At 43.0% G+C, this 144,179-nt stretch overlaps 2 protein-coding genes across 3 annotated transcripts; one reads left to right on the forward strand and one right to left on the reverse strand.

Moving 5' to 3' along the window:
• Positions 1–2,186: 2,186 nt before the first annotated feature.
• SLC16A2 (solute carrier family 16 member 2) lies at positions 2,187–119,988 on the forward strand. Of its 2 annotated transcripts, none has more exons than XM_057539062.1 (6): positions 2,187–2,777; positions 106,083–106,227; positions 109,462–109,912; positions 111,586–111,729; positions 115,587–115,815; positions 117,409–119,988. In XM_057539062.1, the coding sequence occupies exons 1-6, from the start codon at positions 2,342–2,344 to the stop codon at positions 117,627–117,629; spliced, it is 1,626 nt and encodes a 541-aa protein (XP_057395045.1). In that variant the 5' UTR covers positions 2,187–2,341; the 3' UTR covers positions 117,630–119,988. The 2 variants fall into 2 exon arrangements, with proteins under 2 accessions (XP_057395045.1, XP_057395044.1); XM_057539061.1 differs by having other exon boundaries at positions 2,202–2,777; positions 109,744–109,912.
• LOC103018892 (V-type proton ATPase subunit G 1-like) lies at positions 63,539–63,895 on the reverse strand. The gene has a single exon (XM_057539063.1). The coding sequence runs from the start codon at positions 63,893–63,895 to the stop codon at positions 63,539–63,541; it is 357 nt and encodes a 118-aa protein (XP_057395046.1).
• Positions 119,989–144,179: the final 24,191 nt, after the last annotated feature.

Here is a 144,179-nt window from a genome sequence, read left to right on the forward strand (position 1 = left end):
AGGCTAGTGCTCCCCTAGGGCAACAGTTGGTCCTGTGAAACCGCTGACTAAAAAGCAAACCTTAAGCCCCAGTGCCCATACTGTCTATGATTTGTCACTCCTCATGACTGAAGCATTGTGGATTTTTATTAAAATGCAAACGTTTCCTGGGAGAGGCAGCATACATATTAACTTTTTGGCCTGATTAGCTTTCACTTACCTCTTTCTATGAGTAGAGTCCTTCCATGCCTCTTTGTTTTGTCCTTCTTAGGTAGGGACACCCAACCTCCACCCACAGCCTGTTAAAATCCTTCTCAAGATTCAAGGCCACTATGTGCTCCGGAAGCCTACTATGATAACTCAGCCACATCCTGCCTTTCCTTCCTCTGTCCCTCTTCCGGGGAGCACCAAGCCCCAGCCGCCTGTGGTGAAGCTCAGGGAGCACGAGGGTTTGACTTGAATTCCACCTTGTACTTGACTCTTCCCAGGACCTTCGGCTAATAAACGCCTTGATTTCGTTGAGCCTCTGCCTTCCTGCTTGGGAAAAGCAGGTGATAAAAATACTCACCTCCGGGCAATAAGGGAATGCTCTATTCCTCTAGCAATGCCTGCTTTGCTGACTGGCATGGCCCCCGTGATTTGTGAATTATGGCCGATTCCTTTCACGGCATGGCAAGCTACTTGGGACACCTCTACCCTCCCGCTCAGCTCAGCCCGCGTTCAGGTGCTTAATGACTGTGTTCCTGGGCATCTGGCACAGCCCTGAGCTGCATTTTCACCTGCCATGCAGTCTTTTCACCCAGCAAGAAGGTTAATGAGATGCTGGGTAGAAAGGGCTTGGCGCTTGCCCGCCCGCTGGTGGGGAGCGAAGTAGCTTGGTAACCACACCACGAACTCATGATTAGTGCATTAGAAGCGCGGGCCCTAAGGGGAGGCAGAGCTTCCCGGGATCGCTAGGGCCGGCCCCGAGGGCTGAGGCTGGAAACAGCCGTGCACTGCGGCAGGGAGCCCAGCCGCCCGCAGGGCAGATCACCCCTCCCGCCTCCCGGGAGCCGCGCACTCCGTAGGGAGCAAACTCTCCCTTACCCTCGCGGGGCTAGGGCCTTAGTCTGGGACATTCACCGGGATTCTGGTGTCTCTATGCCCGAGGTGGGCGGAAGGGCGCGGTGGGTGCTGGGAAGACATCCCTCCGCTAGCGCCTCGGCCGAGTTCCCGAGCGCCCGAAAAGCCGCGGCGGAGGCCCGGGGGACCAGCCCAGCTGGGATGTTGGGGGCTGAGCGGCCCTTGCCCGAACTGGCGGCTCGACCTGGCCCTGACTCCCAGTTCCCCAATGCGGGACAGAGAGCCGGGAGGAGCCTGAGCTGAGCTCTGACTCCCGCCCCGCCCGGGCCCGGCTCCCTCCGGTGCCACTGCACCTCCCTCCCTACCTGGCCCGGCCCCCGGCCCAGACCCGGCCCTCTACGGCTCCTCTGGGCTCCAGGTTGGCGCAAACAAAGCCCTGATTGACTGCCCGGAGAGGCGGGCCTCGCTGCCGGGCCGCCTCCTCCCATCCGTGCCCCGCCAGGGATTTGCCGGGAAGGGCGGGGGTGGAGGGGGAGAGACGGGGATGGGGGGGCTGTTGCGCAGGACTGTGGGGGGCTGAGCCCCCGGGCTCGAGAAGACTGTGCCCACCCTCTGTCCAAGCTTGGGTGTCCCTTCCAAGTCCCCCTCAAACCCAAGGGGGGCATAGGCACTACTGAGGGCGGGGTGGGGTCTCTCAAGGGCCACCTCTCGTCCTGGGGTCCCTGGGGCCACCCCAGTTCCAGGCTACTTGTGAGAAAGGAGAGAGTGGGAGCAAAGGACAGGCAGGGTCTTCCCTGGGGGTTCTGGGTTGATCAATGCTCGTTTGGAGCCTGCAGGGAGGAGAGGGCAGAGGAACAGGATAGTTTATGCTCTCGTTTTTCCATTTTAACTATCCCTCTACTGGGCTTCTGGACAAGGAGAACAGGATTCAGTAGTTTGGAAAGGGAGTTGAGGGAGACAGCTGCGGATTGAGTAGGTAGGCGAGTATGAGGAGGAGGAGGAAGGGCTGGGGAGAAGAGAGAGGCTGTAGCGGCTGCCTGTTGAGGGAGGAAGAGGTTGGGGGGAAGGGAGAGGAGGAGGAGGGGGAGGAGAGAGATGACATGGGGAGAGGAGGAGGGGGGATGGGGGAGGAGGAGGAGAGGGCTCGAGGGACCGTCTGTCTCGGGACAGGCTGGCCAGCTGGGGCGCGGAGCCGGGAGGAGGAGGCAGCAGTAGCAGCGCTTGGAGCAGCAGCAGCAGAAACAAGTACCAGCCACACAGCGGCTCCTCCGGCCCGAGCAGCCACAGTCCCCCGGCCGCGATGGCGCTGCAAAGCCCGGCGAGCGAGGAAGCTAAGGGGCCCTGGCGGGAGGCAGACCAGGAACAGCAGGAGCGGGTGGGTAGCCCCGAGCCAGAGCCGGAGCCGGAGCCGGAGCCCGAGCCCGTGCCAGTACCCCCACCCGAGCCCCAGCCAGAGCCCCAGCCGGAGCCCCAGCCCTTACCGGACCCTGCACCACTGCCGGAGCTGGAGTTTGAGCCTGAGCCGGTGCACGAACCCGAGCCCACGCCCACCGTGGAGACCCGCGGCACCGCGCGCGGCTTCCAGCCCCCCGAAGGTGGCTTCGGCTGGATGGTGGTCTTCGCTGCCACCTGGTGCAACGGCTCCATCTTTGGCATCCAGAACTCCTTCGGGATTCTCTACTCCATGTTGCTGCAGGAGGAAAGAGAGAAAAATCGCCAAGTGGAGTTCCAAGCAGGTGAGCGGCTCCGCGCGCCCCACCTGGCATTCTAGGCAAGGGTGTCCGCTCCGGCTGCCGCCGATCCTATACCTCCTGGTCCGAGGCACCCCTCTAGCGCGCCGCTTGGACTCCTCCCCCTTGCCCCTTGCCCGTGGCGCTGCTAGAGCGCCGGTTGCCGGGCTCTGGGCAGCCTCGGCTGTGGAGACTAGGCGCAAGAAGTCCCGGGGGTGGGACCTGGGACCTTCGTTGATCATACGCAAGGAATGAACTTTTTTGCTCTGGGACATATCCAGACGCACCTTTCGGGTTTGTTTAAAGTACTCTGAGCGTGTGTACTGGGGGAAAATATTTGCAGAATGTTGTTGTGGTTTTTTTGTTTTTTGGTTATTTTGGGGGGGGTGGAGTGCGAAGACATGGAGAGAGGAGAGTTTGGAGGTTGGGAGGACTTTGAGAGAAACACTGTACCGCAGATCTCCGCAGCAGCCCCTGTTCCTGTACGGGGAGCGGAGGTGTTTTCTGTCAAAAACACTTTAGGAATCCTGGTGACTGAGCGAAGACTCTAACACATGGCAGGCGTGTGTATCTGCAGGAGAGAGAGGAAGGGAGGGAAGGAGTGCGAGTGGGGGGTGTGCGCGCGTCTATTTGCCCGCCGTGGTTACAGCCCAACCGGGCCCGGCCGTCCTCTGCCACTCTGAGGGAGCGAGCGGATCTCTGTGCCCTCTGAGCTGAACCCCAAAGCAGGCAGGGAGGCAGTCTCCGCGGTCTCCTGCCAGAGAGGCGTGAGGCGGCTGGCAGACTGGGCCCTGAGGCTCACTTCGCACCGCCCCCAATCTCAGCCTTGCCCTGCCTGGCGCCCCGTGCCTCCGCTATCCGCTGGGTGCCTCGTTAGTCTTTAGCCGGAATGCCGGCCTCCACCCCTCCTGCCTTCGTGTGGTGCTGACTTGGTCTTCTTCCCTAAGATAAGCAGGGCTGGGGGCACAGCTCTCGCTCTTCAGGCCCGCGGCCACAGGACCACAGGCTTGTGCGCTCCTCCCGTTGAGCCTGCCTGTGGACTCGGAGAAGTCAAAGTAGCCATCCCGCTTTCTCAGCAAGCCGCCGGCGAAGCCCCTCAGCCATTCTCATGAGGAGTCTCGGGAGCGAGCCGAGGGGCTTGGGATGCCGTCTTCCTCAAGGCTCACTCCCTCTTGTGGCTCCTCAGGACAGCTCCACTCGAGACCCGCCGCAAGTTTGCAGCTTAGAATACGTGGCTTTTTAAAACGCAGCTCAGAATAAGTGTTGCCCTGGGACTGAAGGGTTCCCTCCTCTCGCCACCCCCAATCACGTACTTCTGCTGCTCTTTGAGGGAGCCTGGGGATCATTTAGTGAATAGAAGCCTTGAATTCTGGGGGCATCCACCTGTGGATTCCCTGGGCCCTTAGAGAGCCTCTCCTACGGCTCTCAACCAAGGACTCTTTTTTTTTCTTTTCTTTTTTTTCTTTTTTTAGTTTGCTAGGCTGCCCTTTAAGAGGTTTTGGGACTCTTGGTGCCTCTGACCTTGTGATCCATTGGCGTTCTAGTGTGCGGGCCCCACTTGAAAGTTCAAGTGTGCGGCAATGGCTGTCCAAGGCAATCTCAGGACTGCCCAGGCTGCGTTGACGCCTGAGTGGAGGGGGTCCCTGACTGTGTGGAACAACATTTGGGCGGAAGGTCACTGTCACACTCACCCCTGGGACTACATTTTCCCTGCTTTGATGCAGTTCAGGGGCTCTTGGGAAGGAAGCCAGTGTAGGGCCTCTGGCTGTTGCCTAGGTTACCTTGGAGGGCACCTGCTGAGCATTGCCCTGTGGTGAAAGGCAGGCTGTTGGCCTTCGGGGTCAGTGGCAAAGTCTGGGTAAAACTTCATGGGAGGTAATGGGGGATGGGCTGAAGCTAGGCCCTGGCATTCATGTGATGTGAGCAGGCCTAGAGCTGGGGCCTTAGGAGTGTGTAATAAAACTTGGAAAAACCACTATTTTACCAGGAAGAGGTTCACTGCTGGGGAACAAACTTCAAAGTAGGTGATCATAGGGGACTCAGGGGGAGGGCTGGCTGAGACTTTCCGGTCAAGACCTCACAGTGCAGCTGGGAAGGGGGGGTAGCAGTGAGCTGTGCAGAGGTGTGGCTGGTGTGTGTTCTGACACAGACTAGGTCCATTGAGGGGCTGGGGTTACCAGTTTAAATTATGGTGAGTGTAGGTCAGGAAAGGATAGAAAGGAATTTGGTATGTCCCCAGGGTCACAGACTACTTTGGCTTGGGTCCTTGCTGTATGTGTCTTGAATTCATGAAAGTTATTTTTCATACTGGAGGCTCTGGGAAACACCTCAATTTTTATTTTAAAAAAGTAAGGAACACCCCACTACACTCCTGAGTTCCTAGAAAATCTCATCCTCACCACTACCTTTTTTGAGCCCCTCAGCTTTTCCAAGCAACCATTCAGGTCCTGAGATTCCAAATGTGCCTCTGTCTCCACACACTTTCTGCCGTTCACTCAAAATTTCTCAGCTACCTATGCCACAGCACTGGTGTCTCAAAGGGATAGAATAAGCCAGTAGAAGCTTGCTGTTTGTCAGCCAGTGTTTGCCCAATAGCCATTCTGAGGAACACAGAATATACACTCCCACAGTCAAGGAGGTTGGTGCATTGTCCATTTCTATTAATGTCTGACATGCCTTACATCTCTAGAAATCTATGAATTTAATATTTGGAGGCACCCCACAACCCAAATTCTCTTTGGCTAGGCCTAATATCTTCACAGTCCTAAAGCTGTGCTGATTGGCTTAATGGGTCTAAGGCTCTGCAGATGACTGGGACTATTGTGAGGGTGCCCCAGAGAAAGGTTGTTTTGATGTCTGGGGGCTAACTCCACATCAGAGGGGTCTCTGGTCATGTGAAAAAACCGTGGAGAGTAGAAGGGAAGTGGAATGCAGGCCATTCTAGAGCATGCAATGTCCAGTCTTTGTGAACTCTGTGGTGCATATAATTCTATGGTGGCAGTGTATCTTGTCCTTTCTCTTCACCCATTTTGAAAAGGAAACCAACTTTCCCTGGACCTTAGGCCTGGGATGACTGGCAGACAAAAGGTTCTTGAGATGGAGGCAAGTGACCAAGGTCCGATTTAGGGAAAAATGGAAAAAATCAAGAGAGGAATGAGCCTATACTTTTGTAGAGCTTGTGGGAAATTTGGGAGTTCCCCCAACCCAGACCAAGCAGCAGACAGGACATGGGCAACCCAACAATTTGGTGGAAAGTATATCATGGCTTCCTGGCATGAGAGGGGAGCATTTTGGAGGAAAGAAAGAACAAGGTAGCATTGATTGCAGGCCTCAGATCATTACTGGAACCCTAAATGAGTTGGAGCTGGGGCAAGGTTAGGGTTGGGGGTCCAGAAGACAAGGCAGAACAAGTCAGAGTTTTTAACATTGGCTCCAAGCTTAGGTCTTTTTGAAGGTGCTCCAGAGTAAACCCAGTACCCTGCACTTTCCACCTTGACTGCCAGTCTAGCACTGAGCCATAAAATATGATGGGAGGCATCTTTTCCTGGGCAGTTTATAAGCATGACCCTTGTAGGCTCCCAGGTGAGGAGTGTGGGGCTATGTCTCTCACCACCTGGGGAAAGGGGTAATAATGGTCAGGAAGGTTCATTATTGGGCACAAGATAGTTCAGGCTCATGGGCCACTCTGATGGAGACAGAATTTTCTAGGCATGGGATAAATGATACAATCTGCCTTTGGGCAAAGAGTCCCAAAGATAGATGGGGCCAGGGACAGTTTAAGCTATCTTTCTCTTCCCCATTTTAGGGGCTTTCATTGCTTAGTTCAGTGTCTCACTGGGCTGACCGCTAAATTGCTGACTTTGAGAGCCAGGTATCTTTTGAGCAAATCTGCCAATGTCTTGCCTTTGGCTGAAGGCTTTTGCTTACTGTCCAGAGAAGGTTGGCTCAGAGCCTGCTATGGCGCTTTAGGCCACAGGGCCATTGGCCAGGCATCTTTCAAGTCACTCCTCTGACTTCTCTCCAACCAAGCTAGGTCCAAAACTGAGACCTTGACTCATACCGGAAGGGATGAGGAGGAGAGGTTGGGGTACTTGGAAGCTAACTAGGGGGATGCTTGTCTGAGCTGGAGTAGCCAATTGAAGTTGGATCCCTGGCTCACTGTCCAGTAGCCTCGAGTGCTCATTCTAAGTCTAAATCTGGATCCCAGTGGGCTGGTGATCTCAGTAATACCAACTAAGCAGTGACTAGGAGCTAGACAACTTGTGCCCCTGACTTGCTCTGTGACTTTGAGCAGGCACTTTACCTCTCTGTACCTCAGTTTATCTATCTGTAAAGTGAAAGGGTTTGACTAGATAAACTTCTTAGCTCTGCTGTTCTATCCTTCTAAAATTATGTGATATTTTATTCTTTACTATTCACTTGGCATAAATTTTGACTCATTCAGACAAATGGAAATATGTTAATCTGCCTGAATGAGAGTGTGGATGGGTTGGGAGGAGATTGGGAAAGCAATGGAAAACCATGTAGACATCATTTCTCCTTGTGTATTAAAAGACTATGGGGCTAACTCATATGTACTGATGTGGTTGAAAAGATCCACTTTTTTTTTAACCCAGTGTGTAAAGGCAACTTCACATCCACAATGCTTCTCCCAGAATGTCCTGCTTAGCATAGAATTGGGCCTCCAAGAGAATTCCCTCAACTTGGCCTGCTGCAGGCTAGCAGAGTAGTTATGTATGCTGCTGTTTCCCAGCATTTGAGCCTGTTTCTAAAAAGCATTAAACTGCAAGCATTCCCTTAAGCCTCAGTTTGGACCCCTCTCCTGAAACTTAATTTTCCACAGCTCATTCTCATTTCTCAGAAATGCATGGTTAGTATGATCTTGGTTTGCTGTTACTTCAGGATAGAAGAGTAAACCAAGATTCCTAAGTGCAATACAGTGTTTTCCTTCAGGAGGCTTCAGACAGGGCATCTTTATAGCTGGCTAAGGGCTGCTGCCTTGTAGTGGGTATGAGAGGGCTGCTGCTTGCCATCCTAGAGAAGGCCATATTGAGTATCCACAATTTCTGGGCAACTTCAGCTTCACTCAGGGCTTAGCTGAGAGTGTGGCTACTGAAGTAGCAGGCACAGAGCTCTCTCTCCTTTTCCCTGAATTTATACTTGCTTTGGAAATATTTCCTGCAGTGCCATGAAGAGTAAACAAACGGACTATCAACATTTACAGAAATATATAAAGGATGTCATCTGGACCTTTTGAGCAGACCAGTTTCCCAGGAGGGTATGCTGCTTTTCCCATCAACATCTTTTTGTTTTATTGCATTTTGAAAAGAAAGAATCATTTACTCTTTTCAGATTGTGTGAAAGATGGAGTGGGATTTCCTGTTTTGAAAGGAATTATTTCACCTGGGATTGAATGAGTAAACCTTAGAGAAAAATCTTTATTCATAAAACACACACACACACACACACACACACACACATACACATACACACTCTACACCTCAAGCCATGGATTATGAGTATTCTATCTGAAAAAAGTCTTTTCTCATCTGTTTACAGAATTAGGTTTAATGTAACAGAAGCTTCTGTAGGGGTTGTGGGGGACTAGTGCAAAGGGCCCAGATTGGGAAACTTGTTAGGTAAGAGTGATGGAGAGAATATGGCCAGCCTGGATTGTACCTCTTGGCATGGACTCTTTGCAACTCCTCAACAGTGGGGCTTGGTAACATTTATTGTAAGTTTCTTTCTGCTTCCATCCTCTCCTTATCCTGCATCCCTCTTGGTATTCAAAGGTTATTGGGAAGAGGGTTTAGGATACTCCAGCCCTCTCCCGTTTTAAGGGTAACAGAGGACTAAGCCTAGGGATGTTTAATCATTTGCCTTGAAGTCAAGGTACTGTGATTACTAATGTGAAATCACTTGGCACTTATTTTGTGGGTAGGGAATGTGGCCTGCTTGGGTGGCTTGAGGAAGTACATGCTTCTTCACCCTGGAAGTCTTGTCTTTCTCTATTCTCTTGCTTGCTTTTTTCTGGGGTTGGTAGAAGAAGAACTAAAACTGGCTGTCCCAACCACACATTTTCTTGGCTCCTCCTATTTTCACAGTGCATCTGTAATACCTCTCTTCTTCTTTCCCTCATTCAATTAGAGGAACAACTGGGGTTTGGATGTTGTACAGGCCTCACTCCAGACTGGATCTCAGGCCCATTCCCACACATCCTGTGGAAGTATCTTTTCCCTTTTCCCCTTTCTCCTCTCTTATTCTCCACTTTCTTGGGGAAGGGTGACTTCCTGTGAAGCACTCAAGAGTGTAGAAGCTATCACCTCTGGATTTTTGCAGTAAGATAGCTGCTATGAAACCCTTTTCATCATTTCCACACCTCCTTTTTTCACAGCCCCAGGACCCCAGTCAAAGAGATAGCACTGTAGCAGGTCTTACTCAATAGTATTCAACAAATGTCCTGGTCAGTTGCACCCTTTCTCTTCAAATCCTCACTATTGTTGTCCCTCAATTCCTCAGCCAACTGAACTTCCAGAGACTTCAGATTGGTTTTCAGTAGTTTCAGGGGTTCTCGATAGAATAGAACTCTTCATTCTATTTTGAGCCCCTATCATCTCTCTTCTTGCCAAAAAATACTGCAGAATTGATTGTAGAGGAGTCAGAGGGGGGAGGAGACAGACACCCATGTCCTAACTAGAGTCAAAAGTGCTTTCAGTGAGGATGGAGAGGGAGGAAGTGAAACTCCCAGGTTAGTTGCTTCCCTGCTTCCATGCAGCTGAAGGGAAAAAAGGAAAGGAAATGTCACTAAACTAGCAGTCCCCACACAGTCTCCTTGTCTAATTTATCCTGTGGATCTGTCCACCCACCTTCTTACCCAGGCTGGAAGGGTATGTGCATGCACCCATGTGTCCAGACCTGTGTGTACGTGTGTATAGCTGGGTGTGTGATGTCTCTCTGGGCCAATTAGCACAGTTGCTTAGAACATGGTGCCTATGAGACTCAGGTCACAAGTTCAGTCACTTGTTTAGGTAACTGAGCTTCTCACAAAGAAAAGAACTCTCCTTCTGTTCATCACCCATGCCCCTCATGTGGGGTTGCCACTGATCCCAAGAGGACTGGGTAGAAGTATGGAGATGACTCCCTATAAGCTTTCCCTATTACGGGGGAAAAGACATGAAGCATACAGCCTAGTGATAGCTGCTCTTCCACAGTGTTATTCCTTTGACATTTAGCTTCTTGCTTCCATCAAGCACCCTAATAATAATAATAATAATAATAATAATAATAATAGTAATAATAACAATAGAAATTGCTAACACTTATTTAGCATTTAGCAATTAATTCTGTGCTAGGCATTATGTTAAGCACTTTACATGTACCAACCCATTTAAATTCTGAACAACTCTATGAGTCAGGTACTATTATTTCCTCCATTTCACAGATAAAGAGAAAGATGCACAGAAGTTAAGTAGCTTGCTTAGCTCATATAGCAAATAATAGCAGAGCCAAGATTTGAACCCAGAGAGTATGAGACCAGAATTCCTGCCTTTAGATATCACCTAATACATACTAAAGATGGGAGAGGCGCAGCTACCAAGGAAGACTGCTGCAGAGTTTTCCATTCCTGTAGCCTCAGGGCATCCTTATGACTAAGGGATAAAAAGAGATGACCAAGAAAGGGTTTAGTAAACAAAAGTCTCACAGTCTTGTGATACATGACATACTCTTCTAACCACCCATCTTACTCTACCCAGAGTCATGGTCCTTGGGTCCAAAAAAGGGCCAGAGAAACTGTCTCTTTTTAGTTGGTTAGCCTGAATAAGTCACATAACCTTTCAAGGCTTCAGTGTTCTCATCTTCATAGTGAGATTGACAGCATTTACTTTTATAGGACTATGAAGGGTCACATGAGATTCTGTATGTGAAAGACATTTGTAAATTGTGAAGGGGTTGGTATTATTATCATCATCATCATCATCATCATCATCATCATCCAGTAACCTTTTCCAGCTCCTAGAAAGTGAGCTGCTACACCTTTCTCTAAATATTTCTGGAAGAGGAATCAACCCCTCCTCCCCACCTTCCACCTCCCCACGCCATCTCTTCCCCATCTCTCCTCTGTATTCTTCTGCAGTTTTACCCGGGTATCCTGTAGCTAAGGACTGGCTGTGTTTTCTTTGTTCCTCAATTCTCTAGGAGCCCAGGGAGAGGAGGGGCCAGATCCCAGGTCATATACATTCAAGGAAACAAGGCATGTTGAAATATTTACAGCTCTTGGCAGGAGCTCACAAACCTCCCTTTGAGTCAAGGACTGAGTTTTTAAATAGGAATTGCTACGCATTGGGGGCAGATGGTGGGTGGAGTTAGGGTGTCACTTCCTCCCGAGGGTCTCTCACAGAGTCTCTGTTCTCCTGCAGGTAGTGAGAAGAAGGAAAGGGATATTTAGGGTCAGAAGGTCTGGGCCAGGGGACATTAAGCAAAGAAGGGGCCTTGCTCCTTTGTATTCAGTTTCGGAGTGGGCCAATTTCCTTATGTTCTAAACAGGATAGCCCCAGAGAACAGAGGCCACAGAAAGCCAGAGGCCTAGAGGAGGACTGCAACAGCAGGTTTTTTTGTTTTTTTTTTAATTTTTATTGGAGTATAGTTGCTTTAAAACTGTTAGTTTCTGCTGTACAGCAAAGTGAATCAGCTATATGTATACATACATCCCCTCTTTTCTGGATTTCCTTCCCATTTAGATCAGCAGAGAGCACTAGGTAGAGTTCCCTTGCTATACACTAGGTTATTATTTGTTATCTATTTTATACATAGTATCAATAGTATATATGTGTCAATCGCAATCTCCCAATTCACCCCCCCCCCCACTTTGTACCTATTTCTGCTTTGTAAATAAGATTGTCTATACCAATTTTTTCAGATTCCACATATATGCGTTAATATATGGTATTTGTTTTTCTCTTTCTGACTTACTTCACTATGTATGACAGTCTCTAGGTCCATCCATGTCTATACAAATGACCCAATTTCATTCCTTTTTATGGCTGAGTAATATTCCATTGTATATATATATACCACATCTTCTTTATCCATTTCTCTGTTGATGGACATTTAGGTTTCTCCCATGTCCCGGTTACTGTAAATAGTGCTGCAATGAACACTGGGTGCATGCACCTTCTTGAATTATGGTTTTCTAAGGGTGTATGCCCAGTAGTGGGATTGCTGGGTCACATGGTAGTTCTATTTTTAGCTTTTTAAGGAACCTCCATACTGCTTTCCATAGTAGCTGTATCAATTTACATTCCCACCAACAGTGCAAGAGGGTTCCCTTTTCTGCACACCCTCTCCAGCATTTATTGTTTGTAGATTTTGTGATGATGGCTATTCTGACTGGGGTGAGGTGATATCTCATTGTAGTTTTGATTTACATTTCTCTAATAATTAGTGATGTTGAGCATTTCTTCATCTGTTCATTGGCCATCTGTATGTCTTCCTTAGAGAAATGTCTATTTAGGTCTTCCACCCATTTTTGGATTGGGTTGTTCGTATTTTTGATATTGAGCTGCATGAGCTGTTTGTATATTTGGGAGATTAATGCTTTGTCAGTTGCTTCATTTGCAAGTATTTTCTCCCATCCTGAGGGTTGTCATTTCGTCTTGTTTATGGTTTCCTTTGCTGTGCAAAAGCTTTAAGTTTAATTAGGTTCCATTTCTTTATTTTTGTTTTTATTCTCATTACTCTAGGAGGTGGGTCAAAAAAGATCTTGCTGTGATTTATATCAGAGTGTTCTGCCTATGTTTTCCTCTAAGAGTTTTATAGTGTCTGGCCTTACATTTAGGTCTTTAATCCATTTTGAGTTTATTTTTGTGTATGGTGTTAGGGAGTGTTCTAATTTCATTCTTTTATATGTAGCTGTCCAGTTTTCCCAGCACCACTTATTGAAGAGGCTGTCTTTTCTCCATTGTACATTCTTGCCTCCCATGTCATAGATTAGGTGACCATAGGTGCTTGGGTTTATCTCTGGACTTTCTATCCTCTTGCATTGATCTGTATTTCTGTTTTTGTGTCAGTACCATAGTGTCTTGATTACTCTAGTCCTGTAGTATAGTCTGAAGTCAGGGAACCTGATTCCTCCAGCTCTTTTTCTTTTTATTCTCAAGATTGCTTTTGCTATACGAGGTCTTTTGTGTTTCCATACAAATTGTAAAATTTTTGTTCTAGTTCTGTGAAAAATGCCATTGGTAATTTGATAGGGATTGCATTTAATCTGTAGATTGCTTTCAGTAGTATAGTCATTTTCACAGTACTGATTTTTCCAATCCAAGAACATGGTATAACTTTCCATCTGTTTGTGTCATCTTTGATTTCTTTCATCAGTATCTTATATTTTTCTGCATACAGGCCTTTTGCCTCCTTAGGTAGGTTTATTCCTAGGCATTTTATTCTTTTCATTGCAATGGTAAATGGGATTGTTTCCTTAATTTATGTTTCTGATCTTTTGTTGTTAGTGTATAGGATTGCAAGAAATTTCTGTGTATTAATTTTGTATCCTGCAACTTTACCAGATTCATTGATGAGCTTTAGTAATTTTCTGGTGGCATCGTTAGGATTTTCTATGTATAGTATCATGTCATCTCCAAACAGTGACAGTTGTACTTCTTCTTTGCCAATTTGGATTCCTTTTATTTCTTTTTGTTCTCTAATTACCATGGCTATGACTTCCAAAACTTTGTTGAATAATAGTGGCAAAAGTAGGGACCCTTGTCTTGTTCCTGATTTTAGAGGAAATGCTTTCAGTTTTTCACCATTGAGAATAATGTTTGCTGTGGGTTTGGTCATATATAGCCTTTATTATATTGAGGTAGGTTCCCTGTATGCCCACTTTCTGGAGAGTTTTTATCATAAATGGGTGTTGAATTTTGTCAAAAGCTTTTTCTGCATCTATTGAGATGATCATATGGTTTTTGTTCTTCAATTTGTTGATGTGGTGTATCACACTGATTTATTTGCAAATATTAAAAATTCCTTGCATCCCTGGGATAAATCCCACTTGATCATGGTGTATGATCCTTTTAATGTGTTGTTGGATTCTCTTTGCTAGTGTTATGTTGAGGATTTTTGCGTCTATGTTCATCAGTGAAATTGGCCTGTAATTTTCTTTTTTGGGGATATCTTTGTCTGGTTCTGGTATCAGGGTGATGATGGCCTTGTAGAATGAGTTTGGGAATGTTCCTCCCTCTGCAATTTTTTGGAAGAGCTTGAGAAGGATAGGTATTAGCTCTTCTCTAAACGTTTGATAAAATTCGCTGGTGAAGCCATCTGGTCCTGGACTTTTGTTTGTTGGAAGGTTTTTAATCACAGTTTCAATTTCATTACTTGTGATTGGTCTGTTCATATTTTCTATTTCTTCCTGGCTCAGTATTGGAAGGTTGTACATTTCTAAGAATTTGTCCATTTCTCCCAGGTTGTCCATTTTATTGGCATATAGCCGCCTGTAAGAGTCTCTTATGATCCTCTGTATTTCTGTGGTGTCAGTTGTAACTTCTTTTTCGTTTCTAATTTCGTTTCTAATTTCATTTAGTTTCATTTCTAATTTTATTGAAATTAAAATCTCCCTTTTTATCTTGATGAGTCTAGCTAAAGGTTTATCAATTTTGTGTATCTTCTCAAAGACCCAACTTTTAGTTTTATTGATCTTTGCTATTGCTTTCTTTGTTTCTATTTCATTTATTTCTGCTATGATCTTTATGATTTCTTCTAATAACTTTGGGTTTTATTTGGTCTTCTTTCTCTAGTTGCTTTAGGTTTAAGGTTAGGTTATTTATTTGAGATTTTTCTTGTTTCTTGACGTAGGATTGTATTGGTTTAAACTTCCTTCTTAGGACTGCTTTTGCTGAATCCTATAGGTTTCAGGTTGTCGTGTTTTCATTGTCATTTGCTTCTAGGTATTTTTTGATTTCCTCTTTGATAGCTTCAGTGAGCTCTTCGTTATTTAATAACGTATTGTTTAGCCTCCATGTGTTTGTGTTTTTTAGAGTTTTTTTTTCCTGTAATTGATTTCTAGTCTCATAACATTGTAGTTGGAAAAGATGCTTGATATGATTTCAATTTTCTTAAATTACTGATGCTTGCTTTGAGACCCAAGATGTGATCTACCCTGTAGAATGTTCCATGCGCACTTGAGAAGAAACTGTATTCTGTTGCTTTCGGATGGAATGTCCCAGAAATATCAATTAAGTCTATCTGGTCCAATGTGTCATTTAAGGCTTGTGTTTCCTTATTAATTTTCTGTCTCCATGATCTATCCATTGGTGTAATTGGAGAGTTAAAGTCCCCCACTATTATTGTGGTACTGTCGATTTCCCATTTTATGGCTATTAGCACTTGCCTTATGTATTGAGGTGCTCCTATGTTGGGTGCATAAATATTTACAATTTTTATATCTTCTTCTTGGATTGATCCCTTGTTCATTATGTAGTATCCTTCCTTGTCTCTTGTGACAGTCGTTATTATAAAGTCTATTTTATCTGATATGTGTATTGCTACTCCAACTCTCTTTTGATTTCCACTTGCATGGAATATCTTTTGCCATCCCCTCACTTTCAGTCTGTATGTGTTCCCAGGTCTGAAGTGGATCTCTTATAGACAACATATATACAGGTCTTGTTTTTGTATTCATTAAGCCAGTCTGTGTCTTTTGGTTGGAGCCTTTAATCCATTTACATTTAAGGTAATTATTGATATGTTTGTTCCTATTACCATTTTCTTAATTGTTTTGGGTTTCTTTTTGTAGGTCCTTTTCTTCACTTGTGTTTCCTGACTAGAGAAGTTCTTTTAGCATTTGTTGCAAAGCTGGTCTGGTGGTGCTGTAGTCTCTTAGCTTTTGCTTGTCTGTAAAACTTTTGATTTCTCCATTGAATCTGAATGAGATCCTTGCTGGGTAGAGTAATCTTGGTTGTAGATTTTTCCTTTTCATCACTTTAAATATATCCTGCCACTCTTCTGGCCTGTAGAGTTTCTGCTGAAAGATCAGCTGATAACCTTCTGGGTGTTCCCTTGTATGTTATATGTTGGTTTCCCTTGCTTCTTTTAATATTTTTTCTTTGTATTTAATTTTTGATAGTTTGATTAATATGTGCCTCAGCATTGTTTCTTCTTGGTTTTATCCTGTATGGGACTCTCTACACTTCCTGGACTTGACTTACTATTTCCTTTCCCATGTTAGGGAAGTTTTCGACTATAAACTCTTCAAATATTTTCTCAGACCCTTTCTATTTCTCTTTTTTTCCTGGAACCCCTATAATTTGAATGTTGGTGTGTTTAATGTTGTCCCAGAGGTCTCTGAGATGGTCCTCAATTCTTTTCATTCTTTATTCTTTATTCTGCTCTGTGGCAGTGATTTCCACCATTCTATCTTCCAACTCACTTAACTGTTCTTCTGCCTCAGTTATTCTGCTATTGATTCCTTATAGTGTATTTTCTAAACATCTTTATTGGAGTTTAATTGCTTTCCAATGTTGCATTAGTTTCTGCTATATAACAAAGTGAATCAGCTACATGTATACATATATCCCCATATACCCTCCCTCTTGCGTCTCCCTCCCACCCTCCCTATCCCACCCCTCTAGGTGGTCATAAGTCACCAAGCTGATCTCCCTGTGCTATGCAGCTGCTTCCCACTAGTTATCTGTTTTACATTTGGTAGTGTATATATGTCAATGCTACTCTCTCATTTCGTCCCAGCTTACCCTTCCCCCTCCCCATGTCCTCAAGTCCATGCTCTAGTAGGTCTGCATCTTTATTCCTGCCCTGCCCCTAGGTTCTTCATAACCTTTTTTTTTTTTAGATTCTGTATATATGTGTTAGCCTATGGTATTTGTTTTTCTCTTTCTGACTTACTTCACTCTGTATGACAGAATCTAGGTCCATCCAACTCACTACAAATAACTCAATTTCGTTTCTTTTTATGGCTGAGTAATATTCCGTTGTATATATGTGCCACATCTTCTTTATCCATTCATCTGTCAGTGGACACTTAGGTTGCTTCCATGTCCTGAGTATTGTAAATAGAGCTGCAATGAACGTTATGGTGGTACATGACTCTTTTTGAATTATGGTTTTCTCAGGGTATTTGCCCAGGACTGGGATTGCAGGTCACATGGTAGTTCTATTTTTAGTTTTTTAAGGAACCTCCATACTGTTCTCCATAGTGGCTGTATCAATTTACATTCCCACCAACAGTGCAAGAGGCTTCCCTTTTCTTCACACCCTCTCCAGCATTTATTGTTTGTAGATTTTTTGATGATGGCCATTCTGACCGGTGTGAGGTGATACCTCATTATAGTTTTGACTTGCATTTCTCTAATGATTAGTGATGTTGAGCATCCTTTCATGTGTTTGTTGGCAATCTGTATATCTTCTTTGGAGAAATGTCTATTTAGGTCTTCTGCCCATTTTTGTATTGGGTTGTTTGTTTTTTTGATATTGAGCTGCATGAGCTGCTTGTATATTTTGGAGATTAATCCTTTGTCAGTTGCTTCATTTGAAAATATCTTGGGTCACAAATCAAGCCTTGGTAAATTTAAGGAAATTGAAACTGTTTCAAGTACCTTTTCCGACCACAACACTATGAGAATAAATATCAATTGCAGGAAAAAACTATAAAATACAAACACATGGAGGCTAAACAATATGCTACTAAATAACAAAGAGATCACTGAAGAAATCAAAGTGGAAATCAAAAAATACCTAGAAACAAATGGCAATGAAAACACGACAACCCAAAACCTATGGATGCAACAAAAGCAGTTCTCAGAGGGAAGTCTATAACAATACAATCCTACCTCAAGAAATAAGAAAAATCTCAAATAAACAACCTAAACTTATACCTAAAGCAATTAGAGAAAGAAAAAGAAGCAACCAAACAAAAAACCAAAGTTAGCAGAAGGAAAGAAATCATAAAGATCAGATCAGAAATAAATGAAAAATAAATGAAACAATAGCAAAGATCAATAAAACTAAAAGCTGGTTCTTTGAGAGGATAAACAAAATTGATAAACCATTAGCCAGACTCATCAAGAAAAAAAGGGAGAAGACTCAAATCAACAGAATTAGAAATGAAAAAGGAGAAGTAACAGCTGACACTGCAGAAATACAAAGGATCATTAGAGATTACTGCAAGCAACTATATGCCAATATAATGGACAACCTGGAAGAAATGGACAAATTCTTACAAAAGTACAACCTTCCAAGACTGAACCAGAAAGAAATAGAAAATATAAACAGACCAATCACAAGTACTGATATTGAAACTGTGATTAAAAATCTTCCAACAAACAAAAGCCCAGGACCAGATGGCTTCACAGGCTAATTCTATCAAACATTTAGAGAAGTGCTGACACCTATCCTTCTCAAACTCTTCCAAAATATAGCAGAGGGAGGAACACTCCCAAACTCATTCTACAAGGCCACCATCACCCTGATACCAAAACCAGACAAAGATGTCACAAAAAAGAAAACTACAGGCCAATATCACTGATGAACATAGATGCAAATATCCTCAACAAAATATTACCAAACAGAATCCAACAGCACATTAAAAGGATCATACACCATGATCAAGTGGGGTTTATCCCAGGGATGCAAGGATTCTTCAATATACGCAAATCAATCAATGTGATACACCATATTAACAAATTGAAGAATAAAAACCATATGATCATCTCAATACATGCAGAAACAGCTTTTGACAAAGTTCAACACCAATTTATGATAAAAGCTCTCCAGAAAGTGGGCATAGAGGGAACCTACCTCAACGTAATAAAGCCCATATATGACAGACCCACAGCCAACATCGTTCTCAATGGTGAAAAGCTGAAACCATTTACTCTAAGATCAGGAACAAGACAAGGTTGCCCACTCTCACCACTCTTACTCAACTTAGTTTTGGAAGTTTTAGCCACAGCAATCAGAGAAGAAAAGGAAATAAAAGGAATCCAATTCGAAAGAAGAAATAAAACTGTCACTGTTTGCAGATGACATGCTTCTATACATAAAGAATCCTAAACATGCTACCAGAAAACTACTAGAGCTATTCAATGAATTTGGTAGTGTAGCAGGATACAAAATTAATGCACAGAAATCTCTTGCAGTCCTGTACACTAAGGATGAAAAATCTGAAAGAGAAATTAAGGAAACACTCCTATTTACCTTTTCAACAAAAAGAATAAAATACCAAGGAATAAACCTACCTAAGGAGACAAAAGACCTGTATGCAGAAAACTATAAGATACTGATGAAAGAAATTAAAGATGATACAAACAGATGGAGAGACATACCATATTCTTGGATTGGAAGAATCAACATTGTGAAAATGACTATACTACTCAAAGAAATCTACAGACTCAGTGCAATCCCTATCAAACTACCAATGGCATTTTTCACAGAACTAGAAGAAAAAATTTCACAATTTGTATGGAAACACAAAAGACCCCAAATAGCCAAAGGAATTTTGAGAAAGAAAAACGGAGCTGGAGGAATCAGGCTCCCTGAGTTCAGACTATACTACAAAGCTACAGTAATCAAGACAGTATGGTACTGACACAAAAACAGAAATATAGATCAGTGGAATAGGATAGAAACCCAGAGATAAATCCATGCACATATGGTCACCTTATCTTTTATAAAGGAGGCAAGAATATACAATGGAGAAAAGATAGCTTCTTCAACAAGTGGTGCTGGTCAAACTGGACAGCTACTTGTAAAAGAATGAAATTAGAGCACTCCCTAACACCATACACAAAAGTAAACTCAAAATGGATTAAAGACCTAAATGTAAGGCCAGACACTATAAAACTCTTAGAGTAAAACATAGGTAGAACACTCTATGACATAAATCACAGCAAGATCCTTTTTGTCCCACCTCCTAGAGAAATGGAAATAATAAAAATAAACAAATGGGACCTAATGAAACTTAAAAGCTTTTGCACAGCAAAGGAAACCTTAAAAAAGACCAAAGGACAGCCCTTTTGGTGTATTTTTAATTTCACTTATTGTGTTGTTCATCACAGTTTGTTCTTTAGTTCTTCTAGGTCCTTATTAAACTTTTCTTCTGTTTTCTCCATTCTATTTCCAAGATTTTGGATCATCTGTACTGTCATTACTCTGAATTCTTTTTTAGGTAGACTGCCTATTTCCTCTTTATTTATTTGGTCTTATGGGTTTTTACCTTGCTCCTTCGTCTGCAACATATTTCTCTGTCTTCTCATTTTGTCTAACTTTCTGTGTTTGAGATCTCCTCTCTGCAGGCTGTAGGGTCATAATTCCTCTTGCTTCTGGTGTCTGCCCCCATTGGATGAGGTTGTTCCAGTGGCTTGTGTAGGCTTCCTGGTGGGAGGGACTGGTGCCTGCATTCTGGTGTGTGGCGCTGGACCTTTGGCCTCTTATGGGCAGAGCTGCATCAGGTTGTGTGTCTTGGGGTGTCTGTGGGCTTAATATCACTTTAAGCAGCCTGTCTGCTGATTGTTGGGTTTGTGTTCTTGTCTCGCTTGTCATTTGGCGTGTGGCATTCAGCACTGAAGCCTGTAGGCAGTTGAGTGGAACTGGGTCTTGGAGTTGAGATGGAGACCTCTGGGAGAGTTCTCACTGATTAACATTCCCTGGGGTCAGGAATTCTCTGGTGTTCCAGCATCCTGGACTCGGCACTCCTACCCCAGAGGCTCAAGCCCAACCCCTGGCCTGGGAACCAAAACCCTGCAAGCCACACGGCTTGGCAGAAATGGCAAAAAAATAAAAGGAAAAAAAGGGCACGATGAAAACAAACAGACATACAAAACCCAAGACAATAGCAAAGACAAAATCAAGCAAACAGTGACAGCAACAATTAAACACAGACAATCAAATGAACAGACAAACAGAACCCCATACAAAGGTAAAAGCAAAACCTAACAAACAGAAACAGACAAAAAAAAAACACAAAAACACACACACACACACACACACAAGATAAGAAACAAAAACAGAGAAAACAAAAAACAAGAGAATAACCAGACAAACAAAAGAATCCCAAAATGAAATCAAACAATTAAAAACAAAACTAACAAAAACAAAAAATAAAAAACAAAACAAAAGCACAATGGCAACTGAAGGAAACAGCAAAGAAAACAGTACAAGCACAAAAAAAAAGATTAAAAAAAGGTAAGAACAAATAGAACAAAGGAAAAAAAGCTAAAAACAAAATAGAACAAAGGAAGTTAAAAAAACAAGGAAAAAACACAGAACAACAAAAGAAGCAACATAGACATAGAAATATAAAAAAATAAAAAATATATTAAAAATTTTAAAAACTAAAACTTAAAAAAATAATAAAAAACAACATAACAAGACAAAACATAAAAAGAAAGAGTAATAATTATATTTTCCTGGGGTTTCAGCTGTCAGTGTCCTTGCCCCCACCGTGAGTCACAGTCAACCTCCACCTCCCCAGGAAGCCCTCCAAAACCTCTAGGTAGGTCTCTGGTCCCTTTGTGGGCACTGTGGGGGCAGCTCAGACTCTGACCTGGCATAACTCCTGCATATACTAGTCCCCAAAGTCCATAGCTGCTAGGGCTAGACTGGTTTCAGTTTTGGGACCACTCATTGTCCATTCAGATATTCCATAGATGCAAGATATTACCAAGCCGATCGTGGGGATTTAATCTGCGGCTTGTGCTACTGCATGGAAAGATTTTCGTTCCTCTTCCTAGTTGCCCCGCCCTGGGGCTCAGCTATGGCCCCACCTCTGCGTGTAGGCCACCCACAGGACTCTGCTCCTGAGGCTGTCCTGGAGCACTCGGGTCTGCCCTGGTGAGGACAGGGCATGGAGATGGCATGGGTCACAGGGGCCCTGGCAGCAACAGGTGTGTGGGGAAGCTGGTGACCATGGGCATGAGAGATCTGGCCTTAGTGGGAGCCTTTCCTAGCACCTGACATCAGGTGTGAGAAGGTCAGCCCTGGTGGGGACTTTTCTCAGTGCCTGGTGGCAGGCGCGAGAAAGTTAGCCCTGGTTGGGGATTTTCCTAGCACCTGGCAGGGCTGGGGGCTGGCGCGTGGGGAGAGAGAGGTTGCAATGGCGGCTCCACCCCCTGCGCATCACTCAACAGTGGCACCTTGCTTCTGTGCAGTCTGGGTTTCCTCCACAAGCATTCCTAGTTATGCATTTCCTCCCTCCGGTCCCCTCAGGCTGTCTCCTCACAGCCAACTGCAGTCCTCCCCCCGGGTTTGCTCTCCAATTCCCACGTTCCAGCTCTCAGCCCCTGTGTGCACTGGTGGACACACGTTCCAGTCTGGGGTGCACAGGGCTGTGGCACGGACTGTCTGTGTAGGTCTCACTCTGTCCTGTCTGCCACAGACTGGCCATTTCATCCTCCTCTTACAGCCTCAGATGCTCCCCTTCTGTCCCGACTGATTTCCCCGTTGGTGAGGGGGCTTCCCCAGATGTGGGAACCTCTCCTCTGTTTCAGCTACCCCCCAGGGGTGCAGATCCCTTACTGTTTCCTCTCTTCTTCTTTCTTCCTTCTTTCTTTTGTCCTACCTGGTTATGCGAGGATCTTTATTGTCCTTTCCATTGTCCAAGGTCTTCTGCTAGTTTTCAGCTGGTGTTCTGTGAGAATTGTTCCATCTGTAGATGTATTCTTGATGCATTTGTGTAAAGATGACCTCCACGTCCTCCTACTCCTCCTCCATCTTGGTTTCTCTGCAATAGCAGTTTTGAGCAGCATTTCAGTGAACACTTATGGAGCCTCCATTAATACCATTTAGTAGACAAATGTTTATACCATTTCACAATGAAAATGTTTTTCTTTCTTGTTGTAAACAACAAAACAAAATCCCCAAGTCCTTCTTTGAGACTAATATTTCAAATATACTAGGACATACCATCTTGGCTTTCAGTTATTTAAATGTGTGAACTGGAAGGCATTTTAGAGACTACTTATTCCTAACCATTTGGTTCCCATTTTACAGGGAGAGATCTGAGATATGGAAAGATGTAACCTCAATCAGTATTATAGGTAGATGATTGTAGTGAAGGTTGGTTTATAAGAGGAGTTGGGGAATGGGTGTAAGGGGTGGGCCTTTTGGCACCTTGGGGGTTCCCCAGTTCAATAACTGGCATCCTGCCCCCTTCATCTTTCCCTGAACTTTTCTAAAGTTAATCCCCAGGCACTACTTTTTGGAAAGAGATTGTATTGTGTTGTAATAAATATAATTTTATTTATTTAATCTGAGACAGAATTCAAGAGGTATGATGGTAAAAAGTGTCTCTCCTACACTATCTTGTGCCTACCTTGTTCCCCTCCCTAGAGGCCACCAGTGTTATCTGGGGTGTCCTTCCAGAGATATTCTGTATATGTACAAGCATTTGTGTATGTGTGTATACATCCTACTTTAAAAACACAATGGTAGCCTTTAATTCCCATTATCCTCCACCTTGCCTTTTATACTTCAAAATATATCTTGGATATTATTACACATTAAGTGCATAAAATCCTCACTCTTTTTTTTTATAACTGCACAGTATTCCATTATATGGGTATGTCATAATTTACTTATTCAGCACTTTGCTAATAAGCATTCAAGCTGTAGCCAATCTTTGAATATAGGCTTTGGAATCAAACAGCACTAGATTCAAATACCCACCATATGGCTGGCCTTGACAAAGGTTTTAACTTCTTGAAGTCTGAGTTTTCTCATGTGTAAAATAGGGATAATAATAACATCTGTCATTATTGGTGTGGAGAGTAAATGAGAGGAGGCATATAAAGCATCAAGCATACAGCCTAACACATACTAAGTGTTCAGTAAATAGTTCACTCCTTGCTCACAAGCCTTCCCCATACTCTCCATCTTCAATTCAATTGATGTTGGTTCAATTCAAGTCAATAGGTGTTTATTATGTGTTAGGAGGCTGGACCTTGGATGAACAAGAGAAGGACAGGTGTTCCTCAAGAAGTTTATAATTTCTTTGAGAAGACATAACATACCAAACAACCACAGATCACTGCTAGGTAGCAAAAATATGTATATATAAAATTGAATGCAATTTTGGTGTGGTGATGTGGAAAAGGAGAGACGAATGTGAGGGCCAGAGGAATCAATGAAGTTTTGCTGGTAGAGTTGTAACTTGAAAAGGGACTTAGCTAAGTGGAGAGGAGCCTATGAATTGGGCAGTGGTCGGCTGAAGGTTGAGAATTGGACAGTTTGGTTGTTACTCAATGTCTGGGTCTTTGCCCTCTGGAAGTCCCTGACCCAGCAGGTGGAGTGGAGTGGAAGGGAAGGAGGAGAGGAAAATACTGAGGACATTTAGAGAAAAGGGTATGGGACAGCGGGATGTCTGGACATTGGGCCACAGAATGAGGTGCCTACAAGTGGCTTGTGGCATAGACCACCCAGCCTACACCACCTGCTCTTCCATGTCAGCAGCCAGGTACTTTTTCTAAGAGGTCCAAGAAGAGGGATAAAGGGCCTGAGAGCAGAAGTGGCAGCAGCTCTCAGCCCCTCACCCTGAGTCCCAAAAGGGTCTGATGCTATGAGCCCCAGAAGAGGGGGAGACAATTGAGTGATAATAATCCCTTCTGTGTGTGGTACATTTGTAGTTTACATCTTAATTGATGTTTATCCTTGCAACAGAGACAGTTATGAAATAAAATACTCAGTTGAATCTCATTGTGTGCCAACTTCTTTGATCACAACAAGTGGTATGTTGAGGGGTTCTGGAAAATGAAAAGTCAATGTGGTTTGTGTTAGCTAAGGAAAAGTTCATGGCAGGGAAGGGCTGTGTAGAGAACCATATTCCCATTTTACAGTTGCAGAAAATGGAGAGCAGACTGAGGGCAAGTGAGTGGCCCAACGTCTCATATACTTAATATGTAGCAGAGCTGAGACTAGAAACCAGGTCTCCCAATTCCATGTTTCATGGGGGCAGAGATGTAGGAGCTCCCTGAAACCTGGAACAGTTTTTCCTAAACTTGATAGCAGCCTGAAACAAATTGGGAGTCAAAAAGCTAAGGGGGACAGCAATAAGTGTCATGGAAGGAAGGATCTGGGCATAGCTAAGGCCTGCTGGCTGGGATCAAGAAAGAGCACTGGACTGGGAGTCAGGAGAGCCAATTTCTGCTTCTGGCTCTGCTACTGTCTTTGTGACCTTGACAAGTCCCTTCCCCTTTCTGGGCCTTGATTTCTCCACTTAAGCAATGAAAAAGCTGGACCTCCTAGAAACTTAGTGGTGCTTAGAACCAACGGTTTCTATAAACCAAAGAGGTCTTGGGTGCTTCCTGGCAAGGGGTCAGAGGTTATAAGGAATGGTGAGACAGTGAGTGTAAGAGAACAACTTCTCTGATGAAAATTGAAAACTGATCCTCCCTGATTTGAGAAAAGATGAGTTTTGGAAATGGTAGCTATCCCATGGTCTCTATCCTATCTCCTTGAAGAATTCCACCCAAGAGAGGCAAAGAGAGAGCATGTGTGCACAAGTGAGTAAGTACCTCAATGTGAAACTGAGATTTGGTGGGACAGATTATGATATGCTGAGTCAACATGCCTGGACATCTTTCCTGAATATTCTCTACTTTAAGATCACTTTTTAAAAATCTTAGCTTTATTTTTTTAAAAGGGAGTTCGTGTCTTATGGGAAAAGTACCACTGAGAGTCCTCCTTTCTTGGAGCCCTCTTGAGTGAGCACTGACTGACCCTGGAGCCAAACTGCCTGGGTAATTCCTGGCTCCACCATTTACCAGCTGTGTGTCCTTAGGCAAGGTACTTAACCTCTCTGTGCCACTAGTTCGTCATGCGTAAGGGAGGATAACAAGAGTACTTACCGGTAGGGTTGTTAAGTGAGTTATATATATCTCAGAACAGTGTCTGGCACATAGTAAGTACTTTTACCGGCACATATAAGCATTTGCTCTTCTTGTTATCTGTCTTGTAAGCTAATGTAACCCCAAGTGAGCCCAAGGGAGTTTAGCATTACTCATTCAGGAATTTTGGAGGTAAAGGTGCCTTCTCAAGATACCATCTAGGCTTCTCTGATGTTGGTCATTCCCAGGACCAGATTAATACCTTTAGAGGCTTGCAGCACTGTTTTTCCAACTGCTGAATTCTGAAACAATTCATTAAATTTATAATTTTTTCATTTTGGGGTGCCCTTGCTTCATTGATGCCCTAAACTCATACTTAGTCCACCTGTTGGGTAATCCTGCACTGGCCACATCAGCCTATAAGCTCCTCCCTAAATTCTGGAGGGAACCAATGACTGTGAGTGGTCTACACATACACATACAACAATTTTGAACCCAAACAGCTCTATCTACAACATGGTGCTCTGTGTCCTGCCTCCTAAGAGCTTATCCTGCCAAGCCCCTTGACCTCCTTGCCCATTGGGACCTCCCATCCTATTACCTGGAAGGAGGGTTCATCTTCTGGGGTGGGGGAGGGGAGGACAAATGCCAGGAAGTCCCAGTAAGGGCCCCCTATGGGAGGCTGTAAATATTAGCAAGTTAAAATTCTGGTGACCAGTTGGGATGACTGAGTACAGTCATAATAGAGATGGGGAATGGTGAGGATCTCCTGCCTGCAGATGACTAGGAGACCATCCCCCCTTTCCCTGAGCCCTGACTTCTCCAAGGATTTCAAATTAGTGATCCTGAAGATTTGGAGTTACTATCATTATCTCTATTAATCTTGACCAGGTTCTAATCATCCAAATGGTGAACAACAGGAAAGTTGTGTGTGTTGCAAGAGCCACAGTGGTTTTTTGCTTTGACTTAGATTTTGCCTATGGGAAGACTAGCCAAAAGCAAGTTTTCCTTAAATCTTCGGGTCAACCAGCTGGAGGGACCTGGTGGCCAGGGTAAAGGAAGTTAGCAGGACCCCAAGCAGGTTCATTTGCTGCTTCGCCCTGGGGTGGCACCACTCACATTCAGGCCTAGCCAAGCCTGTGCTCCCTGCCCTCCTCACAGTGTATCTCAAACATGGAAGGCTCAGTGGAACCGGTCAGCCCAGATGTTGAGCGCCTGAGGCTCTTAGGAAGAGAAAGACAGACAGCCAGAGGAGAGAATAGGGAAGGAACAAACCTATTGTTCGGACTCCTAACCCCTGGAAGTCTCCCCTTGGGCTCCAAGATGTCACCAGTGAATACCTGCTCAAGGGGACCATGGCTTATCTGTGTCCCATGAATGGATTTGGCCACATCTCCAGGCAGGACCAGCAACTTGCAGGCCAGTCTCCAGACCATGGCTCAACAGAGAATAGCACAGGTCCTGGAGCCCTCTTCCTTTTCATGGAGTTTGTTTCAGCACTAACAGAAAAGATTGCTTTGGAATGGGAGGGCGTAAAGAAGACCCTGAAGTTCAAGTCCCTTTTGCGTCATTTCTCCTTGTGCTGTGTGGTATAGGGTAAGGAACAGGATCTGACATCAGATAGACCAACATTAGAGTCCTGACTTTGCCATTTACCTAATCTGCAACGCATGGCCAAGTCATTTGGCCTCTCTGAGCCTCACTTTACCTATCTGTAAAATGGCAGGTGGGGGGGAGAGTAGTAATCTCTGTCTTGCAATGAGGTTCAAATGAGAGGATGGATGTGACAGTCCTTTGAATACTGATTTGAGCCTTACATATGAATTATCATCATGACTGCCAGGTACATAAGTTTATCTATAGATTTGCACATGTACTCATGCATGTAGAGCTGGATTGAGGCATCACCAAAGACGCACATATGTATAAGCAACCACTTGTGTGTACAAAACTATACACATAATCATGACATTGGCAACTAAAAGCACATACCCATAGTCACACAGATACACATTTATCTATGTTGATAGCCTCTTTCTCTTTCTCTCACATATATATCCACACACAGGCAGATGTGTATGTATCTATGTATGTTTTGACATGCATATGTACATATGTGTACAGCCCCATAGCTGTACAGGTGAGCATACCATACCCTTCAGCTTCCCCCCAGACCATTCAGTTTTCTAAGGGTCTGAGAAAGGTCCTGTTTGTTAATCCCCCCATTTCATACTGATAATGTCCCTTTTGCCCTTGCTGGGGCCTCTTCCTTGCTTCCATTTTGTTTGCAGATTAGCACAGCTGCTGCCACAATTCAAGCTGTAGTATGTGGTATCCAGAGTATGCTCTGTGAATAGCACTCTATTCTGCATAATATATTGATATCCATGTTTGACAGCTTTTTCATATTTATTTCAAAACACAGTTAATCTAGCCATGAAAATAGTCACTGGCTCACATGCCCTGAAGCTAAAACAAATTAGGCAACAAGCCTAATGAAACTTAGTCACAAAGCCTAAATGAGGTTGAATCAATCAATCTCCCCTCTCCTGTCCTTTCCTTTCCCCTCCTCCTCCTCTTCTTCCCCTTCCCCTCCTCCTCCTTCTTCACTCTCTTTCTCCCTTCCCCGGGTCCTTCTCTCTCTCTCCCTCCCCCCCACCCCTCTCTCTCTCTCTCTCTCTGTCTCGGTAGTGGGGTAGAGGATGGTGTTTGCATGGAGTGTATTGGATTCAGAGAGATCCTGGGTTCATCAGTCTCTCCTCTTTGGGAGGAAGGAAGAGAAAGGAAAGGAAAGGAGACAAAAAGTTAGGGTTTCCGGGATTATAAGCAGGAAGAACATAGCTGTGGAATTAAATGGGGTGACACCAAAAGGAGATGGATTAATGCCCACTTTGAGGCCAACTAGAAAGGCAAAGCACCTCAGCCTCCCCTTAATCACCTAGATGTGATCTAGTAAACTGGTTTGTTTGTATGCAGGGTGGGAACACCAAGAAGCATCCCTAGTGATAGAATTGAAAAGTTAAGCTTGGTTAAAGAGCAAGATGGGTTCCCAGGAAGAGAGCAGGCCCAGGCCAGATGTGATGGGCCTCATTCCAGGTGGCTTAGCCATGGCCCAGGGTGAGGAGAGCTTTAGGCAGGGCTATCAGATAATTTATTTTCCGAACTGGGATACTTTTAAGAATGAAAGCGGACACCATTAATAATATTAATTATTATTAATAATAATAGTTCCCATTTCAATAGCCTGGTGGGACAACAGGCATAAACTAGGATTGTCCCAGGCAGACCAAGATATATTTTCATTCTAGGTTTAGGCCATATTGCTCTAGTTTTCCAGGAAAGGGCAAACTGTAAGGGCTCCTCACAAGTATGACTTGAAAAATGTGTGTGAGGGGGGCGGTTGGGTAGTAGGGAGCAAGGCAGGGAGATTCAGCCTTGAGACTAAGGATTGTTTATTCTGAACATGAATTCCTTTTCTTGCTGTCATCCATAAATATATAATGGAACTCTTTCCCAAGTATGTTATTTCCTGGTCAGCTTCAGAAGAGGAGAAATTGTATGTTTGTGTGTGTGTGTGCAATTTTGTGTATTGTGTGTATGTATTTGTGTCAAAGTTTTTAAAGTATGTATGAGTGGGAGTGGGAATATGAGTATATGTAACTGTGTGTAACTATGGGCATGTACATGTGTATGGACGTGTGAGTGTATGAACATGGATGTGGTGAGGATAAATGAGGGTGTGTGTGCATGTGTGTGTGTGTGTGTGTGCACATGAGCACCAGGCCTGACCCCCTGATTCATTAAGTTGTGAACTTTTTAACTTCCAGAGAGCAATCACATAGACCACCACCTCATTTTACACGTGAGGAAACTGAGGCATGTGTAATGAGACTTACTCTTACTATTTTCTTGTCAGTGGTTGGGGGTAGATTAGCGACAGTCACAAAATCCTGATTGGGAGCCAACTGCCAATCCATGCATTGGAGTAAAAGCTTAGCTATTTCTTTAAGGTTTCTGAAAACAACAGGCACTTGGCAAGTCTGGGAAGAAGCTGCTTGAGAGTAAGCTTGAGGTGCCTGTAAGCCTAGATTTGAGTGCAAGGGGAAGATTTGACAGATGGCCAGTTCTCTAAGCCTGCCTCCCTGAAGGAACTTTTCAAGTAATAGAAACTTTCCAGTGTTTTGAACATCACACAAAGCCTCCCAGCTCCAAACATACAACCTACAGATGAGGTTTGCCTTGGAGACAAACCTGGATAGTAAAGACCCACTAGAGGCCTTCACAGGATGTGGGCCAGACATAGGCTGAAAGTATCCCCAGACCGAGCAATAAGACAGGAAAGCCTCTCCCCTTCTAATCTCTGACCTTTCGGCTCCTGCCCTCATCACTTTGGGCTCTGGGCAAAGGAAATGGCTGGAGAGGCCCCAGGAGTGTTAGGGTTGGCTGTTGAAATGGGGATTTGTGCCCCCAGGAGAAGGATGGGTGACTCTCTCATGAGCTCTAGCCTGTTCTATCTGTGGCTGAGGAGTTAGCTGTGCAAGTGAGCAAGTGCAAGCTGTGCATTAGCCCAGTGCTGATGAACCCAAACCCCAAACCGTGATTCAGTCCTCACCTGGACAAATCCAGCTTTCTTGAACCTCTGTTCAGGCTGCATGCATTTGCCTGACCAGTCAAACAAAGGATGAAGCAAAGGAGTATGGGGTGCTGCAGCACAACTGAGAAAACAGCCCAGGTCTCATGTCGTGATATGCCAGTTCAGACTCAGTCAATATTTACTGAGCATTTACTATATGCCTAGTACGATGCTAAACTTTCACATGTATTAATTATCTCCTTGAACCTTCACAACAGCCCTGTGAAGTAGGATTCATCTCAGTAAGAAACTCCAAGAGGTAAAGTAGCTTGCTTAAAGTAAAACAGCTAGTAATAGGGGAATCAGAATTCAAACACAACTCTGCTTGACTAATGGTATGAAATCCATTTACATTTAAAATAAATTATTGAGAACCCACTGCACACCAGGCACTATGCTAATATTTTTTCCATGCATTATCTCACTTAATTCTCAAAATAGCCCTATGGGGAGGATACTCCTCCCTTTTTTTACAGATAAGGGTATTGAGGAATAGAAATGCTAGGTAACTCATCCAAGGTCTAGTGCTAGTATAGCACTAGTATAGCCTATTGACTCCCAAGCCTAGGGTGTTTTCCCTGATCCACTGTGGATATCAGATTCCCCATCTACATGATTCCTAAAGCTCCTTCCAGCTTTGACATTCTAGAGGTCAGCAACTCTATGGTAACCCTTCCCCACAAACTCAAGCAGCCTTGAGTCACTTTGCTGTGTTCCCCTGTCATGCTCCCCTTCCCTCTAGGGAAGAGTGAGCAAGTGGCCCCCAATCAGCTTAGTCTGTTGGCCTGGAGCTCTGACTCAGCTACCCCATTGCTGACCCCAAGTACCAAGTGAGGTGCTTTCTGTATCAACCTCTAGAAGCTGCTCTGGGCTCTAGGCCTGGGCCCTGTAATTCTTTCCCTCTTTGAAAAACAGGAAATATCTCCTTAAATTGGCAAATGAGAAAATCCTGCAAAATGGGCCCAGAGAAGCTCCCTCCATGCCTTATGTGACTGTGTCTGTGTCTGTGTGCACATTTCTCTGGGTTTATGGTACAGTTAGGAGTTGCAGACAGAGGTCAACCTTTTAAAAAAACTTTTTTTAGTGACACATAGTTGATGTATAATATTATATAAGTTTCAGGTGTACAACATAATGACTCAATTTTTAAAGGCTATACTATGTTTATAGTTATTGTAAAATATTGGCTATATTCCCTGTGTTGTACAATACATCCCTGTAGCTTATTTTTATTTATTTATTTATTTATTTATTTTTATACATAGTCATTTTTACCTCTTAATTCCTTACCCCTATCTTGCCCCTCCCCCTTCCTTCCATCCACTGGTAACCACTAGTTCATTCTCTACATCTGTGAGTTTCTTTTTTGTTATATTCACTAGTTCGTTGTATTTTTTAGATTCCACATATAAGTGATATCGTACAGTACTTGTCTTTCTCTATCTGACTTATTTCACTAAACATAATACCCTCTAAGTCCATCCACGTTGTTGCAAATGGCAAAATGTCATTCTTTTTTATGACTGAGTAGTATTCCATTGTGTGTGCACGTGTGTGTGTGTGTGTGTATACCACACCTTTTTCCATTCATCTGTTGATGGACACTTAGCTTGCTTCTATATCTTGGCTATTGTAAATAATGCTGCAGTGAACATTGAGGTGCATGTATCTTTTCAATTTAGTGTTTTCATTTTCTTCAGATATATATCCAGGAGTGGAATGCTGGATCACATAGTAGTTCTATTTTTAGTTTTTTGAGAAGCCTCCATACTGTTCCACAGTGGCTGTACCAATTTACATTCCCACCAACAGTGTACAAGGGTTCCTTTTTCTCCACGTCCTCACCAACATTTGTTATTCGGGTTCTTTTTGATGATAGCCATTCTGACAGGTGTGAGGTTATATCTCATTGTGGTTTTAATTTGCATTTCTCTCATGATTAATGATGTTGAGCATCTTTTCATGTGCCTGTTGGCCATCTGTATATCTTCTTTGGAAAAATGTCCATTCAGGTCTTCTGCCCATCTTTTAATCAGATTGTTTGCTTTTTTGATGTTTAGTTATATGAACTGTTTTTATATTTTGGATATTAACCCACACAGAGATCAACCGTGATTCTGCATTGTCCACAGCCCTTGGTAGGCTGAGATGAATATTTCCTTCCCCACTACTCCATCAGACCTTTTCCTCTTGGAAGCTGATGATGAATTTTCCATCCTTTTCTCAACCTTGAGCAGAAGAAGGCAGTTTGGCTCACAGAGTGATATTAGTCAAGGTCTGGTGGAGGTGGTACTTATCTACACAATCAGAGACTACCTGGATGTGGCTGGTGGCCAGGGTCTGGCATGAGCCAAGTTGCCTGTGGAGGCAACATCTGGGGAAGGGTGTTTCCTTAGGAGGGCCCTGAGCAGCACTTGGGAAATTACAATGGGTGGAGGGGCTGTGGTTCAGACACCTTCCCATTCCCCTTCTTTCATCTTGATGCTCTCTCTCTGCCTTCTCTATACTGCCTCCTTCTTCAAACCTTGCTTTCCTGACACCATATCCTGCCCCTCACTCCTTCACCCTTGTTATTTGTTACAGGGAAAGGAGCACTCTGAAAGGAATCAGAAAACATGGGTTCTACTACTATCCACAAATTTCACCACTATCTCCCTGTTGACTTTGAACAATGTACTTTACTGCCCTGAACCTCAGTTCCGTCATTTGTAGAACAGGAAAAAAACAAACTGTTTTTCAAGATTTGACTCAGGATTTAAATGAAAAAATATGTATGCAAAAACATCTAGGACATTTCTGTTGCTTATTTTGAGGATAGAATGAGAGAATAAACTGGAAATATTTGGAGAGCTCTAAAGTGCTATTTGCACAGGAGGAGTTGTTATTGTTGATACCCTCTATTCCCTGACTGTCTTGCCATACACATACATTCAAAGTTACCCAGCTTGGCTAATGTCCTGTCCCCCTCCGATGTTCCATCTCACCCATAAGAGCAGTGGCAATCTCAAGTCAATGCAAACCAGTAGGAGAAATCTATCTGGGAAGATGTGGCTTGTCTCAGGATGTTATTGTTAGCCTGTTATTGCAGATGAGGAAACTGAAGCTCAGAGAAGTGAAGTAAAGGGCACGTAGATGATAATTGGCAGGTTTTAAGTTGTGTGTGTGTGTGTGTGTGTGTGTTGAGGTGGGTAGGAAGTTCATCTGGAAGCATATGAGAGGTGAGAAGTCTGGATTAGCTATTAAGATAACCATCAGTCTCCAGGAATCAAAGAAAACCAGGCAGCAATCCTAAAAAAGGTTAAGCAGTGCACCAAAAAGATACTGACTGTGCACTACCTTTTCGTCTCTTTCTCTATTTGGCTTGGGTTCTTACAAGAAGACTTATTTTATTTCATTATATATATCACATTTGCTAGGTGCTATGATCAGAGGGTCAAGGGGAGCTAGAGAACGAAGTCTCATGATTCATGTCTGTATGAACAGACATACAATTGAGTACAGTGATTTATAAAGAATGATGTAGTGATCCCAGTACCTAACACAATGCACTATATATAGTAAGTGTGTGATAAATGTGTATTGAAAGAAATGAGGGCCAAAGGTAGGAGACCATGGGCATGTTTGGGGGAAAGGTTAATGCATTGTGGGCATGTTTCATGCCTGTCACTTCAGGATCCACCGCTGACTTCTCGGGCCTTATTTGCAAGGCTACTTTAAAGGTGTGATGTATTTGGATTTGTTTTCCAAATCATTGTTCTTAACAGCCACGGTCGTCAGAGTTTTTGGCTTTTCCTTTGACTGCTGACCATGCCCCTCTGTCTAAGAAATCCCACAGGAAGCCCCTGAGCTTCACTTTGCTCTTGGACAGCTGGCAAATGTCTCTCCCATTTCCTTGCCCTATCTATGGACTCTGATTTTAGTTGTGGAGGCCAAGATTCTACACACTCCCTGCCTTCTTCCCCTGGGACCAATCAGGTTTCTCAATTCCAGAGTAGACGTACACTCTCACCCATCCTCTGGCCGAGTCTGGAATTCCCAAAGATGGTTTGCCTTGTCTGCACTCCAGGGGCAGCTGGACAGGGTAAATTTCCTAGGCATCTTCCCTGTCCTTCCTTGGGCAGCCTGGCCTCCCCACCCCCAGTTTCCAGACTCAACCTAAGTCAATTCTCTGCTTTCTTTCCCCTTTGTGAGAAAAGTTGGCAGGGGGGACAGGCTTCTCTCTTGTCAGCTCAGTGACACCTTTGAATGGAGCAAGCAGATTGCATCCCAGGTTCAAGTGGATTCTGACATATAATTATCTAAGGATTGGTATTTAAGCTTGCCTACCTCTCATACAAAGACCAGATTACTGGTGAGGTAAACCTGCAGCAGAAAAAATTAATCTAGAAGAAAGAACCTCTCAACTTTGAGAATTCTAAGACATTGTTACAGATACAGTTCTCCCTAATGCCTTGGATTCAGCCTCCTGCCTCCAGTCATGCCAGAGAGATGAAGGTCTCTGTGTATTTTCTTAGTGTCTGAAGTTCAGATTTTGGCCTGGGGCCCGGAAGAAGATGAGGATGACAGAATGACAGAGTTACCTAACTGCAATAGAGAATGCATTCCTCCCCACCCGGTCCTGCCCCAACATGTAATTGAATACCTCTCCCTTTGCCACCCCTCAATAAGCTTTTGCCCTTCTCATCCTAAATAAGGTTATTAAGTTATTGACTTAGTTATTCAAATAAAAGTTTCAATGTTCAAGAGACCATAGGTATGTCCTTTAGGTCTGAACACGTGGTCAATTTCAATCTTTGTGAGTTTTCAGAGAGGCCCACAAACTCCCCATGTGAAATGCCCAGACCTGAGTCATGTGAAGGTAGTTGCATGATAAAGGTTTTTTGGATGGTGACACTGATAATCATGATAAAGTACTTGGTCCAAACTTAACTTAGATTCATAGAAGGTCGGGGCTAGAAGATCCACAGCAGTCATCTAGTCCAGTGGTTCCTAACCCTGGCTGACCATCAAAATTATCTAGGTAATGTGTTAAAAATACAGCTTCTCTGGGGCCCATGATAAATCTACTGAATCAGAGTTTCTGAGGTGGGGCCCCAAAGCCTGTATTGTATTTTAAATAATCTCATCAGGTGATTCTGATAATAGGCCAGGTTTGGGAATTGCTTGGTTGAATCCTTTGATTTTGATTTTAGATGCTGAAATTGAGGCTCAGAGGGTCAGTGGCTTGCAGCAAAGTGGCCAGACAGGAAAATAAGGGCAGAGCCCTTCTGCCTTGGTTCTTACCATCCCCTCTTTGTATAGAACACACATATTACTCTTCTGCATCCTGCCATTACTTATCTTTCTGTGTCTCCGGAATTATGCATACTTTGACTCTGGGGCCAAGTCAGATCCATCTCTGAGGCTCCAAGTCCTTGAGTTTTATCCTTGAAGCCAGACTCTCAAATTGCTGCACATTCTTAGCCTCTGCACCTTCATTTTTCCAGGGATAAAAGGTTGGGGCAGGAGCCACAGTGACCCCTTCCTTCAGAAAGCAGGGATGGCTGCAAAGTTTCAAGTGTGTGTGCTGCCAGAGATCTGTCCAGAGCTGTGTGGGAGCTGGGAGCCCAGTTCTTGTGCTGAGGGAGCCGGAATGTCTAGTGGCAGCAGGTTACCTAAAGCTCGGGCTGGAGCTAAGTGTCTGTTTGTTTATCCCGGGGAATTTTGGCCTTATTCCCATCACACTATTGCCGGCGGCAGCCTTAAGTGCAAGGGTAATGGCATGCTTTGAAAAATGCCTCAAATGTCAATTACCCAGCATTGAGGCAAACCCTGGGAGGTGTTCCTTCATGTCCACATCTTAAGCTGTGCTTATCACTCTCACAGCACTGTGTTTCACCCTTTCTAAGTCTTCAGGGCTGCCCACAGCTTTGGCCTGCTGTTCTTCAGGGTCAGGGTAAGAAGTAGAATGGAAAGATGGCTGGTGGAGGGCAAGGCAGGGCTGACTTGTAGTTCTCATTTTTGTTCACTGAGATGAGCTCAGTGTCAAGCTAGGTAGGGGAGTATGGTAGAAGGAGCACTGACTGTCATTAGACCTGGGTTCTAGCCTCACCACTGCTATGTTCACTTGATATGACTGGGGAGTAGGCCCTCACCCCTCTAAGCCTGTTTCCCCAACCACACAATGAGGAGGTTGGACTCAGAGCCTTTCACTTTTGATTGAATGCTGCTAACTTAAGAGCCAAGCTGTAGGGTCAAGGGAGAGGGCACCTAATGGGTGATGCCCATTCCCTGACCCCATGGTGCCCTATTCATCCCACATTTTGAGTTCATTCTTGGAGAAGATGTGTTATTACCCCAGGTTCAAGATCTAACCTCCAGAGCAATTTGCATAACATGTTCATGCCCTACTGTGCTGGCTTCAGTGGGCCTCAGCTGGGCGATATCTCAGTCCAGCTTGGCTCCACTGCACTCTGGATATTTCAGCTTCTTGAAGGCAGCCAGGTGCAACAGAAAACTGCTTTTCCCACTGGATGTGATAGCCTGAGGATATAGCTAACTTGGCTTTTCAGGATCCCCTCCCTGGCTCTCTTTTGCCTAATCTACATTTATGGGGCTTTTTTAGCACATTGACTCCCTTAGCCATACACCCCTCTCACTAGGTTACCTGCTGGCACCGGCTCAGTGCCAGCAGCTTGTGGTTTCTCTGACTGGAAAGGCCTTGATTCATCCTGTTGTGGGGAACTCTTCTTTTTGGCAGTTTTACTCTGGGGATTTCTCCTCTGCCTAACCCTTCTCCTCCCAATAACCCTCCCTCCCTCCTCCCCCTCCCCACCCTCCGCCTTAATCCTCTAGAGATAATAGGATGGTCTTTGTCTTGGAATAGGGCACTATGGTCTACCAGGAAGGCCCACACTTCCTTTACCACCAGTTACAGTAACAAGGGCTACCTTGGGAAACTTTAGCATCTCCCAAAGCCATAATTAATAAATCGATAATCTAAGTAAAACTCATGCACTTGCTATGCAAGCAAGCATCAAGACAAGTCCTTTAGTCACCTCCTTCCAGCCAAATTGCTTTCCTTATGCCCTTCCTATTGAGAAATTATGGACGTCCCATTGCATGCCTCAGGGTCTAACACAAGGCCTGCCTGGCATATAATAGATACTAAATAAATATTTGTTGAATGAATAATGACTGAACAAATGAAGACTAAACAGACCGAAAAACCAAAGGAAATAGTGCTAGCTGAGTCAGGAGACCTGGATCAGCCGCTAACCCATCTTTTAACCTTGGGCATATTCCTTCCTCTCTCTGGGTCTTAAGTCTCTCCCTCTATAGAATTGGATGCTGAACTCAATGTTTCCTTAGGGAATCTTCCATTTCTGGCAGTTTAAGACTCTGTGATCTGAACTCTAATACCAAATGCCCCTCCTACCCTCCCACCCCTCCCACCCCCCACCCCCCCTCCAAGAAGTGAAAGAAACCTCCATCTAGTTATCAGAGAGTATTTGGCTCATGCTGATGGGAAAAAAGAACTAAACTCTGGATTTTGGACCAAGCCAATTTCAGAGAAGGCACTGCCTCCCTCCCTGACAATAAGGATTACTGATTAGATCTCACTTCTATGAGTGAAAATCACAACATTCAAGGTCCCCCACTTTTTGCCCCTTCTACACTGTCTTTGATGGCCCACGAGAAGTAAGTTGCACAAATGGTATCCCCTGGGCTCTGGTGGTGGTTGGGGTGGACAGGTTTTCTGAAGACCTGGGAGTCTTGGTCATGACAGAACAAATCCTTGTCTTGGTTTTGAAAGTCTCATTCAGCCATAAAATATATACAGCCATAAAATATATCCCTGCCTGGGGCTTCCCTGGTGGCGCAGTGGTTGAGAATCTGCCTGCCAATGCAGGGGACATGGGTTTGAGCCCTGGTCTGGGAAGATCCCACATGCCGCGGAGCGACTAGGCCCGTAAGCCACAATTGCTGAGCCTGCGCGTCTGGAGCCTGTGCTCCGCAACAAGAGAGGCTGCGATAGTGAGAGGCCCATACACCGCGATGAAAAGTGGCCCCCACTTGCCGCAACTGGAGAAAGCCCTCGCACAGAAACGAAGACCCAACACAGCCATTAAAAAAAGAAAAAAAAATCCCTGCCTGGGATTAAAGGAAACCAGGCAGAAAACTGGAAAAGGTAGAATCTCTCTTAGTTAGTCTTTCCTTTCTTGTCCCTCAGGATTGGGTTTCCATAGAGCTCTGTGGATGAAGCACATGCACTTTAAAGATGCTGTTTATTAAGGATAACCTTTAAGAAAACTTCCAATCCCTGACATCTATGATTCTGATTCCAAATATGTAACCAGTAGAAAGGCAGTTTGTTTTGTGCATGTGCTTTGAGTGTGATGAGTCAGGTTGGAGTTGGGGTTAGGCAGTGGGTATGTGGGTATATGGTGAGTTTCAGAGGGGAGGTAGAGGCAGTTTTCTGAGGAAAGGCAAAGCATGTTCATTGGACAAAGAATGTATGCAGCCTAAAAAGTGTAATCAATAAATTGAAAGTTGAGCACCCATACCTCCCACCTTCCCTCGTATATACAGTTAGGCTCCATGATCAAAGATCAGATTTAGGCTGCATAATATCTGAGGTAACTTCCAGTTCTGCTGTTCATTCTATGACTCTATGAGATTATTCAGACTTGCAATGCACTTTGCCAATGACACCTCTTATTTTCAATGTTTTCTTCCAGGCAAGGAACAAATGACCATGTCACATGGCTAGACTTTGGTAGGCTTGGCTATAAATTGACATGGAAAGTAAATAGTTAGTGATGGGGGGATAAGCTATGAGGCAAGGAGAACTCTGGATCCTCAGGGCCCAGTAGCTCAAGAAGGGATTATAAAGGAAGTGTGTGAATGTGTATGAGGGGGAATTTCTCATAGTGATATGCCTATTTGCATTGAAATGTCATCCCCCTGGGGGTCCCGCACCTGTCATGGGACAAATGGAGAATGTGACAGTTAAATGTGCCACACTGATCAAATGCTTTTGGTGTACTTGAGCCTCCCTGGTGTTATAAATAGGAGAGAATGAGCCTGGATTCAAGTATGTCATGCTCTGTCAGAAAGAGGAGGGATGCATTACCATTAGTAAGGGGCTTGGAGGAGCCCATAGTTGGGAAAAGGGCCAAAGGAGGCCCTCTGTTTGAAGAAGGGAAAAGTCAATGTCTTTGTCCACTGTTAGAGCACAATTTGAGCTAAATGACTAGCAGCAGGTTGGTCCTTGACCCCCTTGGATCATGGTAAAATGACCAGAATGGAGTTGGCAAGCCCCCTAGGCACCCCCCACACCGGACATACATTGAAGCTGGGCCAGCCAGTTCCCACCACCTTTCCAACTGCCAGTCAGCTCTCTTCCCTGAAGCATTACCACCACTACTCTCAGCAGAGTGGATCTGAGAACTAGCCTGGAGTGGGCAGGCCTTCTCTTTTGTCCCGCTGGGGGCAGTCTTATAGCTCCTGCTCTAGGAAAGAAGAGCAGGGACATGCCCATAATTCAGGTACCATTTTGGACTAGAGAGTAAGCAATGAGCAATACAGAAGGGTCTCCTAGAGCATGTGGAGACCTCTAGATTTATCTACTACAGTGTTTTTCAAAGTGTGCATTACACCCCATTAGTGGGTCATGAAATTAATTTAGTAAGTTCACATTCTGCATTTTAAAAAAATACAGTGCATTAGAAAATGTCAGTTTGTCACACAGAGTAGGAGTAATTACTGTTTTATGAAATTTGTTTAAGGTATATGTAAATATCATATGTATATTTTAAAATATAGATTAGTTTTATATATATATATATATATATACATTTTACATCATGACACAAATGTGACATATACATATATAGGTATGTGTAATACATATATATTTTGCACATATAAATATATACAGGTCTTCTTTCACTGATGCTCATATGGTATAATTTCAATTGTCCTCACTCTCCTCTCCTCTAGACACATTCCAGTTGGTCTTTGAGTGTGGGGCCCTGGAATCACAGCATCCCTCCAGGCATAGTCTGCTCAGAGCAGAAGAAATCACAAATATCTCCTCCTTTGTTCTCATCAGTACATTTTGGACAACTCAGTTCAAGATTTCCAATAAGGCAGCACATCACAACTTTGATACCTATTAAAGTTATTGTTGTCTAAAACTCCTAGGTATCTCTCACATATGTTTCTACTAAGCCATAGCTCCTTCATTCTATAATTGTGCAGGTTTCTTCTTACTCCAAGTATATTAACTGTCATTTATCTCTGTTACAGTATACCTTTCACCTTGACTCACTTTTTTGAATCCACTTCATATCTCATCCCTGACCATCTTCATGCATATAAATTTGGTTTCGTTGGCCTGGAGAGAATTACATTTAAACCCCACATAGCTCTTGCTCAGCAGGTCGTGTTTATTTTTTTCCAGACCATTCCTTTTACTGTTCATCTATCCTTTCTCTGTCTGGCTACCATGATGCCCCAACTCCAGCCAACTTGGTGTCCTCACTGTTTTCCTCCCTGTACCTCAAACATACTTCTGACTCTGGGTTTTTGACTACACTAAACCCTCATCTTCTGATACCCTCCTTGCTCCAATTCATCTTTCATGACCTAGCTTAAGTCACTATATCTTCCATGACACTTTATTCAACAGCTTTAAATCACATCGATCAATCCTCTGAATTTCTAAATTTCTATTGCATTTCCTGTCTATTGCATCACACTTATTATATAAGAATATATATGTATGTATGCATTTGTGTGTATATATGTAAATTAATATCTTGTTGCCTGCACTGGAGTTGTATTACTAAGTCATACAAGTGAGCACTCAAAAACTAGGCTGCCTAGGTTCAAATCCAGTTTTACAATTTACTAGTTGTATATCCTTGTGCAAATTACTTAATCTCTCTATGTATCTCAGTTTCCTCAAAATCAGGATAATAAATGTATGCTTTGCATAGGGTTGCTTGGTGGTTTAAGTGAATTAATCTGTATGAAGTACTTAGAACAGTGTCTGGAACATATAATGAAAGTTAATAAATATTAGTTAGTAAATATTAGTTAATAAAATATTTATTAACTATCATTATGATTATGTACTATATGCTTTCACATATGTTATCTTGTGATCTGGGAGGAGGTTAGAGTGAGAATTGTCATCTCCATTTTACAGATGAGTAACTAAAGCTTGAGAGGTTAAGTGACTTGTTGAAGGTCCTACAGCAAATGAGCTGTCTTAGGGTTATTGGGGGATTAATTATAAAAGTAGAATAGAAAATGCTAAGGGCCATGAGAGAGGGGAGCAAAAGGCCTCAGGGAATTTAAAAGTTCTTCTGGCTGGGGGAGTAGGGAAGGCTTGCTGGTGGTGATGAGGAAGCAATGAGGAAGGGATGGGGTAGTATTGGCCTTGATAAGAGTCTGTCAGGCCATTCCAGGCAGAGGGGGCCCAAGTGGGGTGGGGGGTAGTGGAGGAGGTGGAGTGTTGCTCCTCCTACATTATACTGCTGGTAGAGAAGACCTGGATCAGGAGGAGAATGAACCTGAAGAGGAGACACCAGGTCATGGCAGCCATGTGGGGAGCAGACAGGAGTAGTTCTATGGCACGGGTTGGAGTGTACTGTGTGGGAGAGGAAAAAGGAGTGCCTGCAGTGGCAAGCCAAGGCTCTGGATCTGTATTCCAAGATATCTACTCACAATATCAATGAATATCTGGCTACTGCACTGGGCTCTTACAATCCTTGATTGATTAGCCCTGGCAACTTTATCAGATGAGCCAACTGGCCTCTTGTGAAAGATATGCACTGCACTGCTCAGTTCTGTGTTAAGCTGTAGGGGACTGAGGAGAAAGAGGAAGCAAGATCTCTTTCCCAAGAAGGTTTCAGTCTATGTAATTGACCTGCTTGTGAGTTGTGGTTGTTGCACGGTGAAATTGTTATTGAATGGATTGTGTTCTGTAGTTGTGGTTCATGAGTAGGGCTATGGGGGAGAGGTGGGAAATGGATGAAGAAACTGCCAGGAGGTATGAGGACACTGACTAGGAAAGGAGGTACAGATTGCAGGTGGAAGAAGACACTTTGCTCCCTTCCCAACTGGGCAGCAAGCCATTCTTAGAGTCCAATGTGTGGGCTGAGAATCTCGGCCAGGCTCAAGCTTGGAAAACAGTGACTTGAAATATGAATTACCATGTACACTTCTACCTCGGTTCCCTGGGCCTTTGTCTTCCCAGTGGGGAGATGATAAGAATGAAGAAGAGAATGCAGTTGAAGTGGTTTAAGCTCCTTAGGATGTTACTGCAGACACACTTGAGCTGTCATTATTATGAGATGGGAAATCTAGATGTCAAATTAAGATCATTATCACTACTACTACTACTGCAAATAATATTAATAAACTTGTATGTGATGCTATCAACGGGAGCCTGCACTTAGGCACTGCCTCTACCTAGTGGGTTCACAATTGAGGAGGACCTGAGTACAGTTTGTATGCCTTCCAATTTGAGCTCTGGATAGGCAGGTCCCTGAGACCAGCCTTTCCCAGTGGGCTGGGTTAGCAGTGCTTTTTTGCATCCCCTGCAGGCCAAGCCTTGACCACACAGCAGCAGCAAAGCATCCCCGACTCCCTTCTCCTGCCTGGTAAATTCCTAGAATGTTGAAGAAGTTGGAAGGACACTTAGAAATCCAACTCTTTTTTTATACTGGTGGAAATATGGGAGCACAGAGAAAGACATGGACTTGACCAGGGACACACAGTAAAGCAGTGGCAGAAACAGGGCCTTGACCTAGATCTCCTGGCTCACATAGGCCAGTGTGTGCTTTCCATAGCATCCATCTCTTGCTACTTCCTCTCTCTCTACCTCCACCAACTCCCAGTCACTTGACCTGTTACCTAAGCTGGCATCAGACTGAGACTATGGGCTTCTTCCAGAGCAGTGGTTCTCAACCCAAGCAGCCCATCAAAATCCCTTGGGGAGCTTTAAAAAATGCTGATGGGCTGGCCCTACCCCAGACCAATTGAATCAGCATCTCTGGGGGCTGGGGCGGCATTTTTAAAAGCTCTCTAGATGATTCTAATGTACAGTCAAGATTTTTTTAAGAACTTGCTCTACAGAAAACGAACCTTACATCTGTGAGACTTGAAGGACAGACTCCCAACAAATCAGGCTTCCCAGCCTCTGCTCAATTGACTCTGGGTCACCCTGCACCTCAACAAGACCCTGAACCCTGGTATGTGGAGGACCTAGAAGTCTGAAAGTCTGAGTTTCAGGATCAGTGATACTGTCCTGAGCCCCACTGACCCTTTTGTCATCACCTTTCCCCTTGTGCTAGATCAGAACTATTTTAGTTCCAGCCTTCTTACTCTTTCTTTACCTATCACAAAGGCTTATGAAGAGACTGTCTGCCTCCAGTGAGAAGCCCACAAACAATTTGACCCAGTTTCTGACTTTTCTTGGAAGCCTCCCACACAAGGCATGTTTCTTCTCTGGCTCCCTCCAAGGGACTCATGCTATCTAGAATATCCTTCAGCTTCCACCCCATCTATCAATACTTACAGTTCTCACACATAGAGCGTGCTTCCTATGCACCAGAGCCTTAGGAAGAGTTAGCACAGAGGAGGGAGAAGAGAGACACTGGTCACTGGGACTCCTGATGCCTGTTCATCTCTGCCTGCTGTCTTGCTGGCTCTGGGCCCATAGTTGTGTGTAAGCTTGACTTGCCCAGGGATGAGGGGGTAGATATGTGTATCTTTTCCCACACCACCAAATAGGCTTTCTTTTTTTTTTTTAGAAAAGTAAGATTTATTGAAATATTCTAGTAAACAAAACATTAGTAATACTGAATAAACAGAACATCCTCTTCAACATACTATATACACCTATCTTTAAATAATCAGGCTGGAAGGGATTATTAATAATTTTTTGGCAACATAGGCACTTTGCTATGTTGTTGTCTTTTGATGTCCTCCTTTGGTCAGATTTCTGCTCTTTCTTCTACCTCCTACCACCTATGGCTTAGTGCCCAAGAATGTGATTGTTAAATCTCCTGGACTGGTGTTCTGTGGACTTTTTAAATGTAAAATCAAAGCTACAGCAATAAAGAAATCCCTCTGGGCCAGTGTTGTGGGAGAATAGCTTATCCTGTTCACTTCATTAAGTGGTGCATGGACTGGAGTGCCTAGAAAGCCCAGCTAAGCTCCAATCCCTGTCTAACCAGAACCTTGCCTGGATCCCCTCAAGCCAGTTCCAGACATCTGCTCTGGCCTCTATCTGTAACTGAGCCCTGACCCTGATCTTAATCCAGGGCTTTTCCTGCCTCCTATCAAGGCCAGAAGCTGAGAGGTATCCTGGGAAACAGACACTGAGGCAGTGGCCACCCCAGTGCCTGGAGCTGAGTTGAAGACATGACAGTTACCAGAAAGAAATGTAGATTAGTGATGGCCTCCAGTGGAGGCAGCTTGCAGAGACAGCTGTACCCCTGCCAATCCCTGGGGTTCTGAAAGAGGAAAAACTCACTGAATGGCAACGTTTGGGTCCCCTTCCCCCAAGGTTTTTGTTCATTGGAAGTTTAGTGCCTCGGCCACTTAGAGCTGTGTGACTGTAGGCAAGTGGCTTACCTGTATCCTCAGTTTTCTCATCCACTAAGCAAGTATTCTAATACCTATCAGTACAGATGTATAGAGTAATGCAGGTTAGGTATATTGGAGAGAGGTCAACAAAATGTTGGCCTGGTCCTAATAGTCACACCCACTGTTGGAAGAAAACAGTTGTATGTGACACTCTCTCCAACTCTCACCCCACTTCCTTGGCCATTCTTTGCTTTGTGTTCTCCAGACCCAGGTGATTAGGAGGCTAGAGAAAGGAAGGATAAGAATGTGCCTGGAGCAAGAAAGAGTCTGTACATTCAGGGTACTTGGAAAGGCTGCTGGAATTGAATGGCTTCGATCGACAACTAGCATGGGTGGTATGAACATGTTAGCTCATGACAGAAGGCAGAGCTATGGAAGAAAAGAACCACGGCTCAAGGTGGGTCTGACTTCAGTGCTTCAGGTAGAGGCTCTCTGGTCCCTGTTCTCTTCTGTTGCTTCTCTCTAGAGACTCAAGGTTCCAGCTGGGCCTGTGGGTCTGGGGAAAGCAGATGCATCTGGGCAAAGAAGGGGTACAGTAGAAGATAAAGGTGGAGTTCTATGGTACTCAAGAGAATGTGCCTTGATGACCTCTAACTACAAGGAGCTTAAGCGACCAAGGGCCTTGGCTGTTGTGCTCTGAAATCCATCCCAGCATTTGCACTGAGACACCTGCTACATGGCAGAGATGCTAAGGTAGTAGGCCTATTCCTGGGAGGCACAGAACTCCTCTGACTGCCTACTGAAATTGGTCACATGAATCTCTGATGGCTTTGCCAACCCTTCCTTAGAGTGTAGGGCAGACTGGGACACATCTACCCAACCTTCTCTTCCTCTCTGTTTTGTTCAGGGCCAGGCTTACACTGCAGTCTCATGGCTCTCCTAGCCTTCCCAGGCCCCCCTCCCCATGCTCTCATTTCCCTTAGTAAATCCTCGAACATTTACTTCCATTTTATTGTCTGATTCTTGGAAGCCCCAGACTAACACAAGTTCTGAGCAATGTGAAATCAAATGGATTGGCCTGGAGTCTGGATCTATACCCAGGGTTATATGTGATGAGAAGCCATGAACCACCCTTAGAAAACAGTCATCAAGTTTCTAAACATTGTGGGGAAATCCCTAGGGTTTAGAAAGACTTTGTGAGTGATCCAAATTTATTGTCTTGCTTTACTCCAAATCAGAATCTTGTATGAATAAGTTTCTTTTCTTTTTTTTTTTTCAGTGTTCTAACTCAGTGTCTTATATGACTTCTTATGGAGGAAGATGTTTCTTTTTTATTGAGGTATAATTGACATAACATTAAATTAGTTTCAGGTGTACAGTGTAATGTTTCGATATTTGTATATATTGCACAATGATCACCACGATAAGTCCAGTTCACATCCATCACCAAATGTTACAATTTTTTTTTATGATGAGAAATTTCAAGATTCACTCTCCTAGCTGCTTTCAAGTATGCAATACAGTATTATTAACTATTGTTACCATGCTGTACATTACATCCCCATGACTTATTCATTTTATAATTGGCAATTTGTACCTTTAGACCCCCTTCACCCACCTCAACCCTCAGCCAACCACCAATCTGTTCTCTATATCCATGAGCTCTGGGGTTTTTTGTTTGGTTGGGTTTTTGTTTTTGTTTTGTTTTTATAGTCCACATATAAATGAGATCATACAGTATTTATGTTTTTCCATCTGACTTATTTCACTTAGTGGAATGCCCTCAAGGTCCATCCATGTTGTCACAAATGGCAAGATTTCATAGGAAGCTCTTTCTTTAGTCTAGCTATAGTATTGCCTAAGAAACATTCATTTCATCTTGATCTCCATTTTGGATTGGGAGTCAGGGAAATCTATCTCCAGGTTTGCCACTAACAAACCATGTCACCTTGAACAAGTCCTTACACTCTCTATGACCTTCCCTTTCTGGACCTCAGCTCTTATTTTTTGTGACTACCACTTTTTCTCTGTTTTCTCAGTCTTTTCTTAACCAAATCGTGGTGTTCAAGTTCTTCTAAAGGACAGCAATGTGTCGGAAAAGGTGTGCAGTGTGTGTGTGTATGTGTGTGTGTGTGAGAGAGAGAGACAGAAAGAGAGAGACAGAGACAAAGACAGAGACATCCCCTCCATGCAGCTTGTTTCCAGCTTCGCTTGGCGGTTCCCTCACACGCAGTGCTAGGCAACACACATGGTGACCTACTTTTGTAAGAATGAATGCTCTTTTCGGAGTTACAATCTTCTTTACCTTGCTCCTTGGCCTGGGTTGGATCTGCCACTAAAATACAGACACAAATATATGGAACAGAGGGTCTGCAGCTCTGGTATCACTACCAAATTAAAGAAATTACAAAGTTGAAAGACATTCTAGCTCTTAGCTTTATGTTGCCGGAAACCACCCCAGAGATTTGAAACTTAATCACTTCCAACTCCTCCTAGGAGAGATTCAGCCTTAATCCCACCTCCAGCCCCATATGGAGAGGCCAGCAGCAAAGGCTCCAAGCTCCTGATTTCTCTAAATCTAACCCTGTGCCCTGCAGTGGCCTTCACTCTCCTACCCTCAGTGGAGTGTGTCTTTCTGAGCCCTTCAGCCCAGGCCAGGCCAGCTCGTTTCATAGCTGCCCCTCTCTCTGGACTCCCTCTTCCTGTCTCTTCTTCTCCCTAGTGGCGGAAACCCCACCTCTGTTGACCCAGTGTCTTTGAAGAGGGTCCGGAGCTGCCCCTCTGAGTTTGGGTGGAGCCCCTCGCAGGCATCCAGAGAACGATTGGGAATCAAGGTTGTTTGTGTTTTCTGGTTCCCAGGCTCCTTTGGGGCTTGAGGTTCTCGTCATTTAAAGTGGTACTTGTACTGAGGTACTTGTTTCCTGGGGAGACTTCTGACTGCTAGTGTTTCACCCAGAGATTTTGGTCCCAGTTTAGTGTTCTTGTCCCAGCATGTCACAACTTTGCTGTCAAGCCTGCTGCAGATCCATGGAGAATGGGCTTTTCTAGAAAGGAGGGGGAGGGTTCACAGGTCTGGAAGACCATGACCAAAGAGAAATAGGACTGAGCAGGGGGCAGAGAAATAGTTGTGCTTAGGACTAGTGTAGCAGAAATTCATTAGGGGTTCAAGACACCTGTGAAGAAACCAAAGAGAAAATCCCATCAAAATAAAATCCCACAGGCTCAACACGGGGATCTGGCCTGGGACTCCCAAAACATTTGGGCCAGCAACTTCTGCTTCTGTCTTGTGAGACCATGTGCAGGTCCCTTCACCTCTTTGTGGCTCAATTTCTCCACCTATCAAATGAGGAGACTGGACTCCATCTCTTTTAGGACAGATAGTGAGATAGTAGCTAGCCTGGGAAAGACGAGATCTGTATGACTCCAGAGATTATTCAGAACCCCTCAGGGACTACAGCAGAGGGAGAGGATTGATGAGGAGAAAGCAAATGAGAAAAAATTGAGTGGAGTTTCCACTATCCCGACAAGAACTCTCATCACACTAGTGCAGCCCTACTTTTATATGATTTACACAATGTGCTTCAGTGTAAGATTGCAATTGGAAAGGAAAAGAGATTCCATGGATTTAGAAAGATTTTAAACTTAAAGGAAAAGAGATCCCATGGATTTAGAAAGATTTTAAACTTTCTAACTTTTAGCTGTGAGTCTGGAAAAGTAAGCTTTTAGCTTTTGTAGCTTCTGTAATGGTGACAGAAATAGAGAATTGAAATAGATATTGAGTGAGCCCAACAACGTCTGCTACAATTAACTTTTTTACTCTATATCTAATTACTTTTTTTTTACAGGTTATGAAAGTATAATTGATATACAACAAACTGCATACATTTAAATTTTATAATTTGGTAAATTTTGGCAAATGTATGTACCCGTGAAATCATTGCAGTAATCTAGATAATGAACATATCACCCCCAAAAGTTTCTCCATGCCCTTGCACAGTATATCTTTCCTTCCACCACCATCCCCAGGCAACCACTGGTGTGTTTTCTGTCACTATATATTAGTTGGCATTTTTTAGAATTTTGTGTAAATGGACTCATACAGTATGTGCTCTGTCGTAGAAATTCTTTCACTCAGCATAATTATTTTGAGATTCAAAATAATGTGTGTATCACCATTTTGTTCCTTTTTATTGCTAAGTAGTATTCCACTGTATGGATATAACAGTTATCCATTCACTTGTTGATAGATATTTTGGTTGTTTCCAGTTTTGGACTATTAAAAATAAAGCTGTTATGAACATTTCTGTGTAAGTCATTTACAAGTGCTTTTTAATTCAACTGATGACTTCCATTTTCAAAATGTGTTTAGCAGAAACTGACTTGGTGAATGTTGCATTTGTGTTTCTCTTTTGTTCTCAATGCTATTTTTGGCAGTTTTTGTTGTTGTTGATATTTTACATCCTTTTGATGTTATTACACATTGTTGACCCTGCAGTAGCACTTCCCCAAGTGTGAGGAATGGATTTCTGAAAACCCATGTAGGAAGAATTTCAGCTGAAAAACTTAAGGTGTTTTGTATAAAAAGTTGTCTTGGTGGGGAAGTAAGAGCCAAAGCCCTTGTAAATATTATATATTTACTAAAACAAACCAATAAATATAATACCAAACAAGGACAGAATTAATTTCTTTTTAAAGCCACTGGCCTAGATAAAGGCTAGGGTCTTCAGATAGGAGAGACTACAAGTCCATGAGTGGGACAGGGAACACAATCCTAAGATTGTCAGTTTCAGACCTATTGCTCTGCCATTGAGCCAGAGACTATGGCAACATGGAGGGATCTGGCCTTCAGGTTTGGGCTGGCCCATGGCCAGCAAACAGCTGTTGTTTCAGGAAAGGGGTTCAGAGAGAGATTGCATGTGCATCCATGCATCTGTGCATGGGATATAATATCTATCTCATGTCTTCCCTCCAGGACTCCCCAAGGAAATGGCCATACTTTTATTTCATTCTTATTTTATTTTAGTTGATATTTCCTTAACAAAATTTAAAATGGCCTCATGGGACTATTTGGAAACCAAGAATGACTGTCAGTCCAGGCGAGAGTGTGGCTTGAGAAGATTTTGTCACAGTGTGAGAAGGGGCAGCCTAGAATGGGGAATCCAAGCACAAAAACTTTGCCCTGGACTCTGGAGTCCCTGCATGTGTCCCTGAGAATGAATTACTACAGAGAGAGGCAGGAGCAGAACCCCTTAGAAAGCACTGACTCATCAGTTACTGCAGCCCTCCAGGTTCTTGCTGCCCTTGCTCACTCTTCAGATTCTTCCCCTGGGCCTTGAGGCCACTCAGACCAGCTTAAATAGTATTTTTTGCTATGCTAGGCTGCCAGGGAGGCTGGAGGTAGTGCTCAGCCCATCCTGTAGATTGGAGACAGTGTTTGTTCACCAGAACAGTCCCCACTGGCAGGCAGGAAAGGGCTGGAGAGAGTTGGAGAGAGGCCTAGTGAGGAGCACACTGCAGTTTTCTTCCTCAGCCAACCCCCATACTGAAGAGACAATTCCAGGGAGGTGGGATGCATTGTTCTTGGCTAGCTGCAAATTTCTGGGCAGTGAACAAAGCAGTCCAGAAGCTGTGCGAGGGGAAAAAGATGAGGAGGGGACTAAAAGGGAGGTGGTGGAGGATATCTAGACCAGGAGCCCCTGGGGCTGCCCAGGAGACTGACGGATCTGCTTACAAACATTAGAACTTCCCTCTCCGGCCCTCCCAGACCCCAGGGAATGTGGACTGCTTTGCTCTCCCAGATCAGGAAGAACACGATGTCCTTATCTGGTGGGAGAGGGCTGGTCAATACCACCTCCAAGGAGAAATGAGAAGGGAACCCGGAGAACTGCAAACCCAGCAGGCAACGCCATTGGGAGAAGCCTAGGAAGAAGGATACAGGCTCCATCCAACGCCCCAGGGTTCCAGGAGTCCGGATGGGCGGTGGATTCAGACTCCGTACTCTCTCACCAATGCTTCAAAGCCATGGTGCTTGGGGCTGGTGTGAATTTTTTACTTTCATTGTCTTTATGAGCTTCTTCTAGACCTGGCTCCTAAAAAGCTACAAATGCCAAACAGCTGCTCAGGCGACAGCATTTTCCATCCACTTCTCTGACTCCCTACTCACCATTCCTCTCACCTGAATATATTTTATCTGGGATCTGCTGCAGACCCATGCTTCTTCTAGGACTCTCATTCTCTGTGCCTCTCCTCGACACAAAGAAATTGACCCATTGTGCCTGGTGGAAACAAAGTTGTCTTTCCCTGAGTTACTTTACCAAGCTCCAACCCAGTCACAGCCACTCTGAGCACCAGTTCAGTGACATTGGGGACACAATAAAACACTCACCTGGTAGGAGGGGTCTGAGAGTTCTGGAACTTGTGGTTTGGATTGAGACCATAATGTCCCGATCTAAGTTAGGGTTGCCATAGATCTAGCATGGTTCAGAAGTCCATGGCTTTGCAACAGTACCCAATACTTAGTGATGTGGTCTTAGAGAGGTGTTATACATTTTAGCCTGGGTTCTAGTTTCCTGGCCCAATTCTGCCAACCCAGATCACTTTATGACCATGGAACCAATCTAGCCAGACATTTTTCCTGGCAAAACGGATGGGTTTTATTCAATTCAACAAACCTTTCCTGAGCACCTGCTTTATTGTGGAGGAACAGGCAATCCTGGAGTGGAGTAGAGGAAACAGGGTTCTGGCTGGTAGTTAAGAGATCTGGGCTCCATAACTGACAGGTCCACTCACTATGTGACTTCAGACAAGTTACTTCTCTTCCTTGGGTCCCAGCTTCCTCATGAGTAAAATTAAATATTTGGATTCCATTAACAGTTCCCAAATTTTTCACCCTTAAAAATATTTCCCCTCCTGGGCCATGTATTTTGTGAGATTTCTTTTTTTTTTTTACTAATAAATATATTGATTATGTTATAATTTATTTCCTCATCTTATTAGCCTAAGTCATAACTGCCAATCAGAACTTCTGACCAGTAAAGATAATGACTGTTATAGCCAAAAAGAAAGAAACTTCACACTTTAGTGAGCATGTGCTGTATGTCACCTTATCCTGGGTCAACCTAGAATTTCTTTGAGGGTTTCAGATTCATTCAAAGACTTCTCTCCTTCCCTCCATTCCCTCTTTACTACCTTCTACCATTTTCAGTTAAAAGCTGCTGGAATAGATGGTCACTAAGCTCCCATCAGCCCTTTAGGTGCCCCAGGGAATGAGTCCCTGCTCTCAACTTGCTGCCTTCAAACCTGGCTCCCCAGTTTCTGTGACACTGCCATACTAGCCTTTCAAACTGTGGCTGCTTTGTAGAGTGGTAGGCCTTCTTCTCTGGGTTGTTTCTCCTCAGTTATAAGGCCTCTGTGAAGTATGGGCAGGAACCCAGACAGGCTAGAGGGACGAGGGCAAGGATCCTCACCACAGTTAAGCCAAGCCTGATCTCCAAGTTTCTTTTGGTCTGCTTGCCATTGTTCAGTGGACTGTTCAGATTGTTAACGAAGGGTATGCTTCCTATAGGTTCCTATCTTACCCAAAACAGTATGTTCTCCTGAGATTTGGAGACACAGAGAGCATTGGAAAATATGAAGTACGTTTTGAATTTGAAAGTGGAACACTCCCAAAGGGCAGATGCCAGGTTGAGGGGAGCATGTTTGGCTTAGGGACAGTCCCCACCCTTCCCAGGCTGAACCAGATCACCATATACCCAGGTAGCTCTCAGCCAGAGAGAGAGGTCTAAGGGCTTACCCCTCTTCTCTATTTTCCTGTCTCTGTCTCTGTTCCTCCTTTGCCCACTCAGCCTTAGCTCTATTTAAAGAAAGCTCAGCTGGAAAGTGATAAGGACCCTTAGAGCAAATGTTTTCAGAATCCTTCATGATATAGGCAGAGAAACAAAGATCTAGAAGAGTAAGGGACTTGACTTAGGCCTCACAGCAAATTAGTGGTAGAGCTGAGAACTGAAGTCTAGGGCTATGGGTTGAAGGGAAGCTTCTAAAACAGAGAATATCCTAAGTTAAGTGTGTGTGGGGCATGCAGAAAGCAGATCAAGACCCATACTCTGGACTTTGTGGCCACCTCTAGGGTTGGTTTGCTTTTGACCTGGTAGGCTCCTGGCACTGGCACCAAAGTATCTCTCAGAAACAGAGATGCCACCTCTGAGTAATTCTTTTGGAGCTTGAAAATTGTGCATATTTAATTTTCCAAAAATAAAATCTTAGTATAGGCGAGACCCTGTGGGAACAAGGATTAGGGCAGGCCCTGAGAGAGGCAGCTCAGAGAAGACAATTGAGAAAGCCCCCAGTGACAGCCTTTGCAGACTACACAGTTTACAAAAGCCTAACTGGTATTCTTGCCTTCTCCCATATATTCTACAGACTGACCGTTGTCAGGACATGCTCCATAAAAATGAAAATCTGACCTTGTCAGTTCCCAGCCCAGAAACAACTCATGAATCTCCATTGACTTGGTGAGATTCGATCCAGACTCCTGAGCATGCCATTCAAGTTCCCAGGCTGCTTTCCCAGGCTCGTATTTTTCCGCCCAGCACCTACCTAAACCACCCACACATACCTTCTCCATTCACACTGTATCATTCGTATTTCAAGCCTCCAAACCATTTGTAATTATTTGATTATCCTTCAGGACTCAACTCAAAGATCACTTTCTGTTCTATTAAGCTTTTTTTTTTTAAATAACAGCTTTATCGAGACAAAATTCATATGCCATACAATCATCTCAGCAAACACTAATCTACTTTCTGTCCACATGTCTTCGCATGTTCTGGACATTTCATATAAATGGAATTATACAATATGTGGTCTTTTTGACTGGCTTCTTTCACCTAGCATAATGTTTTCAGGGTTCTCCTATGTTGTGGCATGTATCATTAATTTATTCATTTTTATGGCTGAATAATATTCTATTGTATGGATATATCACATTTTGTTTATCCATTCATCAATTCATGCACAGTTGGGTTGTTTCCATTTCTTGGCTATTATAAATAATGCTGCTATGAACATTTGTGTTCAAGTTTTTTTTTGTAGACATATATTTTCATTTGTCTTGGATATATACCTGAGTAGAACTATTGGATTATATGATAACTCTATGTTTAACACTTTAAGGAACTGCCAAAATATTTTCCAAAGCAACTGAATCATTTCCCATCCCCACCAGCAGTGAATGACGATTTCAATTTCTCCACATCCTTACCAACATTTATTTTCCTTTTTAATTATTATTATTGTAACCATCCTAGTGAGTATCAAGTGGTATCTCTTTTTTTCTTTTGATTTACAGTTCTGTAATGATGTTGGGCATGTTATCATATGCTTATTGGCCATTCATATTTCTTCTTTGGAGAAATGTCTATCTAAATATTTTTTTTGCCTGATTTTTTAAAAGGCTATATTTTTTAGAGCAGTTTTAGGCTCACAGCAAAATTGAGTGGAAGGTACAGAGATTTCTCATATACCCCCTGCCCCAACACACACAGAGCCTCCCCTACTATTAACATCCCAAACCAGAGTGATACATTTATTACAATGAGTGAACCTACATTGGTACATCATCAGTGCCCAAAGTCCATAGTTTACATTGTGTTCACACTTCGTATCAGTACATTCTATGAACTCTGACAAATGTCGAACTCCACAATTAAGTATCATACAGAATAGTTTCACAGCCATAAGAATCCTCTATGCTCTACCTATTCCTCTCTCCTTCCCCCTGAACCCCTGGCAACCACTGATTCTTTTACTGTCTCCATAGTTTTGCCTTTTTCAGGCTGTCATATAGTTGAAATTACATGGTACGTAGCCTTTTCAGATTGGCTTCTTTCACTTAGTAACATACATTTAAATTTCCTCCATGTCTTTTCATGTCTTGATACTTCATTTCTTTTTAGCATTGAATAATATTCCATTTTCTGGATGAACCACAGTTTATTTATCCATTCACCTGCTGAAGGACATCTGATTGTTTCCAAGTTTAGGCAGTTATGAATAAAGCTGATATAAATAATCATATGCAAATTTTTGTGTGGACATAGGTTTTTTTTTTTTAATTTTTATTTATTTATTTATTTTTGGCTGTGTTGGGTCTTCGTTTCTGTGCCAGGGCTTTCTCTAGTTGCGGCAAGCGGAGGCCACCCCTCATCGCGGTGCGCGGGCCCCTCACCATCGCGGCCCCTCCCGCTGCGGGGCACAGGCTCCAGACGCGCAGGCTCAGTAATCGTGGCTCACGGGCCCAGCCGCTCCGCGGCACGCGGGATCCTCCCAGACCAGGGCCCGAACCCGCGTCCCCTGCACTGGCAGGCAGACTCTCAACCACTGCGCCACCAGGGAAGCCCGGACATAGGTTTTTTGATTCATTTCCTTAAATGCCAAGGAGCACAATTGCTGGATCATATGGTAAGAGTATGTTTAGTTTTGTAGGAAACTGCCAAACTGTCTTCCAAAGTGGCTGTACCATTTTGCATTCTCACCAGCAATGAATAACAGTTTCGGTTGCTGCACATTTTGGCCAGCATTTTGTGTTGTCAGTGTTTTGGATTTTGTCCATTCTTATAGGTATGTAGTGGATCTCGTTGTTTTCATTTGCAATTCCCTAATGACACATGATGTTGAACGTCTTTTCATATGCTTATTTGCCCTCTATATATCTTCTTTAGTGAGGTGTCTGTTCAGATGTTTTGTGCATTTTTTAATCGGGTTGTTCATTTTCTTATTGTTGAATTTTGAGTTCTTTGTATATTTTGGATAACAAACAGTCCTTTATCAGATATATCCTCTGCAGATATTTTCTCCCAGTCTGTGGCTTATTTTCTCATTTCTTGACAGTGCCTTTTGCAGAGCAAAAGTTTTACATTTTAATGAAGTACAGTTTATCAATTCTTTCTTTTATGGATCATATCTAAAAAGTCATCACCAACTAATCCAAGTCCACTTTTATATAACACTATACTGCCTCATGAGTAGTGTAAGTATCTTATAAAAACAAAATAATCCTAATTCTTCCTTGCTGTCCCTTCTATCATTGCTGTTATTTATTTCACTTATATGTAAGTATACATAATTGAATGCTGTTGCTATTATTATTTTGAGCAAAAAATTGATCTGTTAGATCAATTAAAAATAAGAAAAATAAAGTTTTTATTTTACTTTCGCTCATCTGTTCTCCAATGCTCTTCCTTTCTTTATGTAGATCAAAAGTTCTGACCTATATTGTTGGGTGGGCCAAAAAGTGCCTTCGGTTTTTTAAGTAAAAATAGAAGACACATTTTTCATTTTCGCCAAGAACTTTATTGAACAGTGTATTCACCCTTTTGTTCCACTACCTTCTGCCATTTTTCAGGCAACTTCATAATTCCATGTTCCCCAAACTTTTTATCTTTTTGAGCAAAGAACTGTTCCAGGTGCCTTTTACAGTCTCCAGGGAATTGAAATTTTTTCCATTAAGAGAATTTTGTAAAGACTGAAATAAATGGAAATCCGAAGGTGCAATGTCTGGTGAATATGGCAGATGAATCAGAACTTCCCAGCCAAGCTGTAACAGTTTTTGCCTGGTCATCAAAGAAACATGCGGTCTTGCGTTATCCTGATAGAAGATTATGCATTTTCTGTTGACTAATTCTGGACGCTTTTTGTCGAGTGCCACTTTCAGTTGGTCTAATTGGGAACAGTACTTGTTGGAATTAATCGTTTAGTTTTCCGGAAGGAGCTCATAATAGAGGACTCCCTTCCAATCCCACCATATACACAACATCACCTACTTTGGATGAAGACTGTCCTTTGGTGTGGTTGGTGGTGGTTCATTTCACTTGCCCAGTGATCTCTTCCGTTCCATATTGTTGTATAGTATCTACTTTTCATCGCCCGTCACAACTGGTTCTAAAAATGGAACATTTTCATTAAGTTTCAGTAGAGAATTGCATGCAGAAATATGGTCAAGAAGGTTTTTTTTGCTTAACTTATGTGGAACCCAGACATCAAAGTAATGAACATACCCAAGCTGGTGCAAATGGTATTCAGTGCTTGATTTGGATATTTTGAGTATGTCGGCTAGCTCCTGCATGGTATAACGTTGATTGTTCTCAATTATTGTTTTGGTTTGATCGCTATCAACTTCAACTGGTCTACCCGACCATGGAGGATCATCCAGCAAGAAATCTCCAGCACGAAACTTCGCAAACCGCTTTTACACGTTTGATCAGTCACAGCACCTTCTCCATACACTGCACAAATCTTTTTGTGTGTTTCAGTTGCATATTTACCTTTCTTGAAATAATAAAGCATAATATGCTGAAAATGTTGCTTTTTTTCTTCCATCTTCAATATTAAAATGGCTACACAAAAATTCACCAATTTTGTTTATTTTTTATATATTTTTAAAATTTATTTATTTTTTCAACATCTTTATTGGAGTATAATTGCTTTACAATGGTGTGTTAGTTTCTGCTTTATAGCAAAGTGAATCAGTTATACATATACATATATCCCCATATCTCTTCCCTCTTGCGTCTCCCTCCCTCCCACCCTCCCTATCCCACCCTTCTAGCTGGTCACAAAGCACAGAGCCAAAAGACAGCTAGGTGCTACTAGAGCCATCTTAAGGAAAAAACCGAATGAAACTTTTGGCCCACCCACTATTTTCCTTCTCGCTGAAGAACTTCTTCTAACATTTTTTTTGCACGGCAGGTTCACTGGCAACAAATTCCCTCAATTGTTATTTTTCTGAGAAAGTATTTCTCCTTTACTTTTGGAGGTTAATTTCCCATGGTACAGAATTCCAGGTTGGTGCTATTTTTCTCTCAACATTTTAAATATTTCACCCCACTCTCTTCTTGCTTACATGACTTCTGAGGAGAAGTCAGATGTAATTCTTATCTTTTCTTTAGGTAAGATAATTTCTTTCAAGATTTTTTTTTCTTTATCTTTGATTTTCTGCAGTTTGAATATAATATGCCTAGGTGTTGTTTCGGGACATTTATTCTGCTTGGTGTTCTCTGAGTTTCCTGGATCTGTGATTTTGTGTCTGACATTAATTGGGGAAATTCTCAGTCCTTATTGCTTCAAATATTTTTTTCTGTTCCTTTCTCTCTTTTGTCTACTTCTGGTACTCCCATTGTGCATATGTTACATCTTTTGTAGTTTTCCCTCAGTTCTTGGATATTCTGTTCCATTTTTTCCAGTCTCTTTTTCTTTGCTTTTCCATTTTGGAAGTTTCTATTGACATATCCTCAGTCTCACTGACTTTCCTCAACCATGTCTAATCTACTAATGAGCCTATTAAAGGCATTCTTCATTTCAGTTACACTGTTTTTTTATCTCTAGCATTTCTTTTTGATTCTTTCTTAGAATTTCCTTCTCTCTGCTTACATTGTCCATCTGTTCTTGTATGTTGTCTACTTTGTCCATTAGAGCCCTTACCATATTATTAATCATAGTTTTTTAAAATTCTTGGTCTGATAATTCCAACAACCCAGCCATATCTTGTCTGGTTCTGATGCTCACTCTGTCTCTTTAAACTCTGTTTTTAGCTTTTTAGTATGCCTTGTAATTTTTTGTTGAAAGTCAGACATGATGTACTAGGTAAAATGAACTCTGGTAAATAGGCCTTTAGTGATGTGGTCGTATGGTGTGGTGGGGAGGGAGAGAAAGTATTTTATAGTCCTATCATTAGGTCTCAGTCTCTTAGTGCGCCTGTGCTTCTGGGCTGTGAACTTCAAAAGTATGTTTCAGTTCTTTTTCCCCTTTAGGTGGGACAGGATGGCTAAAAGGGGTTGATTGGGTATTTCTCTTCCCCCAGGTCAGTTAGACTCTGATAAAACCTCAACAGTTTAGGCTCTGGTAAAATAGTTTCTCTTGTGGACAGACCTTGTTAAGAACAGAATGCTCTGATATATTTCAAAATAGCTACATTTCCCCCTCCCCTTGCTAGAAGCATGGAAGAATTTTTCTCCAGTCTTCACTGTGAGAACCTGGTAGAGCTCCTGAGGTAAAATTCACAAAAGTGTTGCCCCCCAACCCCCACCATGACAGGCTCCCCTGGAGTTTTTAAGTCTCACACTTGTCCACACTGAGCCTCCAGCAATTTGTCAGTTACAGTTTAGGTTTTCTTACCCTGATGCTTGTTTAATGGAATTTTCTGCTCATGGGTTTCTGCTCTAGTAAGTTGTGATTCTCTGTATTCAGCTGTCTGTCTCTATAATTTTTAGTATAGTAATTTGCCCTGTGACCTCACTTCGCTAATGAATCTAAGAAGAGTTGTTGATTTTTTAGTTTGTTCAGCTTTTTATTTGTTGTTAGGATGGAGTGATGACTTCCAAGCTCCTTACATGCCAGACCATAAAATCTTTGCCTATTTAGAATGGAGTCGTTGGGACTTCCTTGGTGGTCCAGTGGTTAAGACTCCACACTTCCAATGCAGGGAGCGTGGGTTCGATCCCTGGTTGGGGAACTAAGATCCCACATGCCACGCATGGTGTGGCAAAAAAAAAAAAAAAAGGAGTTGTCTTTTTATTGTTGAATTGTAAGTGTTCTTTATATATTCTGGATACTCAGCACTTTTCAGATAAATGATATGCAAATATTTTATCCTATTGTGTTGGTGTCTTTTCACTTTCTTGCTGGTGTCCTTTGAAGCACAAAAGTTTTTAATATTTTATTGTGCTAAAATATACATAACAAAATTTACCATTTTTAAGCATATGTTTCAGTAGTATTAAGTACATTCACATTGTTGTGCAAGCACCACCACCACCCATATCCAGAACATTTTTTATCTTCCCAAACTGAAACTCTATACCCTTTAAATAATAACTCCCCATTTTCTCCTCCTCTGACCCCTTGGCAACCAACATTCTACTTTCTGTGTCTATGCATTTGATTACTCTATGTACTTCATTATAAGTGAAATCATACAATATTTGTCCTTTTGTAACTGGTTTGTTTCACTTAGCATAATGTCTTCAAGGTTCATCCATATTGTAGCATGTGTCAGAATTTCTTTTATTTTTAATGTTGAATAATATTCCATTGTTTGTATATACAACATTTTGTTTATCCATTCATCCATTGATGGACATTTGGGTGTTTCCACATTTTGGCTATTGTGAACAATGCTGCTATGAACATGAGTATACAAATATCTGTTTAAGTCCCTGTTTTCAATTATTTTGGGTATATAACCCAAAAAATGTTCTTAATTTTCATGAAGTCCAGTTTATCTACCGTTTTCTTTTGTTGCTTATGCTTTTGTTGTTATATGTAAGAAACCATTGCCTAATCTAAGGTCATGAAGATTTACTTCTATGCTTTCTTTTAAGAGTTTTATAGTTTTATTTCTTACATTTAGGACTATGCTTCATTTTGAGGTAATTTTTTATATGGTGTGATGCAGGGATCTTACTTCATTCTTTTGCATGTGAATATCTAATTGACTCATCATCTTTCATTGAACAGACTACTTTTTCTACACTGAATTATTTTGGCACTTTTGCAAGCAGTAAATTCACAATAAATGTAATTTTTCTGGACTTTCCGTTTTATTCCATTAATAGATGTATCTATCCTTATGCCAGTACTACACTGCCTTGATTATTGTAGATTGTAGCACATTTTAAATCAGAAAGTGTGGGTCCTCAACTTTTTATTTTTCACGTTTTTTTGGCTATCTGGGTCTCTTGTATTTCCATGCAAATTTTAGGGTCAACTTGTCAATCTTTGCAAAAAACAATGCAGCTGGGATTTTGATATGGAACCTGTAGATCAACTTGGAGAGATTGCCATCTTAACAATATTAAATCTTTTTACCTATGAAGATGGGATGTATTTTCATTTATTTAGGTTTTCTTTAACTTCTTTCAACAATATTTTATAGTTTTCAGAGTGTAAGTTTTATACTTCTTTTGTTAAATTTATTTCTAAGTAATTTATGTTTTGATGCTATTGTTAATGGAATTTTTTTCTTAATTTCATTTTCAAATTGTTTGTTATTGTACAGAAGTACTACTGATCTTTGTGTATTGATCTTGTATCCTGCAACCTTGCTGAGCTAGGTTATTTGTTTGAATAGATTTTTCTTTTTTTTGGTAGATTCCTCAGGATTTTCTATATACAAGATCATGTTATCTGCAAACAGAGATAGTTTTATTTTTTCCTTTTCAATCTGGATGCCTTTTATTTATTTTTCTAGCCTAATCGGCCTAGCTGAAACCTTGAGTTCAATGTTGAACAGACATGATGACAGCAGACATCCTTGTCTTGTTTCTGATCTTAGGGGGAAAGTAATCAGTCTTTCACCAATATGTATGATATTGCCCTTGGGTTTTTCATAAATCACCTTTGTCAGGTCAAGGAAGTTCCCTTCTATTCCTCATTTGTTGAATGTTTTATCTTGAAGGAATGTTGTGATTTTTCAAATGCCTTTTCTGCATCTCTTGAGATAATCGTGTGTTTTTTTTCTTTCATTCTATTGATACAGTGTATTACATTGGTTGATTTTCAGATTTTAAGTCAATCTTGCATTCCTGAGATAAACCTCACTTGGTCATGATGTATAATCTTTTTTTTATATATTACTGTAATCAATTTGCTAGTGTTTTGTTGAGGATTTTTACATCAATATTCATAAGAGATATTGGTTTGTAGTTTTCTTCTCTTGTGATGTCTTTGGCTAGCTTTGGTATCAGGGTAATACTGGCCTCATGAGTTGGGAAATGTTCCCCCCTATTTGTGGAGAGTTTGTGAAGTTTGGTATTAATTCTCCAATGTTTGGTACCATTCACTAGTAAAAGAATTTGGCTTAGGTTTTTTATTTTTGAGGATGGGAGAAGTATTTCAATTACTTATTCAATCTTTTGTTATATCTCTATTCAGGTTTTCTGTTTCTTCTTGCATCAATTTTGGTAGTTTGTGGTTTTGTATGAATTTGTCTATATCATCTGTTATGTAATGTATGAATTTGTCTATATCATCTGTTATCTGCATTTTTTGACTTGTCTTTCCTAACATGTAACCTCTACCCTATGAGTAGAGGTTTTATATGAATTTGTCTATATCATACAACTGTTCACAGTATTCACTTATGCTCCTTTATTTCTGTAAGGTTGTAGTGATATCCCCTCTTTGTACTTAATTTTACTAATTTGAGTCTTCTCTCTTTTACTGTCTTGGTCCATCTGGTTAAAGGTTTGCCAATTTTGTAGATATTTGCAAAGAACCAACTTGTGGTTTTATTGATTTTCTCCACTTTTTATTCTCTATTTTATTTATTTCTGTTCTAGTCTTAATTTTTGCCTTCCTTCTGCATGCTATGGGTTTAGTTGGCTCTTCTTTTTCTAGTTTCTTTAGCTGGAAAGTTCAGCTCATGATTTGAGATCTTTACTTTTTAAAATTTTTTGTTGAGATAAAATTCACATACCATAACATTTGCCCTTTTAATGTGTACAATTTGGTGTTTTTAGTATATTTCCAATTTTTTCCAACCAATACCACTCTCTAATTTCTGAACGTTTTCATCACCTCAAGAAGATTCTTCCTAGTAGCTATCTCTTCTCAACCTCTCCATTCCCCAGCCCCTGGTGACCAATAGTCTACTTTCTGTCTCTATGGATTTGCCTATTTTGGACATTCCATAGCAAATTTTCTTTTTGACTTTTAAATGATTATTAGTACACTATCAGTACACCAAGTAGTGACATGTAACAAGTTCTTGAATTCTATCATCTAGTAATTTTAAATAAGAGAAACCAAAAGCAGCCCAATACTAGTACCCATTGTTCTAACTCTTAGCCGGAAAGGACTATTTTAAGGCTGGCTGTTCACATAGGTTACAAGTAACTATTTACTACTTTTTCATAGATAAAGCCCCTGACCTTCAAGAAAGATTTAGGGAAAAAAAATATTTAATCCCTTTCTTTCTTAAGAAAATTGTTTTTTTTTAAAACTATACATCTAAGGTCATAGGAAGGAACCTTCCTGATCTAACTTTTGAACAAGTAGAGTTGCAACATAAAGCTATGACTTAAAATTAAAAAAAAAAAAAACAGGGCTTCCCTGGTGGCGCAGTGGTTGAGAATCCGCCTGCCAATGCAGGGGACACGGGTTCGAGCCCTGGTCTGGGAGGATCCCACATGCCACGGAGCAACTAGGCCCGTGAGCCACAATTACTGAGCCTGCGCATCTGGAGCCTGTGCTCCGCTACAAGAGAGGCCATGATAGTGAGAGGCCCGCGCACCGCGATGAAGAGTGGCCCCCGCTTGCCACAACTAGAGAAAGCCCTCGCACAGAAACGAAGACCCAACACAGCCATAAATAAATAAATAAATAAATAAATAAATATTAAAAAAAAAAAACAACTATATCTAAGAAAGAAAAAGTCAGTGTTCATAATATGCCACTTGAGTGAAAAGGCATAGGAAAACAGACAACATATACCCATTAAGTTTCTAAGAAATATGAGGTAAAAAGATAAAATCTTTGGATAGGCTATAAGTTTGTACAAAGAAGCTACGACTGCTATTCTGCAAAAAGTGAAGGGACCTATTATATAATATACAGAAATAATTTAATGCCTTTTCACAAGAATATAACCCAAGCCTTGCTAAAGCCTCATATTCTATGAAGGCATCTAAAATGCCAATCCACGGCACAGCGCTTTTGCTCTTCCCCTATCCGTTTATGTGGTAATTCTCATGGATTTCTGGCCGGATGTCACAGGCAAAGGCCAAGAGGTTATCCAGGACTTCATCCCTGTTCTGCCGGAAGTAGGTCTGAAGGATGGTCATCTTCTCCTGGGTGTCCTTCTCCACTTCAGTGCTGCAACTGCCGTGGGATCCCAGAGCCGCAGCTTCCTTGGCCTTGAAATCCTTCTCCCTCTGCAGGCGGTACTGTTCAATTTCAGCCTGGGCCTCTTCTTTGGCCTGCTTCAGCCTCCGGTTCTTTCGCTTGCGGGCCTCGGACACTTTCTCGGCGGCCTGCTTCTCGGCCTGGAGCAGCTGCTGGGTGCCCTGCGACTGACTGGCCATGGCTGCGGCGGTGTCTCCGAGACGCCACAGACAGGCCTCCATAGCAAATATTTTTGATTGACAGTTTTTTCCTTTCATCACTTTGAATATGTCATCCCACTGCCTTCTGACCTCTATTCTATTTGGTAGAAGTCAGCCATTAATCTTATGGAGTTTCTCTTGTCCATGATGAGTCATTTTTCTCTTCCTACTTTCAAGATTTCCCTTTGTTTTTGGCTTTCAACATTTTGATTATGGTGTCTCTGGGATGTCTCTCCTTGTGTTTATCCTCTTGTTATTTGTGGAGCTTCTTATGTGTGTAGATTAATGTTTTCTTCAAATTTGAGGAGTTTCTATTATTTTTGAGTATTCTTTCTTTCTGGAATCTCACTGCATGTATATTGGTGGGCTTACTGGTGCCCCACATTTCTCTGAGGCTCTGTTCATTTTTCTTAATTCTATGTTCTCAATGTTTTTCAACTTGCATAATATGTATTGATCTACCTTCAAGTCTGCTGATTTTTTTCTTCTGCCACCTTAAATCTACTGTTGAGCTCCTTGTTGAATTTTTCATTTCACTTACAGTACTTTTCAACTCCAGAATTTCCATTTGGTTCTTTTAAAAATTTTCTGTCTCTTTATTGATATTCTCTTTGTGATTAGAAATTGTCATCATGCATTCTTTTAATTCTTTAAACATGATTTCATTCAGTTATTTGCAAATATTTATAATAGCTGCTTTGTCTTCTAAGTCCACCATTTGGCCCCATCAAGACAGCTTCTAGTGCCTGATTTTTTTCCTGTTTATGGGTTACACTTTCCTGTTTCTTGCATGTTTCATAATTTTTTTGTTGAAAAATATACCTTAACAACTCGAGCTGCTGTTACTGGCTTTTCTGGACTAGGTTTGTGAGGTCTATTTCCTGCAGTATACCACCTCCTCAAAAGTCGCAGCCATGGATATGTACACAGCATCACTACTACCAGTAATTACTGTGCTTTCAAATGGAATCTCTGTTTCTTTCATTGAGACTCCCATTTAGCTTCTAACTGATCTATCTCTAGTGGTATCACACCCAGCTATTAGCCTCTACTAATTTCTTCTTAATTCCACTATTTTTTTAAAAATCATGCCTGTGGGCATAAATTATTCCATAATCTGATCCAATTAAAGTTGCTGCTCCATTGCAGGGGCAGGGTGTTATCAGTCCTTGAGGCTTGCTCAGACCCTAGAATAGTTCTTCTTAGTTCTTTCCCTGGTTCTCTCTGTTAAACTTCTAACTGGTCTAACATTTTACAGTTGCTACTAAAATTCTGAAGCTCCAAGTCCCCTCTTAATTGCTCAACATCAAGAACTTCATTGTTTCTGATAATACCCTTTGGCAAGAACTTCTCCGCTCTCTTTTCCACATAAAGTTAGTCCCATTAGGGAGAGCTAAAGGGGCTCTCACATTTTAAAAGTCTGTCTTTCCTCTGGATGGAAACTTCTGCTTCACTGTGCTTGAGCTGGAGGTGGGGAGAGCATCCCACATCTACCAGAGTGACACCCCAACTCTATGAGCAGGGTGCTAGGCAAGACGGTAGCTACTGCTTTTTTTGACTTGTCTTTCCTAATGTGTAACCTCTACCCTATGAGTGAATTAAGGCAGAGGTTATCAGAGACAATATTCTACGTGCCATGTCTGGAGTAGAGCTCTCACCATACCAGTAGGAGCTGGGTGGTAGAAAGGCTCATCAGTCCTCTTGGCCCTGCCTGTCTGGAACAAAGCTTTTGCAACACAGAGCTGAAGGAAGGATGAGAGATGCCTGTATCCTATCCGTCCAGGAATCAAACTGTAGCCCAGTACTGGGACCTGGAGGAAGACAGAGGCCCCTATTATTGGCCACACTCACCTAGAATAGAGCTTATATTACACTGAGCAAGAGAGGGCAGAGATGGGAGCAAGTCATGGCTCAAATGCCATGGACTCTTGCTGTTCTTACCAAGATTTATTAGAGTATTTTGAATAAATGCTGCTCCATTTGCTATATGACATTAGAACAACTTCGTAATATATTTAAGAGATTATACCAATTATGGTTTTTTCACTAGAAAATGGGTCCACAAGGCTTATCACATCCCCATTCTAGAACTGGAACCCTCTCTGTTAAGTTTGTAAACACCCCACCCCACTCCCCAACACAGACATAGACTCTTCTTTCTGACCCAAGATGTCATCTGAGCAGGGTAGTGGGAGAAGCCTGGACTCTGGGGCAGGAATTGGATCCAGGACCTCTTTGTAAATTTGTCCATCCTAGTGGCTTCTTCCTTAAGGAGGCTAAAAACCAGGCTGGGGGTGGGGGATCAGAGGGCACCAAGTCATGGTGAGGCCCCACCCATTCTGTCCCTTGAGTAGCGGCAAGAGGTAGGAGGTGGGCCTCACAGAAGAGAGAGGCTACATGTCCCGACAGCAGGGCAGATTGGGATGACTCCCTCGGCTCCTGCGGGAAAGAGCCACAGGAAGACAGACTTGGGCCATGTGGGGCAAAGCACTCTCTGTGGAAAAGATACAGAAAGGGCTGTTGCAGGAGGAAGTGAGCTCCCTGTCATAGGGGGGTTATTATCTAAGCGGAGGGCAGCGTGTCGAGGGGCCTCTGTCATTCAACAAGAGGTAGGACCCCAGGACTGTTGGGGGCCCGTGGACCCTAAAATGCTCTGATCGTCCCATCTTTGGAGGACAAACCTTGCCCAATCCTGTCTGGCCTGGTCAGGTGGCTCAGAAACACCCCAGGGACTGCAGGCCTTTTCTGGGGTTTCAAAAAGGAGCAGCATTAGCATTCATTAGTGCTCTAATTGGCATCTTAATTGGCAGTTTCACTCTGGTCTTTTGGTCTTTATAATGGATATCTGGTGCCTAGCCCTCCCCCAGCCACCCCACCCCCAACCTTCTCCCTAGAGATCAGCCCCCAGCTGCACCTCACCTTCCCTTCACCTCCACCCGCTTGCACCGCATGCACCGACAAAGGTTGGAGGCAGGGATGAGCTTCCCCAGGGCATCTGCATTGTACCTTCTCTCCCTCCCCCTTTCAGTGAGCTCAGGAAATTGGTTTTAATCCACCAGGCTCCAGTTGCTTAGCAACGGAAGAGCCTGCTCCTAACAACCAGGAGCCACAAAGATGCTGCAGAGAAAGGGGGCTGTCTGGGCCCTGCTCCGGCTCAGCTCCTGACTACTGCCTCCCTGATGTTTTTTTTTCTCATTGAGGACAGCCAGCCTTCCTCTCTCAGGTGCTGGGTCTTGAAAGGCTGATCTCTGGGGCAGCTGCCTGACCTCACCCCCTATCCTGCCTGCCTAGAGCTTCTCTGAATCCCACCTCCCAGGCCAGCAGGAGGTAGTTCATGATCATAGCAGGGTGGCTCTAGGAAGGGCCCTCACTCTGTCTCTCCGAGGTCGCTGGCTATGTTGCTTCTTCCAGTCTGGCCTGGTGGGTGGGAGTAGAGTTGATCTCGCTCGGGTGGCCTCGGCCTGCAGAGGCTTGAAGCAGGGTTTCGGTTCCCAGCCAGAGACTGAAGTCGGGCCGCAGCAGTGAGAGCGCTGAATCCTAGCCACTAGACCACCAGGGACCAGTGGCCAGTAACGAGGCCCTGGCCCATCAGCTGTGTAGAAGTGAATTTCCAGAGAGAGACAGAAAGTAGTGAAACAAGTGTTTATTAGCAGGAAGAAGAGTACGTGTGAATAGGCACACACGGGTGGGCTCAGAGAGAGCCACGCCCTTGTGGTAGTTTGAATCGCTTATATGGGGCATTTCTTCCGGGTTTCCTTTGGCCAATCAGCTTGCTTTGCCTGGCTCTGAGTCCGTATTTGGCTTATCTCAGGGTCCTCCCATGCGTGCACACGCATCTCTTAGCCAAGATGGATTCTAGTGAAGAGGCCTATGGGTAGGTTGACATCACTCCCTTTTTGCCCTCCAAGGAGCCTTTCTGCACACGTGTAGTCGGGAAGGTCTCCTTGACCTCGAGAATGAGAAATATGTGGTCTCTGTCTCTGTTTACCTGGGCAGGGCTCAGCTCCTCCTCCTCTTCCTCTTGGAGTATCTGTCCACAGGGGACCAACTCCAGCTGCTCAGCCTGGGGCCCATCTACCTGCTGCCTCAGAGTGGGCCAGGCTCCTTTTACCCTGGATGAGAGCAATTCCTGCCCAGAGTCGAGGGATGGGGCGTGCACTGTAACCCCAGCCCATCTGAGCCTGAAGGGAGGCAAGGTACCACACTCCCCGGGCTTCTAGAGGACAGGAAATTGCGAGTCAGACGTGGGCTCAGGCCCACACAGCCTTCCAGTGAGAGCTGGGTCTGAAGCAACGCCAGAGCACAGGGCTCCCCAGCACAGTCAGCGGCCGTGCGACTGCCAGGCCGCTGCGCAGCACCGGAGGCTTCCGCCTTCCCTCCCCAAAGGACGGCGGGGACAGAACTCTCCACCCCCAGGGGGAAGCCTGCTGCCCTCCTGCCTTCTGGAATGGCCCCAGCAAAGGGTGATCACCAGTGGAGAATTTCCATTTGACGAGCTGCTTTCCCAGAATTGTTTTGAACTCAATAAGAGCTCAGGAGCGTCCCCCAGGGGAGGCCTGTCCGAAATTCTGACTCTGAGTGGGTGCTAGTTGGTGTCTTACTTAATCGCAGACCTCACTGGTCTTCGCAGGAGGGAGGTGCACATGTGTGCACCCCCACCCCGCTCCTTCCGTGGGGCCTCAAGCTCTGACAATGAGGCTGCCCCCAGGAATAACCCATGGAAAGTGGGGGCTGTAGGAAACAAGCGTCCAACAAGGGACCCCGCCACCGCATCTATCCCCCTGGGCCAGGCCGCTAGGCAGGGACAAGCCTTCCTCTGGGCAGCTTCTTTCTGCCCTCCCCCCTCCTGGCTTCTCTCCCTCCCTTTCCCCCTTTCTCCCTCCCAAGTAAAGGGCTTCTGGCTTCTGGCTCCATTGCCTGGCAACCAAACTGGGCTGCCACAGGCTGAGAGGAGCAGCACAGATGCTGCCTAATGAGGGGGCTGAAACGAGGGGGCGAAATCACTGTCTCTAGTCATATGTCGCTGTTGCTCACAAAACAGATACCAGGCTGTTCTTAAATTTGCGATTGTTGTTCTCTGTAATGAAGAGTCTTCCAAAGGCAGACAGCTAAGCCACATTTGGGTAAACATCTCCTTGATCCACCCTTTTCTATTTCATATTAAAAACTTTTTGTTGTGGAAAATTTCAAGCCTATATACAAGGAGAATAGCATAATGAGGCTCCTGTGGACATCACCCAGCATCAACAATTATCAACCCCTGGCCAGATATCACATCATTGTTAACTGCATTTCCGTATCTAGCTTTGAAACATGAGAACTCTCTCTTTAACAGAACTACAGTGTCATTAGAACACCTAAAGTAATCATCAGTAATTCCATAATCTCATCACACATCCAGGCAGTGTTCAAACTTCAAATGCCTCATCAATATCATGAAGTGCTGATTGTTTTTTGGTTTTTGTTCTGATTTCACGGTTTATTTGAGTCAAGGTCTAAATAAAGGCCACACGGTAATGTAGAGGTTCCCCTTTCTGAACACTTTGGGGGAGAAAAAACTTTTCTCCTACTCTCTCAGGTTCAGTACCTAGGGCCTGCGAATGAAACTGATAAAAGACAAGACTAACGGGAGAAAGAAACAGAGTGTATTTACATGTGCAACTTCCATATACACAGAAGAACTCAGTGATGGTAACTCAAAGGAGTGGTTGGAATTTGGGGCTTATATACCATCTTAATAGATGAAGTGGGGGAGAAAGGCACTTGCCAGGAGTATAAATGACTTTTTGGAAAGATACACGGATTTTCAGGAGAACCAACACTTGATGAAAGAGGCTGTAATGTTTGTCTATACAGGTGTGAGTGGCCTTTCTATCTTTTCAGGGCCACAAACTCACTTGGGGAAAAGATTTGGCGTAGACTTTATTCACAGTCTACCTTCCGGGAGTAGATCCGCCCTGAGAAGGAATTTTTGGCAGCCTCATTTCCCAGAAGTTGCTGTTTTTAGTCAGATAAGGGAAGCTACAAAAAAGGCTTTTTTCCCTGTTGTCTACCAAAGCTCAAATGTCTTCAGCTAAAATAATCTTTATACCAGCTCTGGGTCCCAAGTGTGTCCCTACAGTATACCGAAATCCCAAGACACTGAAATTACCCTGCAAACCACTAACCCCCGGGCTCTTCCTGAGGCCTCCTGTGAGGCCTGCCTTGAGTTATGTGAGGCATTGTTAATTCCCAAATCTTGAGATGAGGAGACTGAGATTCACAGCAATGAAATGAAGAGCTCAAGGTCACCCAGCTACTGAGGCACGGGGCCAGGCCGGGAACTCATGTCAGGAGCCTAAACTCCTGGTAAACACACTCTGCCACCTCCACCTGTCCTGCCTCCAGAAAGGCGGGGGAAGGCTTTAGGGAGGAGGCAGGGAAGGCCTCCACCCTGTCCCCGCCTCCCAGTCCAGGTCCTACCTAGCCTCTCTCAAAGACCCACCCACGCGTTCCCACCTCCTCTGACCACCCTGGCCCATTTCTCTCTATTCCCAAGTGTCTGCCCTTGGGTGCATGTACCTCAGTCTCTCCCTCACCCAGAAGCACCCCAAGTGCGGGGACCTTGTTTCTGGATATCTGTGACCTGCCCCAGCTGAGCCTCACCCAGAGTCACTTGGAAGGTGCTCCCCAAAGGGCAGCTGACTAACTGACTGACTGCCCGAGTGAGGGGCCTTCCGGAGGGTGAGTGGGCTCAATGTACGGGCAAGGCTTTGAGGAGAGATCCCGGACCCCAGGCAGGAAGAGCCATCAGACACTCCAGAGTGATGGGGGTCTCTCTTGCCCCCAGAGAAGGCAAGGGATTGCCCAGGGAGCAGCCTGGGCTTGGGCATCCTGAGGACAGGGGCCTCTGGCCTCTGGCCTCAGCCCTCCCTCCCATAGCTCATTTACCCTCTGAGAGCCTCAGGGAGTCTTCATCCGTGCAGCGAAGACACTGCAGAGAATCGCCTGGGCTGCCCTGTGGTTGAAGGAGGCCTCTCAGCTCGGAGTAATGGAATCAGCTCTGGCCCGAGAGCCCTGGTGGCAGGTCTGGGTCTCTACTCTTTCATTACGCTGCTCTGTGACCCTGGGCGGGCTACTTCCTCCCTGTAGGTCTCGGTTTCCTCATCTATACAATGAGGGGGCTGCACCAGTCGATCTCCAGGGGCCCGTTAGCTTCCACGTTTCTGTGATCTCCAGGAAAGGGAGACCCACAACATTCCTTGGTAGACGATTGCTGGTTTTATTTACCTTTACAGTCAGGAGGGTCTTCCTTCCTGCCTGTGTCCCACTGTCTCTGAGCCTCATTTCCTCTGGCCGAGGCCTGGGTCTGTCTAAGCTTCTTGGCTGACCCAGAAGTACCTGGGTGGGTGACAGCCATTTTCATCACCACAACTCAAGTCACAATGGTGGCAGAGTGGGCTCTAGAGCCTTCAAGTCCCTGCTCCCAATCCCCGAGGCGTTCAGGAGGCAGCAGTGTTCAGACATCATGGAGATGAGCAATTGGGGCACCGATTGGCTCCTTGCCCTCCATGTAGCCCAACACCCTCACTTTCCAGACAAGGAAAGAGGGACTCGTCCAAGGTTACACAGAGCTGGGACAGGGAGGAGCTTGGGCTAGGAAAGAGCTGGAGACCTCCTCAGGAGGGATCTTGCCTGGGCAGGGCGGGTGATGGTGAAGTGGAGAGCAGCCCCCTAAGGAGCAGAGTTGTGGCATGAACTAAAACCAGTTTATGAAACCCACCCTCAGGGAGCTCCTGGGTTCTCCTGGGCAGATACAGGCCACACGCACACACATGCACACACGTACAGGCACACATGCACACATGCATGCACGCCACAGGGAGAAAGGTCACAAGCACGTCTGACTACCAAGTGCCTGAGCTGGGACTCTTATCTTGACCACCCACCACGAGCCACTGAGTATCCTAGCTACTTCTTTTACTCAACAAACAGTGACCGAGTGACTGGGAACCCAACAGTGAACAAGTGGGATGTGGTCCCTGCCCTCTCAGAGCTTGCAGCCCAGCTAGGCAGGCAAGTGCTCGAGAGGTGAGTGCAACCCAGGGAGCTACCCCAGGCTAAAGGAAGCCAGGGGCTGTGGGAACCCAGCGGAGCCCATCTCAGGGGCTCAGGAACCATCCTGTGCTGCAGGCACTTTCCTGGCTGTCCGTGCCCATTTCTGGAGGAGTCGGTTCTAGCTGGTTGGGAAGGTATCCTTGGGGAGCCATCGGTCTCCCCTCTTCAGGCCAGGCAGACACGGTCAAGGGTGCGAATGACCTTCTGGAACTTTTTGTCACGTCACTGATAATTGGGCAACTTCTGGGGCTTGGAGGAGAGGTGAGGCTCCCCTCCATCACACCAGGGGTTCCCAAAGTAGTGGTTTGGGACCCCAGAGCTCACTGTTGACTCTTCAGTGGCTCTTCTGAGCAGAAGTTGAATATGAACCGGGTGCCCTTTCTCTTGCTGGCTCTTGTGATGCAAAGCGTGGGTTGCGAGGCCTCCAAAAAATGGCAACAGTTCAATTGTTCTGAGAAACAGTTTTCTTTTTTCCCCACTCATGCAGAGGGCCAAGATATTGCCTTCTTCAAACCTGTGTTTGTGATTTAGCTTTCATTGACCTTTACAATTAACATAAAGGGCAGGGAGTAAGGCTGCCCCTTTTCTCCATCCCTGCTACTCTTCTCCTATGTATGTGGGGGTGGGGGTGGAGGAGTGGCACAGGAAAGAAGGGGGGAAAAGCATGGGAAAATGTCCTGTGGATTCTTTACTTACTGAGCTCAGTGACACACAGAGATGTTTAAGTGAAAGTTTCAGGGAAGAAATAAGGAAATGCCTTATTTTCCCCGCCTGGTCACTCCTGTTGTTTGGCTTCTGAGACTTCTGGTTTCCAGGCTGTTTCATAAGTACTGACGTATTGAGAAGCTGTATGTGTCCTTGGAACAGAAAAGGAAGGGCCCTCTGGTCCCTGGGGCCCCCACCCACAGACTCTGTCCATGTGGTCTCTCTTTGCCACTGGCCCTGGGGGGTGGGGCCTGCGCCCATGAAAAGTAATGATCCCAGTGGGCCTCCAGTCCTTTGGGGGCCACACTTCCTTTCTCACCCCCATTCCATACCCACCCCTGTCAGACTTTGGACGACAGAGGAAGCACAGGTGTGGTGGCGTCCAGCCCCTTCTTTCTCAGAGCTGGGGACTGAGACCCAGAGAACACAGGGCTCTTGCACTTATTACAGTGATCAGAAAGCTGAAAATCTCTATTTTACTCAGTTATTAGTAATTTAAAGCAGTGCTTTCAATTTTAAAGATTCTGGAGTAAAATGCACAATCCTGATTGATCTCAAAGAAACAATTATAAACGTCAGTGTAATTCTGAGACTACCACTGTACCCTGTTTACTCTATTGCACGTATAGACAGTCTGAGTTCCGGATAAAGAAGGTCATTTGCTCAATGTTCCACAGCGATCATTTGCAGAAATGAAAGTCAGGTTTCTTAATAATAGGCAACCTTTATAAATAGAATAACTGGATGTCCCAGTTTATGTATGTTGTCACATTCTAATTATTGAAATTAAAATTTCCTCTCAAAATTGGCATGATTTGCATGATAAATTAAGTGCTCCCCTTCTTTACATACCATTCATTTTAATTCATATGCATTATTTTATTTTTTAAATTTGAATTTGAAATTTTTTTTTCTCTTTTTTTTTTTTTTTAGCCGTGTGTACTAGTCAATCCCAAATTCCCAATCTATTCCTCCACCCCAACCTTCCCCCCTGGTAACCATAAGTGCATTCTCTATGTCTGTGAGTCTGTTTCTGTTTTGTAAGTAAGATCATTTGTATCATTTTTTAAGATTCTGCATATATGTGATATCATATGATATTTGTCTTTCTCTGGCTGACTTACTTCACTTAGTATGACAATCTCCAGGTCCATCTATGTTGCTGCAACTGACATTATTTCCTTCTTTTTTATGGCTGAGTAATATTCCATTGTATATATGTAAATACCACATCTTCTTTATCCATTCCTCTGTTGATGGCCATTTAGATTGCTTCCATGTCTTGGCTATTGTAAATAGTGCTGCAGTGAACACTGTGGTCCATGTATCTTTCAAAGTATGGTTTTCTCCAGATATATGCCCAGGAGGGGGATTGCTGGATCATATGGTAGCTCTATTTTTAGTTTTTTTAGTAACCTCCATACCGTTCTCCATAGTGGCTGCACCAATTTACATTCCCACCAACAGTGTAGAAGGGTCCCCTTTACTCCACACCCTCTCCAGCATCTATTGTTTGTAGACTTTTTCATGATGGCCATTCTGACTGGTGTGAGGTGAGATCTCATTGTAGTTTTGATTTTCAGTTCTCTAATAATTAGTGATGTTGATCATCTTTTCATGGGCCTCTTGGCCATCTGTATGTCTTCTTTGGAGAAATATGTATTTAGGTCTTCTGCCCATTTTTTGATTGGGTTGTTTGTTTTTTCAATATTGAGCCACATGAGCTGTTCGTAAATTTTGGAGTCTAATTCCTTTTCAGTCACATTGTTTGCAAATATTTTCTCCCATTCTGTGGGTTGTCTTTTTGTTTTGCTTATGGTTTCCTTTGCTATGCTAAAGCTTTTAAGTTTAATTAGGTCCCATTTGTTTATTTTTGTTTTTATTTCCAGTACTCTAGGAGATGGATTGAAGAAGATATTGCTATGATTTATGTCAAAGAGTGTTCTGCCTATGTTTTCCTCTAAGAGTTTTATAGTATTCAGTCTTACATTTAGGTTTTTAATCCATTTTGAGCTTATTTTTGTATATGATGTTAAAGAATGTTCTAATTTCATTTTTTTACATGTAGTTGTCCAGCTTTCACAGCAGCATTTATTGAAGAGATGTCTGTTCTCCATTGTATAGTCTTGCCTCCTTTGTCATATATTAACTGACCATAGGTGCATGGGTTTATTTCTGGGCTTCCTATCCTGTTCCATTGTTCTATATTTCTGTTTTTGTACCAGTACCATACTGTTTTGATGACTATAGCTTTGTAGGATAGTCTGATGTCGGGGAGCCTGATCCTCCTAGCTCCCTTTTTCTTTCTCAAGATTGCTTTGGCTGTTTGGGACCTTTTGTGTCTCCATACAAATTTTAAGATTTTTTTGTTATAGTTCTGTGAAAAATGCCATTGGTAATTTGAGAGGGATTGCATTGAGTCTGTAGATTGCCATGGGTAGTATAGTCATTTTGACAGTATTGATTCTTCCAACCCAAGAACATGGTATATCTTTCCATCTGTTTGAGTCATCTTCGATTTCTTTCATCAGAGTCTTATATTTTTCAGAGTACAGGTCTTTTACCTCCTTAGGTAGGTTTATTCCTAGGTATTTTATTCTTTTTGATGTGATGGTAAATGAGATTGTTTTCTTTTTTAAAAATATTTATTTATTTATTTATTTTTGGCTGCGTTGGGTCTTCGTTGCTGCACGCGGGCTTCCTCTAGTTGCGGCGACGGGGGCTACTCTTTGTTGCGGTGCGTGGCTTTCTCATTACAGTGGCTTCTCTTGTTGTGGAGCACAGACTCTAGGTGCACGAGCTTCAGTAGTTGCAGCATGTGGGTTCAATAGTTGTGGCTCACGGACTCTAGAGTGCAGGCTCAGTAGTTGTGGTGCACAGGCTCAGTTGCTCCACGGCATGTGGGATCTTCCGGGACCAGGTCTTGAACCCATGTCCCCTGCACTGGCAGGTGGATTCTTAACCACTGTGCCACCAGGGAAGTCTGAGACTGTTTTCTTAATTTCTCTTTCTGATCTTTCATTGTTAGTGTACAGGAATGCAAGAGATTTCTGTGCATTAATTTTGTATCCTGCAACTTTACTAAATTCATTGAAGAACTCTAGTAGTTTTCTGGTGACATCTTTAGGATTTTCTATGTATAGTATCATGTCATCTGCAAACAGTGACAGTTTTACTTTTTCTTTTCCAGTTCGGATTCCTTTTATTTCTTTTTCTTCTCTGATTGCCGTGGCTAGGACTTCCAAAATTGTGTTGAATAAAAGTGGCAAGAGTGGACATCCTTGTCTTATTTCTCATCTTAGAGGAAATGCTTTCAGTTTTTCACCATTGAAAATGATATTTGGTGTGGGTTTGTCATATGTGGCCTTTATTATGTTGAGGTAGGTTCCTTCTATGACCACTTTCTGGAGAGTTATTTTTATCATAAATGGGTGTCAAACTTTTTCGAAAGGTTTTTCTGCATCTGTTGATATGATCATATGGTATTATTCTTCAGTTCGTTAATATGGTGTATCACATTGATTGATTTGCGTATATTGAAGAATCCTTGCATCCCTGGGATAAATCCCTCTTGATCATGTGGTATTATCCTTTTAATGTGTTGTTGGATTCTGTTTGCTAGCATTATGTTGAGGATTTTTGCATCTATGTTCATCAGTGAAATTGGCCTGCAGTTTTCTTTTTTTGTGATGTCTTTGTCTGGTTTTGGTATCAGGGTGATGGTGGCCTCGTAGAATGAGTTTGGGAGTGTTCCTCCCTCTGCAATATTTTGGAAGATTTTGAGAAGGATGGGTGTTAGCACTTCTCTAAATGTTTGATAGAATTTGCCTGTGAAGCCATCTGCTCCTGGATTTTTGTCTGTTGGAAGGTTTTTAATCACAGTTTCAATTTCATTACTTGTGATTGGTCTATTCATGTTTTCTATTACTCCCTTGTTCAGTCTTGGAAGGTTGTACCTTTCTAAGAATTTGTCAATTTCTTCCAGGTTTTCCATTTTTTTGGCACATGGTTGCTTGTAGTAGTCTCTTATGATCCTTTGTATTTCTGTGGTATCAGTTGTAACTTTTCCTTTTTCATTTCTAATTTTATTGATTTGAATCCTTTCCCTTTTTTTTCTGGATGAGTCTGGCTAATGGTTTATCAATTTTGTTTATCTTCTCAAAAAACCAGCTTTTTGTTTCATTGATCTTTTGAATTGTTTTCTTCATTTCTATTTCATTTATTTCTGCTCTGATCTTTATGGTTTCTTTCCTTCTAATAACTTGGGGTTTTCTTTGTTCTTCTTTATCTAGTTGCTTTAGGTGTAAGGTTAGGTTGTTTATTTGAGGGTTTTTTTTAAATTTTTAAATTTTATTATTTTTTTTATACAGCAGGCTCTTATTAGTTATCAATTTTATACACATCAGTGTATACATGTCAATCCCAATCGCCCAATTCAGCACACCACCATCCCCAGCTCCCCGCGGCTTGCCCCCTTGGTGTACATACGTTTGTTCTCTACATCTGTGTCTCAACTTCTGCCCTGCAAACCGGTTCATCTGTACCATTTTTCTAGGTTCCACATACATGCGTTAATATACGATATTTGTTTTTCTCTTTCTGACATACTTCACTCTGTATGACAGTCTCTAGATCCGTCCACGTCTCAACAAATAACTCAATTTCGTTCCTTTTGATGGCTGAGTAATATTCCATTGTATATATGTACCACAACTTCTTTATCCATTTGTCTGTTGATGGGCATTTAGGTTGCTTCCATGACCTGGCTATTGTAAATAGTGCTGCAATGAACATTGGGGTGCATGTGTCTTTTTGAATTGTGGTTTTCTCTGGGTATATACCCAGTAGTGGGATTGCTGGATCATATGGTAATTCAATTTTTCGTTTTTTAAGGAACCTCCATACTGTTCTCCATAGTGGCTGTATCAATTTACATTCCCACCAACAGTGCAAGAGGGTTCTCTTTTCTCCACACCCTCTCCAGCATTTGTTGTTTGTAGATTTTCTGATGATGCCCATTCTAACTGGTGTGAGGTGATACCTCATTGTAGTTTTGATTTGCATTTCTCTAATATTAGTGATGTTGAGCAGCTTTTCATGTGCTTCTTGGCCATCTGTAGGTCTTCTTTGGAGAAATGTCTATTTAGGTCTTCTGCCCATTTTTGGATTGGGTTGTGTGTTTCTTTAATATTGAGCTGCATGAACTGTTTATATATTTTGGAGATTAATCCTTTGTCTGTTGATTCGTTTGCAAATATTTTCTCCCATTCTGAGGGTTGTCTTTTCTTCTTGTTTATGGTTTCCTTTGCTTTGCAAAAGCTTTGAAGTTTCATTAAGTCCCATTTGTTTATTTTTGTTTTTATTTCCATTACTCTAGGAGGTGGGTCAAAAAGATCTTTCTGTGATTTATGTCAAAGAGTGTTCTTCCTATGTTTTCCTCTAAGAGTTTTATAGTGTCTGGTCTTACATTTAGGTATCTAATCCATTTTGAGTTTATTTTTGTGTATGGTGTTAGGGAGTGTTCTAATTTCATTCTTTTACATGTAGCTGTCCAGTTTTCCCAGCACCACTTATTGAAGAGGCTGTCTTTTCTCCATTGTATATCCTTGCCTCCTTTTTTTTTTTTTTTTTTTTTTTTTATAAATTTATTTTATTTTTATTTTATTTTTTTTTTATTTTTTTTTTTTTTATTTTTTATTTTTTTTATAGCTACTTTATTTATTTATTTATCTTTTTTTTTTTTTTATTTTTGGCTGTGTTGGGTCTTCGGTTCGTGCGAGGGCTTTCTCTGGTTACGGCAAGTGGGGGCCACTCTTCATCGCGGCGCGGGGGCCGCTCTTCATCGCGGTGCGCGGGCCTTTCACTATCGCGGCCCCTCCCGTTGCGGGGCACAGGCTCCAGACGCGCAGGCTCAGCAGTTGTGGCTCACGGGCCCAGTTGCTCCGCGGCATGTGGGATCTTCCCAGACCAGGGCTCGAACCCGTGTCTCCTGCATTAGCAGGCAGATTCTCAACCACTGCGCCACCAGGGAAGCCCCATATCCTTGCCTCCTTTGTCATAGATTAGTTGACCATAGGTGCGTGGGTTTATCTTTGGGTTTCTATCTTGTTCCATTGATCTATGTTTCTGTTTTTGTGCCAGTACCATATTGTTTAGATTACTGTAGCTTTGTAGTATAGTCTGAAGTCAGGGAGTCTGTTTCCTCCAGCTCCGTTTTTTTCCCTCGAGACTGCTTTGGTTATTTGGGGTCTTTTGTGTCTCCATACAAATTTTAAGATTTTTTGTTCTAGTTCTGTAAAAAATGCCATTGGTAATTTGATAGGGATTGCATTGAATCTGTAGATTGCTTCGGGTACTATAGTCATTTTCACAATATTGATTCTTCCAATCCAAGAACATGGTATATCTCTCCATTTGTTGGTATCATCTTTAATTTCTTTCATCAGTATCTTATAGTTTTCTGCATACACGTCTTTTGTCACCCTATGTAGGTTTCTTCCTAGGTATTTTATTCTTTTTGTTGCAATGGTAAATGGAAGTGTTTCCTTAATTTCTCTTTCAGATTTTTCATCATTAGTGTATAGGAATGCAAGAGATTTCTGTGCATTAATTTTGTATCCTGCAACTTTACCAAATTCATTGATTAGCTCTAGCAGTTTTCTGGTGGGATTTTTAAGGTTTTCTATGTATAGTATCATGACATCTGCAGACAGTGACAGATTTACTTCTTCTTTTCCAATTTGTATTCCTTGTATTTCCTTTTCTTCTCTGATTGCCATGGATAGGACTTCCAAAACTATGTTGAATAATAGTGGTGACAGTGGACATCCTTGTCTTGTTCCTGATCTTAGAGGAAATGCTTTCAGTTTTTCACCATTGAGAATGATGTTTGCTGTGGGTTTGTCATATACGGCCTTTATTATGTTGAGGTAGGTTCCCTCTATGCCCACTTCCTGGAGAGTTTTTATCATAAATTGGTGTTGAACTTTGTCAAAAGCTTTTTCTGCATCTATTGAGATGATCATATGGTTTTTATTCTTCAGTTTGTTAATATGGTGTATCACATTGATTGATTTGCGTATAGTGAAGAATCCTTGCATCCCTGGGGTAAAGCCCACTTGATCGTGGTGTATGATCCTTTTAATGTGTTTTTGGATTCTGTTTGCTAGTATGTGTTGAGGATTTTTGCATCTGTATTCATCAGTGATATTGGTCTGTAATTTTCTTTTTTTGTAGTATCTTTGTCTGGTTTTGGTATCAGGGTGATTGTGGCCTCATAGAATGAGTTTGGGAGTGTTCCTTCCTCTGCAAGTTTTTGGAAGAGTTTGAGAAGGATGGGTGTTAGCTCTTCTCTAAACGTTTGATAGAATTCACCTGTGAAGCCATCTGGTCCTGGGCTTTTGTTTGTTGGAAGACCTTTAATCACAGTTTCTATTTCATTACTTGTGATTGGTCTGTTCATATTTTCTATTGCTTCCTGGTTCAGTCTGGGAAGGTTATACCTTTCTAAGAATTTGTCCTTTTCTTCCAGGTTTTCCATTTTATTGGCATAGAGTTTCTTGTAGTAGTCTCTTAGGATGCTTTGTATTTCTGCGGTGTCTGTTGTAACTTCTCCTTTTTCATTTCTAATTTTATTGATTTGAGTCCTCTCCCTCTTTTTCTTGACGAGTCTGGCTAATGGTTTATCAATTTTGTTTATCTTCGCAAAGAACCAGCTTTTAGTTTTATTGATCTTTGCTATTGTTTTCTTCATTTCTATTTCATTTATTTCTGCTCTGATCTTTATGATTTCTTTCCTTCTGTTAACTTTCAGTCTTGTTTTTTCTTCTTTCTCTAGTTTCTTTAGGTGTAAGGTTAGATTGTTTATTTGAGATTTTTCTTATTTCTTGAGGTAGGCTTGTATAGCTATAAACTTCCCTCTTAGAACTGCTTTTGCTGCATCCCATAGGCTTTGGATCATCATGTTTTTATTGTCATTTGTCTCTAGGTATTTTTTGATTTCCTCTTTGATTTCTTCAGTGACCCCGTGGTTATTTTGTAACGTATTGTTTAGCCTCCATGTGTTTGTGTTTTTTACGGTTTTTTCCCTGTAATTCATTTCTAATCTCATAGCATTGTGGTCAGAAAAGATGCTTGATATGATTTCAATTTTCTTAAATTTACTGAGGCTTGATTTGTGACCCAGGATGTGATCTATCCTGGAGAATTTTCCGTGCGCACTTGAGAAGAAAGTGTAATCTGCCGGTTTTGGATGGAATGTCCTATAAATATCAATTAAATATATCTGGTCTGTTGTTTTATTTAAAGCTTCTTTTTCCTTATTTATTTTCATTTTGGATGATCTGTCCATTGGTGTAAGTGAGGTGTTAGAGTTCCCCACTATTATTGTGTTACTGTCGATTTCCTCTTTCATAGCTGTTAGCAGTTGCCTTATGTATTGAGGTGCTCCTATGTTGGGTGCATATAATTTATAACTGTTATATCTTTTTCTTGGATTGATCCCTTGATCATTATGTAGTTTTCTTCCTTGTCTCTTGTAACATTCTGTATTTTAAAGTCTATTTTATCTGATATGAGTATTGCTACTCCAGCTTTCTTTTGATTTCCATTTGCCTGGAATATCTTTTTCCATCCCCTCACTTTCAGTCTGTATGTGTCCCTAGGTCTGAAGTGGGTCTCTTGTAGACAGCATATAGATGGGTCTTGTTTTTGTATCCATTCAGCAAGGCTGTGTCTTTTGGTTGGAGCATTTAATCCATTCACGTTTAAGGTAATTATTGATATGTATGTTCCTATGACCATTTTCTTAATTGTTTTGGGTTTGTTTTTGTAGGTCCTTTTCTTCTCTTGTGTTTCCCACTTAGAGAAGTTCCTTTAGCATTTGTTATAGAGCTGTTTTGGTGGTGCTGAATTCTCTTAGCTTTTGCTTGTCTGTAAAGCTTTTGATTTCTCCATCAAATCTAAATGAGATCCTTGCCGGGTAGAGTAATCTTGGTTGTACGTTCTTCTCTTTCATCACTTTAAGTATATTATGTCACTCCCTTCTGGCTTGTAGAACTTCTGCTGAGAAATCAGCTGTTAACCTTATGGGAGTTCCCTTGTATGTTATTTGTCACTTTTCCCTTGCTGCTTTCAATAATTTTTCTTTGTCTTTAATTTTTGCCAATTTGATTACTATGTGTCTCGGTGTGTTTCTCCTTGGGTTTATCCTGTATGGGACTCGCTGCGCTTCCTGGACTTGGGTGGCTATTTCCTTTCCCATGTTAGGGAAGTCTTCGACTATAATCTTTTCAAATATTTTCTCTGATCCTTTCTCTCTCTCGTCTCCTTCTGGGACCCCTATAATGCAAATGTTGTTGCATTTAATGTTGTCCAAGAGGTCTCTTAGGCGGTCTTCATTTCTTTTCATTCTTTTTTTTTCTTTATTCTGTTCTGCAGCAGTGAATTCCTCCATTATGTCTTCCAGGTCACTTATCTGTTCTTCTGGCTCAGTTATTCTGCTATTGATTCCTTCTAGTGTAGTTTTCATTTCAGTTATTGTATTGTTCATCTCTGTTTGTTCTTTAATTCTTCTAGGTCTTTGTTAAACATTTCTTGCATCTTCTCGATCTTTGCCTCCATTGTTTTTCCAAGGTCATGGATCATCTTCACTATCATTATTCTGAATTCTTTTTCTGGAAGGTTGCCTATCTCAACTTCATTTAGTTGTTTTTCTGTGGTTTTATCTTGTTCTTTCATCTGGTACATAACCCTCTTCCTTTTCATCTTGTCTATCTTTCTGTGAATGTGGTTTTTGTTCCACAGGCTGCAGGATTCTAGTTCTTCTTGCTTCTACTGTCTGCCCTCTGGTGGATGAGGCTATCTAAGAGGTTTGTGTAAATTTCCTGATGGGAGGGACTGGTGGTGGGTAGAGCTGGGTGTTGCTCTGGTGGGCAGAGCTCAGTATAACTTTAATCTGCTTTACTGCTGATGGGTGGGGCTGGGTTCCCTCCCTGTTGGTTGTTTGGCCTGAAGCAACCCAACACTGGAGCCTACCTGGGCTCTTTGGTGGGGTTAATGGCAGACTCTGGAAGGGCTCACGCCAAGGAGTTCTTCCCAGAACTTCTGCTGCCAGTGTCCTTGTCCCCACGGTGGGCCACAGTCCCCCCCCCCCGCCTCTGCAGGAGACCCTCCAACACTAGCAGGTAGGTCTGGTTCAGTCTCCCCTGGGGTCATTGCTCCTTCCCCTGGGTCCCAATGTGCACACTACTTTGTGTGTGCCCTCCAAGAGTGGAGTCTCTGTTTCCCCCAGTCCTGTCAAAGTCCTGCAATCAAATCCCACTAGGCTTCAACGTCTGATTCTCTAGGAATTCCTCCTCCTGTTGCCAGACCCCCAGGTTGGGAAGCCTGATGTGGGGCTCAGAACCTTCACTCCAGTGGGTGGACTTCTATGGTATAAGTGTTCTCCAGTCTGTGAGTCACCCACCCAGCAGTTATGGGATTTGATTTTACTCTGATTGTGCCCCTCCCACCATCTCATTGTGGCTTCTCCTTTACCTTTGGATGTGGGGTATTTTTTTTTTTTTTTAGTGAGTTCCAGTGTCTTGCTGTTGATGATTGTCCAGCAGCTAGTTGTGATTCTGGTGTTTTCACAAGAGGGAGTGAGAGCACGTCCTTCTACTCCGCCATCTTGATTCCTACGTGTTTTCTTATTTCTTGACGTGAGATTGTATTGCTCTAAACTTCCCTCTTAGAACTGCTTTCGCTGCATCCCATAGGATGCATAGGATTCATTACTCTGAATTGTTTTTCAGGTAGATTGCCTATCTCCTATTCATTTAGTTTTTCTTGTGGGTTTTTATTTTGTTCCTTTACCTGCAACATATTTCTTTGTCATCTCATTTTGTCTGACTTTCTATGTTTGTGGTCCTCTTTCTACAGGCTGGAGGATTGTAGTTCCTCTTGCTTCTGGTTCCTGCACCCTGGTGGGTGAGGTTGCACCAGGGGCTTGTGTAGGCTTCCTGGTGGGAGGGAATGGTGCCTGCCCTCTGGTGGGTGGAGCTGGGTCTTGTCCCTCTGGTGGGCAGAGCCATGTTAGGGGGTGTGTTTATTGGACAGATGTGTGCTCAGGAAGACTTTAAGCAGCCCGTCTGCTGATGCATGGAGCTGTGTTCCTGCCCTGTTGGTTTTTTTTACCTGAGGCATCCCAGCACTGGAGCCTATAGGCTGTTGTGTGGGGCCATGTCTTGGTCAGAAAATGGCGACCTCCAAGGGGGCTTATGCCAGTGAGTACTCCCCATAACTACAGTCACCAGTGTCCTTGTCCCCACAGTGAGCCACAGCTGCCCCTTGCCTCCGCAGGTTACCCTCCAATACTAGCATGTAAGTCTGGCCCAGTCTCTTATGAGGTCACTGCTTTTTTCCCCTGTGTCCTGCTGTGCAGGGGACCCTGTGTGTGACCTCCGAGAGTGGAGTTTCTGTTTCCTCCAGTCTTTTGGAATTCCTGTGATCAAACCCCACTGGACTTCAAAGCTAGATTCTCTGGGGTCTCCTCCTCCCATTGTCAGACCCTCAGACTGGGGAGCCTGACGTGGGTTCAGAACTTTCACTCCTGTGGGAGAACTTCTGTGGTATAATTATTTTCCTTTTTGTGGCTCGCCCACCCAGTGTGTATGGGATTTGATTTTATCATGATTGTGCCCCTCCTACCATCTCTTTGTGGCTTCTTCTTTGTCTTTCAATATAGGGTATCTTATTTGGTAGGTTCCAGCATTTTTTGTTGATGGTTGTTCAGTGTTAGTTGTGATTTTGGTGTTTCCATAAGAAAAGGTAAGCTCATGTCCTTCTACTCTGCCATCTTGTGTCCAGGAACCCTTTCAAGAAGATTTCAATAGATGATTTAGGATTTTACCTCTTTATTTCAGCTCAATCCAATTCAGGTAAGAGTTGTAGGGTCCTGTTGGGTCCAGAGGCCTTGCAACAGCTTTTCAAGGTGCTTTACATCCAAAGAGAAAGGATGCAATTCTGCTCTCCCTTAAATAAATTTTCTTCTATCTTCATTACAGGAGACAGGGTGAGAGTCATATGCATTATTTTATATAGTCCTTATAATAACCTAATAATATGACTACTATTACCCTCATGTTACAGAGTAGGAAAATTAATTTGAAGGGGTTAAGTTAATTGTCTGAAGTTATATAGAAGGTAAAGGATGAAGCTAGAGCTGGGCATTCAATTGTCAAAGTATTCTTTAGTGTCTCTCACCAGCGTGGCCTGGGCTGTGTACAGAACAGCTGCCTGGCTTCCACTTGTGCCATGTTGGACACAGTATTTACCTGGTGGGCAGACAAGACAGAAAGCAAGCAACTTGGGGTGGGAGGGGATAGAGGGCTATTATCTCCAGGCTTGGTGGTGAAGAGCCTTTTTCGTGGCAACTGATGATAACAGCATAAGCCAGTTGAGGAGGAAGATTGCAGAGGGTATAGTTGAAGCCCCTTGGGCAAGTAACACAAGAGGGAAGAACCCGATGCAGCTACTGCCATTTATGGTGGGCTCCATCTCTGCTCTGGCTCCCTTTTGTTTCAGTTCCTAGTAAAACCAACTTTGTAAAACTGTCTCCCCCTAGGTAAACATCACTTCCTAGCCAGAGGAGCCTGCTGAGGGGTAATGGAGACACCCCTTCCCACCCTGCCCTTTCATGTTCCCCTGCTGCAGACTGGCACTGCAGACTGCAAAACTTTATCCTGAAGAGAGCCAGTTCTCTCCTACTAAACCCCAAAGACCAAACCCATAATTAGTCTTTTATGTGCCATATTTATTTCTGAAGGAGTTTCTCTTGGCATGGAGGCCACCCCCTCCAAAGAGCACATGTCTTAACAAATAGCTCCTGCTCCTCTTCACCTTGGTGTTTGCTAGCTTGTTCACCCTGCCCCCACCCTGGCCCTTGGGGAATGCCACCCACATAGAAGAGTAGAACAGGCTGCAATGGGAGCTGGGTAGCCGGGCTTTTACTGATACCTGATGCTCCACCAAAACCCATCAGGTGGGGATCCTTACCCAGAGACTGGACCAACCCCTGGCCCACTGAATGGAAAGAGCCCCTGGAGGTAGGCCCTCAGTCACTTTCTTTGAAGTGTTCCCTGAAATCCTGTTCATCTTCCACAGGGTGGGAGGGTCCTGGGTTCAGGCACTATCTGGGATGCAGGTACATACTTGAAACCTTGGAGTCCTCCTCAGCTCTCTCCTCCCTCCTCTCCAGAAAGAGTCCTATCCCTTTTTAATATCTTAAGTATTTGTGTACTAGAAATATGTAACATGTTACTTTAGGCTCTAAAAATTAGTGACTTTGAGTGATACGTTAATCTCTCTGGGCCACAGTTTGTCCATGCATAAAGTGAGGAGGTGGGTTTAGATGAACACTAAAAATTGTTCTTCCAAACTCTTGTTTATGTGGTTCAGTCTTAAGCCTGTTCTCATTGGCAGGTCTCCAGTCCAGGCTCCTTCCTACCATCCCTAAAAAATTCTGACACTGGCCTCCTCAGTGGTGGTTTCCAATCCTGCCTCCACACCCTTACGGACACAATGACCACAGTTATCTTTTTAACATTCTACTTGAACCGTGTGTGGGGTCTCCAGTATGTAAAGATCCAGGTCCTTTTCCTGACCCTGTCATTCATAGTTCTCCACATGCAGAGCAGGGGAAAGGGTCAAGACACATCCATTTTCTGAGGCTCTCTGGGTACTTTTAAACAAGGAATTGCCAAAATATGCTTTTAACACACATCGCATAAATACAAGGTAATCAATATATGTCATTCACAAGAGGGTGGGAGGGAGATGCAAGAGGGAGGAGATATGGGAATATATGTATATGTATAGCTGATTCACTTTGTTATACAGCAGAAACTAACACACCATTGTAAAGCAATTATACTCCAATAAAGATGTTAAAATATATATATGTATATGTCATTCACAAGATAATTACAAGATTAATAAGGTCTACATTGGAGACCTTTTCTGAATGAGAGCTCCAACCAAATGGTCCTTCTGACCACTCCCCACAATGGTCACTGACACTGAAAAATACTAGTTGAGCCAATACAGAGCTTCCCAAACTTAACAATGCCCTTGAATTACCTAGGTAGTGCAGATGCAGCCAGACAAGTATGGTCCCCATGCTGGCATTTGGGATCACTGGACAAGTTCCCTTTACATGTATGTTAGCTTCCTGCTTGGACTGGCTAGACCTTTGGCTTGCAATGCACCATAGCCACCTCAGTCTCTGGTACCAGGCCAAAATCCTGGCAGGTTCTTAGTCAGTGTTGGTTTCATGGCTGAAGACCAGGATAGAAATGTGTTTACAGCTCTGTCTGTGTTCCTGCCTTCTCCATACCCTCTTAAGGGATACCACAGAGCCTCTACAAAAAGATACTCCAAGGCTTCAAGACCCTAACATTACCCTCTACCTCTACCCAAATTATATGATTTTTCAAACCTCTCTTGTCCTATCCCTGCAGACTCCTGACATTCTCTTCAGCCACCTCACTTCTGTGTCAGCTCTCTTTGTCCCAGCCCTGAGGGCTCCACAGATCCAATTAAAAGGAGACAGGGAGTATACTGGGTTTCTTTTGTCTGATTGTCTTTTGATCCACACTGCTTTCTTTGCTGCCCTGTGGGCACACACATAGGTATTCGAGTGAAACAAGCCCAGGCTTGAAAGTTAAGAACTTCGAGGAATTTCTCTGCTCCTGGTACAGTGGAAAATCTGGGGTAAGCTGTTTGCCTCCTTTGCACCTTGGTTACTTCATCTATAGAGCAGGTATCATAAAATAATGAAAGACTAAACTCTGACCTTGTTGGTAGATGGCATGTTTACCTGATCTCTAGCATTCCAAGTGCATGTTGACCACAGGGCGCCTGGAGTGTAGTACCAATGGCTGGGAAGTGAATAAGGGAGTGGACACTAGGCTGAGGGTCAGAAGGCCCAAAGTTAGGCCTCCTTCTGGTACTAGCTTGCTTTGTGTCCTTGGGCAAGCCACTCAGGCTCTCTGGCTCCATTTTCTTCCTTTGCAAAATAGGGTTATATACCTTAGCATAGTAGCTAAGAGCAAGGGCTTTAAAATCAGACAGACCTGGGTTGGTGTCTCAGCTCTACTGCTTACTAGCCATGTGCCCTAGTCTAGTCACCAAATCCCTCTTGGTCTGTTTACTTACTTGACGGAAAGTAAGTGGGGACACTAACAGTATTTACTTTATGAGGTTGTTATGAGGATTAAATGAGATGACATAGCTAATATGCATAAGGAATTTAACATAGTGCCTGCCACATAGTAAGTACTATACAAGTCTCAGCTATTACTACTACTACTATGAAGAAAAGGAAGACTTGCAGGAGGACATTTGCTGGCCTATCTATGTTAGGTTATTATACAGTTGCCATGAGGATGTAATGAGATAAGTGCTGGAAAAGCATTTGGAAGATAAAAGGACTTTTCAAAGGTGAGGTGGTATTGAAATTAAAACATAAAGGTGTTGGGACCTTCCCCCTTGCTGCCAAGAGGTTTATCTTGAGTCTATGATCTCTGACTTGCTCAGTGCTGGCATGAGTGGCTATTTCCTTCCCTGTCCACCTACCTATCCTTGGCATCATGATGATTTACTCCTCCTGGCAGATTGAATTGGAAGAAGAGATTTGAAATCTTGACCTCCATCCCTCTGCCAACTTCCACTCCCACCCTTACTGCAGAGTCATCTCTTAGATAAGTAGCCTGTGCCCAGCCCGCCCAGACTGCACTTTGCATTTGCTCTGCTGAGGGTCTGGCTCTTAGTTGCTGCTGTTGCTGCTTTTCACGTTTGGGGGTGTGCTGGAACCCATGGGGTGCCATGAAGACTTACTGCTCTGAACAATCATTGACTTCTGCACACAAAGACACAGTTACATAATGACCATCCAACAAACCTGGGCTAGTTAAAGGAGGGGTGTATGTGTCTGGGTGTGGGATTCCCTTCAGTAGCAGCTTGAGAGAATTGACTGTCTTCATCTGCTCTCTCCAGGACATTATTTAATTTCTACATGCCAGGTCTCTTATATTACCTCACTTAATCTTCACAAAACAAACATTTAGTGGCACTTTTATAATATCCATTTTTCAGATGAGGAAACTGAGGCTTAGAGATATGAAGTAATTTGCTCAAAGTCAAACAGCAGGTAAGTAGATCTTTTCTTAAACCCATGTCTATCTGACTTCAGAGACTGTGCTCTTAACCTATACATTATAGAAAGACTAATCCATCCCAGAACCTTCCTTGTAGTGGTACAGGTCCCAACAGCCTGGTTCCAAGATAGCCAAGCTGAGGCTCAAGGAAATTTCTCTGTTGGGAAGCAGGTTGCCAACCACTGTAATATTCTGTGGTCTGCAGGGATTTGATTTTCTTCCTCTGTTCTTTTCCTCATTTTCCCCATCTCTCTCATAAAACACTTAATAGAAAGGGTCAGTATCCCTGGAAAAAGCATTTTACATTGAAAAAATGGGTTCTGCCCATGTTTTCCCAGTCCTTCCCTCTGCCATCTTTTCCCTACCTCCATCCCTCTGCTCTAATAAGGAATCCAGTGGTGCTAGGGATTGTCAGCAGATTCCTGCTCAGAGGCAGGAACATGGCCTAATCTCAGAAGTGAGATTTCCTCTGGCTTTGATACATCCTGAAGCCATAGCAGGAGGTCCCTAACTGTGTAGCTAACATTAGTGTTTATCTCAGCTCTGAGGATCAAAGCCCTATTGATCCTGGCAGCCAGTCTTCCCTGGATTGATTACCTTGTCATCTGTCTCAGGCTGACTGTCCAAGGTTTCCGTCCTAACTGCTGGACTGCAAGTGTGGAGAGAGCTATTTCTGGAGACAGAGCTGTCACCTGCCTACTTGAAGGAACTACCCAAACTGGCTACCTCCTTAGCTCAGGAGTGTTCTCAAAGCTGAGGGCAGAGCCCTATCTAGTTTCAGTCTCAGGGCAGGAAGGGGCTCATCATTTCAGCATTTGTTTTTTGTTCTTGTTCTGCTGAAAGCAGAGCTTAGAAAATCAGCCATCTGACCCTGCTGCTCTTCCCTGGTGGTTGGGCAGATCACTAGAGAGGCCTGTCAGGCATTGTGGTACAGTGGAAGGAGCACTAGTTTAGGAGTCCAAAGATGGGATTTTAGTTCTGGCTCAGCAATGGACCTACTGTGTCTCCTTGAGTAGTTTGTGTCCTCTCTGAGCCTCGATTTTCCCATCTATGGTTTTTTAAAGCTTTATTGAGGAAGAATTAACATACAATAAACTGCATATATTTCAAGTATACAATTTGACAAGTTTTGACATATGTGCACACTCAGGAAACCATCACTATGATCAAAGTAACGGACATGTCCATCACCTCCAAAAGGTTTCTCATGTCTCTTTATAATTCTTCTCTCCCAGCCCACTTCTGGCCCCTCCCCACTCCCAGGCAACCACTAATATGCTTTCTCTCACTATAGATTAGTCTGTATTTTTCTTGAGTTTTACATAGCTGGAGTCATAGGGTATGTATTTTTTGGTAGGCTCTGGCTTCTTTCACTCAACATAATTATTTTGAAATTCATCCATGTTGTTACATGTATCAATTGTTCGTTCTCCCTTCTTACCTCCTTTCCGTTCTTCCAGTATTTCTTTTGGGGAGATGGTGTTGAATTTTATTAACATGGAAAGGTCTCTAAAACATGAGAAAATTTTAAAAGCAGCTTATAAGTGATGTATACTATATATACTGTCTTTGAAAACCTATATAGATATAAATGTATAGAAAAATCTGGAGGGATACATATCAAGGTAAAAATACTTGTCTCCAAGTGATTGGAATTGTGGAGATTTTTTTTTTTTTTGCCTTGCTTCTTTGTTTTTCTAATTTTTCAATTGTGAAAATATACAGCTCTTTTTAAAAGTAGGAAGATGTTACTTTATTTTTAAACAGCTTTATTGAGCTATAATTGACATACAATAAAAAAGCTCATATTTAAAATGCACAGTACGAGAAGTTTTGATATATGTATGTATACATCATGAAGCCATTACCATATTCAAGATAATGAGCATATCTATCATCCTCCAAAGTCCTCTTCCTATCCACAGGCAACCATTGCTCTTCTTTCTGTCACTACAGATTAGTTTGTATTTTCTAGACTTTTTATATAAATGGAATAAAAAGTAGGTATTTTAAAAATTTGACTTCTTTTACTTACTGCAATTGTTTTGAGATTCATCCAAGTTGTTGCATATATCAATAGTTCATTCCTTTTTATTGCTGAGTACCATTTCTTGGTATGGATATACCACAATGTGTTTATCCATTTACATACTGATGGACATGGGTTGTTTCTAGTTTTTTACTATTACAAATATAGTTGCTATAAATATTCATGTACAGGTCTTGATGTGGACATATGCTTTCATGTTGGGGGGTTGCTGGGTCATTGTAACTTTATATGTAACCAGTTAAGGAACTTCCAAACTGTTTTCCAAAGTGATTACACCATTTTACAGTCCCAGCAACTATGCAACTGCAACTCAGAGTTTCAGTTGTTCCAAATCCTCACTAACACTTGGTATGGTCAGTTTTAAAAATACTAGATGTTTTAATGGGTGTGTATTGGCATCTCATTAGGTTTTAACTTGCATTTCCCTAATGGCTAATGATGTTGAGTATTCTTTCATGTATTTGGTTACCACTCATATATCTTCTTTGGTAAAGTGTCAGTTTAAATCTTTTTCCTGTTTTCAGTTGGATTCTTTATTTTCTTGTTTTTGTAAATAAGAAATTATTCTTAAACACTCTGGATATGAGTCCTCCTTTATCAGATATATAATTGGCAAATACTTTCTCCCAGTCTGTAGCTTGTCTTTTAATTCTCTTAAAAGTATATTTGAAGAATAAATTTTAAAATTTTGATGAAGTTAATTTTATGTATTTTTATACTTTGTGCTCTTTGTGCTCTATTTAAGAAATCTTTGCCTAACCCAAGTTCACTATGATTTTATCCTATGTTTTCTAGAAATTTTATAGTTTTAGCTCTTACATTTAGGTCGACCATCCATTTTGAGTTAATTTTTGAGTATGGTCTGAGATATTAGTTCAACTTCATTCTTTTCTATGTGGCTATCCAGTTGACCCGGCACCATTTGTTGAAAAATATTATCCTTCCCTATTGAATTTTTTTTAACATTTTTTAATTGAAATCAACTAGCCATATATGTGTGGGCCCATTTCTGGACTATGTTATGTTCCATTGATCTATATGTCTATCTTATGCCAATGCCATAATATCTTTTTTCGTTGTTGTTTATTTTATTTATTTTATTTTTGGCTGCGTCAGGTCTTCATTGCTGAGTGCAGGCTTCCTCTAGTTGTGGCAAGTGGGGGCTACTCTTCATTATGGTGTGCAGGCTTCTCATTGTGGTGTCTTCTCTTGTTGCTGAGCATGGGCTCTAGGCGTGCAGGCTTCAGTAGTTGTGGCGCGTGGGCTCAGTAGTTGTGGCGCGCAGGCTCAGTAGTTGTGGCACATGGGCTTAGTTGCTCTGTGTCATGTGGGATCTTCCTGGACCAGGGATCGAACCTGTGTCCCTTGCATTGGCAGGCGGATTCTTAACCTCTGCACCACCAGGGAAGCCCCAATACCGTAATGTCTTGATTGCTGTAATTTTATAGTAAGTCTTAAAATCAAGTCATTATAAGTCTTCCAACTTTGTTCTTCAATGTAAAAATTATTTTTGCCATTCTATATCCTTTACATTTACACATAAATTTGAGAATCAGTTTGCCAAATTTTATCAAAAAAAAACCTTGCTGGGGTTTTGATTGGGATTGCATTGTATGTATAAAACAACTTGGGGGAGAATTGATCTGTTAACAATATTGAGTCTTCTGACCTGTGAACAAGATATATCCTTCATTTATTTAGGTCTTCTTTAATTTATCTCATCAACATTTTGTAATTTTCAATGTAGAGATCTTGTACATATTTTAATCAAATTTATCCATAAGTATTTCAAATTTCGGATGGTATTGTAAATGGTATTTTTATCTCAGTTTTTAATTATTCATTGCTAATATATAGAAATACAATTGGGTTTTGTATGTTGATTTGTACCTTGTGAGCTTATTTAACTCACTTATTCTAGTTGCTTTTTTGTAGTCTTTAATGTTTTCTAGATAGACAATCATGTTGTCTGTAAACAGAGATAGTTGTAAAACTATAAGTAACTCTTATTTATAATCTGTATGTCTTCTATGTCTTCTTCTTGTCTTATTGCACTGGTGAGAACCTCCAATGCAATATTAAATAGAAATAGCAAGTACAGACATCCTTGCCTTGTTCTTAACCTTAGGATGAAAGATTTTAGTCTTTCATTATTAAGTATGATGTTAGCTGTAGGTTTTCACTAGTTGCCCTTTATCAGGTTGAGAAAGTCCCCACCTATTACTGGTTTTCTGAGAGTTTTTATCTTGAATGGATATTGAATTTTGTCAAGTGTTTTTCTGTATCTACTGAGATAATTATATGGGATTTTAAAATTTTGTAGTCGTTAATAATCACATACTGCATTGGTTGATTTTTGGATGTTGAACTAACCTTGTATTTCTGGGATAAATATTACTTGGTCGTGATGTTTTATCCTTTTTACATATTGTTTGATTCAATTTGCTAAAATGTTGTTAAGCGTTTTGCAACTGTGTTTATGAGGGACATTCATTTGTAATTTTCTTTTCTTGTGTTGTCTTTATGGTGGTTATGGTATTAAGGTAACACTGGACTCATAGAATGAGTTGGAAAGTATTGCCTCCTATTTTATTTTTTGCAACAGCTTGTGTAACTTTGTTATTATTTCTTCCTTAAATGTTTGTAATTCACCAGTGAAGCCATCTTGGTTACCCCCTCTATGATTCTTGAGGACCCTTTCATTTTTAACACTTTGCAGTTCTAATAAGATGCTCATCATGAATCTTTCTATTTTAGATATATGCATCTCTCTTTCTGTCTCCTTATTTCTTTTCTGTCTCTGCCTCCTGCCTCTTTTCCATACTCTCTATCAGGTGAATGTCTGACAATCAGAGTCTCTAGGTGCTAGCCAGCCCCCTCAGAGAAAACTGAGGAAACTGTTTCAATTTGTAGTTCTTCCAAAGCACTGATGGTTTGGGTTCAAGAACCACCTCTAATATACCTTAGCCATTAGAATAGATAACTGACCATTGTCCTAAACCAGTGGTTGCCAAATCAGTGGCCATAAGACATTAAGTAAAGCCCATCATCCCTGAAGGACTGAGGCAGGAGTTAGAAGGACTGCATTTTCAGACTTGACATGGATACTTCTAAGTGAGTCTCTCTGGGCCTCAGTCTGACTATCTGTAAAATTAGGAACTGGATGTCTAGATCTTCCGACTCCAAAAAATGGAAGTAAATAAACAATAGCAGCACAGAGAATGAGGTCAAATAAAGTAATAAGGGGGGTAATAAGACAACTTACGTTTTCAGTGATTATTTGACTTTACAAGTTTTGACACTCAAAAGTAGGTAGCCCATTAAAGTTGGCATGTTTTGAGACAAAGTGTAGAAGGTTAAAAATGGGGTTTGTTTAGATGTTAAATGCTTGGAAAAGAATGTTTTCCAGTATTTCTGTGCCAACCCAGAAAAACACCACCACATTCTAATGAAGAGAAAAAATAAAACACTGCCAGGACAAATATGAAAACACTTTTGGAATTTTAAAATAAAGGCTTGCTACAGATCTGGAGTAGTGTTCTAGACACAGTGGATGGTGAGTAGCTACCAAAGTAAATGGACATCGATAGGCTGAGAGCTGGAAGAAAGAGCTTCTCAACATAATGTTTATCAAACCATAAAAAAAGTTTTGGAATCAGCTTCCCTGAACAAGATTGTTACATTTATTCACCAGAAAAATAACTACCTAGCACTTAACTCCTAGCACAAGGTTAGAGAAATAGTTAATAAATGAAGCTCAGCTGGAGGTCACTCTCCAGTCAGCCACAGAGAGAATGAAAGGCAGGGCTCCTGCCATCTCAGTCCCCAAGGAAGACCAGAGTGTTGCATTTTTCTTCTCTGGAGTGCCCCAGCTGACCCCTGAAGTGCTTTTACTTGCCTCCTTTTAAATGTATTCCACCAATGCTTTCAGTCATCTTACTAATGTGTGCTGATCAACTGGCTAGATGTACCAGCATACCATCAGCACAGTCCTGAGCTACCTGCCACCAACCCCACATGGTCCCCATGCCCTACCTATGCCATTCTGACCATGCTCACTTATCCCATCTAGGTTTAGTCTCTTTACTGTGTTCTGGGGACTCTGAAGAAGGGTGGAGATGGGGCAGAAACGGGAATATTTCTGGCAACAGGGACTCCAGTTAATAGTGACATTTCCTCCACTTAGCGTTGCATAGCAAGCTTCAGAACATGGCTCCTAATCCTATTTGCTAGTCTTTCATCATACTGTTCACCTTGTCATGAAGCAGGGGCTCCTGAATAGAGACATCTCTGCCCTCATATCACCCCCTTTCACCTCTCTCTCTCCTTTACCCTTCCCCAGCTTTGCCCTTTCTTTGGCTGTGCTCCATCGTTCCCTCATTTGAGCTTTTGTTAGTTCCCCACAACAACAGGAATTTGTGAAAGCCTATAATTTTATTTAGAGAGTTTGGCTCTTAGAGTATTCTCTCCCCGCTTTCCAACTCAGAGGGAGAGCTCAGAGAAGTTGGCTTTTGGAAACCAAGGAATGGGGAATCTGGTCTCTCATTTGAGTTCTTTTCTGAGCAGACTCCCTGTACTTCAAAGACATTAGACTGTGAGCCTGGGTAAGGAGCCAGGGCACTAATTGGGCACTTGAGTGAAAAGACTTTGAATATAAGGAAATTTGAGGGCCAATAGGTCCAGAATGGAGCTGGAAAGGCTGGGGTTCTGCTTTCGCACTGCTCAGGCTCAACAGAAGCCCAGCTGGCTATGGGTGCTTAGAGGAGGAAAGGAGGTGGTGTCCAGTGAATATAGACATTGTGTTCACTTCAGGCACAGGTCTTTGGGGGCCAACTCTTTGGGAGTGCTTAACTCACCTGAGGGTAGTGGTTGAGGCTAAAGAGAATTCTGGGAATCATTGGGTGAAAGTTGTGGATGGTGGGTTTATACATAGTTAATCCTTAAAGTCCTAGGGCTCTGCTGGACAGAAAGTTTATTAGTCAGAAATTAGACACTTGCTTGGCACTTAGCACAGTTGTGCATTGAAAATAATGCTCTCTGCCTGATGGAAAGTTGTGAGGTGCCATCTCTGATTTTGCCACGTCTGTTTATAAAGATGGCCCTCTATACCTCCTGTTAAAGTCTACTTTTCACCCTTTGAACTCTCCCACATTCAGCTGTTTCATCAAAATCACTTTGTCATCGGCAGTAGGGAATTAAAAAAATCACTTTGTCTTCCTCATATGAGAACAAGGGTAATATGGGGAACAACAAAAACTCCCCAGCTTTGAGTCCAAGGACTGTCAAGAGTTCTAGAAAACCTCTCCCCATGCCTTGTATTTTCCAAAAAAGGAAATTGAGTGCAAGAAAGATAAAGGATAACCAACAACACTCATTTTACCATCAACATGGTTATAATTATCATTATTATTATTATTATCACTATTGGTTCTTTTTTTTAAATATAGTTATAGCTGATTATTTTTCTCTTACAAAATTTCCTCTGATAACCTTTCCTGCTAACAATCGTTCTATTCTTCTTCAGTCATTGATCTAGCTATTAAATTACCTTTCTTTTCCTTAACGTAGCAAATTTTCATTCCCTTGGAATGTCTGACCTCTCTGAAAATCTTTAAATAGAAAATTTTACTGTGGTCTTGAACCATGGGATTTATACATTTTACTGCCCTGTTAAAAAAAGTGTTCCTTATTCTACTGTGAGATCCTTGAAGGCAAAGACCATATGTCACTCATTTAGCATCCTCAGTACCTGTGGGATAGCTGTGTATTTGGGCCAGAAAGGATGTTAAATAACTGTTAAATAAATGAATATCATATATGGATGGCTTCATTTTTTTTAAATGTACATTTAGTGTCAAAAACTATATCAAGGTACTTTTCCCTATTCCTCCCATGAAGTATGGCTAAAAACACTGGCCATTATATAAAGCAAATATAAGAAGACTAAAAGGTTGAGAGAAGAAAGTTGATGGACTAGGTATCTCAGGACTCAAGGAACAACACAGTGGTAAATTACCTGGGTTTTCTTTTTGCCTCATATATCTTACACCTGGAGCTGAAGAAGCTTGCAACCCAGAAATGCCAACAGAAACAAATAAAATGAACATTGAGAAAAGCCTGATTTCTCTAACCAAAAGACCAAGAAAGGAGGAGCCTAGCAAGACAGAAAACTTTTAGACAATAACCACTCTACTCCAGCCAAACACCATGGGGAAAAATGCATACGTTCTGACCTTTACCAACAAAGGCCTAATACGGAACCTTGACTTATATACTCACCCAGTTATAACAAGGTGCCCCAATCTGTCTGCCTACCATTCCAAGGTAGCATTAGAGAAAACTGAGTAGGGTGCCAGGAATGTCATCCTCTCAGTTGTAACAAGGCCTATTCTTCGTCCGTTGTTTCAGTGGAGACCATGCAGGGAACCTGGACGCTCACCCTTGCCAGTCTGTAACTTCCGGCTGTCCTCCCATTCCTGAAGAGGTGCCAAGGTGGTGTCAGTGAAGGCCAAGTAGGAAGCTAGGACTTTTAGCAGCACTCAGTACAGTATCATTTGAAGCAACGTGGAGAATAGTAACGAGAGACTCTTACCTCTCCCAACCAGTTAAGTATCAGAGGAAGACCAGTGGGGATCTTGAACACCAACCCTTGCTCAGCATAACAAGGCACCCATCCTCCCCAGGGTGTCCATGGAGGCTAAGCAGGGAACCTGGACTTCCATCCCCATCTCTTCCACCCCATCTAGAAAAAATGTGGTGGTACCTTGCTGGCACAGTGTCATAGTAGGCCTACTAAAACACAAGATTTTAATAAGATACAGAGTCTCATAACATAATATCCAAAATGTCCCAGGTAAAATAGAAAAACCACTTGTCACACCAAAGACTAGGAAAATCTCAACTTCAACGAGAAAAGACTACGTGTTGTTTTCAATGAGAAAACACCAAGATGACACAGATATTGAAATTATTTGACAAGGATTTTAAAGCAGCCACTATAAAAACGCTTCAATGAGCAATTACAATCATACTTGAGACAAATGAAAAAATAGAGTCTCAGCAAATAAATAGAAAATACAAAGAAGAAACAATGGAAATTTTAGAACTAAAAAATACAACAACTGAAATAATAATAATTTTAAAAACCTCACTGGATGCGTTCCATTAAATAATGGAGAGGGCAGAGGAAAGAAGTAGTAAGCTTGAAGACAGAACAATAGAAATTATACAATCTGAACAACAAGGGGAAAATAAATTTTTAAAAAATGAACAGAGCCTCAGAGAACTGTGGTGCTATAACAAAAGATGTAATATTCCTGTCATCAGAGGAGTCCTGAATGGAGAAGAGAAAGAAGGTGGGGCTGAAAAATTACTCAGAGAAATAACGGTTGAAAAATTCCCAAATTTGGCAAAAGAAAAATCTACAGTATTAAGAAGCAGAGTGAACCCCAAAGAGGGTGAACTCAAAGAAATCTATGCCAAAACACATCACAAACTTCTGAAATATAAACACACACACACACACACACACACACACACATCTTGAAAAAATTGAGAGAGAAATGATGCCTTAATTAAGGGGAAAAACATTCAAATGATAGTGGATTTCTCATCAAAAACCACAGAGGGTAAAAGGAAGAAGTGGCAAAACATTCTTCAAGTGCTGAAAGAATAAACTGTCAATCCAGAATTGCATATCCGGTGAAACTATCCTTCAGGAATGAAGGGGGAAATCAAGGCATTTTCAAATGAAGGAAAAATAGGAGAATTTGTCACCAGCAGACCTACCCTAAAAGAAAGGCCAAAGGAATTCTCTAAACAAAAAGGAAACAATAGAAGAAGGAATATTGGATCATCAAGAAGGAAGAACAATGAAAAGAGTAAAATTATGGGTAAATACAATAGAGTTTCCTTCTCCTCTTGGATTTTCTAAATTATGTTTAACAGTTGAAGCAAAAATTATAATGATTCCTGATGTGGTTTCAATGTATATAGAGGAAATATTTAAGAAAATTATATTATAAATGGAGGATAGTGAAAGGACATGAGGGAGTTTAGGTTTTTACACTCCACTCAAACTAGTGAAATGTCAACATCAGTAAACTATGATGTAATAGCTAGAGCAACCACTAAAAAAGGTATACAAAGGGATACACTCAAAGCGCTATAAATAAATCAAAGTGGAATTCTAAAAATTGTTAAGGGAGCCTACAGGCAAGCAGAGAAAAAGAAAGTAGAGGAAGGAAAAACAGAGGGAACAAACAGGAAACAAAAATAAAATGACCCTAACATGTCAATGATTACTTCCTTGCAAATGATCTAAATACATCAATTAAAAGACAGAGATTGGCAGGGAAAAAAAAATACCCCAACTATAAGCTGTCTACAAGAAACTTACTTCAAATATATATCTCCAGGGAATTATGCTGGGTGAGAAAAAGCCAATTTCAAAAAGTCATGCACTATATGACTCAATTTCTATAACTTTCTTAAAATAATATTATAGAGATGGAAAACAAATTAGTGGTTGCCAAGAGTTAGGGATGGTGAGGGAGTGGACTGGGTGTGACTATGAAAGAGTAGTACAAAGGAGATCTTTATGGTGATGGAATAGTCCTGTATCTTGATTGCAGTGGTGGTTACACAAATCTACACATGTGATAAAATGATATAGAACTATACACACATATTGTACCAACGTCAATTTCCTGGTTTTGATATTATAGTATAGTTATATACGATGTAACCATTGGGGGAAACTGGGTGAAGTGTTCATGGGATTTCTCTGGATTATCTTGGCTATTTCCTGTGAATCTATAATTGTTTCAAAAATAAAAAAAACTCAGATTAATTTTTTAAAATCTATATTTTAAAAACTACTGATAATATCATACTAAATGGTGAGAAAATTGCAGCTTTCCCACTAAGATCAGGTTCAAGACAAGGCTGTCCCTTCTCACCACTCCTTTTCAACATTGTAGTGGAAGTTCTAGCTAATATAATAATACAAGAAAAAGAAATAACAAATACACAGGCTGGGAAGGAAGACATAAAACTGTCTTTGTTCACAGATGACATGATCATCTATGTAGACAATCTGAAAAAAATGACAAAAACTCTGGAACTTAAAAGCAATTACAGCAAAGTTTCAGGATACAAGGTTAATATACAAAAGTGAATCGCTTTCCTATAAACCAGCAATGAACAAGAGGAATTTGAAATTTTAAAAATGAATGCCATTTACATTAGCACCCCCAAAAATGAAATACTTATGTATAAACCTAACAAAATATGTACAAATTTATATGAGGAAAACTACAAAATTTTGATGAACTAAAATTCAAAGAACTAAATAAATGGAGATATTCTATGTTCATGCACAAGAAGACTCAATAGTGTCAGGATGTCAGTTCTTCCCAACTTGATGTATAGATTCAATGCAATCCCAATCAAAATCTCAGCAATTTATTTTGTGGATATCGATAAACTGATTCTAAAGTTTACATGGAGAAGCAAAAGACCCCAAATAGCCAACACAGTATTGGAAGAGATGAACAAAGTTGGAGAACTGTCACTACTTGACCTCAAGACTTACTATGAAGCTACAGTATTCAAGACAGTGTGGTATTGGTGAAAGAATAGACAAACAGATCAATGGAACAGAATAGAAAGCCCAGAAATAGATTCACATAAATATAGCCAACTGATCTTTGACAAGAAGCAAAGACCATACAATGGAGCAAAGATAATCTTTTCAACAAATGGTGCTGGAACAACTGGACATCCACACGCAAAAAAATGAATCTAGACACAGACCTTACATCCTTATCAAAAATTAACTCAGAATGGATCACAGACCTAAATATAAAACACAAAACTTTAAAACTCCTAGAAAATAACTTAGGAAAACTTGGGTATGATTATGACTTTTTAGATACAAGACCAAAGTCACGATCCAAGAAGGAAATAATTGATAAGTTGGATTTCATTAAAATTAAAAACTTCTGCTCTGCAGAAGACAATATCAAGAGAATGAGAAGATAAGCCACAGACTGGGAGAAAATATTCACAAAAGACATATCTGATAAAGGACTGTTATCCAAAATGTACAAAGAATTCCTTAAACTCAACAATGAGAAAATGAACAACCCAGTTGAAAAATGGGCCAAAGACCTTAACAGACACCTCATCAAAGAAAATATATAGATGGCAAATAAGCGTATGGAAAGATACACAACACCATATGCCATCAGGGAAATACAAATGAAAACAACAGTGAGATATCACTACATACTTATTAGAATGACCAAAATCTGGAACACCGACACCACCAAATGCTGGCAAGGACGTAGAGCAACAAGAGCTCTCACTCATTACTGTTGGGAATGCAAAATGGTACAGCCACTTTGGAAGAAAGTTTGGCAATTTCTTACAAAACTAAACGTACAATTTAGCAATCATGCTCCTTAGTGTTTAACCAAATGAATCAAGAACTTACGTCCACACAAAAATTTGCACACAGATATTTATAGCAGCTTTATTCATAATTACCAAAATGTGGAAGCAAACAAGATGTCCTTCAGTAGGTGAGTTAGTAAATAAACTGTGGTACATCCAGACAATGGAATATTATTCAGTGCTGAAAAAAAAGAGCTTTCAAGTCATGAAAATACATGGGGGAAGCTTAAATGCATATTACTAAGCGAAAGAAGCCAATCTGAAAAGACTACATACTGTATGATTCCAACTATATAACATTGTGGAAAAGGCAAAACTATGGAGACAGTAAAAAGATCAGTGGTTGCCAGAGGTTGGGAGGGGAGGAGGAATGAATAGGTGGAGCATGGTATTTTTAAGGCAGTGAAAATATTCTGTATGATACCATAATGATGAATACATGTCATTAACATAAAAAGCTATATCCAATATAATTTAAATTTTCTTTGACTGTGCGAAAGATACTTTCAAGCCCAATCATCAGCTTTCATTGTATTTTAGAAATTCAGAAGGGCCAAATAATGGTGAGTTGTAGTTGATAAAATGACAGTAAGATAATTTACTGAATTTAAGTATTTTTTCATTTTTGATAATACGCTTGAACTAATTTTTTTTAAAATCCAGCCAGAATAAAAATACATACATCATAAATGAGATTTCCCACTGGCACTTCCTGCTTCCCTGCCCCCTCTTCTTTTTTTATAACAGATTTATTGAGGTATAATTTACATATGGTAATATTCACCCTTTTTATATGCTCAGTTCTATGAATTTTGACAAAAGAATATCACCACTTACAGTCAAAATATATAACATTTCATTACTCCGAAAAGTTCCCTCATGCTCATCTACAATGAGTCATTTCCCCTCACCCTTCCTCCTGGCATGCACTGATCTGTTTGACCCCGAAGTTTTGCCTTTTCAGAATTACATATAAATGGAATCATTTGTGTCTGGCTTCTTTTCACTTAGCACAATGCCTTTGAGAATTGTCCAAGTTGTTGCCTGTATCAATAGCTCATTCCTATTTATTGCAGAGTTGTATCCCATTGTCTTAATGTATATCCACGTATTTATCCATTCACTAGTTGAAGTACAATTTGAGTTATTGCCACGTTTTGGCAGTTATGAAAAATCTGCAAAAACATCTAGGTACAGGTTTTTGTATGAATATAATTTTTCATTTATCTTGGGTAAATACCCAGGAGAATGATTTTAGGGTCATATGGTAATTGTATGTTTAACTTTTTTTTTAATTTATTTTTGCCTGCATTGGGTCTTAGTTGTGTCACGTGGGATCTTCGTTGAGGCAGGCGGGCTCTTCATTGTGGCGTGCGGGTTTCTCTCTAGTTGTGGCGTGCAGGTTTTCTCTTCTCTAGTTGTGGCACACAGGCTCCAGGGTGCATGGGCTCTGTAGTTGTGGCACACGGGTTCCAGAGTATGTGGGCTCTGTAGTTTGCGGCACACGGGCTCTAGTTGAGGTGTGTGAGCTTAGTAGTTGTGGCATGCAGGCTTAGTTGCTCCTCAGCATGTGGGATCTTAGTGCCCTAACCAGGGATAGAACCTGCGTCTCCTGCATTGTAAGGTGAATTCTTTACCACTGGAGCACCAGGGAAGTCCCCCTGTATGTTTAACTTTTAAGAAGCTACCAAACTGTTTTCCAAAGCAGGTATACCGTTTTGCATTCCCATCAACAGTGTATGAGATTTCCAGTTCCTCTATATCCTCACCAGTACTAGGTATTGTCATTTTAAAAAAAAAAGCCTTTTTAGTGGTTGTATAGGGGTATCTCGTTGTGGTTTTAATAAGGATTTCTTGAATGATTAATGATATTGAGCATCTTTTCATGTGCTCAATTGCCATTCATGTCCTGTGTTTGTGTGTAAAATGTCTGTTCAAATCTTTTGCCCGTATTTTAAATTGGACTGTTTGCTGTCTTATTGAGTTGTGAGAGTCAACTCACACTTGTACTCTGGATACCAGTCTTTTATCAATGTGTGTATTGTAAATACTTTTCCCAATCTGTGGTTTGCCCTTTCATTTTCATAACAGTATTTTTCAAAGAACAGAAGTTTTACACTTTGATGAAGTCTAATGTATCAATTTTTTTAATGGATCACACTTTTGGTAATTATCTATGAAATCTTTGCCTAACTAAAGGTCAAAAAGACTTTCTCCTATACTTTCTTCTAGAAGTTTTAAGTTTTACATTTGAGTCTATGATCCATTTGTATTAATTTTTATGTACGGTGTGACTATTGGTATTTATAAAGCTCTCATACATATGATCACATCTGATAATCTTTAGGTTAAAAAAACACTTTGGGGAAGGCACATGGAGAATTTTAATCCCCATTTTACAGATGAGAAGTCGGAGGATTAGAGAAGTGCTGTGTGATTTGCTCAAGGCCCCATAGCTGATAAGAAATGAAATTGAAAGGTATTAGGTAAAATTGTGATGAGAGTTCGGGTCTCCTGTGGTCTCAGGCCAGTAGTGTTGGAGACAGCCAGCTAAGACTCAAGATGGCACCCACAGCAAAGCAAAGATTGCCAGTGGAGATCTGAGCAACCTATTAGGCACGGAGGAAAGAGACTCAGACAGTGGACTAGTCTAACCTCAGACTGCACTCCTCTGGCCCATTTGGGGCTCCACAATTGAAGAGAGCCAGAAGCTGGCCTGGCATCCTGTTCAGGTGACACTCAATGAATACTTTCTGATGATGATGATGAAGACTAGGAACGTGTTAAGAGGGGAGCTCTCAAAGTAATACAGATTTAGAAATTAAAGCTAAGAAGAAATATTAACGAAACTAAGAATTGTTTAGCCTAGAAAACAGAGGCCCACGGTGAAACTTGATACAGCCTTCAAACAAAAAAAGCTTGGGCTTTCTTTCCGAGGACTGAGCAAGGGGAAATGGTCTGGAAGAATCCAAGTAAAAGGGCAAATTTCTTCCTCCCTGTTGAGGACTGTTACAGACACTTAAGAGCCTTTATAAACAGAATAAACTCTTCTTATTTGAGTTTGGAGTCAGGGATTTGCCAAACGTGGGCTCTTATGAAGGATTTCAGCATGAGAGTTACATGACCCTCTTGCATAGTGTCCTTATAAATCTTTGGGTGTCTCCTGAACCTGCCCTGTGTTCCTGTACAATTCCAGGAGCCCTTTGTCTGTGGTCTTCCCTACTCCTTAGTCTTAGCATCTTCACAGGACTGTTCCAATGACCAAGAGAAGTCTTACCTAAGCTCCTGAAGGCTTAATTAATTCTCATGTTCCTTGGCACTAAAGCCAAGTAGCCCAATGCCTAAGGCTATAAATCTGGCTTAGCATCCCTGGAAGGAAGCTTGAATTGTTGGCTAGTCCAAATCTGACCACAGTGCTTGAATCCCCTGTTTTATATCTACCTCTGCTTGCACACCTCCAATGATGGGAAGCTTCATTCATCCCAGTAAGAGATATAATACAATGAACGTTGGACTAGAAATAAGGAGAGTTAGGGTTGAGTCCCAGCTCTGCCACTTAACTTGCTGTGTGATCTTTGGCAAGTCCCTTCACATTTCTGGACCTGTTTCTTTATCAGTAAAATGGTTGTAGAGGCATCTCTTTGTTTTAGTTTGTGTTTGTTTAACTGCTATAACAAATAGCCCTAGAAAATTCAGTAGCTTAAAGGACAAGACGTTTCTTTACTTCTTATGTAACATTCAGGGCAGGGGTTCCAGATTGGAGAGAGAGGGGGAACTTCACTCCATTCAGAGACCCAGACAGAACTGATGGCAGTTCTGCCAGTCTTAATACATGGCTTCCGGGGCTTCCCTGGTGGCGCAGTGGTTGAGAGTCTGCCTGCCAATGCAGGGGACATGGGTTCGAGCCCTGGTCTGAGAAGATCCCACATGCCGCGGAGCAACTGGGCCCGTGAGCCACAACTACTGAGCCTGCACGTCTGGAGCCTGTGCTCCGCAACAAAACAGGCCGCGATAATGAGAGGCCCGCGCACCGCGATGAAGAGTGGCCCCCACTTGCAGCAACTAGAGAAAGCCCTCGCACAGAAACGAAGACCCAACACAGCCATAAATAAATAAATAAATAAATAATAAACCCAAAGTTTAAAAAAAAAAAACAACAACAACAGAATGATTCGTAATTAAAAAAAAAAAATACATGGCTTCCAAGGTCACTCTGCCGTTATAGCTCCCAAGTAAGCAGAAACATCATGGTAGTCTTTTTATGGTCCAGGTCTGGAAGTGGTATTTGTCTTTTTTACCCCCATGCTACTGGTCAGAATTCAGTCACATGGTCAAGCCAAACGGCTGAACAGGCTAAGAAATGTAGTGTAGCTGTGTGGTAGCTAGCTAGAAGTCTCTATCACAGACTTGATCTCTAAAGGCTCCCTGCCCCAGCTTTGAAGTTCTGGGTATGCTTATGAACTAGACTCCTGGTTCTCACCTTGCTTTGTTACAGGCACTTTGAAAATTGCCTAACCTCACTGGCCATCAGGGACTAGCAAGCTGGCAGTGCAGACCAAGGCAATGCCCCCAGTGAAAGGCCAGAGAAGATCTGAGATACCAGCCGCACCACCAGGTAACACATTAAACTAAGGTGTCTTTGTGCTTCTTTTCTCTGCAGCATGGGTAGGAGCCCTCTCAATGGGCATGATCTTCTTCTGTTCTCCCATTGTGAGTATATTCACTGATCGATTGGGCTGCCGAATCACAGCAACTGCAGGGGCTGCCGTCGCTTTCATTGGCCTCCATACCAGCTCCTTCACCAGGTAAGGCTAGGAGTTGCTGACCATTTGCCCAAGGCTGAGGGTTGGCTTCTTTCTGGGCCTCAACTAGACACTCTTCTCATTGCAGAATCCCCTGTGGCCCTTTCCATGTAGGGTCCTCAAGACCCTGTTCCCAGGAACTATTGTCCAATGGGACTCATCTTGGTAGGGTCCCCAGGACACATTGGTAGGAAATATACCCAAAGAGGACCCAAGAGTTCCAAAGTGGTGGGAGAAGCCTGAGCTTGGGCATTCATACTGCTGGGCCCAAGTCAAGTTTTGGCCACTGAATGGCAATGGAACAATTCATGAGTACCATTCCCCTCTTTGAGCCTCAATTTTTATACTGTAACATGAGGAGATTAGATCAGGTCTTTTCAGGTGTCTTCCAGCTCTGCCATTCTATTTCCCTTCAATATGCCACACATCTCATGACCTCAACTGCCCTCCTGGAAATGAACTTCTGGAGTAAGCCCATGTGAACACCTACCATTACAGGATTCCTAAGGTAATCTTATGCTGAAAAAGAGGTCAGCTGAGCCCAAGGCTGTTTAGCATTTCTGGTCCTTTTCCATTTCTGGATAGCAATGTATGGATGATTTGGAACAGATAAAGATTCATGTCTTGGGTGTGAGAAGGGACGTTTAGCAGCCTCCCTCACTGAGATACAGACCCAGCACCCAGCTACCCAACTAGGCCTAAGCTAGGTAAACTCAAACTCTGGTCCCATAGGTCCCACTGGCAGAAACTGGTAGTGTCGGTCAAGGAGCAGGCTACAAGTTCATTTTCTGCTTTCTTCCTGCCAGCTCTCCAGAAGCATGTCTGTAGGGGAGGAGAGAAGTAAAAACCCTCCACCACAGCCTGAGGAATATGGGATTCCTAAAGAACTCCAATGACTTTCTGCCAAAGACACTTTGGGAGTTATGGTACCTCCTACTTCCAATCTGTCTGGGCTGGTTAGGAGAATGCCAGCCTGGAGACATGGCTAGCTTATCAGAGACTTGCTTTCTGAGCTTGGCTCCCCAGAGAAGGACCATGGTTATGCTCTCCAGGCCTAAGGTTCCACTCACAGCAGAGAATGATAATTGTGTTCTGCTACAACTGGGCCTTGTGAGGTTGAGCCAGCTTTCTTTATGACTTGAGCATTTCCGGCTGCCCAGCCCACCCTCCAGCAGAGCTTGGATCTGGCCTGCAATGGTTTCTTGGCTTGGTCCCATCCAACTGGGACAGAGGCAGGGAAAACCATATCCTGTCTGTAATCTGCTCAGTCCTCCCAGGGCAGCAGCTCCAAACCCTTTCAGGACCCCTCTGGTGGTCGGCCTCATTTGCCCTCAGCAAGCTCGTGTCTGGCTCCTTGTGGGAAGGAGCTAGGCCTCAGAAGCAGCTCCAGTCTCAGAGCTACACAGCAGAGGCCTGTTTTTTAAGGCCAAGCAGAGCAAAGTGTAAACAAATTAGCAACATACGGATCCCATTTTCCTTCCAATCCACATGAGCTCAGTTACAGGAGGGGAAGGAGCTCAGATGTGCTTTCTCCTGGCATTCTTCTTTAGGCACATTGGAGTAGGCGTTCTGTTCTCCAGCCCCTAAGCTCCTCCCCCACCCCCTTTGCCCTTTCTGTAAGAACATCTTCAAAGCCAAGAAACTTTCTGGATGGCTTCATATCCAGTGGAAAAATGGCTCTGCTTGTGGCTAGAACTCCAAGTCATCTTTCCTGTTGCTTGAATCAGGGCTCTGAGTTCCTTTGGATGGTGTGAAGTGGGGCAAAGTTCAGGCAGGGGTGGGGAGGCCTTGGCAAGCCTGCTCAGGGGCCTCCTGCCTTTGGGCCCAGCTAGAAATAGATCCACCACACAGCTCCCTGAACTGAATCCCATGCTTTGCTCCCACTGGCCCCCTCCCTGAGGGTCTCCCTCAGACCTTCATAACTCCTCTCCCTTAGACAAGGCCCCTAGCCCAGATCAATCCCAAATGGTACTTAGACTCTAACAGGAGGAAGCCCCAAGGAATCTGACAGAAGAGGAGCATTTGGCTTAGCTATGTGTTCTAAGTAGAGGCAAGCCTTTTGAAACCAAAGCCCTTGCTCATATCCAATGAATGCAAGCAGATAGAAAGAAATGATGATGATAGCTGTCTTGGAATCATGAGTACTAGCACCACTTCATCTCTGCAGCATAGGTCCAGTCCTTTAGTATGAGGACTGGATCTATCTATGGAGAGGAACTGCCCAACCGTGGAAAGTATTAGGTTATTACGTGGTCAGATAAGAAATATTGCAAAATATGTGGAGGCATCAAAAAGAAAACAAAGTTTTTCACTAGTTTGTGCCAGTATCATCTGAGGGCAAATGGCCAGCCAAGCTGACCTTCCCATGGCCTTTTCCCTTCTGATACTTTGCCTTCTGTTATAGAAGTTTATAGTCAAAGCAGGGCCTAAGGGTTTTAAGCCAGAGCCTCTCTTACTTGGCCAGGCTCACAACTTCTTTGAGTTTCCAGTTCCCATCAAGCAGCCAAGCTACTCTGGGAAGCTAGTCCATATCATGTCCAGCAACAGGAGCCAGGCTTTGGAAGTTATAGAAACTCCTTACCTTAGGATCCCCATGGAAATTATCTGGGGCCTGGAGTAAACGGTCTTGGGACATCCAAACCGTGGGCATGGTTGGGGAGGGGGTGTCTCTCAGAACACCACCAACCATTCTGTGAAATATTAAGGGCCCTGAGCATGAAGAAAGACACTGAAGAGTCTTATGGAGGGTCTCAACGTTCTAGAATCTTGGCTCCTTGCAGAACTTTCTTGTTACTTGGGATAAAGCTTTGGTTACCAGCCCAACCATGGTGTCTAGGTGAGCAATAGGTGTAACTATTCTTTCTAAGGCACTGACTTACTCTTTGTAGCCCCTCATCCAGACTTTGCATAGGCTAGTTTCGGCTTTCTTTTGAACAGTACTCTCTGATGGAGTACTATGATTCAAACTAGAGTCACACAGACTTAGATTCAAATCCAAGCTTTGCTGATCCCCAGTTATGCTGCCTTGGGTAAATTACTTTACTTCTCTGAGCCTCTGTCTCCCCATCTACAAAATGGGGATCAGAAGGTCCTATTCCTTGTCTGTTCTGAGGGTCAGTAGTAACTGGGGCCGTGGGTTAAGGGTGGGGGTATGCAGATCTCAGGAGGGTGAGGGGGGAAGGGCAGGTGGATTGCTGGTCAGGCTTCTGAGGATAGCTCTTGGTGTCTCTCCCACAGCTCACTAAGCCTGCGTTACTTCACCTACGGGATTCTCTTTGGTTGTGGCTGTTCCTTCGCCTTTCAGCCATCTCTCGTCATCCTGGGCCATTACTTCCAACGCCGTCTGGGTCTGGCCAATGGTGTGGTGTCTGCTGGGAGTAGCATCTTCTCCATATCCTTCCCCCTCCTCATCAAAACGCTGGGGGCTAAGATCAAGCTCGCCCAAACCTTCCAGGTGCTGAGTACCTTTATGTTTATTCTTACGCTGCTTTCACTCACCTACCGACCCCTCCTGCCCAGCTCGCAGGACACCCCAAGCAAGAGAGGTGTCCACACCCTGTGCCAACGCTTTCTGGCTCAGCTCAGGAAGTACTTCAACATGCGAGTGTTCCGCCAACGTACCTACCGCATCTGGGCCTTCGGGATCGCTGCTGCTGCCCTTGGCTACTTCGTTCCCTATGTACACTTGGTGAGGAATACCAGGGTGGGTCCACCCTACCTGACCCCAAGACGTTGCCCTTAACCTGCCTGAAGTCCAGAGGGTAGGAGCAGAAGACATTGAAAGGGCAGACCTGGAACCTTTGGAGAAAGACAAAACAGTGGTTGGAGAGACCCAGAGTAGGAAAGAGCACAGGCTGAGGGAAGACCTCAATGGGAAATGGGGGAAGTTCCTCAGGGGGAGGCCTATGCCTATGCCTATGGTTTCCCACACTGATAAATCTAGATGGATTTTCAGGAGAAGATAAGCATCACCGGGATACAGGAGGCTGCCCCAGATGACCCAATGATAGGGTTTTCTTTTCTTTCTTTTTTTTTTTTTAATTTATTTAGCAGTGCTGGGTCTTCGTTGCAGTGCCTGGTCTCTTCGTTGTGGCGTGTGGGCTTCTCTAGTTGCAGTGCATGGGCTCAGTAGTTGCAGCATGTGGGCTCAGTGGTTGCAGTGCTTGGGCTCTCTAGTTGCAGCATGCAGGCTCTAGAGCACGCGGGCTCAGTAGTTGCAGCACGCCAGCTTAGTTGTGGTATGTAGGATCTTAGTTCCCCGGCCAGGGATCACCAGGCCCCCTGCCATGGGAGCACGGAGTCTTAACCACTGACCACCAGGGAAGTCCCTCAGTGATAGAGTTTTCTAAGAGTGTGTCTTATGGAATGCTAGTCTTTGGGGTCAAGTAATTTTGTTTAAGAAATAACATATACTAGATTTCTCTAGCTTCATAATATGTAACAATCTTTTAAAGGTACCAAAGATCCTGCTGTAAAGAAATCAATTCAGCTTTGTTTAACCACCATACACCCAACTTACATGGCCACAGATTTGTTGGTTGTAGTCCAGTGTTATCTTCCACAGACCTTGTGTTTCTTTTTTTTTTTTTTAAAGGATTTTCTTATTTATTTATTTATTTATTTATTTTTGGCTGTGTTGGGTCTTCGGTTCGTGCGAGGGCTTTCTCCAGCTGCGGCAAGCGGGGGCCACTCTTCATCGCGGTGCGGGGACCGCTCTTCATTGCGGTGCGCGGGCCTTTCTCTATCGCGGCCCCTCCCGTCGCGGGGCACAGGCTCCAGACGCGCAGGCTCAGCAATTGTGGCTCACGGGCCCAGCTGCTCCGCGGCATGTGGGATCCTCCCAGACCAGGGCTCGAACCCGTGTCCCCTGCATTAGCAGGCAGACTCTCAACCACTGCGCCACCAGGGAAGCCCGACCTTGTGTTTCTTAAAGCACACTTTTGGAATATTACCTGGAAGTTAGTGGATCCTTCTCCCTTGGTGACCTGCTGTTACCCCAGGCTGTCAGTTCTGGGTCAGGGAATGAGGAGATAATAGGGGAACCCTTGGACTTTTTTCAGTTGTTAAGGCTGTATTCTGTCCTGCCAGGGCTTGGAAGGGGCTTAGAGACACCCACTGCCCTCAGCTGTTGCTCAGAAACCGAGAATCCAGAGAGCCAGGGGATATGCAGCCTTTTAAGCTGTTAGAAACAGCCAGAGAGCTTGTTCTGGAGCTAAGGCTATAAGGGAGGTTGCTGCAGGAGAAGGAACTCTTGCCATGGTCCAGGGAAGTAAGCAGTAGAGGGTTCTGGGTATGCCAACAATTAACCAGCCATCTCTTCTTCTTCCTCTTATCCCGGGGGCCTGGTGCTATGCTTTTCAGATGAAGTATGTGGAAGAGGAATTCTTGGAAATCAAGCAGACCTGGGTGCTCTTGGTGTGTATTGGAGCTACCTCAGGCCTTGGGCGCCTTGTGTCAGGCCGTGTCAGTGACTCCATTCCTGGACTTAAGAAGATCTACTTGCAGGTGAGTGTGACCACCCTGTCTACTGTGGGGAGAACAGCCTGCCACAGATGCTAGGTTATCTCCAGCCTTTGGGATACAGTGGTAGGATGTATAACTGCTGTGGCCTGGGCCCCAGCTCTGACACCAGCTTGCTGTGTGACATGGGAAAGTCAATCAAATTCTCTAAGCCTCCGTTTCCCTTGCTTTCAAGTGAAGATCATCATCCTTGTTCTGCCTCCTTCATCAAAATGGAGTGAGGATGTAGTGAAAGCTGTCAGTGTAGATGGAACCTCTAAGAACACTTTCAAAGAAAATGTTTATTAATAAAGGCTCTCCCATCTGAAAGAGGGAAACTGAAGCCAGGAGTTAGATGCTGCCCCCATTGAAGACTGAACTCATTGCTACCTTATACTCTCTTGGAGGGTCTTGAGCATCTGCAGTACTCTGTGGCCCAGTGTCTCTCTCCTCTAGGCCCAGACCCATCACTTCTTATACCTCCAGAGCTACTTGGTACCAAACACTGGCTCTCAAATGCTATCCTCTTGACGGGCACAAAAAAATTGCCAGAAAAGGCCAGACCTCACTTGCCCTCTCTACACCTCACTTTCCTCTTTCATGCAATGAGAATAATCCTTGCCTTTCCTATCTCACCTTGCAGGTGAGAATCAAAAGGAATACAGGTGTGACCAGGCTTTGAGAAGTAAAAAGTGTTATAGCCATGCAAAGTTTTAATCCTTCTCACAGTGACACAGGTAGCCTCATATTGTGGGCAGTACCCATGTGGATGCTCGAGAGGCCACTTTTTGTGTGACCTGGGCTCTGGTCTGGCTTGAATACAGACTACTGCTCAAGCTGTCTGTCTTTGTCTACTGGGCAACAATATTGTCTTTCGGACCTGGCTCATGCTTTTTGCTACAGCAGCTGGGTTTACCAGAAGGTGCCCAAGTGTGGAACCCTGTGAAGGGGTAACAGCAGCCCCAGAAAACATGTGGGTCACAAATAGTCCATCAGGAAGGTGGTTGAGTTCTGACTATCCTGGAGAAGTCCTAAAAGAACTTCCAAGGGGCCCTGACTATACACACAGCAGGGATTTCTCTGTCTTCTGATAGCCCCAAGTGTTTTCCTAAATACCCTCGTATGTCTTGGATGAGGATATGATTAAGGTTTCCTGTTGTGTTTAACTTTGTGTTAGATTTGCAAGAGCTAGTGAATCTGCTTTGTCAGAGCTCAGGGTGCCATTATGGTCCATCCAGTCCAACCTCTCATTACACTGATGGAGAAACTGAGGGAAAGACTCAGACAGTCATGGCAGAGCTGAACTCCTATGTAGCACTCTTCTCATATTCCACTTTACACTAAGTGATGGATGGCAGAACCAAGTCCCAGACGTGATAAGTGACTAGACCAAGGTCAAACCAAAAGGCTGTGATTGAGATAAACCAATTATAAAATTTTAAATTCCTGTGCCAATATCAGCAAGACCTTACCTGGGTGGCTTTTTGCATAGGACTGTGTGTGGCTTTCCCAGCCTCTTCCACATGGCACCCCTGTGGGTCTTCCCTGTCAATATCAGCAACTCCAAGATGCCAAAGAGTGCTGGAGATCAGGGTAAGCTAGTATTGGGCCAGGGCTTTATCTTGAGGAAAAGCAGCAGCCCTTGCCTAGCCATATAGCTCATTTCTCACTGCAGTCCCTAGGAGAGAGGTAGGGCCCAAGCAGTTTTTGCTTTGTGTTGTGTAGAGGGAGTTCCAAGAGAGGCAGAGGCATTAGCTAGTCAGAAGGAGAACTAGGCTAATGGCCCAGTGCTTCTGCTGACCATTTCCCCTACCCACCCAACAATCTCTCTCCTTTTCCACTCTTACTTGACCCAGTTTTACCACTTAGAACAATATAAAATAATCTTGGAACTTTTTAGCTGAAACATATCTTCATCAACTTGTAGTCCAAATTCTCCATTTTACAAACTGAGGAACTGAGGCCCAGAGAGGGAAAGTGATTTGTTCAAACTCATTGTGCTGGTAAGTGTCTCAGGCTGAGAGCACAAAACAATGAATGAACTTCTCTCTCTTGAGCTACTCTAGATACTCCATCACGAGAATTTGCCTCCCTTTCTCCCCGGGTCAGATGCAGGAGTACTGGTCTGGGAGAGAAAAGGAGTGTACACAGCTTCAGGTTCTGAAGAGCCATCCACTAGACTTTGTGGTTCCTACTACTGACAAAGACAGGCACATGTGTCTGGTGTCAAGCCCCTGGACAGTCTATTGGTAAGGAAATGGTGACAACCTGCAGGACAACCTCATTTTGGGCCAATTCTTGAGGCCTGATTCTCAGTTCCAAGAGGGATTTTTAATTTCCGAACCTTGGCAAGGCCTCGTGGAGGATGTTAAGAGGCAGCTAGATACAGTAGGTAGTAATTACAGCCAATTGAAATCACTTAATGGGGTCCTTTGTATTATATAATGGTATTAACTCCTTAATTGCCATACCATTATGACTCGGTTGATAGGTGGGTCTGGTTTTATCTTACAGTTGTACATGAATCTCCTAGAGGAGAAACTGGGATATCTGGGTTCTTATTCCTAGATTCTGCCTAGCTTTCCCAAAACATCTTGGGCAAAGTTCAAAAGTCCTTCAACAAAGAGATTTCCTTAGATGGCATGACCAGGACATTTCTTATCCTCTCCAAAATCCAACCAATTAGCCTAACAAACCCACTGGCAGCAACAACACAGAAAATCTTTAGTGCTTGAAACAGCCTTGACCCTCCTACCTGCCTTCCATGTGTTGATGTGGTGACGTACCCTTACCATGTGGTGACTAACACTTCCTGGGTAAGTCAGCCTGCCTGTGTGAACTATTAGAAAATCCTGGATCCTGTCAAGGCCTTGGTTAACAAATCAGGCCTTAGCCCTGACCCTGGGACAACCTGGCTCTGCTGGCTACAGTGGGTGGAGCCCAGGTCTTCAGTCTGGCTCACGGACACAGGTTGCAGATGACCTTCATCAAAAGGCTAGCTGTGTTTCCAGTGGCCCTTATCTCTATTGAGAGGGAAAAACCAGCCTCTGGAAAGGCAGCTTCTTTACTTCAGAGTCATTATGCTCAGCCCAAAGAAAGCCCAGTGGCTAGTCAGTGCCCCCTGGACTGGCTTCAGGCTCCCTAGACCTCTTCCTAGTGTCTTGGTTCTCCTTAGAGCCCCCTTTGTTACCTTCGCAGGGTGCCCAGACAAGCCCAGAAGCCCCCAGAGCCATAACGTCTGAGTGTCTGAGATGGGTGGTGTGTCCCATGTCCTAAAGCCTAAGGAACCTGGGTGAACCTCCCAATGGCCTCCTTCATACCAAGGTGTTTTCTAAAAGCAGTCTCCCACAAAAATGAGGACTGGCTCCTTCCTCATTTCAGGAAGCTGTGCCTTCCATTCATGCCCCCATCTAATCATTATTCAATTATTCAAGTCATCCTCACTTCCTCCCCTTCCTCTTCCCATATCTAACATGGATCTGAAAATACCAGCATGGTCTGATCCCAGACCCTGTTGCCTGGGGCAGACAAACACAGGATCAGAAAGCAGCAACAGCAATTCCCTTTATCTCAGAGTCCAATTAAAAGACAACTTCTTGAGGACAGGAGCAATGAATGCGTCCTCTTTTAAAAGTCTTGACAGAATCAAAGTTAAATAGGGGATCTCTTAAAAACTTTAAATCCTAAGTCCTTCTAAGCAGGACTTAGAAGGGGCCTAAGTAACTAGTCCACTGGGCTCTCTGTTGATATCCCCTTGCCCCATTTTACAGATGGTAGAAACGAGGCCCTGAGAAAGGAGATGTGATTTACTATGTGGTCTTGGCAGGCAAGCACAACATGACCTCAGGCTGTTGCTCCTTTAGGTCATCTCCTTCCTGCTCCTGGGCCTGATGTCCATGATGATTCCCCTCTGCCGGGGCTTCGGGGGCCTCATCGTTGTCTGCCTCTTCCTGGGCCTGTGTGATGGCTTCTTCATCACCATCATGGCCCCCATCGCATTTGAGCTGGTGGGCCCAATGCAGGCCTCACAGGCCATTGGCTACCTCCTGGGCATGATGGCCCTGCCGATGATTGCCGGACCCCCCATTGCAGGTGAGGTTAATATTGCAGGGAGGGCATGAGTGGGGGAGTCCTGTCTTCCTTGGGACCTAGATCTCCTAAGCACCTCTGCTTAAAGTCCCTTTTCTCCTTCTTTTCTATTTAAGCAGCCTGGTCAGAGTGCATGAAACCCCTTACCACTATTGGTGAAAGAGACTAAGGACAGTACATGTGCATGGATTCATTTGGGGGGATGGGCTTTTCATGGCTGTATATCTGTTGCTGTGGGGTTTTATTGTAGACAGCATGGCTGATTCTGGGACAGTAGAGAGAGAAATGGGTTTGGCCTTCCTGACCATTCTATTGATCCAGAATCTTCTCTCTCTCTCTTTACAGGCAAGTAATTATTTGGAAGGTAGTTGAGCAGGAAGAGAAGAGAAAGTGGGCCCTGGTTTTATTAAGACTTAGAGATACCCCCTCCTCCTCTACCAGCTTCTGAATTGAGCCTGTAGAAAAGATTTGATTAAGAACACAACCCAGGACTGGACCAATGAGGCTCACTTCTAGCAGGCAACAGGCAAAGTGTTGGCTTGCCATCTTTCAGCACTCCCCATTTCTCTCTCCACTTCCAAGAAGGACATTGTTGGTACCCCAGAGAACTTAGGAAACAAGGAAAACTAATAAGAAGAGAACATCATTTCCTTTCTTTAGGATTTATTGCAAATATTGATTCATGGGCTAGAGTCTCCTAGGCTGGCCAACTGGGCTAGCTCAACAAGTATTCCTTGAATACCAATTCTGTGCAAGGTGTTGTGAGGGCACTGGTCATGCTGTGTTACAGTGACAAAACCTTCTACTCAGGCCCTTGTTCAACAGCCACACTGTCCACAGGGGGAGGGGAGCCTCTACCCAACTCCTGATCCCAAAGGTGGATCCCAGAATCCATATCTCTTTCCATTTTGCTTACCCCAGGGCCTACTTGCCTTTCTTCGGTAGTGTTTCTGGGCTCATCCTCCCTATGAGGTGTCCCACATTAGCTTCTGGAGGTGAGCAGGGAAGGCCCCGTATCCCATGCCAAACACATTTACCATATTGGTAACCTAGAGGAACCCAGAGGGGCCAACCATATCTGTAACTGGAAGGAAGGATACACATACAGCCTCCTCTTAGGGCAAATGGGCACTTCAAAGAAAGGGAAAATAGGAACTTGGCTGAATTGTTACACAAGAACACTCTAGCCCAAGGTGGGGGTGGAAGGGTATATCATTGTGAACCAAAACAAGTCTTGGCCATCTTCTGTGGAGTTCTTTTAGAGTAGCTTCCCTCCTAACTCCATACCTTGGAGTGACTCGAAGTTAGCTGTAGCTTCATGAAAGTCAGAAATGGAGAAATTGAGAAGCTTCATTTGCTTCTTTCATAACCTCAAGAGCCTGCAACCCCAGTGCCTCAGGGAGGAGCAGCCTGTCTTTGTAATAGAGGTTTTGTTTCTTCCATCTAGGAGTGTTTAAACTGAGGCGGGCTCTCGGGTCAAGGCAGTACAGGCCAAGAGTCTCTGGATAGGCATTGTGATGGCCCCTAGAAGAGGCAGAGAGCACCTTTGTACAGGAGGGCAAAGCTGGGCTTGACTTGTCTCTGTTGACTTTTCAGGCCTCCTCCGCAACTGTTTTGGGGACTATCATGTGGCCTTCTACTTTGCCGGTGTGCCCCCCATCGTCGGGGCTGTAATCCTCTTGTTCGTCCCTCTGATGCATCAAAGGATGTTCAAGAAAGAGCAAAGGGATTCCAGCAAGGATAAGATGTTGACCCCTGACCCAGACCCCAATGGAGAGCTGCTGCCAGGCTCCCCCACCCCTGAGGAACCAATCTAATGCCTCTTATTTGCCATTGTGTGCTCCTCCCCAAACCTTTCCCTTCACCCTGCCCTGCTCAGCATTTACATTTTTGCCACCAGCACACTTGTTCCCAAACCTGCACATGCAGCATTTCAGCCACCTGACCATCCCCCTGGAGCCAAAGCTCCAGGTGTTCCAAACTCATTAACCAAATTCTCCCTGTGAATGCCTTTAAACTTGCCAGGGTCCTCTCCTCCCAGGATCTAGGAAAGCTTGGGATCACCCCCTCGCCTTTGGACCCTCTCCATATACTTTCTAACTCTTGGGGGAGGAGGATGGGAACTCCTGGCCCAGCTTGTTAGTCACCCACTAAAAGCAACTGCCAAAGGTGCTACTGTGTCCCCAGGAGCCTGGTGGGAAGATCCAAGCCTCTGTGTGCTGAGGAGTTCCTTGCCATCTGTCCTTAGGAACCATTGGGGGGTGCGAGGGAAAGGGCATAGAGGTAAAATGAGACAAGGAGCCTTGTTTAGCCTCAGAGTCTCTGAGGGCTATGGCTTCCCAAGAGGTGTGGGTGATATCATTTTACAAGTGTACAGAGAGTCTCCCCATCATATGGTTGGTTAACAGTCTGCTTTCTTCTTTCCTTCCTCCTTTTTTTTTCCTCTACTGCCTCTTCTCCCTTCTCATCCCCCTCTGTTTCTTTTTATGACTGTCATAGACTCATGGGTGCTTGAAGAAAGGAGGGACCCAGAGCTTGGGCCAATCAGCCTCACCTTGGCCCAGCCCGCCCCTAACACTAGCATCAATTCCACTCATCTCAGGCTGAGCCACATCTCATTTTTTGGCTCAAGCTGCTATAATCCTATACTGGAATAATAGAATATCACATAGGAAAGGGACCTTAAACACCGTAAAATTCCACTCACTGATTTTTTACAGATTTTCCAGGACAATGCATTAACCTGCAGGCTGTCCCAGCTCCCCATCCTTATATCCACCTGTCAAAATGTGAAGAAATTCCTTTCATCTCAGCAGGCAGAGGAAGACTGATGACAGGGGGAATGGCATGGTGGGGGGAGGAGCAATAGTTATGGACCTGGGGAAGGACCAACTCCATCTCTCATTATTCATGACGGGTCAACATTTCCACCTGGGCCAGGCCAGAAAAGGAACTGTTTGAGGGAAAATCCCATTCGCAACCTGGATCCCCCAAAGGTAGAGGCAGCAGCTGCACATAGGGTTGGAAAACTTCTAGGAAGAGGAAACCATCCTAGCCTTTACTACCCAATGTGTCCCCCATGCTGGGCATCCTGGACCACTCTACTTAGTGGGCATTAAAGGTGCCAGGAAAGGTAGACTCTGGACCATCTTCATCCCTCTGAAGTAGGTACCAGATGTTTCCCTATGCCTAAGCTCTGGGAAGCACTCTTGCTGCAGAGCATTTCCAGCCAGGCTGTGTCCGGCCATCACAACTCACCTTATTAGGAGCTCAGCCTCTCTCCTCACTCAGCCTCTTTGTATTTCTCCCTATGCTGGGTATTTTTCTGCTGTGTTCCTATTACCCTAGCCTTTCATCATCTTCTTGCCAGGCATCCCTGGCTGTCACCTAGAGCTAACAGTGACTTGCCACCCTGAGCCAGGGCCATCCCAGGGCCAGGAGGATGAGATCGCCCCTGAGGAGCTCCAAAGAAGACAGTGGTCCCCACCCATGAGTTTTTCCGTTACAAACAGGCAGCTGGGGCATGGTTGGCCTCTGATGGCTTCATTCAAGGCCAAAGTCTGGAGCCCCCTCCCTTGGTCCCAGTCCAGCTCTTATCAATTCCCCGAAGGAAAACCCATTGGTTCTTGGCTCTGTGAATAGGAAGGGGCCTGCCTAATTACGATTCTGTTATCCCAAACAGCAGTGGAACAGGAGGAGCTGGGCCCCAGGAGCTCTTTAAGTCCCAGAAGAGGCCATTGAAAATGTTGGAGCGACAAAGCCCCTGCTTCCATTGCTCCCTGCCCACTCCCACCAAGTCACCTGAGGGCAGTTCTGCAGGGCCTCCTTTGTTGCTCATGGTGTGGATAGCTCTTAAGAATCAGGGTGCTACCCACTTCTCTCCAGATGAAGGAAAGACATTCACAGGTCCCAAATCTGCCCTATCAGGTGTCACATAACGTGGCAGGGTGTCAGTTTACTTCTTCCACACATGTACGCGTGCATGTGCGTGCTTGTGCACTTTTGGAGAGAATGTTGGTTGGCGAAAGCAGCACAGTATTAATATTTAGGGTAAGATGCAGCCTCTTATGCACCACAGTTAAATCAAGGAGAACGAACAAAATTTGGGAGCTTGAGATCTGGGACATTTAAATCCTCAGAAGGTTTGGAACAAAATAAACAGATCTAAAAATCCAGCTTTGGTGTGTTATGTTGCCTACACGGGTGAAATAGTCTTAAAAATCCAGCTTTGGTGTGTATGTTGCCTACATGGGTGAAATAGTCTTAACCTGGTTAACAGCGGGAAGTTTACTTTCAGAACTGAAATCTCATTTCAAATCAAATTTCTGCCAGGGTCTGTACTCCTTTTCTTCTCCCTTGTAATTGATGGAGGAACTTGAATGGGCTAGTATAGCTGGGTTATATAGTCAGGCAGCAGCCTGGAATTGAGGGTGATACAGAAGAGAGACCCATAACAATGACAAAGCTGGGAGTAACCTTAGAGTCTCCCTTGTCCATACTCTGCACTGAATTTAAGTGAGGACACTGAGGCCTGTATATAAGGCACTGCAGCAGGCTCACACAGTTTGTCAGTGACAGAGCAGGCTGAAACCTTGAACTCAGGTCGACTTCCAGTCCAGTCCAAACTCCTCATTTTGCAGATGAAGAAACCAACACAAGCAGGGGAAAATGACTTGCCCACTTCATTCAACAACTGTATAGTGAACCCATTTCCAAAAGGGTGTTGGCAGAACCAGCTCCAAGCAAAAAGAAATCTGAGCCATGTCTGACTTAGCATAGCCCATCTTTTCACAATTACTCTCACTCCCAACCAACACATACTTCTGGGGTTCTCTCTTCCCAAGCACTCCAGACCTTCCTGTGGCCTTGGCCATGGAGAGCTAGTCCCACCTACTGCCCTTCCACCCTCAGCAACCCAAAAGGTACAAATAAAGTCCATCTCCCTATGGCCATACACTGAACAGGAGAGGGGTGGAGGGGACTGGTTTCCTTTGCAAGAGGGTGGTTTACCACCCAGCTCTTGGCTATTGTTGTTTCTCCCCTGACTCAGTGCAGACATCCCAAGCTGCCAGCCTCCTCATCTCTTTCCACTGAGACTAATTACTCTGTCCTGCTGCCTGGCCCCAGGCTCTCCCACCCAAGGTCTGCTGCCCCCTCAGTCACTCCCCCAGTAGCCCCAAGGCCCTAGTCTGTGTTTGATCCCTCAGGATCATTAGATTTCAAAGCTGTGGAATCCCATAATTTTTATGAGCATATGCTCTCCCCCAGGGCCTTTTCATGTCTGAAGAGGCAGCTAGCAGTTCCCTGCCACTTCACAGCAGCAGAGCAGGCCAGCTGACAGGAATTACAGGTGCCCCCAGTAAATCCCTGGTATCTGACAGCTGGTGCTTAGATAGGGTGGGTGCTGGTTAGAACCAGAGCCTTTGAAGCAAGTTCTGAATTCGAATAAGCTGAAATGTAGAGGAGACTCCAGAGGCACAAGGAAAGGGATTAGATATGCAATTCCTGCAGGGGTTGAGGAGGCTTTACTTTAGAAGGCCTTTCAAATCCTGCCTTTCAGCTCTCTCTAGTGGTCACCAGAAACAAAGTTCCATGCCTGGTTTTCAAGTCATTTCAGCAATATCTTCTAGGGACCTGCTTTGTGTCAGGCACTTTGCTAGAACCCAGGGATTTCAGAAATGAAAGGAACAGAGGTGGAGAAAACAAAGAGAAGAAACACAAGAAGGAATCGGAACTGTCTTCTTTCCAAGATACCTTTTCTTCTTCTGGACCCCAGCGGCCCGGAGCTTAGGACCTCAGAGCCTTTGGGGCAGGACAGGGGCCACCACGCCCCTTCCGGGATGGAGGCCTCAGCATTTCCCCCCTCCCCATCGCCCTGAGACTGGCCTCCCCCGGCCACAGCCTCCCGGAAGAACTACGCGCTCTTCAGCGTTGGTTTCCTGCTGAGCTGGAGCGAGATAAAATTAGCCCATTGCTCACGGCTAACAAGTGTCAACCCGTGTCCAGTTAGGGGGAGGGAAGGTAACCCATGGGCCCTCCTGCTGGGCCAGCCAACATGGGGAGTAACAGCACCGGTACAGCGCCCCCGGCCCAGGGCCTCCTCCTTCACCCTGCTCTACCCGCCCCCAGGGATGGGGAACTAGAAAGGGGCGGGGCTACAGCTACCCTCCTTTCCCACCACACACCCACCCTACACAGCCCTCGCAACTACTGGGCCCTGGGATCCGGGGATGTGGGTGCTAACCGGTACCGTTTCCCACTCTATCCCCATGCCCACCCCACACTTGGGGAATGCCTGGGGATGGAGATGGGTCTGGGGGGCCCCAGTGGCCCTGGCTGCTCTCCTGGTCCTGCCGCTGGCTTCCGGTCACTTTAAGCAGAGTGGTGGGCGGTTCCTGCCCCTCCGTGGCTCTCCATCCATTTCCCCGCCTGGGAGGGGGAAGAACCCTGGAGACGCGCCAACTGAGACTCATCTGCCCCTGCTACTCGAACGGGAATCAGGCCCACCCAAGACAAGCAAACTTTCCCTCCCAGGGGAAGGGGGTGGGAAGGAAGGCGGGAGGGCCCAGCTTCGGGCCCTGCCAACTGTCTGGGGAGCCAGATGGATAGACAGCAGCTGCGCGTGTCCTGAGCTCAGCTCCTCCTCGATCCCCCACCCCCACTACCCTGCCCGGGCCACCGCCACCAGGGATTGCGGCATCGCCGCCCCCATCGAGCGTTGGGTCCAGAGCCCTAGAGGTGATTCGGGCTGCGCAGTCCAACAACCCCCTCCTACCGGCGGCCCCCTACCAGATCTGTCCCCGAGGTCCCGAGGGCGGGGCCGACCTGCAACTAGCAAGGACCTAAGTGATTTCAGGCAGGAGGCCTGCCAGGATGAGGGGGTTAGGAGCGAGAACCGCCTCCAGGAAACGCTCCGCTCTGGTCCTGAGCAGCCATCCTCCTCACCCTCCTCTCCATCCTCCAACTCCGGGCTGGCTGTCCCCATAAAATCTGTCCCAGAACTCCCGGGGGCAACCATGCTTGCTGGTGGGAGCTCTCAGCTCAGGCCTGCTCTAGCACTATGAGGTCCCCAGATCCTACCCAAGGTGAAGGTGAGCCCCCACCAGCTGCCCTAGGTTCACAGAGGTGAACTAGTGGGATTTCCTAGGCTTGAGAACCCTCCTCCAAACCTGGACAGAGCCCCAGGAATGGACCAGATTAACTCTAAGACCTGCCCTCCTCAATTTGCTCCCCACCGAACACTCTTCCACCCTACTCTCCATCAACCTGCTTCTTTCAGCCACTTGCCTAAGTGGTGGTGTAGGAGGGGGCCAGGGTAACCACCTCCACTGCCCTCCCACACACATCCACCTACATCCTTCCTCCCACAAGGTGGAGTCTTCTGAGGATCCCAGCCTTGCAGATCCTTCTGCCTTAAAGCCTGCAAAGGCCAGAGTTTCCTCCTGTCAGTCCAAGACCTTCCAGCTACCTTGCCTCCTCATTTGCCTCCCCTCCCCCACACACGTGCACAGACACACTCCTGTCATCCTTCAGCTCCAAGAACACAAGGGCCTTCCCCCAGCATATTTGGACACAGAGGTCCCCTTCAATAATAACAGGGCGCCTTCATCTGTGGGGGAGGGGGGCGCTCAATTTACAGTTCATAGGTGCTCACATAGCTCTCATCATGCTTGACCCTCTCCCCAACCCTGGAAGGCAGCTGCTCCTGTGCCTGTTTTACAGATAGGGAAAGTAAGCCCCAGAGGGGAACTGAATGCCAGTTTTCAAACTCCTTCTCCAAGGCTGTTTCCACCCCACCTCACAGAAAGTAGGGAAGTAAGCGAATCTCTCTTTTCCCTTGACTTCTCAGAAAGCCTGCTTGCTCCTCCTGGAGATAATACCTGCGGTTCCCCAGGCCCAGCCAAGGAAGGCTCTGGGTAGTGAGTGGCACCACAGCACCAAGATGGAGGCATGGAAAGGAGCAAAAGCTGAGCCAGAGTCCTTGTGCACCCCCTACCCACCCACCCCAGCCTCTCTCTTGGAGGGAATGGGACAGGGAGGGGAATGTGGAAGAGGAATTAGGAGTCTCTGATCCGCCTTTCCCTGGGGGTGTACAACACTGTCTTCTGGGTTCCTCTCTGCCTCAAAATGTGTATAAAACTCCAAACTGTGCTCCCCTGTGCCTTACTCCCTCAGTCCTTCTCTTATTATTCAATAAAACTATCATCACTGAGAGCTAATTTCCAGGGCCTTGCTAACTGCCCATAGACCCCCCAAAGGACCCTTTGTCTGGTCTAGTTATGAGGGGAGAGGAGGTGAGGAACAGTTCCTGGGAGGCCTTGCTTTCTTGGGAAAGGATTCGTGTGTCTAAGTGGTCAACACAGCTAGCTCAGAGGCTCCCTCTCGTCTAGACTTCTAGCACTTTGCCAAGCTACAGAGAGGGGATTCGGTGGGGAGGGGAGAGTAGCAAATATCATGCAATTAAGGGTAGGAGAGCTCCCAAGATAGCACCCGGGGAAAGAAAAAGTGGAGAACATGCCTAAACCCCTGACCACACACCTCACTGAGGTGGACTTGTCCTGTATATGCCTCTCAGCAACTGTGGCCATTACCCTCCTCCTCATCTCCCCTGCCCCCAGCTGAGAGATTCCCTGTATCTGCAGGGGAGCTTGTTGTCATCTAGCAGCCCCCACCCTTCAGTACCACATTTTTTGGTGGGCTCTAAATTCCCAGATCCCAATAAATCCTAGCCTAAGCCTTTCCTTCAGGGTAAATAGCTTCAAGCATCCAAGCCAGGTCCCTCCAAGGTTAGGACTCACCTGTCAACCACAATGGCTGGGCCCGGAAAGCAGGAAGAGGCAAGTTTCAAGAAAAGTCAAGATCTAGGCAAAGCTAGTTCCAGTTCAGTAGCTGTGTACATAGTTGTAACTAGTGAACTTCAGGAGCACTTTAAACATTATAATGATAGAGCACAGGGGCTACAAAGAAACTTACCTTAATTCCGTTTTTCTGGTTAACTAAGTACTTTCTTCACAATCCTTGGTCAACACAGTTAAGGGCTGTTCTCTACCAGGAGGAAATCAAAAACCCAAAGGAGGTCAGAGGTGAAATGGTGGAGAGTTTCAGATCCAGTAATTTTCATACTGTACTCTGTGACTCTTTGGGGGATTCACAGAGGTACCTCAAAGACCGCTAGGGGCTTCCCTGGTGGTGCAGTGGTTGGGAGTCTGCCTGCCAATGCAGGGCACACGGGTTCGAGCCCTGGTCTGGGAAGATCCCGCGTACCGCGGAGCGACTGGGCCCGTGAGCCACGATTGCTGAGCCTGCGCATCTGGAGCCTGTGCTCCGCAACAGGAGAGGCTGTGGTGGTGAGGGGCCCACGCACCATGATGAAGAGTGGCCCCCGCTTGCCACAGCTGGAGAGGGCCCTCGCACAGAAACGAGGACCCAACACAGTCAAAAATAAATTTTAAAAAAAATCCACTTAAAGAAAAGCAGTTCCTAGGATTACCTATTTCTAAAAAAAAAAAAAAAAAAAAAAAAAAAAAAAAAAAAAAAAGACCGCTAACATTTCTGGGACTGAAATGAAGAACAGTTTAATGCTGAATATTATATATAAAACAAACCTAAGATGACTCTGAAAGTTGGAGAGAAGAAGGCAGACCAGGTAGGAGTGAAGACCTGAGGCAGAACCTGAGGAGTGATTCACTTGAGGTGAGTGCTGTAGGTTTACTTTTTGCCTTACATATCCCAGACTTGGTGATGGAGAAGCCAGAAACCCAGAAATGGCAATGGGCACTGACATAAAAAGCCCAAGGGAATTTTTTTTCTCTCTAGCCAAAGAATCAGGAAAGGGACAGTCTAGAAAGACAGAAAACTTTTACACATTACAGTTCTACTCCAGTCAAACACCATGGACAAATTGTGGCCCCACCCCCACCCCAACCAGCAAAGGCAAAGTGGAGAGCCTAGATTCCAACTTCATCATGCTATAACAAAGCACCTTTCCCCGCCATCACCATGGTGGTGTCACAGAAAGCCAAATATGGAGCCCAGAGTTTCATCCCAGCCATGCAGGAAATAGCAATGAGGCATCCCAGTCCCTTGTATCCCTGTGGGTATCAGAGGAAGCCTAGTGGGTGCCTGAACTCCAACCCTTGCAAAGCAGTAATGAGGAGCCCCTCAACACCTGGGTGTCAATGAAGGACCAGTGGGAAACCCGGACTTCTACCTCGACTAGACAGTAATGAAGTAGTGCACACTTTCTCTCACTGGCACACTGTTAGAGGAGGCCTGCTGAAACTACAACAAAGATCTAATATTCATGTCATCAGAGTCCCAGAAAGAGAGGAGAAAGTAAGTTGGGCTGAAAAAGTATTCAAAGTCATTATTTAATGGCAGAAAACTCCCCAAACTGGGTAAAAGACATATTCTTGTATGTTCAAAAAACTGAGCAAAACCCAAACAGGAGGAACTCAAAGAAATCTATGCAAAAACACATCATGTCAAATGTGAAAACTAAACACAAACAAACAAAGATCTTGAAAGCAGTGAGAGAAAAATGACACCTTAATTATAGGAGAAAAAACAATTAGAACGACAGTAGATTTCTCATCAGAAACCATGGACGGGAGCTAGAAAAAGTCGTAAGTTTTTCAAGTACTAAAAGAAAAGAACTATCAACCCAGAATTGTATATCCAGCAAAAAAATCCTTGAGGAATTAAGAGGAAATCAAGAGGAAATCAAGACATTCTCAGGTGACAGAAAACTAAGAAAATTTGTTGCCAGCAGAATTACCCTAAAAGAATTGCTAAAGGAAGCTCTTCCAACAGAAAAGAAGCGACAAAAGAAGAAATCTTGAAATGTCAGGAAGGAAGAAAGTACAATGAAAAGAGCAAAAATACAACAGGTTTTTCTTATCATCTTGAGCTTTCTAAATTATGTTTAACAATTGAAGCAAAAACTATAACAATATCTGATGTAGCTCTCAATGTATGTAGAGAAACTAGGACAATACTATAAATGGGGGATGGTGAAAAGACAAAAAAGGAGGTAAGGTTTCTACACTTCATTAAAACTGGTAAAATACCAACTCCGATAGACTGTGATAAGTTATGTACATATAATGTAATACTTAGATCAACCACTAAAGAAGCTGTGCAAATAGATACCCTCGAAAATCAAATAGAATTCTAACCCACAGGAAGGCAGGAATAAAATTCATAAATGAAAGACAGAGGGGACAAACAGAAAGCAAACAATAAATGTCAGAACTAGGCCATAATATATCAATAATTACATTAAGTATAAATGGTGTAAATACATCAACTATAGAGATTTGCAGAGTGGACTTTTTTTTGAAAGAAATATGGTTATTTAATAAACCTAATAATTAACCCTAAATACTTAAACTTTTTGGGTCATCTACTTAATCCTACATTCCTTTTAAAATTTATTTTTATTGGAGTATAGTTGCTTTGCAATGTTGTGTTAATTTCTACTGTACAGCAACATGCATCAGCTATACGTATACATATACCCCCACTTTTTTGGACTTCCTTCCCATTTAGGTCACCGTAGAGCACTGAGTAGAGTTCCCTGTGTTATACAGTAAGTTCTCATTAGTTATCTATTTTATACATAGTATCAATAGTGTATATATGTCAATCCCCATCTCCCAATTCATCCCACCCCTGCTTCTCCCTTGGAATACATACGTTGGTTTTCTACATAAGTGTCTCTACTTCTGTTCTGCAAATAAGATCAACTATACCATTTTTTTAGATTCCATATATATGCATTAATATATGATATTTGTTTTTCTCTTTCTGACTTACTTCACTCTGTATGACACTTTATAGGTCGATGCACGTCTCTACAAATGACTCAATTTTTTTCCATTTTATGGCTGAGTAATATTCCATTGTATATATGTACCATAACTTCTTTATCCATCGCTCTCTTGTTGGACATTTAGGTTGCTTCCATGTCCTGGCTATTGTAAATAGTGCTGCAATGAACATTGGGGTGAATGTATCTTTTTGAATTAAGGTTTTTGTTGGGTATATGCCCAGTAGTGAGATTGCCAGGTCATATGGCAGTTCTAATTTTAGTTTTTTAAGGAACCTCCATACTGTTCTCCATAGTGGTTGTATGAATTTACATTCCCACCAACAACGCAAGAAGGCTCCCTTTTCTCCATACACTCTCTAGCATTTATTGTTTGTAGATTTTTTGATGGTGGCCATTCTGATTGGTGTGAGGTGAGACCTCATTGTAGTTTTGATTTGCATTTCTCTAATAATTAGTGATGTTGAACATCTTTTCATGAGCCTCTTGGCCATCTGTATATCTCTTTGGAAAAATGTCTATTTAGGCCTTTGGCCCATTTTTGGATTGGGTTGTTTGTTTTTATTTGCAATTGAGCTGCATGAGCTGCTTGTATATTTTGGAGATTAATCCTTTGTCAGTTGCTTTGTTTACAAATATTTTCTCCCATTCTGAGGGTTGTCTTTTCATCTTGTTTACGGTTTCGTTTGCTGTGCAAAAGCTTTTAAGTTTAATTAGGCACCATTTGTTTACTTTTGTTTTTATTATCATTACTCTAGGAGGTAGGTCAAAAAAGATCTTGCTGCGATTTATGTCAAAGAGTGTTCTGCCTATGTTTTCCTCTAAGAGTTTTATTGTGTCTGGACTTACATTTAGGTCTTTAATCCATTTTGAGTTTATTTTTGTGTATGGTGTTAGGGAGTGTTCTAATTTCATTCTTTTACATGTAGTTGTCCACTTTTCCCAGCACCACTTATTAAATAGGCTGTCTTTTGTCCATTGCATATTCTTGCCTCCTGTGTCATAGATTAGGTGACCAGAGGTGAGTGGGTTTATCTCTGGGCTTTCTATCCTGTTCCATTGATCTATATTTCTGTTTTTGTACCAGTACCATACTGGTTTGATGACTGTAGCTTTGTAGTATAGTCTGAAGTCAGGGAGCCTGATTCCTCCAGCTCCATTTTTCTTTCTCAAGATCACTTTGGCTATTCATGGTCTTTTGAGTTTCTATACAAATTGTATAATTTTTTGTTCTAGAGCTGTGAAAAATGTTACTGGTAATTTGATAGGGATTGCATTGACTCTGTAGCTTGCTTTGAGTAATATAGTCATTTTCAAAATATTGATTTTTCCAATCCAGGAAAATGGTATATCTCTCCATCTGTTTGTGTCATCTTTGATTTCCTTCAACAGTGTCTTATAGTTTTCTGCATACAGGACTTTTTCTCCTTAGGCAGATTTATTCCTAGGTATTTTATTCTTTTTGTTGCAATGGTGAATGGGATTGTTTCTTTAATTTCTCTTTCTGGTCTTTTATTGTTAGTGTATAGGAATGCAAGAGATTTCTGTGCATTAATTTTGTATCCTGCAACTCTACTAAATTCATTGATAAGCTCTAGCAGTTTTCTGGTGGCATCTTTAGCATTTTCTATGTAGAGTGTCATGCCATCTGCAAACAGTGACAGTTTTACTTCTTCTTTTCCAATTTGGATTCCTTTTATTTCTTTTCCTTCTCTGATTGCCATGGCTAGGACTTCCAAAACTATGTTGAATAAGAGTGGCGAGAGTGGGCACCCTTGTCTTGTTCCAGATCTTAGAGGAAATGCTTTCAGATTTTCACCATTGAGAATGATGTTTGCTGTGGGTTTGTCATATATGGCCTTTATTATGTAGAGGTAGGTTCCCTCTATGCCCACTTTCTGGAGAGGTTTTTTTTTTTTTATCATGAATGGGTGTTGAATTTTGTCAGAAGCTTTTTCTGCATCTATTGAGATGATCATATGGATTTTGTTCTTCAGTTTGTTGATGTGGTGTATCACACTGATTGATTTGCAAATATTGAAAATTTCTTGCATCCCTGGGGTAAATCCCACTTGATCATGGTGTATGATCCTTTTAATGTGTTGTTGGATTCTGTTCGGTAGTGTTATGTTGAGGATTTTTGCGTCTACGTTCATCAGTGAAATTGGCCTGTAATTTTCTTTTTTTGCAATATCTTTGTCTGGTTTTGGTATCAGGGTGATGGTGGCCTTGTAGAATGAGTTTGGGAGTGTTTCTCTCTCTGCAATTTTTTGGAAGAGCTTGAGAAGGGTAGGTGTTAGCTCTTCTCTAAACGTTTGATAAAATTTGCTGGTGAAGCCATCTGGTCCTGGACTTTTGTTTGCTGGAAGAGTTTTAATCACAGTTTCAACTTCAGTACTTGTGATTGGTCTGTTCATACTTTTTATTTCTTCCTGGTTCAGTATTGGAAGGTTGTACTTTTCTAAGAATTTCTCCATTTCTCCCAGGTTGTCCATTTTATTGGCGTATAGTTGCCTGTAAGAGTCTCTTATGATCCTTCGTATTTCTGTGGTGTCAGTTGAAACTTCTTTATCGTTTCTAATTTTATTGATTTAAATCCTCTCCCTTTTTTTCTTGATGAGTCTGGCTAAAGTTTTATCAATTTTATTTATCTTCTCAGAGAACCAACTTTTAGTGTCATTGATCTTTTGAATTGTTTTCTTCATCTCTATTTCATTTATTTCTGCTCTGATCTTTATGATTTCTTTCCTTCTAATAACTTTGGGTTTTGTTTGTTCTTCTTTCTCTAGTTGCTTTAGGTGTAAGGTTAAGCTGTTTATTTGAGATTCTTCTTGTTTCTTGACGTAAGATTGTATTGCTATAAACTTCCCTTTTAGAACTGTTTTTGCTGCATCCCATAGGTTTCGGGTTGTCCTGTTTTCGTTGTCATTTGTTTCTAGGTATTTTTCGATTTCCTCTTTGATTTTTTCAGTGATCTCTTGGTTATTTAGTAGCATATTGTTTAGCCTCCATGTGTTTTTGTTTTTACAGGTTTTTTTTCCCTGTAAATGATTTCTAATCGCATAGCGTTGTAGTTGGAAAAGATGCTCAATACAATTTCAACTTTCTTAAATTTACTGAGGCTTGATTTGTGACCCAGGATGTGATCTATCCTGGAGAATGCTCTGTGTGCACCTGAGAAGAAAGTGTATTCTTCTGCTTTGGGATGGAATGTCCTATAGATATCAATTAAGTCTATCTCATCTAATGTGTCATTTAAGACTTTTGTTTCCTTATTTATTTTCATTTTGGATGATCTATCCATTGGTGTAAGTGGAGTATTTAAGTCCCCCATTGTTATCGTGTTACTGTCAATTTCCCCTTTTATGTCTGTTGGCATTTGCCTTAAATACTGAAGTGCTCCTATACTGGGTGCATAAATATTTACTATTGTTATTTCTTCTTCTTGGATTGATCCCTTGATCATTAGGTAGTGTCCTTCCTTGTCTCTTGTAACTGTCTTTATTTTAAAGTCTATTTTGTCTGATATGAGAATTGCTATTCCAGCTTTCTTTTGATTTCCATTTGCATGGAATCTCTTTTTCCATCCCCTCACTTTCAGTCTGTATGTGTCCCTAGGTCTGAAGTGGGTCTCTTGTCGACAGTATATATATGGGTCTTGTTTTTGTATCCATTCAGCCAGTCTGAGTCATTTTGTTGGAGCATTTAATCTACTTACATTTAAGGTTATTATCAATATGTATGTTCCTATTACCATTTTCTTAATTGTTTTGGGTTTGTTCTTGTAGGTCTTTTTCTTTTCTTGTGTTTCCTGCCTAGAGAAGTTCCTTTAGCATTTGTGGCAAAGCTGGTTTGGTGGTGCTGAATTCTCTTAGCTTTTGCTTGTCTCTAAAGCTTTTCATTTCTCTGTTGAATCTGAATGAGATCCTTGCTTGGTAGAGTAATCTTGGTTGTAGGTTTTTCCTTTTCATCATTTTAAATATATTTTGCCACTCCCTTCTGGCCTGCAGAATTTCTGCTGAAAAATCAGCTGATAATGTTATGGGGATTCCCTTGTATGTTATTTGTTGCTTTTCCCTTGCTGCTTTTAATATTTTTTCTTTGTATTTAATTGTTGTTTGTTTGATTAATATGTGTCTCACTGTGTTTCTCCTTGGGTTTATCCAGTATGGGACTCTCTGTGCTTCCTGGACTTGTTTGACTATTTCCTTTCCCATGTTAGGGAAATTTTCTACTATAATTTCTTCAAATATATTCTCAGACCCTTTCTCTTTCTTTTCTTCTTCTAGGACCCCTATACTTCGTATGTTGATGCATTTAATGTTGTCTCAGAGGTCTCTGAGACTATTTTCATTTCTTTTCATTCTTTTTTCTTTATTCTGCTCCACAGTAGTGAATTCCACCATTCTATCTTCCAGGTCACTTATCCATTCTTCTGCCTCAGTTATTCTGCTATTGATTCCTTCTAGTGTATTTTTAATTTCAGTTATTGTGTTGTTCATCACTGTTTGTTTGTTCTTTAGTTCTTCCAAGTCCTTGTTAAACATTTCTTGTATTTTCTCGATCAGTGCCTCCATTCTATTTCCGAGATCTTGCATCATCTTTCCTATAATTACTCTGAATTCTTTTTTAGGTAGACTGCCTATTTCCTCTCCATTTATTTTATCTTGTGAGTTTTTACCTTGCTCCTTCAACTGCAACATATTTCTCCGTCTTCTCATGTTGTCTAACTTGCTGTGTTTGAGGTCTCTTTTCCACAGGCTGCAGGGTCATAGTTCCTCTTGGTTGTGTCTGCCCCTGGTGGGTGAGGTTGGTCCAGTGGCTTGTGTAGGCTTCCTGGTGGGAGGGACTGGTGCCTGTGTTCTGGTGGGTGGAGCTGGATATTGTCCCTCTGATGGGCAGGGCCGTTTCAGGTGGTGTGTTTTGGGATGTCTGTGAGCTTAGTACAACTTTAGGCAGCCTGTCTGTTGATGGGTGGGTTTGTGTTCCTGTCTTGCTTGTTGTCTGGCATGAGGCATTCAGCACTGGAGCCTGCAGGCAGCTGGGTGTAGCTGGTCTTGGATTTGAGATGGAGAGCTCTCGCTGATTAATATTCCCCGAGGCCAGGAATTCTCTGGTGGTCCAGCATCCTGGACTCATCGCGTCCACCCTGGAGGCTCAGGCCCAACCCCTGCAAGCCGCATGTCATGGCAATAAAGGGAAAAGAAGTGGGGGAAGAAAACAAACAAAAATAAAAAGAGAAACAAAACCCAAGACAAATAGTAAAGACCAAAGCAAACAAACAGCAACAACAGCAATAAAAAAAAAAAAAACCAGACTAACGGTAAAAGCAAAATCAAACAAAAACAAACACACACACACACACACACAAAAACAAAAACAAAGAAAACAGGAGAACAACCAGACAAACAAAAGAACCCAAAAACGAAATCAAACAATTAAAAACAAAACTAACAAAAACACAAACCAAAACAAAGCAGAATGCAAACTGAAGAATAAAGCAAAGAAAAGTAAACAAACAGACAAAAACCATTTAAAAAAGGAAAAAACACAGAACAATGAAGAAGCAAAGTAAAAATAGAAATATAAAAAATATATTAAAAAGAATTTTAAAAATTAAAAAGAAAAAGAAAAAAAACAAACCAAACCCCCCGAAAATAAATAATAATAATAATTTAAAAAACCAAACAACAGAACTAATCAAAACATAAGGAAAATAATAGTAATAATAACATTTTCATGGGGTCTCAGCTGTCAGTGTCCTTGTCCCTGCTGTGAGCCACAGCCCACCTCCACCTCCCCAGGAGGCCCTCCAATGCCTCTAGGTTGGTCTCTGGACCTGCTGTGGGCACTTTGGGGACAGCACAGATTCTGATCTGGCCCAGCTCCCACGTGTTCTTGCCCCCAGAGTCCACAGCTGTCAGAGTTAGACTGGTTTCATTTGTGGGAACACTCATTGTCCATTCAGATATTCCACAGACGCAGGGTCTACCAAGCCAATTACGGGGATTTAATCTGTGGCTTGTGCGGGTGACAGAAAGATTTTTGTTCCTCTTCCTTAGTTGTCCCTCCCCTGGGGCTCAGCTGTGTTTTTAGCCCCACCTCTGGGTGTGGGCCACCCACAGGAGTCTGCTCCCAAGGCTGCCCTAGAGCACTCGGGTCTGCCTCGGTGAGAACAGGCCACGGATGTGGCACAGCTGCCTGAGTCACAGGAGCCCCAGTGGCGACAGGTGTACAGGGAAGCCGGCAGCCATGGGTGAGAGAGAATCAGCCCTAGTGGGAGCCTTTTCTAGTGCCTGGAGGCAGGTGCATGAGGGCCAGCCCTGGCAGGGCCCTTTCCTAGTGCTGGGGGGGCGGGCAGAGGCCAGCACATGGGGAGACAGAGGCTGCAATGGTGGCTCCGCCCTCTGCACATCACTTAACAGTGGCGCCTTGCTTCCATGGCAGTCCGGGTTTCCTCCACAGGCATTCCCAGTTGTGGATTTCCTCCCTCCTGTCCCCTCAAGCTGTCTCCTCACAGCCAACAGCAGTCCTCCCGTTGGGTTTTGCTCTCCAATCCCCACATTCCAGCTCCCAGCCCCCGTGTGCACCGGCGGGCACATGTCCCAGTCCGGGGCACACAGGACCGTGGCACGGACCATCTCTGTAGTTCTCACTCTGTCCTGTCTGCCACAGACCAGCTGTTTCACCCTCCTCTGACAGCCTCAGATGCTTCCTTTCTGTCCCAACCGATTTCCCCATCAGAGAGGGGTTTCCCCAGATGCAGGACCCTCTCCTCTGCTTCAGTTCACCCCCAGGGGCGCACGTCCCATCCCACTTCCTCTCCTGTTCTTTCTCCCTTCTTTCTTTTGTCCTACCTGGTTATGCAAGGTCCTTTATTGTCCTTTCTGGTGTCCAAGGTCTTCTGCTAGTGTTCAGCTGGTGTTCTGTGAGAATTGTTCCATCTGTAGATGCATTTGTGGAGAGAGATGAACTCCATGTCCTCCTACTCCTCCACCATCTTGAAAACCCCAGAGTGGATTTTTTAAATGACACAACTATATGTTGTATGCAGGAAATTCACCTCAATTACATAATGATAGGTAGGTTGAAAGTAAAAGGATGGGAAAAGGTATGCCAGTAGATGTCAGAGCAAATAAAATTACCAAAAGAGAAAAAGACAAAACATAGTGATAAAAGGGTTATACTACCAAGAAGATATAGCAATCCTAAACAGTGTTACAAAACAGTTGAAGCAAAAACTGAGAAAATAAAAGGGAAATAGATAATATAGTTGGAAACTCCTACACTGTGTCTCAAAAATTGATAGAAAAACTAGACAGAAAAATCAGTATGGACATAGAAGAACTAAAAACACTATCAACCAGGGAGATCTAATCAAATTTAAGAAGCACTCTGCCTGAAATAGAGACACAGATGTAGAGAACAAACATATGGACACCAAGGAGGGAAGCGGGGGAGGGGGAGGTGGGATGAATTGGGAGACTGGGATTGACAAATATACACTAATATGTATAAAATAGATAACTAAATAAACAATGTATTTAATTTAAAAAAAGAAGCACTCTGCCTCACAACAGCAGAATACACATTCTTTTCAAGCACCCATGCAACGTATACCAAAATAGACCATATCCCGAGCCTAAAACCAACTTCAACAAATTTAAAATAATTGAAATCATACATAATATGTTTTCTCAGTATAATGGAATCAAAGTAGAAATCAAAATCAGAAAGACAACAGGAAAATCTCTAAACAAGTAGAAATTAAGCAATATACTTCTTAACAATGCATAGATCAAAGAGGAACTCTCAAAGGAAATTTTTAAAAATATAGACAACTGAATGAAAATTAAAATACAACATATCAAAATACATGGGACAGAGCTAAAGCAGTACTGAGAGGGAAGTTTATAGCACTGATTGCTTATCTTATAAATTAGGAATGGTTTCAAATCAATAATCTAAGTTCCTACCTCAAGAAACTAGAAAAAGAAGTGCAAAATAAACTCAAAGCAAGAAGAAGGAAGGAAATAAAAGGCAGAAATCAATAAAATTGAAAATAGGAAAGCAATAGAGAAAATCAATAAAACAAAATTTAGCTCTTTGAAAAAATCAATAATATTTATAAACCTCTAGTAAGAGTGAATACAGAGAGAAGATCCAAATCACCAATATCTGAAATGAAACAGGATTATATTACAGATCCTGCAGCTATTAAAAAGATAATAAGAGAATACTATGAACAACTTTCCACTTATAACTTCAATAACTAGAAAAATTGGACAAACTCCTCAAACCCCACAAGAACTCAACCAAAAGGAAATAGATTACCTGAATAATCCTATAACCATTAAAGAAATAGAATTTGTAATTTAAAATCTCCTCTAAAAAAAAAGCCTATATGGATTCATTGGAAAATTTTACCAAACATCCGAAGAAGAATTAACAGCAATTTTACACATTCTATTCTAGAAAACTTATGACAAAAAAACACTTCCCGGGCTTCCCTGGTGGCACAGTGGTTAAGAATCTGCCTGCCAATGCAGGGGACAAGGGTTCGAGCCCTGGGCCGGGAAGGTCCCACATGCCACAGAGCAACTAAGCCCATGCACCACAACTACTGAGCCTGCGCTCTAGAGCCCACGAGCCACAACTACTGAAGCCCACGCACCTAGAGCCTGTGCTCCGCAACAAGAGATGCCACCTAATAAGAAGCCTGTGCACCACAACGAAAAGTAGCTCCTGCTCGCCGCAACTAGAGAAAGCCCGTGTGCAGCAACGAAGACCCAATGCAGCCATAAATAAATAAATAAACAAATAAAAATTTTTAAAAAAACACTTCCCAACTGATTTTATGAGGCCAGCATTACCCTGATATTAAAACCAGACAATACAAAAAAATGAAAACAATACACCAATATCCCTTATGAATATAGATGCAAAATTCCTCCACAAAATATTATCAAGCCAAATCCAATAATATAAAGAATTGTGCACCATGCCTAAATGGGAGTTATTCCATGTATATAATGCTGTTTCCATATTTGAAATTCAATCAATATAATATACCATATCAATAAATTAAAGATGAAAAATCATATGATACTATCAATTGGTGCAGAAAAAGCATTTGACGAAATACAGCACTAATTTATAATTATGAGCTCTCAGAAAGTTGAGAATGGAAGGGAACTACTTCAATTTGATGAAAAGTATCTACAGCCAACATCATACTTATTAGGAAATATTCTATGCTTTCCTGCTAATACCAGGAACAAGACAAAGATGCCTGTTCTCACCACTGTTATTTCACAGTACTGGAAATTCTAGCCACTGCAATAAGACAATGAAAAATACCTAAAATGTATACAGATTGGAAAGGAAGAAATAAAACTGTATTCGCAGATAACAAGATTGTCTATATAGAAAATCCCAAGGAATCTACAAAAACCTTACAGAACTAATAAGTTTAGCAACATCACAGTAGACAAGATCAACATACAAAAATCAATCACATTTCTATATACTATCAATGAACATGCAGACACTGAAGTTGAAAGCACAGTAATATTTACAATCATTACAGAGAAAATGAAATACTTAGGTATACACTTAACAAAACATGTACTGGATCTGTATGCTGAAAATTTCAAAATGCTGATGAAAGAAGTCAAAGAAGAGCTAAATAAATCAAAAGTCATACTCTGTTCATGGATTGGAAGACTCAACATAGTAAAGATGTCTATTTTCCCCAAACTGATAGTTTTAACTCAATTCCTTTCAAAATCCTAGCAAGATTTTTTTTGTAAAAACGGACAAGATTATTCTAAAATTTATATGGAAAGATAAAGGAATTAGAATAACTTCTTTGAAAAGCAATAATAAAGTGAGAAGAATCACTCCACCTGATTTCAAGACTTATTATATAGCTATAGTAATCACGACTGTGTGGTATTGGTAGAGGGCTAGATATATATTGGGTTGGCCAAAAAGTTCGTTCGGATAAGCTCTTATGGGAATAAAAGAACGAAATTTTTGGCCAACCTAATAAAACAATGCAACAGAATAGAAAACCTTGACATAGCCCCACACAAGTATGATCAACTGATTTTTGACAAAAAAGGAATTTATAATCTTTTTAACAAATGATGCCAGAGCAATTGGATATCCATAGGCAAAAAGAATCTCAACCTACTAAATATCATGCTTTATACAAACATAAACTCAAAATGGATCATAGATTTAAATGTAAAATGCAAAACTATAACACTTTTAGAAGAAAACATAGGAGAAAATCTTCAGGACCTAGGGCTTGGAGAGGAGTGTTTTAGACATGACATCAAAAGTACAATCCATTCTGAGGGTTGTCTTTTCATCTTGTTTATGGTTTCCTTTGCTGTGCAAAAGCATGACCATACAACTCAGCAATCCCACTGCTGGGCATATACCCTGAGAAAACCATAATTCAAAAAGAGTCATGTACCACAATGTTCATTTCAGCTCTATTTACAATAGCCAGGACATGGAAGCAACCTAAGTGTCCATCAACAGATGAATGGATAAAGAAGATGTGGCACATATATACAATGGAATATTACTCAGCCATAAAAGGAAACGAAATTGAGTTATTTGTAGTGTGGTGGATGGACCTAGAGTCTGTCATACAGAGTGAAGTAAGTCAGAAAGAGAAAAACAAATACCATATGCTAACACATATATATGGAATTTTAAAAAACAGACAAAAAAATGGTCATGAACTATACTACAAAGCTACAGTAATCAAGACAGTATGGTACTGGCACAAAAACAGAAATATAGATCAATGGAACAGGATAGAAAGCCCAGAGATAAACCCACGCACATATGGTCACCTTATCTTTGATAAAGGAGGCAAGAATATACAGTGGAGAAAAAACAGCCTCTTCAATAAGTGGTGCTGGGAAAACTGGACAGCTACATGTAAAAGAATGAAATTAGAACACTCCCTAACACCATACACAAAAATAAACTCAAAATGGATTAAAGACCTAAATGTAAGGCCAGACACCATCAAACTCGTAGAGGAAAACATAGGCAGAACACTCTATGACATAAATCACAGCAAGATCCTTTTTGACCCAGCTCCTAGAGAAATGGAAATAAAAACAAAAATAAACAAATGGGACCTAATGAAACTTAAAAGCTTTTGCACAGCAAAGGAAACCATAAACAAGATGAAAAGACAGCCCTCAGAATGGGAGAAAATATTTGCAAATGAAGCAACGGACAAAGGATTAATCTCCAAAACATACAAGCAACTCATGCAGCTCAATATCAAAAAAACAAATAACCCAATCCAAAAATGGGCAGAAGACCTAAATAGACATTTTTCCAAAGAAGATATACAGATTGCCAACAAACACATGAAAGAATGCTCAACATCTTTAATCATTAGAGAAATGCAAATCAAAACTACAATGAGATATCATCTCACACCAGTCAGAATGGCCATCATCAAAAAATCTAGAAACAATAAATGCTGGAGAGGGTGTGGAGAAAAGGGAACCCTCTTGCACTGTTGGTGGGAATGTAAATTGATACAGCCACTATGGAGAACAGTATGGAGGTTCCTTAAAAAACTACAAATAGAACTACCATACGACCCAGCAATCCCACTGCTGGGCATATACCCTGAGAAAACCATAATTCAAAAAGAGTCATGTTCCAAAATGTTCATTGCAGCTCTATTTACAATAGCCAGGACATGGAAGCAACCTAAGTGTCCATCATTGGATGAATGCATATCCAGAATATATAAATAAAACTCAACAGAATAAAAACCCACAAACAATTCTGTTAGAAAATAGGCAAAAGATATGAAGAGACATTTTACCAAAGTGGATATATGTTTGGTAAATAGTCACATGAAAAGATGCTTAACATTTCTTGCATTAGGGAAATACAAACTAAGATTTTGATGAGATACCATTATATATTTATTAGAACAGCTAAAATAATAAATGGTGACAATACCAAATGCTGGCTAGGATGTGGAGAAACTGAATCTCTCATATTGCTGTGGGAATGTAAAATGTTACAGCCACTCTAGAAAATAAGTTGGCACTTTCTTAAAAAGCTAATTATACATTTACCATGAGACTCAGCAATTGCACTCCTGAGAAATGAAAACTTATAAAGTTTCCACATAAAACTTATAAAGGTCCACATAAAACCTCTACACAATTGTTCATAGTATTATTTGTAATAGCCAAAATCTGGACACAACCAAAATGTCCTAAAATAGATGAGTAGTTAAAGGGTAGTACATCTACACAATGAAATACTACTCAGTAATAAAAAGGAACAAATTACTGATACATGCAACAACTTGGATGGATCTCTAGGGTATTATGGTGAATGACAAAAAGCCAATTAAAAGGTCACACGCTGGGGCTTCCCTGGTGGCACAGTGGTTGAGAATCTGGCTGCTAATGCAGGGGACACGGGTTCGAGCCCTGGTCTGGGAAGATCCCACATGCTGCGGAGCAACTAGGCCCGTGAGCCACAACTACTGAGCCTGTGCGTCTGGAGCCTGTGCTCCGCAACAAGAGAGGCCGCGATAATGAGAGGCCCGCGCACCGCGATGAAGAGTGGCCCCCGCTTGCCACAACTAGAGAAAGCCCTCGCACAGAAACGAAGACCCAACACAGACAAAAATAAATAAATAAATAATTTTTTTAAAAAAAGGTCACATGCTGTATGATTCCATTTATATAACGTTCTTGGAATGACAAAATTATAGAGATGGAGAAGAGATCAGTGATTGCCAGGGGTTTAAAGGTGGTGGTGGGAAGCAGGTGTGATTCTGAATATAAATTGGTAGTACAAGGGAGATCTTTGGGGTGATAGAATAGTTCTATATCTTGATAGTTGTGTTGGTTATACGAATCTACATATGTGATAAAATGGTTTAAAATTACACATGCACATTGTACCAGTATCAATTACCTGGTTTTGTGCTACAGTTACCTAAGATGTAGTTAATGAGGGAAACTGGGTGAAGGGCATATATTACCTCTCTCTACTATCGTTCCAATTTCCTGTGAATTTATAAGTATTTCAAAAATAAAAAATTTAAAACTTGAGTTAGCTGGAAAAAACTTATCCAAATCCCTTATTTTACAAATAGGGAAACTGAGATGCCAAAAGGGCAGGTGACTGCCCAATGTTTCACAATTAGTTGGTGCAGCACTGAGACCTTGCCACCTTTATTACTGTCCTGAGATCTATCTTTCTTTGGGACTCTCAAAACTCAACTTTCACCAGTGTACTTTCCAATGTTGACTTGCCCACAGTTCCATTGCATTCTCTTATATCAAAGTTCTAGTTTTTCTTCCAGGTCAGATTTCCCTAAGAGTCTTCCTCCTTACTGGCTTTCCCCCCTCTAGATGGCTTAACCTTTTTTAGCAGCCATACACTTAAATATTTATTGCTAAGGTGGATTTTTTAACCCTTACTCCTAACTCTTCACACTAAGCCTTAAGATCCGGCTCAGTCATGCTCAAGATTTCTTAGAAGCTTCTTGCCTATTTTACGATCTCCTCTGTTGAGAAATGGCCCACTTATTAACTGGGCCAAGCAGTTCAAATCCACTGTCGATCACTATATGGTACCACCTAAAGAAATAAAGGAGGATATTCCACGTAAAACAAGGGCCTATAAAATATTCCGATTGAGATGCCCCACAAACAACTGGGGTGGGGGCAGGGGGGAAAGAGTGTCTAAATTTCTAAGGAGAGATCACACCTTAGAGATATAGGTTGATGAGTCATCAGGGTATGGAGAATAGTTAAAACCATGGGGAAATTTCTTCTGTAATAAGATAAACAATTCTTACATAAAGGAAAAATACCATGGGGTGAGTAAAGTCAAACAGTGTTAACTAGAGAAGAACAAAGGGCCTAACGGTGCTTTTTTCTTTGAGCTATGGTCTCTGATGGTTGAAGCCTTGAACTGTCCCAAGCATGTTGAGGAAAAGTAGCAGGCCTTTGTGTGATGGGGCGGTAATGCGAGGAGGGGCTCCCTCTGGATGAGTTGTTTCAGCACTTTTTTGTTTTTGTTTTGTTTTGTTTTTTGTTGTTTTTTTGTTTTTGTTTTTTTGCTGGCTGTCTCTGACCTAGAAGTACCTTCACTCCTTTTAGAAGAACAAAGGAAAATCGCAGTTCGTCTCAGACCTGGGGATGCTGATTACAAACATAAAGCTGCTAAATACAGTGTCTAAAATGTTGCTAAAAGATACCTGAGGGCTGCTGCTCCTAGTGAAGAGGACCCCTAAATTATAGGAGAAGGGGAAACAGAAGAAATTCTAGGTAAGATTTTGGGAGTCACTGGTTTCTGACAAAAGCTTTTGCTGGGCCCTTAGCAATCCACACTTTCCACATTTCTTTTCTTTTTCAACCTTTTTCAACTGTAGCAAAGATTTCTTTTTTTAGCGTCACTCAGCATGTGTGGAATCTTTGTTGAGCCACATGCAAGTTTTAAAAGAAGCATGCAAGTTTTGCCACTTATCCTATTTTACCAGCAGATTTTGGGGTTTTTCTGGTTTTGTTTTTGTTTTTGTTTTGGCTGCTCTGCACGGCTTGCAGAATCTTGGTTCCCTGACCAGGAATTGAACCCATGCCCTTGGCAGTGAAAGTGCAGAGTCTTAACCACTGGACCACCAGGGAATTCCCTGGAGGGTTGTTTTTTAGATTGTGGGTTTTTTTTTCATTTGTTTTGCACCTGGTATATCTAATTACTTGCCTATCCAGGCCCTGCTGTAGCCTCTAAATAGCGGCTAGATGCTGAATAAGCAACAAAAAAAAAGTTGCCATAGCAACAAATCTTTAGCCATTGATTTGTTGCTTCACAGGCAATTAGGTGTAATCCTAGTTTACCTGGTAAAGCAGGTGCCTATTACATGGGCTTTTTGGGTTTTTTTGTTTTTTTCCTGCTGTCTCACAATGGACAGGTCCCATCTTATTCTAGAAAAACTGTCTGTCCCCTGCCTGTCTCCTTCATACACCTAGTAGACTTCTTTGAGCATCCAAAGAACTTTGGGAAGATGCATTCCTCTTTATTGAAGCTGGTTTCCCAGACCACAAGCTCAATGCTTTTTAAACGTCTCAAAATTAGACGTACAGGGACTTCCCTGGTGGTGCAGTGGTTAAGAATCTGCCTGCCAATGCAGGGGACACGGGTTCGAGCCCTGGTCCGGGAAGATCCCACATGCCGCAGAGCAACTACTGAGCCTGTGCTCTAGAGCCTGCAAGCCACAACTACCGAGCCCGTGTGCCACAACTACTGAATCCCGTGCACCTAGAGCCCGTGCTCTGCAACAAGAGAAGCCACCGCAATGAGAAGCCCGCACAGCGCAACGAAGAGTAGCCCCCGCTTGCCGCAACTAGAGAAAGCCTGCGTGCAGCAACAAAGACCCAACACAGCCAAAAATTAATTAATTAATTTTAAAAATTAGATGTACAGATTTCACAGCCATTGGAGGTTGGCTCAGCCACCTCTCCCACGCTAGAAAATGCTGCTTTCCTATCTTATTAGTATCTCAATAGAATGTCCCTTCCATTAAAGTGCTAGGGAATTTCCCTACGTGATCGCTAAGCTTCCCAACAAAGTAGGCATCATTAGTCCCGCTTTGCAGAAAGGAAAATTGAGACTCAGAGAAGATGTGTCATCTAAAACCACACAGCTTGTGAGAGGCATATGAATCTAACTGGCTCTTAAACCTGTATTCTTTTCACTGCACCTTTAGGTCCCCAAATCACCTCTCCCATGGGCCATTTGCTCAATAGGATCATTGCTGCTCATTACTAGTAAGGTCCTGAACACATATTGCCTGTTTTTATGCATGAATATATTTATCCTTATACTGCCTCTTAAAGTTCCTAGGGCTGTGTGTCCTTATCCAGACACAGTTCTAATTATTCAGGTGGATCTCCAGGTGAATAGATTCTTCTGAAGGAACAAAGACAGAGGGAAGTTTCAGTGGGGGAAAAGCTGTCAGGAGGTAATCTTCCTAGGCAAGTGTCTTTCTTGAACAGGACTAGGGTCCACGTCAAATATGCTATTTGTAGGACACTTTGTCTCATCAACTTAGGGCAAGGTTAGAATCAGCAATTGAACTAGGGCCTTTTCCCAAAACTTGTTGCTTAGCCTGAGGAGATACTTCTGCAAATGAGCCAGGCTCCATGTGCACTCACGTACAGCCCTGAACATCTCTGGACTTGGCTGGGTCCAGGGGGATTGTGGCTACGAAGTCACCATTAGATCCATCCCAACAGTTAGTGGTGGCATGGCAGAGAGATGAGGTAGTAGGACCTACTAGACTAGGGAAGCAATGTATGCCACCATAACAAGCAGAAAAGGAGCCAGTTTCCATGTAGCTTGGCCTGATTCCCATGCGGTAGCCCAGAACTGCCTTTCCTTTGACCCTATTTCCTTTGGCCCTTTGCTTCTATATCTGAAACCCAGAAGATGAACTAGTAACTTGGACACTGAGGTT

The sequence above is a fragment of the Balaenoptera acutorostrata genome, chromosome X (assembly GCF_949987535.1).
Source record: "Balaenoptera acutorostrata chromosome X, mBalAcu1.1, whole genome shotgun sequence".
Classification (NCBI taxonomy): Eukaryota; Metazoa; Chordata; class Mammalia; order Artiodactyla; family Balaenopteridae; genus Balaenoptera; species Balaenoptera acutorostrata.

Excerpts from the sequence above, each read along its gene's own strand:
- SLC16A2 (XM_057539062.1), top strand. The coding sequence starts at position 2,342 with ATGGCGCTGCAAAGCCCGGCGAGCGAGGAAGCTAAGGGGCCCTGGCGG. Across the intron at positions 2,778-106,082 it reads CCAAGTGGAGTTCCAAGCAG|CATGGGTAGGAGCCCTCTCA; the intron begins GTGAGCGGCTCC and ends TTTTCTCTGCAG. Across the intron at positions 115,816-117,408 it reads TGCCGGACCCCCCATTGCAG|GCCTCCTCCGCAACTGTTTT; the intron begins GTGAGGTTAATA and ends TTGACTTTTCAG.
- LOC103018892 (XM_057539063.1), bottom strand. The coding sequence starts at position 63,895 with ATGGCCAGTCAGTCGCAGGGCACCCAGCAGCTGCTCCAGGCCGAGAAG.